Here is a 121,896-nt window from a genome sequence, read left to right as displayed (position 1 = left end):
TCTCTCCCCTCATGGAGCTAACAATCTTTGAGGGACAAATTATGACCACTTGCAAGTAAGACAAGCCACTATATTCCACTGCACATGACACTGTCTTATTATTTCACTTTGCAAGTAATCTCATTATTTGCAAAGTGAAGCAATCAGACAGGGCCGTGTCCAGTGGAATAAGACCTTGAGTGTCTACTCAAGGTCTTTTAGAGCTCAAAGGAGGGAAAGATCAGAGAGGCCTGCAGTTTCAAGAAAGCTTGCTTTTAGATTGGAATTCCAAAAGCATGGTTTGGTGACTAAGAATTTCAAGGATAATTATAATTACAAAGACTGTTGAGTAGGCAAAGACCCTGAAATCCTGAATTCCTCTTAGAATGTCAATAATTATGAACCTGGCCTTGTTTTGTTTACACTCTTTTAACATTTCAAGAGAAGGTGTTTCTCAATAAAAAGCTACCTCAAGAATCTATCTTCTGAACTACCTTGGCTTTTACCTGTGCTATTTGAATTGAGAGTGCTGTGTCTGATTTGCAGTTGGATGCTTCAGCTCCAAAACTTCTTGGGAGAGGCAGATCTTCTTACTTCCAGAAGATAGCAATGTTGTCTTTCTTCGCAAGCCCCACTTACTAATTGGTTCCAACTTGAACTTAATTCAGTACACAGCAAATCCTGTGCTAGGTACCAGAGAGATGCCGTGGCGCGGATAACCTACACAGCTTGCTAGTTTTTAACCATCTGTAACACTATATCAGGCCGAGGTAGGCTCAGGCCTGTAATCCCAGCACTTTGGGAGGTCAAGGCGGGCGGATCATGAAGTCAGGAGTTTGAAACCAGCCTGACCAACATGGTGAAACCCCATCTCTACTAAAAACACAAAAACTAGCTGGGCGTGGTGGCGCGTGCCTGTAATGTCAGCTACTCAGGAGGCTGAGGCAGGACAATCCCTTGAACCCGGGAGGCGGAGATTGCAGTGAGCCAAGATTGTGCCACTGCACTCCAGCCTGGGCAACAGAGTGAGACACCACCTTAAGGGGGGAAAAGAAAACAGTTATAAGCAAAGTGAAGTTAATTCTGTGCAGGAGTCAAGAAAGTACTCAGAGAAGAGGTGACATTTCAGAGGATACTAAAGCAAGAGAAGCACTTTCCTAAGTAGAGGAGGAAAGGGTATGCATTATAGGCAGAGCATGTAGGAGAGCAGGGGTGTGTAGTCTGAAAGGATTGTACCAGAAAGGGCAATTGTACCAGAAAGGGTTGATAGTGGCTGCATATAAAGTTATCAAAACCCAAAATAAGTCAGTGTAAGAAAGAACATGATTTGTGTAATCTATCAAAAAGCTACAAATATTTCCATTTCTGGATGCACACAAACAGCCACCTGTAGAAAACAACCATTTATTGTCCACTGTGCCCAGCTCCATGCTAGGCACTATAGAAGATACAAGGGAAGGCCCTTGCCCTGGAAATGTTTATTCTCTTTCTAGAAAAAAGATTAACTCACATAAAATAATTAAAAATAAGATGCCAGCCTCTAAGGAAAAGTGTTAGATTGTCTGAAACTCAAGCAGGGAGCATTTTGGCTGCCCTGGAATTCCCCATAATAGTGCAAGTACTCTTGGGGCCAGGAGAGGGGTTGGATGGCCTGACTCCTTCACCCAGAAAAAAGGTAATGGCTAACCCTCATAGAGCACTTCCTACGTACTGGGCACTGTTCTAGGAGCTTACACGGACTAACAAATTAAGTCTTCACAACCACTCTATATGAAAAGGAATAGTTATCTCTATTTACATATGGGGAAACTGAGGCACAGAGTCACAGGATTGAAATCCAGGAGATGTGGTTCCACAGTCGTGCAGTCTTTTTCATCTTAGTATTCTCAAAATCCAGCACAGTACCCGGTGCTGGATGTTAAGATCTTAAACAAACAAACAAAAAACTAGTTTTCCTTAAAAATTATATTTTCAGGGTAATACAATTCAAGTCACAACAAAGACGTGAAGGCCTCATGTTTGTAAGGGAGGAAAAATGCATTTTCGTCGTACAGCCCTAACTTTTACTTGACCCAAGGCCAGCAAGAAAATGTTTCTTTTTATTTATATATATTTTTTCTTTGGTGACAATTTGGTGTTTCTGAACGCTAGGGGCTCCCGGTTTCTCTGGTTTGAGAGCAACTTTTCCTTTTAGGACTTTTTTTTTTTTTTGAAGGGGGTGGGGGAAAATGTGGCCTTAATTATCCTACGTCTTAGGCAGCTCAAGGAAGGGGCTGTGCTTTCAGAATCCCATCCGAGCCAAGTAAGGAGGTCCCTCTTTCTCTCTCCCCCCACGTCTTCTCTTTTTAAAGGACCTCGTGAAATAGAAGTGCAGAAAACAAACCCAGGCGATCACAGCAGCAGCCGCCGCGGCAGCAGCACCAACAGCAGGAGGAGCAGGAGGAGGAGGAGGAGGAGGCAAAGTTGGAGTTGGGGCTGGCGCTCCGGAGTTGCTGGACTCAGCGCAGCTCCCATTCATTAAGGAACCAGCTGCGGAGGAAGGTGGCCGAGCGCCCGCGCTGCCCACTCGCTCGCTCGCGCACTCAGACGCGCGCCAGCCCAGCGCGCCCCAAGCTGCGCAGCTCTGCAAAAGTTTCTGCTCGGGATCTGGCTCTCTTCCCCTTGGACTTTCGAACGATTTGGGGTTGAGAGAGGAAAGCAGAGGCGCGCAGGAAGAGCAGAAAACACCACATTCTGCAGTTGGAGGCAGGCAGCCCGGGCTGCACTCTCGCCGCCGCGCCCGGAGCCGGGGCCAACCGGCCACTCTCCGCAGCAGCGTCGGCCAGGAGGCGACTCGGGCGCCTGGGTGTGTGGCTGCTATTGCGGGACGTCTTCGCGAGGCGGGAGGCTCGCGCCGCAGCCAGCGCCATGCAAAACTACAAGTACGACAAAGCGATCGTCCCGGAGAGCAAAAACGGCGGCAGCCCGGCGCTCAACAACAACCCGAGGAGGAGCGGCAGCAAGCGGGTGCTGCTCATCTGCCTCGACCTCTTCTGTCTCTTCATGGGTGAGCCCAGCCCCGCTGTCCCTCGGCCCCTCGGCCCTCGGCGCGCGTCCCAGCCCAGCCCGGGGCCGCGCCGCGCCGCGCTGTCAGCTCCGGGGCGCCCCCGCAGCCTTCCTGGGGAGCCTTCGCGCCGCCCGGGCCCGAAGCCCCCGCCCTCCCCGATCCCACCGACTTCCTGGCCTGTACTTGAGTGGGTCTGGGCATGCTTAAGCGTTCGTGGGCAACTGTTAAACCAGCTCGATAAAAGTCGTCTCCAGGTTGGAAGCCCGGGCGGAATCCCGCGGAAGGTGTGGGTTAGTCCTTTTAGCGTAGGGGAAGTTGGTTGAGCCGTGCTCTAGGGCCAGCGTATAGCTGGTCGCCCTCCATCCGAGCGAAATGGATCGCCCCGAGAGCCGGGCTCCTGCCTGGAGCCGAGCTGCCTTACCGCGGCTGTATGTAAACATCCAACCCTTCCGCCTTTGCTGCCCAGGCTCGCCAGACTGGCTAGCCGGCCTTTTCACTTGCTTCTCTCCTGGAGGTGCTCTCCCCGGGCTTGGTGCTAGGCACGGCTTCGGCAATCACTTGAGTGCCTACTGTGTGCCAGGTGATAGGCGGCTTCACGGGCATCAGTTTTAGCTCACCCACTCCCTGACTTGGTGCAGCAGGGATGATGAGCCCCATTTCCCTGATGGGCACGTTGAGGCACTGGGAAAGCCAGCTGCGATCTTGTTTGGGGACCACAAATTTAATTGCACTCCCAGAAAGTTGAGGCGATGATCCATTTCTGTTTTCCAAGGTCGTTGGGAGCCACAGCTGGAAGAGCGGTGGGAGTTAAAGGAATTGGAGTGGGAGAGTGAGGAGGATTTATGAACTCGGTAGGGGAGGGAGAAAGCGCTTCACACGAATGAACAGGACTTCCAAGGTTGAAGTCAGCCTAGGATTTTTTTTTTTTTTTTTTTTTAAGCGAATCATGGTGTAATGGAAAGCGCACAGTACTTGTCATCAGAACACTGCTGCTCTTGCCACTTGCTGGGTGTGCCACCTAACTGCCTCATGGGCCTCAGTTTCCTCTGAGTTGAATGAGTGGGTTGAAGTAGATGCTCTCCGAGGCCCCTTCCTGCATTAAGAACTCGGATCTGGTCCAGGAGCTGTTCTGCCAACTCTGCTAACTGAAGAAACATCTGTGTTCCCAATTCAGTTCCCTTAAAATAGAACTCCTGCACGGAGACCTAAGTCCCCTTTGAAATGGATTTGTCCATGCAGATTTTGCAGAGCAGAGACTTCTTAGGCTGGAGTTACACCTCCCTGGTGTTCATGACTCTTGCTGTAGCACTGTCCTTATTGTGCAGTGTCCTCTTGATGGTCCATAGTAAAGAAAGATAGGATTCTTAGAGTTTAAAAATAAGGACAGTCCCCTTCAGATAAGGAGAGACAGCTGAAGGTATAATTGTGTTCTGTGGAAGAGTGGAAGGGAAGAAAGGTCACTGTAGTTCAGGTGGCACATCCCATTTCCACATCTCTCAATATTAATTCAACATTAAGATGCTATGTAAAGGAATTGTCACTGGGGGGCCTACCTTCCTGAAGGCAGCTGGCTTATTATCATGCACAGTGGGACAGATTACTACTTAAAGTCTTGTAATCAAGCTGTTGAATTTTTAAAAGACCCTCCTTGGTCCTAGGGGAGTATAAGGAAGCACTAAACACATGGAAGCTGTTTGCTGTAAACTTGACTGGAACTCCCTGTGTTTATTCAGTGTGTTTTGTTGGTGGCAGGGAAAGCTCTTTCTAGACTGCCTGTGCAGGATACTCTCCTACCTCCTACTTTGTGATTAAGAAAGCAGAGCTAGAACATGCTTGACAGCCTTTGTACAATTTCCTTTCCACCCTTGTGATTTCAGAAGGCAGTCCCAAGAGGTGGTGTCTTATGAAAGGGAAAAGGAAAGAGATGTAAAGGAATTTGCAAAAAGACACACCCATCAGCTATAGTTTAGCCAGGGATGTAAAAACCCAAGCTACTCTGTTGTACATAGAAGGTGTAAAAAAGGTGTGTGTGCGTGCATACATGTGTGGGCACACACACATTTCAGTTCTTCATTTGCCCCACCTATCTCCCATCCCCCCCAAAGCTAATATTCTAACCTGTTGATTATATTTATTCACTGTTGGTCCTATGTTTGAACAAAATGATTTTGTTTATCTCCAAAAAGCAATAAGCTGTCACGACCACGTATTTTATTATAGAGGCACATAGCTACTTGTTTTAAGGGGTGCTTTGCCATTAAAACCATGGCAACATTTTCAAAGTGACTTATTGATCAGTGTCTCCCCTGAGCACAGGCCAATCACAGTATCGCTAATTAAATGTCTCTTAAACACCTTTAATAGGAAAAATTCTTTGCAAGAGAAACATTATTTAGGTGAGATATTTATGCAGGAGAACTCCATTTGGCTTCCAAAAGAAAAATTAATAGTACAACATGTGATTTTAATATTCCACACATCACTGTCCTAAAAAAAATTGTTTCCACTTTTTGCCTAAGACCGTCAGTATGATTTAATTTTTATATAGTTTATTGATCATATGGTCTGGATTACAGGGCACTAATATATTAAGAAGAGAGACAGTTTTCTGTTTCTTCTCCCACAAGAATATACACCAAGCTTCATCTAGTATCTGGAAAAAATAAAAGTTGATGTGCTATGTCAGTGTTATGTAAGTGGAAATATGCAAGTAGTTTAACTTGTTTCACATACCTTTTTAGAACGTTAAATTCTTGGTGAAAAGACAGAAGTCCACTCTCGTTGGAAAGCCAAGATAATCTGGTGTCAAATAACACCAGTGGGAGTTTACCCTTCATTGGACAGCTATCTTTGCAGATTAATTGCTTTTAAATACAGTTATGAATCTTTGCGTGATAGGTTTTTCTGAAATTGATTTTGTTTTCCTTTTAATTAAGTAATGTTTATCACCTCCTGGTTTTTGTACATTGATTGTGGTGGATGGGGTTACAGGAGAGCGACAAACAATTCCCAGGTAAGAAGGGAGGAACAATTATTGTCTTTCTAAGCTCTGTTAGTCTCTTTTTTATATAAATTCATATATACACTCTTTAATGCAACCCCTATGAATAGATTATCTCCGTTTTATAAACCAGAAACCATGTCTCAGAAAAGGGAAGGATAGATTAACAGTGAAGTCAATTTGAATTGATCCCCAATTCTCAGTTTAGCGTGAGTGGAGTCCTTTCCCCCATCTGAAGAATCTTGAAATTGAGGTTCTCATCAGAAAATTCTGAAGCTCAGTTTGCAGAAAGTTCTGCCTCTCCAGATTTCTCAGTTACCCATTTGCACCAAAGCAGAAAAATAAAGTTGGTCCTAGTCTTCCGGTCAGTGAAACAGAATTTGGGTGGTCAGCAACCATGCTATTTAATTTGGTTGCTCCACCACGTTTTCGGATGTTTTTTGATTTCCAGCTAAATGGTTGAGCTAAAATTCTAGAACTGGTTCTATATATGGGATACATAGAGTCATAATTTATTATTACTTACTTTTAACAGTGAGAGAAGGGCAGCATGGTATTGTGAAAAGAGACACTTAGAAGCTTCAGGTTTCAGGTTGGCCAGTTGCGTTGTGTGGATGAGTTGGTTTTCTGTGTGTCTCAGTTTTTTTCCATCTGCAAAATGATTGTGTGGTTTTATGTCTAATGTTGCCATTAAACATACGGTGACCGATTTCTAGTAGAGGCTTGACATTAGAGACTTGACATATGCTGAATGTCTGCCTTATGCATCTACTCTGCTGAGCTCTTCATTATATATTAGCTCTGTGAATCATCACGAACTAGAGACAGGCATTATAGTCTTGTACTGCCACTGCACTGTACAGCTTTGGAGAAATTCATTAAAATTTTCTGAGTCTCAGTTTCTTTATCATTGCAAAAAAAAAGGGAAGGAACTAGACCAACTTTCAGTGTCCTTCTAGCTCTAACAATTTTATAAGCCTAGACTGGTAGATATTGTGATGTAGAAACCTACTCACTGCCTCTCGTGGACCATTTGTCATTAATTGAATTGTTATATGTGTATGACCAAAGAATTGATGTTGAAAATTAGCTTAAGTTGGTGTTAATTCTGGAGGGGAGGTAAGCATTGCTTTTACTAAGGTTAAGGCAATACCATGAGAAACTGACAAGGTTTTTCCTTGGCCATATGTGTCCTTTCACCTACTTCCTGAAATTTACATATTTTCATTAATCAACTGGTAAACTGCCTAGCCAACCATCCTACACAGATGAAAATAAAGAAAAGAGCCTCAGTTGGGTACAGTGGCTTACCCCTGTAATCCCAGCACTTTGGGAGGCAGAGGCAGGAGGATTACTTGAGCTAAGGAGTTCGAGATCAGCTTGGGCAATATAGTGAGACCTTGTCTCTACAAAGAAATCAAAAATTAACTGGGCGTGGTGGTACAAGCCTGCAGCTGTAGCCTCTCTTCTTGGGAGGCTGAGGCAGGAGGATACCTTGAGACTAGGAGTTGGAGGCTGCAGTGAGCCATGATTGTGTCACTGCACTCCAGCCTAGGATGATTTAGTAGGTAAGCCCTGTTGACTTTTCTAGTATGGTTAAAAACTTTTTCTTCACTGTCCAAAATGGTTAGGGTATTTTTTTTTTTCGTCTGTTTGTTTTTTTGAGACAGAGTCTTGCTCTGTCACCCAGGCTGGAGTGCAATGGCACGATCTTGGCTCACTGCAACCTCTGCCTCCCAAGCGATTCTCCTGCCTCAGCCTCCTGAGTAGCTGGGACTACAGGCGCGAGCCACCATGCCTGGCTAATTTTTTGTATTTTTGGTAGAGACAGGGTTTCACCGTGTAGGCCAAGATGGTCTTGATCTCCTGACTTTGTGATCTGCTCGCCTTGGCCTCCCAGAGTGCTGGGATTACAGGTGTGATTAACCCTTTTGATTGCCTGTCAATTTTAGATTCTTCCTTTACCCTTTCCTGTGCAGTTGTTTGGGCTAGGAAGCCCAGTTGGTCATAGCGTGATGCTAATGAGACCATAGTCAAGGGCTTCTTCCCTGTGTAGGCAGTTATATTTATGGAGAAACCCTGTCCTTTGTGTCAGTTCAATCCAGTACACATTATTTGAGGAGTAATACTTTATTTTAGGGTTGCCTATTACACCAGTATTTCATAAACTCACCTAACATGGGGCCTATCTGGTATGAAATACAGATTCTTGGACTCTTCTCCAGGATATTCAAATTCAGCTGGCTTTGAGCCAGGACCTGGGATTCTGTATTTTATAAACACTGCTGGTGATTCTTACCAGGCCAATTTTAGAATCACTATGTTGTTTAACAGCTGATATCTTAAGGGCAATTTAATTATGTAGTGGGCTTTTTGTCCCTGTACTGAATGTTCTGGCATTTTCTGCATTGTTCGGTTGTCTATACTTTTTTGTTTGTTTGTTCGTTTGTGACCAGTGCACTTGTCTTTTTCAGAAAAGATAATCAAGCTTGCTAGAATTCTTTCGAACGGAAAATTACCTCTGGGGGCAGACCTGAAGGTGTCCCGTGACTTTCAGTGCAAAGACTTGGTGTTGTTTCTAAAGCCAAGAGGCCAAAATCTTTATGTATTTTCTGGTTGTAAACCGAACTCTACGTAGTTGAAGTTGCCAGCCATGTGACCCCTTTGGATAAATGAGGTGTTAATTTTAAATATTTTCTTTTGAGATATTGAAGTTTGTGCGTGAGTGCAAGGTGAAGCAGGAATAAATTAGATTCCTAAATAAAGCCTTTAGAAGATAAAATAAGCTTAGCAAAGTAGTGTAGAAACAATACAAGCTTTGGATTTCCCCAAATCTGAGTTTGAATCCTGACATAAAGCTAACAGCCACCTTTTGCCAACGTGTAATTTGGGCAAAAATTATTTAACCTCCTCCAGGCTTTAGTTTCCTCATCTGTAAAATAAACAAGCCTGGTAATACCTGTTTGTTGTGAAACTCAGGTAAGATAATTAATCTAAAAGCATTTTGAAAAGTTCAAAGTCACGTTATCATCATCAGGTAGGAATTAAGTTGCTGTTGTTCTTCATAGAGTCGAATTTTCATTTTCTTCCCAGTTTTCTTACTCCTCAATGGTTCTATAAAATCTTCTTTTATATCTTGGCAGCAAAGTTGCCTGAACTATATTAAGGAAAAAGATTCTGAGAAGAATCCCAAGAAAACACCAAGCAGAGTGGACACAAATGTTTTCCATTAGCTAAAGGAAAGCAGTGGCAGGTTTCCTGACCCTTTCTGGAAAAGTCAAAGTGCAGGAACCTCAATAGGCTTTGGTGGTTGCATTCTTCTCCTTTGAAAGGGAGAAGGCCATATTATCTTGAGAGAAAGACAGATAGGCCTTAGGAAGGGTGGGAGAGAATTTAGACACATGGTCTGTTTTAGGGTCAGCTCTTACTTATGTCATTCATGTCATTCAACAGCCCAGAGGAAAACCTAACTAAAAAGAACAGCAAGGCCAGGCATAGTGGCTCACGCCTGTAATCCTAGCACTTTGGGAGGCTGAGGTGGGTGGATCACCTGAGGTCAGGATTTCGAGACTAGCCTGGTCAACATGGTGAAACCCCATCTCTATTAAAAATACAAAAATTAGCGGGGCATGGTGGCGCGTGCCTGTAATCCCAGCTACTCCAGAGGCTGAGGCAGGAACCAGTTGGCAGAGGCTGCAGTGAGCCGAGATCATGCCACTGCACACCAGCCTGAGTGCTAGAGGAAGACTCTCTCTCAAAAAAAACAAAAAAAAAACCAAAAAAAAAACCAAAGAAAGAACAGCAATGATTGGAAAGATCCAAATGCTGGTCATCTAGGGGACCCTCTGTATTTGCTGAGGAAGGAAGGCACTGAGCTAGGCTCCCATATTTATTATACAGGCCAATCTTGTGATATAGAGATTAGATCCCTTTTATAGATGAGGGAACTGTAGCTCAGAGATGTTAAGTAACTTGCACAAGGGTACCCAGCTAGAAAGCAGGCACCAACTTTTCCAGAGCTCTTGTCAGTTTACCTTGCTGCCCCACTTTTCAATGCAATTAATGCACTCAAGGCAGTCTTTTTCATTTCTTTCCATTTCGTTTATTTCAGAGTCTTAACTCAAGGATATTATTGGGCCATGGAGTAGACAGAGTAATATGTAAATAATTGCAAAGCAGCTTAAAGTGTGATGAATAAGCTTCTCTGTAGACATAATAAAGAGAATAACCATTGGAGCAATTCCTCATCACCTAGATTCATGGAATCTTTAGAATTTGGAGGTACCTTGGAGATTTCATTAACAACAATACCAAGGTCATTTTTTAATGTCAGTTAGAAAAATAGGCCTTTTTGAGCTGGGGAAGGGAGAGAGGTGTGAGGGGAATAGCACAGGCTTTGGAGTCAGATTGGAGTTTGCTCACTATTATTAGCCATAGAAGCTTAAGCAAGTTTACTTGATCTCTGTGAGGCCTCATAAATATTCATTTATGAAATGAGATTCTGTGTGCACTCTGACGTGGTGGAGACATGTCTAGTACAGTGCCTGGCACATAGAGACACTCAAGAGGTAGTTGCTGCTGTCATTATTGTCAGTACGTCCTGGTCAGTGCCCTTGGTTCACAAACAGGAACTGGAGGTCTTGGTTGGTTAGTTAATTGTCCAGTGATAGTGAAAGAGCAGGACCTAGAACCAAGGTCTTGCCTTTCTACCATTCTGCTTTTCGGATGTGTTCTTGTTGGTGTGAAATTTGATATTATTCACGAGGTAGAGTTCTCCAGAGATCTGCCTGCGTCAGTAGAAAAAAGAACAAGACAAACAGGTTTAACTTTTAATCCATATCGGTGGATGTTGGCTGAGTGAAGCCAAAGACACATGGGACAAATGTGAAGGACTAGGCAGTGTTTTGATATATTACTTTTCTTCAAACTGGTATTTTTTCGGGAAAGTGCTTATTACCAAGATCACTGCTGAATGATTTGAGCTGGAACAGTGCCACCTTTTTCCAATGATGTATCTCAGGGGAGAAAAAAGAGAATCATGTTTTCGAAGTTTTTGCTTTTTATTCTATTTATTTATTTATGTATTTTTGCTTTTTAAAAGGCTCTCAACAAACTCTCCTTATTCTCATGTGACTGAGGATGAAACAGTCTCAGATTAAACAGGCTTCTCATGGTCATGCATTAATTGTCAGTGCCAATGTTCAAAAGAAGGCTAGGTCAGGTTCTTGAACATCCTTGTAAAACTATTCTTCCCTTAAGTCTGGGTTAAATTATAAATTATGATCTGCATTTAAATTCCCAAATTTAAAACAAACCAAACAAAACAACGCACATCAGACTCTTTTGGAAACCTTTGAAAGCAACTTGATTTCTTGTGTGCTTTGAAAGTATATATTGCAATCAGGGTATTGGTAAGTGTGTTTTTGAGGTTTGTCACAAATTAACAAAATTATATGCCTAAAGAGTTTTGCAGAGAAATGCAAATCATTGTAAGCGCCTTGTCATAATAAGTAGTGTGCTTTGGTTCCTGTTTATGTATCCCTAAAACACATAATACATATGATTACATTGACACGAAGGAAGCCATTCTCATTGATGGTTTCTTTGTATCTAGCCCCCAAATTAGTTTGTGGTGTCAATCAGTATAATTTCTAGAGAGCCTATTAAGCCTGTGTTTGTACCTGTCTTTCAGGTATAAGCCTTGTCTTCTGCAGATGATTCTTGAGCACCTACTATGTGCCAGGCCCCCGGGTTTCCGTGGCCTTAAGGAATTCCCAGGCTGGTGAAAGGGAAACAGGCTTTCCCCAAATGACAAACACTATGTAAGTGATGACTCTGGAGCCTTAGGGGAGGGCCTATTCTAGCAGCACAGTGAAGAGTGATGAAGCTTGCCTGAGGGTGTGGAGCTGGGTCTTGCCAGATAAATAATACCTCACAAGCCAGGAAGAGGGAGAAGGTATTGCAGCAGAGTGAAGCACAGGTGCTGAGACTTGGAAGCAGGGACCTATTTGGGAAGGGTGAGTAGCTGGAGGCTGGAATGTCAATATTGTGTGTTTGCATTGTGTGGGGGAAGAAAGGAGGTCATTGGAGATGAGGCTGGAGAGATAGGTTAGAGCTAGATTATGAAAGGGGACTGGGTATGGCAGGCAGCTAAGGAATTTGAGCTTTATTTTGGTGAACCAGGAGAGCAAATGGAGTTTTCTTTTTTCTTTTTCTTTTGGAAGATTTCACAGAGAAACCTACCACCTAGGAGTGAAATTGCTGGATCCTATGGTAATTCCACATTTACCTTTTTGAGGAACTGCCAAACTGTTTTTCATAGTGGCTGCACCATTTTAGAAATATCTAAAGGCGGCTGGGCGCAGTGGCTCACACCTGTAATCCCAGCACTTTGGGAGGACGAGGCAGGCAAATCATGAGGTCAGGAGTTTGAGACCAGCCTGGCCAACATAGTGAAACCCCATCTCTAATAAAAATACAAAAAATTAGCCAGCTGTGGTGGCGGGCGCCTGTAATCCCGGCTAATCAGGAGGCTGAGGCAGGAGAATCACTTGAACCTGGGAGGCAGAGGGTGCGGTGAGCCGAGAGAGCCATTGCACTCCAGCCTGGGTGATAGTGCGAGACTGTATCTCAAAAAAACAAAAACAAAAACAAAAAAAACTAAAGGCTAGTTACAATATGTAAGAAAAATACAAGAGTTTTGTAAAAGACCTTTGGAATGAACATATTCATGAAAAGATTGGAGGAGGGAATGAATCTAATCTTATTCGGGTTTGAGAGGGATGACTGGATTTGAGAGTAGGCAAATGGGAGGCAGAGGCACAAAAGACCAGTGGGGTAGCAAGTGCAAGCTGAACCGAGGGTACTGTGGCGGGAGCAGAGAGGGCTGGATAAGAAAGACATGACAGGTATTTCCTGAACTCCAGGTTGGGAGCCTCTGAACTATGGTGAGGCTACTCCTTCCAGAAACACTTTAAATGCAGGATTTATAGGAGATTTACGAAATCCATTAGTAAATGCTTCTTTATGTGCATAGCCTTATTATGAAGACGAGGCTATGAGTTATATTCTTTTGTTGTTGTTCTGGACTTCTTTAATTTCTCAAATGCCCCTTAAAATAAGTGGGCTACAAATCCTCTTGGCTTAGAGAAAGGGTTTTTCCTGGGTTGCAATGGTATTTTTTTCAAAGAGCTTTATTGAGATATTCACATACTATGCAATTCATTTATTTAAAGCACACGATTCATTGGTTTTTAATATCTTCATGGTTAGGTAACCACCACCACAACCAATTTTAGAACATTTCATCACTGCAAAAAGAAACGGTACCCACTACCAATCTCTCCCATTTTTCCTCCGCCTTCCCACATCTTACAGCAACCAGGAATCAAATTTCTTTCTCCATAGATGTGCTTGTTCTGAATATTTCATATAAGTATAATCATATGCGGTCTTTCGTGACTGGCTTCTTCTGCTTGGCATACTGTTTTTAAGGTTCATTCATATTGCAACATGTATCCTTCATTTCTTTTTATTGTCAAATAGTATTCCATTATATAGACATACCACATTTCATTTTTACCTTCACCACTTGATGAACATTTGGGTGATTTCCACTTTTTGGCCATTATGAATAGTGCTGCTATGAATATCCATATAAATTCTTGCAGTTCTCTTGGGACTATATACTTAGGAGTGGAATTCCTGGATCATATAGTAACTCTATGTGTACCTTTTTGAGGAACTGCCAAACTGTTTTCCATAGTGGCTGCACCGTTTTAGAAATACTTTAAGATTGGGCCGGGCGCGGTGGCTCACACCTGTAATCCCAGCACTTTGGGAGGCCAAGGCGGGCGGATCACGAGGTCAGGAGGTCGAGACCATCCTGGCTAACACGGTGAAATCCCGTCTCTGCTAAAAATACAAAAAATTAGCTGGGCATGGTGGTGGGCACCTGTTGTCCCAGCTATTCGGGAGGCTGAGGCAGGAGAATGGCGAGAACCCGGGAAGCGGAGCTTGCAGTGAACCTAGATCGTGCCACTGCGCTGCACTCCAGCCTGGGCGACAGAGCCAGACTTCGTCTCAAAAAAAAAAAAAAAAAAGAAATACCTTAAGATTAATGCAAATATGTAAGGGAAACAATGCCAGAATTTTCCGGAAGATTTGGAATTAACATATTCATAAAACCACTAAAGCGACACTTTGTTTTTAGAGGGATTTTTCACAAAGAAATACGATTTGAATCAGTTTAGTGGTGCCGCTGGGTTTAAGATGAGTGAGCAGAAAACAATAAGCTGACTGGGAAATCGATGCTGGGTGGTCACTAGACCCGCTCACCCACTGAGTAGCGCTTCCACAAAGCAGGCTGTAACGTACAGACTCTTGTCTCAGCAGAAAAAAGAATGGATCTTCAGAATAGCTTGGAAATAGTTAAACATGCAAATAGTAAAACCTATATATCCCTAGGATCTGCTTTACAGTATTTTAAAGGCATGAAACCGAAACCCATCTATTCAGTTCCTGTTTAGGCTGATTTTTTCACCCTTTTCTCCCCTCTGGATATATGGCTGTTGATCTATAGTTGTCATCTTAGGGACTAAAATTACCATGTATCTTTTAGACTCAGGTGCTGGATGCCAAGAAATATTAAAGAATATAAGACACAAATACAAATCCTGAATAATGAGTTGAGCTATAAATGCACTAAAAAATCAAGTTGTAAGTGTATGAAAATTAAACCTCAAGTATTACAAAAAGGTGAGGAAAAGGGATCCACATTTATTGTTAGGTGCTTCGCATGCTATCTCATTTTAACCTTTTTAATAACAGAATAAGGGAAATGTTTAAAACCTGGTGTTGCAGCTGAGACAGGGTAAATGATTTGCCCAACTTCTTACAGCTGATATGTATTGGGGCTGGAATTTGGACTCAAGCTTGACTAAATAATGATCAGTGCTGACATTGATTGAGTGCTAGCTAGGTACCTCTCACCAGGTTAGGCAGCGTGTTACATTCTCTTATTTGATCCTCCCAATGAGCCTATCAAGTACTTGTTACTATTGTCTCCATTTTACAGAATTGAGGTAAGGGAGGTTAAAAATAACTTACCAAAGGTGGTGCAGTGAGTCTGAGAGGTGGGGTCAGACATCTGCCTGGTGAGGTCATTCTTAACTACTAGGCTCTACTGCCTATATTCTCCACGTGTTTCTGCATCCCATGCTTTTCTCCATCACTCCATGCTGGCTTTCGCATTGGCAACCCCTGAGGCATCATCCAAAATGAGTTGGACTGGTGGTTCTCTGGACCTGTGGAGGTCTTTTAGGTCAATCATGGGGCATCCTCTGCTATTCTCAGTACTTCAGAAATATCTAGGCATACTGAACTTTCACCAGTGATTAACTTGTCAAGCCTAACTCATCAGCCTCTGCCTAGACTGGTCAAAAGCATGCTGTGTTTGTGATGTGAATGACAGCTGTCAGTTCACTCTGGTCTTGTTTATTTCTGCTAATCGTAAGATGAGACTGATACTTTTTGTGCTTTGATTAGCAAAAATAAATAAATGATATGGAATATAGTTTACTTGGTAAGTACAGGTGTCTTCTAGATGTGTCATAGAGGGGCAAGAATTAACCGTGAGGGATTTTTGTGGGTGAAAAGGCGGGACACCCTAGAATGGACTATTAGCTCTGAATTTTGAGGTGAGGAATACCACTGGGTCCTGGATTCTATAGAAGGCTTTCTAAAGAAAGGAGGGACTTTAGGCCAGGCGCAGTGGCTCACGCCTGTAATCCTAGCACTTTGGGAGGCTGAGGCAGGCGGATCACCTGAGGTCAGGAGTTCGAGACCAACCTGGCCAACATGGCAAAACCCTGTCTCTAATAAAAATTCAAAAATTAGCCAGGTGCGATGGCAGGTGCCTGCAATCCCAGCTACTCGGGAGGCTGAGGCAGGAGAATTGCTTGAGCCTGGGAGGCGGAGGTTGCAGTGAGCCGAGATGGTGCCACTGCAGTCCAGTCTGGGCAACAGACTCTGTGTATCATTAAAAAAAGAAAAGAAAAGAAAAAAGGAGGGACTTTAGGCCTTTTGTCATTCACATCAGGCAGTGGTAGTGGGTCACTCTGTTTGTGACCCGTTTTGTACCTTGGGCTGGAGCTACCGTTCTTGTGGTTTGGTGTAACCTTTGAGTCACATGCAAAGATTTTGAGCTTCTCTGGTTAGTGGCTGCGGATGCAGCTCCTTCATTAAATGCAGTACATGGAACTTCTACCAGTAGCCTCTTCCCCACAAATGACCCACATTGTTGTAAAGTTAGCAACCACTGACAGGAAGTGGCAGAATGCGCCTCAGCCACACAGCAGATTTCATTAGACACTCTCCCAAAGTAGCTGTTTGGGTCAATTTGGCCTCTGTAGGTTTCTAGAGAAGAATGGCCTAATCCGTTATTTCTCATCGTTACATTTGTCTTGCTGTCATCTTAGCCTTAATGGATGTTTTGATTAGAAGCACAGTGTCTTCTTTGGAAGCAAGTGCACATATGATCAGAGAGAGGAACTTCCAGCAAGCTGAGATTTTAAAAATATTTCCAAAGTTGTTACCAACTTACTGGAGAATCTTTTGTTTAGTGGGTTTGTCATTTAAATCTGTCTGGAGAGTAGCAGCTCCAATGACACCGCAGGAGGGATGGTGGGCTCCACTCACCTTTGTGACTGGTTGCTTTGAAAGATCAGCTCTATAGATGTTATATGAAAGCAGAATTCCTAGGGAGTGACTGGGAAATTAAAATATGCTTCCTGAATTGAAGCATTCGAAATACAGGGCTTTCAATCCGAGGGGAATGATAAGCTGTCTTGATTTTAGGTTTAATTTTCCTAACGCTATTAATGGAATTGAGGGACCTTTACTTATGATTTTGCCATGAATTTGTTGTTTGCGGTTGTGCTTGCCCTAGCTGTGAAATCCAAGGATTTATTATTAATTAATAATCCCTTTTTACTGAACAGTTCTACCAAATGATAATGTTTGCATCTGAGCATTTGAATTTATATATTCTTCCTTGCCTCAATTAATTTTTCTCATTGTAGAACTCCAGTTACCTAGCCCCTCAAAGCAAACAAAACATCAGTACCACCACATGCAAAATGTCATTGTTCACATGTCAGTTGGAAAAAAGCTGGGAAACGAACATTTTTGAGCGCTGACACTATAGTCAGACACATCCACGAATCTCGTCAAATCATCAAGCCTGAAAGGGAGGTATTCCTCTAACTGATTTCATAGATGAGACAGTTGTTGTGCAGAGAGATTGAGGGTCTTGCTCAGGATCTTGGGACTAGAAAACGGTGGTGCCTGTGGGCTATGAACCAACCAACACCTATGCTCTTTCCTCCAAGAATTAAGATTGCAATTTGAATTTTCACTATTAGTTTCAATAATGAGCATATGAAGAAAGCAAGCATGTCAGAAAGTTTAAAAATGAAATTATCACGCCTTGTAAAGTGTTCAGATTTGACTTGAAGTTTAAAGTCTTCTGACAATTTCAGTATTTCCTGTTTCTTTGTAAATCCCTAGAGGATAGAAGTGAACTCCAAACCTTTACACTGGAAGGGAGAGGCATGAACTTTACTGAATACTTAATATGTGGCAGACAGTGAGCTAGGGGCTTTTCATGTATTATTAACTCACTTGGATTTCACAACAACACTATGAAGGAGGAGGTTGAAGTTCATTCCGCTTTTCTCAGAACTTGGTCAGCAATGTCTGCAGCAATCCTCATTGATGGGTTAGTGACACACTGTTAATAATTCAGCTCATCAGTGGCAGAGGTCATTTACTAACATTTCAGGGAAAATGCTCTGCTAGAATCTGCTTTCAGCTGATCACTTGGGCCATGAATCCACTTTTACTGAAAATATATCAGAGAGAATCTCAGTTCCAGTTCTGTAGAGCCTTAGAAGAAAAGGTCAGGAGCCATGGTAGGAGAATACTTGGCCAATTTTCTACAGAAATGGAATATCTTGTCTGCAGAGAGAGAGCAATATCAGATTGTATTGCTAATTCTTCTTCTTATCAGTCTTCTCCAAAGGAGTTAAAAAGCCAGGGAAATGAAACATTTTGAGTGAAGGAGCTTGCACTTTGGAAAACGCTCCGTGTATTTCCCAGGCTATTGTGGGGCCCTATTCAGTTGGGATTTGAATGGTGGTGTGATTAGCATGAAAGCAAGTATATAAAGTAGGTCTTTTCTCCCTTTCCTAAAAGAAGTTTTGTGGCATTTCTTTTTCTGACAGAGTTGGCATGAAGCTTTGACAAACACAGACCCATGGAAAAGTTAAATAGGACTTAGAGTAGATCCATTTTGTACAGATCCTTCACACTTAGAATGCAGAGCAGGAAAGCAGCTGGCAAGAGGCCCCTCAAACCATAGGAATCATAGCAAGGGCTCTTCCTCCACTGTGGACCCAGGATGAATGTGAAACACCCATAAGACCAATGGGAAAGTATATCCTGGGCTGTTGATCATTTTCTCTATTACCAAAAAATGACTGATAAGCACATGCCTGTGAGTCCACTGCCTATCTTATTTCTCTCCCAGTATTTGTGGAGATAAATACACAGTGCTGAGGGAAAGTCTAAGAAATATAAGAGGTGGAACCTGCCCTAAGGAAGCAGGTGACAAGGTGAGAAGATGGACACACAGATGGAAAAAACATGGCCAGGTGTCGTGAGCTGATAATTAAATGAAATTTTTAAAATATAGTCTAAGAGATAGCTTGATGCCGATCTTGCCTTCAGTCTCAGCTTTGCTGTATTAGTTGAGTGACCTTGGGCAAATGTTTCCTACCTTACGAATGATAAAATGAAGATGATGATTTGTTCCCTGCCTACCTCACAGAGCTGCTGAGACCAAACGGTATGTATCCCACAGGTATAGAAAAATATTTTGCAACTGCAAACTCATGTTTGTACAATGAATATATTTTTTTTTGTTTCTGATTTTGCTCTCTCTTCTCCATTCTTCCCATTTTGACTCCATTTTAGGCACATGCCATCATTTACCGAGATCTGAAAAAAATGTCTTTACAGATTTATTTCTAGGGCGATAGTCTCTCCTCTCTCATGTATTCTTTATGCAGTGAGTCTACAGGGTCATTTGTTACAACTACAATCCCGATCACATAGGCCTGTCTCTTCAGAACAGGACTTTCTGACCCCTTGTTGACTACAGAATCCATTTCTCAGCATATTTAAGACCCTTCAGAATCTAATCCCAACCAAACCTTTCGATTTCTTGCTTCTCATCCCCTCTACCCCACTCTCCCCCGACCCCTTCACACTCTTCTCCTGGACATCTCCACTCTGGGGCTATTCCACATCCTTTTCTACCATGCCATTCTTTCTTTTTGCTTGGTATGTGCTACTTAATAACTTTTTTTTTTTGAGACGGAGTCTTGCTCTGTCGCCTAAGCTGGAGTACAATGGTGCAATCTTGGCTTACTACAACCTCCGCCTCCCAGGTTCAAGTGATTCTCCTGCCTCAGCCTCCCGAGTAGCTGGGATTACAGGCGTGTCACCACGCCTGGCTAATTTTTGTATTTTTAGTAGGGGCAGGGTTTCATCGTGTTGCCCAGGCTGGTCTTGAACTCCTGACCTCAGGTGATCCACCCACCTCAGCCTCTCAGAGTGCTGGGATTACAGGCATGAGCCACTGTGCTCGGCCAAGAAAGAAGCTACTTACCTCTTGATAGTCACTTCGAATCCTGCCTGCCTCCCCTCCGAAACCTTTTCTAAATAGATTTTGAACTCCTTGTACATAATAGATGCTGAAAAATTTTTATTGAGAAAAAGTATATAAAGATATTTTAGAAAATATAAACAAGAAGTAAAAAGAAAAATAAAAATTTTGTTGCCTATAATACCACAATCCTGAGGTAGCCACTGGTACAGTTTATCTTTTCTATAAATAGCTGAATTATTATTAAGTATAATTATAAAGCTAAACTCTGGGTGCTTAAGGCCTGCTTCCTGTAAGTCAGTATGATGAAATGGAAAAACCCTTTACTTGCTAGAGTTTGCAACAGTCAATAATAGAGTATTAACTAACCTGAGAGAATTGGGAATATGTACTAACTTAAGAACAACTAGGTATTTACATTCAATTTTGCATTCATGTAGTATTTTGAACTTGGTTAACAAACAAAATTTGTGCTAACTCTGATAGCGTCTATTTAAAAAAAAAAAAAAATTCTAACCTACCCTAAAAACTAGGGCTGTATTTAGAAGGCATTACTTTTTTCATCTTCCTCTCGTGCCTTAAGGAGGGCTCTGGGCCGGGCGCAGTGGCTCACGCCTGTAATCCCAACACTTTGGGAGCCGAGGCGGTTGGATCATGAGGTCAGGAGATCGAGACCATCCTGGCTAACATGGTGAAACCTGGTCTCTACCAAAAATACAAAAAGAAAAAATTAGCTGGGCATGGAGGCAGGCGCCTTAATCCCAGCTACTCAGGAGGCTGAGGCGGGAGAATGGCGTGAACCCCGGAGGCAGAGGTTGCAGTGAGCCGAGATCGCGCCACTGAACTCCAGCCTGGGCAACAGAGCAAGACTCTGTCTCAAACAAAACAAAACAAAACAAAAAACAACAACAAAAAAAACCCGGAGGACTCTGAATGAGTAGAGGAAACCCCCATGAAGGGAAAACATAGGCAAGCTGGGAGACAAGAAATCTGAGTTTACATCTTAACTTTGTTACTAACTGCTGTGATCTGAATGTCTGTGTTCCTCCAAAATTCATATCCTGAAACCTAATCACCAAGGTGATGGAAAGTGGGGGCTTTAAGAGGTAATTAGGTCATGAGGGCAGAGCGCTCATGAATGGGATTAGTGCCCTTATAAAACAGGCCTGAGGGAGCTTTTTAGTCCTTCTGCCCTTCCATCACATGAGAACACAGCTAGAAGGTGCCATCTTTGAAATAGAAAGCAAGCCTTCACCAGACACTACTGGCACATACTTTCAGTGATGGTGAGTTTATTCCATGGAGGCAGTTCTAATTGTTCAAAAGGTTATGTTGATATAAAATCATCCTTCCCACAATTTTAACCCAACATCAGCTATGTTTGCTACCGTTTTGGTAATTAGTAGCGTTAATAATAATATCTATCAATTTTATAATTAAAAGCACCTGAATAAATGATGGTGAGGAGTCATTTCAACAAATATGCATTGAGCACCTTTAACGCACCAGGTACTGTGCTGGGTGTTGAGGTCTAATGATGAATGGGGAGAGGTTTCAGTCCTTCAATCTTCTGGAGTAGATGTTGGGCAGGTGCAATTCTAGAAATACAATGTATACTCTATATAGAGGTAGCCGAGTTGAAGGGATTATTAACCCTATGTTTGAGGGGCTCTGGGGGAAACCTTCTGAAAGTGGTAACATCACAGTTGTTTGGACAGACAAATTAGTAGAATGCTTTTAGGCACCATTGTCAAGGAAGGGACTGAACTGAAGAATTCCCTTTAGCAGAATGGTTTCTTTGCCTCAGCTCTGCCCAGTACCGCTGACCATCCTTTAGAATAATCTTAGAATACAGGAGATGGAGGGGCTAAGCATCAAAAGTTCTCCCTTCCTCATCCCCGTTTTCCAGATGGGAAAACTAGGCTCAGACAAATTAAGTGTCTTGGAAAATGGGTAAAATATAGAAAACTCTTATCTTGTGCAGGTTCAAGTTCAAATCCAGTAAATACTGTAGTTTTAAGCATTCCTTTACACAATGGATTTGGTTATTTTGCAAGTCAGATACTAGCCCCATGTGTCAATAATCTACAAAGTCATTTGTACCTTGACATAAAATTCCAAAGCACAGTAATATATTCTTAGTGTGAAAAAAAAAAAAAAAATTCAAGACTGGGTGTGGTGGCTCACACCTGTAATCCCAGCATTTTGGGAGGCCGAGGTGGGAGGATCACTTGAGCTCAGGAGTTCAAGACCATATGATTATGTTAAAAGGAAATAGCCCCTTGCGTAATTACTGTTCCTCCAAATTCCACTCCCCGGAGCATCTACTGTTAACAGGTTTTGGTTCTGCCATCCTCATTTTGAATGCACATGTATTCTCATTGACATCCACCTTTATCCATATTAGTCTCCTTGCTTCCTGGAAACAACACACAGAAATCTGTATTCCGGCCTTTGTTCCTGCTCTTTCCTCTGCTAACGCACCCTCTCCTTCTCTGCCTATACGAAGAGTATCCATTCTTTAAGCTGGGTTCTGCTCATCCTGCCCCTCACTACTCCAGCCTGAGGTAATTTCACCTCCTATTCTCAAGCCATTCCAGCTCTGACACTAGTTAGTGAAACAAGTCAGTTGCACTCTGTTGGTTTAAATTTTCTTCCCTAAATAATGAGGCAGTTGAATTAAATGGTTTTTCAGAACTGCAGAGGGCATCAAGTATATAAGACTCTAGGACAGTGCCTGATAGTTGGAGGTCTTGACTGTGTTAAATTAACCGTGTCACAAGGTGCAAATAGGAGGAAAGGTGAAGAGATTCACCATCACGAGCTACCACAATTTTAACCCAGAATCAAAGTTTTGAAGTTTAGGAGACAGTGGAACACAGTGGAAAGAGGATATGTCTTAGGGTCAGACAGTTCTGGGTTCTGATCCTGGCCCGATCACTTGGTAGCATATAACCTGGGTCACGTGTTATAGTAAACTTCAATTTCCTCACCTATAAAATGGAGACAATAATTTCTACTTTACAGGTGTCCAGAGGGAAAAAAAATACTTCAGAGACGGTGGGCTTTTTGACACTAATGTACCCTGACCCTTAAGTGTTTAGAAACTGCTATCTGTCATAAATAATTGGCAAGCTTTGGAACAAATAAATGCATAAGAGAGTACTACCTGGATGTATAGAATGTGTAAGCACAAAGTATGGATTAGACATAGTTTATCCGATCTTTGAAAAGTTACCTTGGAGTCCTGCCAGAGAATCCTATGGCAGCTGCACAGATGGAGCTACCTTTCCATTTGTGTTTACTAAAGAATGTGTTTTCCCATTGGGAAGGAAGATGCTGGAAATTTGTCTTTAATGCATTCCAGTGTTGGGAAACGAAACCTACCTGAGAGATTGAGCAGAGCTTATTAACCAATATCATTTCAAGTTGATTAAAACTATCATCTTAATTAAATACCAGAGAACAAGAAGTTCTCAGTCTTCTGGTAGCAATGAAAGACCAAAGAGTCAATTTGAAGTTGTTTTTGCAACTCTTAAAATAATACTCCCTCTCCTCCCTCCCGTGAAAAGAGTTTCTTAGCTATAGACATGCCCTCACATTGAGGTTTCTGAAAGCTGTTAAGGACCACAAACCTGCTGGCAAAGCCTGCTGCTGCCAAGGCATCAGAGTTCTCAAAAGCAAGGGGGTTCAAGCTCAGGATACGCTGATTTGGAAAGAGAGCCCAAACAAAGGGCCTTTTGAGGCAGGAAACTGGGCTTTGGCTGCAGCACAGAGCAATATGGGGTTGGAAAAGCGCCCCGGGGACTTGCAGAGAAGAAGGACTATGAGATCGATGGAGGAAGTATAAAGTTTCTCCATACAGTGAGGGTTTAGATTTCAAAACCCTCGAAAGTTAGTTTCAGAAGCTATCTTTCCTCTGTCAGCTTCACCAGCATGTCTATAAAATGTGGACTTGACAACGTTATATGTCTTTGAGCAGAAAAGGGAAATGATCCATGGAGGTACATACACATTACCATTCTAGTAAAGATGTCTGACCTGAAAGCCAGTGGTTTTCTTACAAGACCCAAAGCAACTGCTTTCATTAGTGCATTCATTTACCCACTTAATTATACATGTATCAATTGGCTACTATACGCCAGGTTGATATAGCTATGAAGTTAAAAGATACGATTCTACCAATTCTGATTCAGCTCAAAGAACTCAAAATCTAGTTGATCAAATCTGGAGGATTGAAATAAAGGAGACAAACTTTCTTTCTCTTGCTTTCTTTTCCTTTCCTTTCCTTTCTTTTCCTTTCCTTTTTCTTTTGAGAAGAAGTCTCGCTTTTTCACCAGGCTGGAGTGCAGTGGCGTGACCTTGGCTCACTGCAGCCTCCGCCTCCCCGGGTTCAAGCGATTCTCCTGCCTCAGCCTCCCGAGTAGCTGGGATTACAGGTGCCTACCACCACGCCCAGCTAATTTTTGTATTTTTAGTAGAGACGGAGTTTCACCATGTTGGCCAGGATGGTGTTGATCTCTTGACCACGTGATCCGCCCGCCTCAGCCTCCCAAAGTGTTGGGATTACAGGTATGAGCCACCATGCCCAGCCTCTTTCTTCTCTTCCCCTCCCTCCCTCCTTTCCTTCCTTCCTTCCTCTCTCGCTCTCTCTCCCCCTTTCTTTCTTTCTCTCTTCGCTCCCCTCCCCTCCTCTCCCCTTCCCTCCTGTCCCCTCCCCTATTCTCCCCTCCCCTTCTCTCCCCTCCCCTCCCCTCCGCTCTTTTTCTTTCTTCTCTCACTATGTTGGCCCATCTGGCATCAAACTCTTGACCTCAAGTAATCTATCCACCTCAGCCTCCCAAAGTGCTCGAATTACAAGCGTGAGCCACCGCACCTGCCTGCCCAGGGACAGTCCTTCTTGATAAATACTTTACACTACATTCACCTATACTGACGCTCCCTGAACCACCCAGACCAGTTTTTAAATTCGGCCTTCCCTGAAGTGAAACTTTTTTTTTTCTTTTGAGACAGAGTCTCAAAAACCCAAGTCATTTTTGACACTAGCATAAAAATGTTGCTTTTTTTCTAAAGGTAAATTCATTTATCATTATTGATGCTTTAAACTATACCACCTAGGATTTGGAAAAGACAGGGAACATCACCCATAATCTAATCTACCACAAATACTATTGCCATCTTGGCATATTTCTTTTTACTCATGTTGATTTTCTTTCAGTTATTTAGGTGTATATACGTATGATCTTCTATGTTGCTAATAGTGTTCATAATTAAAATTGTTTTATCATTACTTGATCAAGGACCCTTTAACATCATTCAGAATTAAGTATTCCTGTATCTTTGTGTAATCTCACCTCTATATGTATCTCTGTGGCCAAATTCCCTCATTTTATAGGGACACCAGTCATATGGGGTTAGCCTGCCCTAATGGCCTCATTTTAACTTGATTACCTCTATAAAGACCCTATCTCCAAATAAGTTTGTACTCTGAGGTGCTGGGAGTTACCATTTCAACATGAATTTGGTGGGAGAGGGCACAATTTACCTTTAAACTTAACTCTTCTCTCTGCCCCTCAAATTATATGTGAGGAAATTGAAGCCCAAGCCAAGTAGTTTGATTTGAATTTAGGCCTAACTCTAAAATGGTACATTTTCATCACATCCTGTTTCCTACTCATGAATAGAAAATACTGTGAACCAAGGGGAAAAAAATGTCTTCCTTGATCTGAATTTGATTAGTGTGAGACTGTTTGATGGTTATTAACTGCTAAATTTAAGTAAGTTTGGCCAGTTGAAGCCTACATCATCATGTTATTTAAAAAGCAGGTTAGGCAAACCCACTAGACTTACCTAAAACTTTTTATTGAATTTGAAGTATGTGGCTCACACCTGTAATCCCCATGATTTGGGAGACTGAGGCAGGAGGTTTGCTTGAGCTTAGGAGTTTAAGATCAGCCTTGGCAACATAGCGAGACCTTGTTTCTACAAAAAATTAAAAAATTAGCCAAGCATGATGGCCCTTGTTAAGCATGTTTCACAAATTGTTTCATTCAGGGACACAGTGACCTAGAGGCTAACTGGCATGCCAATAAATCCCTGGTAATTGGACCACATTCCATAGTAAAAGTAGCTAGTATTGGATACTTATCATTGATTTTTCTCTTGTTTCTTCATCTTGGGTTTTTGGGTGTTTTTTGGTGTCGTTGTTTGTTTTTGGTAGTTTTTTTTGTTTGTTTGTTTTTTGTTTTTTTTAAGTGTTTGGCCTTCCTTCTCCTGCATAAGTGATTACGGCAAATTGCACACACACCCCAATAGGCACTAGGGAAGGCCAGAACCAGTATAACAATAACGAGCTAATGTAACCAGCCAGCCCATGGTCCTTATGGTGTCCATGTGCACAGGACAGATAAAAGCCCCTCGGGAAGTTGCTAATCAGGAGGGATTGGATGGGGCCAGTTCAGCTGCTTCCATGATGGAGGAGTGGAAATGGCAACAGCATTGGTTTCAGCCCTGAGATTGAAGCCTGTGAGTGGTGTTCCTTGGAATTGTGCAGGGCATGGTCACCTCTGTCCCTTTTCACTAAGTATCATTTGGCAAATTACAACTCCTTTTCTTAATTTCCTCACATGAATACAAAATAGCATTTGGACTGTGATCACCACATATACCCCATTGCTCCTAAGTCTGTGCTCTGTTCATTGTAGGTGCTTCATAAATATTTATTGAGAAAAAAATGAATGAAGGGAGAGTGAAAAATACTGTGGAACAGAGATAGGGATTGACTATGAGTGTGAAGTGAACTTGGGAAGTTCCAGGACGCATTTTATTTAAACCAGTGTGGAGTGCTAAGAAAATCCCCAGTATTTTCCTTTAGCTGGAAATAATGGAACATTGAAAAGACATTGGTATCCTTAAAACTCTACATAGCCTGTTGCCCTTGCCTGCTTTAAAGGGAGGGAAATACTCTTACACAGAGACAAAGAGCTACCCTAGTCATCTTTCTTTATTCTGATGTATTTTGTAGAGAAGACCATGAATAATAACAATACTTTGCTTGGGTTGAGTACACTTTACATATGGCGCTGTATTTCTAAACTTCACAGTAACCTGTCAAGATTGGTTCTGGCCCGTTTTACAGATGCCCTAGAGAGGTTAGCAGCCTGCTTAATGTCACAGGACTAAAAAGAGGTAGATCTAAGCTCTAAGCTTTAAACACAAATCTATTTGGCCCCAAAGCCTGTGCTTTTTCTGCTATCCATATTCTCAATCACCCACTCGAGTCTCAAAAAAAAAGCCAAAGTGAGGGGAGAAAGCCAAAGGCTTGGCGACTTTCATAATACATGGTCAATATGTAAAATAAATAATGGATCTCTTTATGGGCCAAGACAGCGCTTGTCTCTTTCCTTCTTACGGAAGGCACACCATTCCATATTCATAAGAGTAACATTTACTGGCATTTTCTGTGTGCCAGGCATTGTATGAACCTTCTTTGCACACTCTATTTCATTCCTCCCACATCACTGTGAGAGGTTAATCGACTTGTTTTAGGTTAAAATTAGGACCCAAGTGTATCTGACGCCAAAATCCACATACACAGCTGTATATGTGCTACTGTTTGCCATTGTATGTCAGTTGTCAGCGGATAGATTGCCCTCCTCTTGCTATTTAGTTCGAATTTAGTCTTAGGTGTGGTTCTGAATATATGTGTTAAGATAACCTGAGGGAGTCTATGTAGGGAAACTCCAGCAATGAGTTTCAGAAAGGTGTTTAAAGGAAAGAGGCAACCAGTCCCAGATGCTCTTGGAGAGCAGGCAGTGTTTATTTGAGCTGTGCTGTCCAGGACCTGGTGTGGTGTCATGGCTGTGAGAGGCCTTAATGCATCTTACTCAGGAAGGATGGGATGTGTCTCAAAGTGCAGAAGGCTCTTCCTTGGGAAGGTGGTTGGTCACACCTGGGTTAGCAAGAGCCAGCTAACTAAAGCACTTCCATACCCCAGTTTATCTTTCACATGGCTGGCCAGCAGGGTGTGCTTTCTAAAACACAGCCTTGCCATGCCACTCCCTTCCCCACACATAGTCATATTTTGAGTCCCTGCTGGGATATCCAGGACTGTGGAGAGGATAGATATTAAACCCTGGCCCTGCAGCTTGGAAATCAGTCTTGTTTGAAAGCCACACACGAATCATATTTTTAGGGCTGATTAGAGGTGATTTAGACCAGCATTTCTTAGAGAATGCTCTGAAGAACCCAAGTTCTTCTGGGTTGCACATCTCCCTGGTAAAACGTAACAGTAAACTCTGATGAAAGCCCTAGGGTGAAAGGTCCATGTTGAATTTGCTTTGGGACATGACCAGCGAGTCCAGCCTCTTCTCTTTAATAGAGGCTCAGCGACGAAAAGGGACTTTCTTCTTTCACAGAAGAATCCAACCTCGAGCTCCTGACACCCCCAGCCCAGGACTTTTTCTGCTGCACAGAGGGCCTCTGCATTTTACTCCCCTCTTCCAGTTTTTGTCTTTAGGCAGTCCTGAGGCACATGTTTTCTCCTGTATCTTGAAGCCGTATGTTTCTCAGGCTTTTCTCCTTTTCTAAGATAGGCTGCTGAGGTTTAGCATCTGAAATCATCCTGTTTCTTTCTTAAAGTTGTCCTGTGAAAGGTATTGGAAAGCTAAGTTCCCAACTAGGCTGATGAGAAAGGGAGAGGAGAACTGCAGGTTTGAGTCCTCACAGGGTCCCTGTAGAGGAAAGATCAATTTTTCTATGAGAACCAGGAGCTCTCTGAGGGCAGAAACCCTGTTTCACTCATCTCAGTATTTCCCACTCCTGGAACACGATAAGGTGCTCAGTAAACATTGTATATTCAGCGTGGTTTAAAATTGTGTTGACTTGGCATATGCATATATAAATTGCATGTTATGTAAATTATATATCAATTTTTTTAAAGCTCTTTTATTTAAAAATGAAACTTTTAAGTGTTAGAGTAGTGATTCCCAAATCACCTTGGGATAAAGTCACTTGGAGGTCTTATTAAAAAATCAGAATTCTCATGCCCTTCCCCTGAAATTCTGGTCAAGTAGGTCTGGGCAGGGCCTGGAATCAATCTATCTGTCTATCTTTCTTTTTTTTTTTTTTTTTTTTTTCATAAGTGCCTCTGATGGTGAATGGCTAAATCTGAAAATCACTGTCCAGAGGATAAACTTGTTCGATCCCCAATTTTACATTCAGGAGGCAGACATGAAAATATGCCTTAACCTTCAGGTCTGGAACCTTAAAACAAACAAACAAAAACCGGTGTGCATAGGAATATAGAAAGAACATATCCGGAACAGTCAGCCAGTAATACCTTGTGTCAGATGCGAGGGGCTATGGAGAGAAATGATTTGCAAGCCTAATTAGACCTGCTCCCCAGTTCTCAAACCTGCAGCTCTAAGCCTTCTGCTAATTGGCAGTCCCTTAATAGATTAGGACTTGGCATCGGGTTTGCATGTTATTATAAACCACACACAGAAAAACCCAGTGGCTGAGGAACTCCTGCCAAACCCCGGCCTGGGTTTTGTGAGGCTTTTGAAGTGCACTGGTCTTTCAGTATTTTGTATAGTCAGTGCACTGAAAGGCATCAAACCATTTCTTTGGATAGGATTTGTGAAGGGCAAGTTTGTTGAATAATTAATTCCCCAAGACCCATTCTGTCATCTTGATGGACAAGTAGGAGCTCACATATGCCATTTGCTCTCAGCAGTACTTGGGGTATGATAGGAGAGATTGTTTCTCACGGATCCTGTCCTATTCCCAGGCATCTTCTCCTTCCCCTTCGTGCCTTGAGTGGGAAGGGGAGGAGGAAACATGCCTGTGCACCTGTTCCGAGGCAGGCTGCTTACCACGCCATCTCTTCTGCCATCTTCATGTCAGCTCTTCTAGACTGCAGGACCTGTCTTGAAGACAAGCAAACTAAGGTCCTGAGAATTCACTAATCAAGTGTCACACCACCATGACTTGGCAGAGGTGGAAGGAAGGGACTTGTATCTAGGTCTGCTAATTGCACACCACCACCAAACCCGGAAAGCCATTTTTGATTTCTCTGGTGTTCGGTTGATATGGGCTGTGAAATGGTTTTCTGCAGTTCACGTTGTGCGCAGGGATACCTGTGTACATCTGTGGATAATATATATATATATACTGTAAATGCTTTCCTCCCCCTCACATTAATATTATAGAGTTTCCATTTTGAGGTGAGGCTACCCACGACAGAGTGCAACATTGTGCAGTAGGACAGGGAGGGAGGGTGGAGAGCAGGGCTTTGCCAGAGCACGCAAAGGCCTATGGGTTCCCAAAGCCACAGTCAAGTATTCCTCAGGCCTTCGAACAATTCCGGGGGCCTTGCTCTCCCCTCTTGTCCTTTCAATTAGATTCCAGTTGGGGATTCTTCCACTTCTTTTCAAGGCCACTTCTACAAATGGGGAACTGTCGTGGAAGCTGATATTTCCATGAAAACCTTCCATTTCTCAGGCAAACATACCAGGCAGCTCTCATGGCAATACCATGGTGAAGGGGAATAATGTTATTTGGCATTTCGCCCTTTAAAAAAGTGTATGTGTGGGGGTGGGTGGGAGGAGGAGGATGGGCAGAGAGAACAGTGGGGGCTTTGTAATTTACTGCAATAGAGGGGTCAGGTGGGCAGGGTTATGAGGGAAGGAGGGGCATAGAGAAGGCCTGAACCCCCCTTGGGCTTCGCAACCCTCTTCCTCCCCTCTGCCTGATTCACACATTTTGAGAGGTTGTAAAGGGGAAGCTGGGGAGTTTTGATGTTTTGATTTGGAAGAGGGACTCTAGACATTCTGTCCCTCTGAGAGAAGCTGGCTCCTTGCTGCTTTGCAAGGATTAAGGGCCTGGCTTCCAGAACCATTGAAGAAACATCCCAGGAACTACCCTTTTCTCTCAACAGCTGAAAAATGCATTACCCAGCAGTGGCTTCCTGGAGCGTTCTGGCAAAAGAGCCTCCCTCTGGAACAATAGGGTTCCTATAGCAAACCACCTAGGAGTTGTTTACTGTAGCCAGTTCTCCCAGTGTATCCGAATGCCTTACATTTTGTTATTCCCATTCTGGTGGGGGAAGGGGCAGCGCTGCAGGAGCAACTGAGGATGGTCCTGGTACCTGGATTTCTGTTTACAGGAAGCAGCTGCCCAGTTTGTGAGTGGCTCCCCTCCTTAGCGCCAGTGAAAAGCACGTAAAGATAGAATATCTGGTGGCTTCACAGTTCCATGGAAAGTCAGCCAGACCCAGCGTCCTTTTCTGGACTACTTCTCTGTGGCTTTATCACTGTTCTTCATTTCCAGTCTTTGTAAAATCAAGCTCATACTCCTTACCCGGAAAGGATCATTGGGCAGGATAAGGGAGGTGCAGCAATAAAGTGACCAGGAACGTGTCTAGCGGTAGCTAATGTTAATCCCCACCTCTCTCTAACCCACCACCCATTTTTGCTGATGCCTACTACTTCGACAGAGCCAAGAGCTGCCAAACATTCGTTCAATTTTTATCTGAAGGTCTGCAGATTTTGGGGTGTTTTCTGGAGCTGTTCTTTATAAATGAGCATCTTTGAAGTCCAGAGGTCTCTGCTCAGCCAGTCTGCCTTCACAAACAGAAAAAGAAAACGGTAAAAGAAAGTTGTGTGCTCCTCAGTTACCCCAGCTGGGGTAAAGGTAGGTGGTGAAGGCCCTTCATCATGTAAAGATGCCATGGAAATGAAACCTTCTTGCTTACAAAATACTCTGCACTCCTTAGATAAAGATGAAAATTCTTAAAATTAGAAAGGTCCACAAGACACCTGGGAAAACCACCCCTTTCATTTTGCACATGAAGAAAATGAACCCCAGAGAGCAGACGAGGAAGTGTGATCCTGTGATCACACTGGTAGTTGGTGGCAGAGCTAAGACTGATGGTGGTAATAACATTAAGTTATTACTTAATCCCAGACTTGCTTGTGCAGTCTTACTGATATCAGACATGTCTTCATTGAACCAGTAACTAGTGTTGACTTACTTTCCCTGATCCAGCTTGGACCACTTGAGGCTTCCATTACCCAGTAGGCAAAAAGAACGGCCACGCAGAGCAGGATGACTCCAGTGGATTTCAATTTGTTTCATTTTACAACAATCCTAGTGACGATTAAAGTAGACACCTTTTTTCCCCAAGTAAGAAAATTCTTCTGGATTTAACAACATTAACATCTTTCACTGCCAGTTCGCCTCCTTTTTAGCAAGCATCTTTTCAGCATCTATTGTTTAAGGAACTAGACGGGCTCCCTCAAAGTACTTTTCTAATTTTTTTCCTTAGCGTTAAAGGTTGGAAGATAATAAGAGCTGAACAAAGCAGCAGTTTTGTCAACTTCTTGGAAAGAAAACCTTTTCAGTTCTGGATTTTTTTTTTTTTTTTTTTTTTCTGGTATAGCCTTAAATTGGCTATACCAATTGGCATGCCAATGACATGGCATTCAAATGACAACAAGGAGTATTTCAAATTCATTTACTGGATTAGTCAGTAAATAGGTATTGCATGCCAGCTGGTCATGTGCTGAGGGCGTCCTCAGTGCTCTCGCTTTAGTAATGCTGCTGTGGAAGTTCTTGTCGCATTGCTGGTGGGTGGTGGTTCCCAGAGCACGCATCTTTAGGGGGGCAGAGACCACATCTTATTAACTTCTGTAGCTCATAATTCTCCCAGTGAGGAGTTTCCCCCTTCAAAGGAGGAATTTTCTCCCTCATTTTCCTGCCACCCATTGCCATTTGGAAAACTCAGTGGGCCGTGGAGAAGCCTTAGATCTCTGGGAAAAGAAGTCTGAGTTGTACTTCAGTTGGGTATTTTGTAATGCCGTTTACTCCCTGGATACTTCTAAAACGAAAATGTAGCCTGTAAGGACAGCACATAGAGAGGAAATCAACTACAAATTAAAAAGTGATTAGTGAGTGTTTAGGCAGAAGGTCAAAGGGATTAGTTTGGACTTCAAACTTTTCAGCTTTCAAGGTTTGTATTCAGTTACAAAATTACATCCCTGAATTATTTGTGCAGGTGGCAGCTGTCAGATTTGAAGAAAGTTTCTGTGTTTTACAAAAGGAACATTGACAGGACCGGGAATGGGGAGTGTGCTCCCAGGGTGAGGGTTGTCCTATCCACAGCACCCTGGAACGGCTCCAGTCTTGCTCAATGCAAGTGACAGTCCTCGTCTGAGCTGACACAGCCCTGTCCAGGTTACCCCAACCACCTTAGTGAGGAAACCAGTCAAGCCAGTTGATTGGCATCATGTAAACAGCTTGATAGTAGATTTTCAGGACCGGGAAGGAAGAGAACTAATCTTTGTTAAATTTACCTGCCTTCTGATATTTCATCCTCACAGCTTTTCAAAGTGGATATTGGCATCCTCTTTTTATAGTTGAGGCTCAGAGAAATGAGGCAATTTGCTGAAGATCACATAGAGTGTCAGTGGCAAAACTGGTTTTCAAACCCAGGGCTGAGTTGCTTTCTTGAGATCTTTGCTCTTCCTTACTTGGAGCTTTCTTTAGGGCAGAAATTCCCAAGAGGATCCCAGCAAATGGGGTAGGGGTGTGCTGAAATGGATCCCTTCGCCCTTGGGCAGCTGGGCCGGGTAGGGCATGGCAGCTGAATCACTGAGCAGCGGTCTGCTCAGCTTGCCTAGGAGTGTCCTATAGAGTATTTTCTAATATTATCATTATGTGGAAAAGGCTGGAAACTGAAGGTAAGTGTCTTATTCTTAGCCATCCGGCCTAACCACCCATCTGAGACTTGAAGCTGGTTAGGTTCCCTGTAAATAATTCCTCATGGAATTGTCTACTCTTTATTAGGGTATGGGATGTTGTGCTGTTTTGGGGGATTGCATTAAAAAACAGGATTTGGGATGTGGGAGACATTAGGTTAAAATTTAGAAAGTAGGGAGAAAACGATCCACAAGTCCTAGAGTGTATTTGCTAGGGAGCCAGGTCTTCCAGATTTTGGTTTGTTTCCTATACATTTATTCAATACACATTTGTTGAACTCCCAGTATATGCCAGGAATCTTTCCTTGTTTCAGGGACACAGAGATGAATAACATAAACCCTTTTCTGAGGATCTTAGCTAGTGCAGGAGATCTATGGGACAGGAATAATTACAATGTTAGACAGTGGGAGCCCTCAACCTTCCCATCTATTAAATGAAAATAAATGACATTAAGATCTCTTACAGTTGTAAACTTTCATCAGGATATTACTGATATGTGCCTAGCTCCATTTTAGTAAGATTTATGATGCCAACAAATATCGGATGGGCTTTAATTTTTAACTCCCTTCTCACCTTGCTTTTATTTTTTATTCTTTAGAATTAGTGGGCTTCTATCAGAAGATTGTTTTTGTTTTGATTTTAGATAGCTATTGCTTTTAAAAACACAACTCTCTGATAGTCCCATTTAGTATCACATAGAGAGCTATAAGTTGGGTCCACTGTATCTTCTGAAGGGTAGCCATGCAATTTATTAAGATAAGCTGTTTACCTGACCAGTAAGGTAGGTGTTCATTTTGACCTAACCACCAGCCTCATGGAGTCAACTTGCTAAGGGCTTTCTAGTTCAGCAAGACTTTGTTTCAAATGCCTGTTCATTTTACTGTATGACCTTCGGCAAGTTACTTCGCTTCTAAGCCTCGGTTTCCCCATAACTAAAATGCAAAAATGAACTGCCTTGCCCTGACTTGACATGGTCTTTGGGTTTATAATTGAAAACATAGATAAGAGGCTCAGTCTTGGTTAAGATTAAGACATACACATAAATCCATACACACATATAACCATATACACATATATACACATGTCTAATGTGGCCATTACTTACTATGGGAGATGGTACGGAATCAAGAGTTATTTCTGTTTTCATAGGTTTATCCAAGAGTCATTAACCAAGGACTCTTACTCTCTACAGCAAGGATAAAGTCAAATGTTTACAAAGCCAGGCAATTAAACATGAATGACTAAAGTAGACCAGGTATAAGAAAATTGACAGCGCAAGCTCAATGAGAATGGCAACCCACAGGCAGCCTGCGTGTCAGGGAGACAGTGAGGAGTGGGTGGCTCCTGGAGGATGTGTGTATGTTGCATGCAGGAAGGCAGCCGCTGTTATTACTGCCTGCATTACCACACACTTTAGAGCTGGTTTAAGAAGCTGGGAATCTGGATGTTATCTGCCTGTTATTAAATGTTAACAACTAATTTAAAACATTTTAAACCCTGGGTGGGAACAAACGGAACATCTCTACAGGCCAGATTTGGCCGTGGGCTGCCAGCTTGTGACCTTTGACCTAGATCATGGGCCATGTAGCTCGGTGGTGTACCTGGAGTGCCCGTGGATTGCTCACCAGGGTGATTTTGTTCTTGCAAGGCCTCCCATAATGCTCACCTCTTCGCTTTTGGCACTGCATCTGGCTCCAGTCTTGCCTTTTGACTATCTCGGACTTTGGCTATCCCTGGTGTCCGATGTCCTGCCAATCCACAGGTTGTTTATTCTGCCACGTGGACGGGGTGTTTTGTGTACATCTGGGTAGCATGGCTTGGGTGGGAGTGCACATGCTGAAGAATGAATGTTTAACTGCTGGAAAAATAAAAATAAATGTATTTTTCTCAACCTTATTATAGACTTGCCTCCCATACAGCCTCATGTGATCTTTTGAGAATATATGGCAGGGTTCCCACTGTGATATTTCTTCCCTATGTCAGGGTGCTGGCTCTTGCTAACCACTGTTGAAGCCCCATTTGTCTACCCAATCCCAAGAAGTCCCTGGAATTATAAGACTTCATGAGCATGCTTTTCCCTGGAGATTAGATTGCGTGTGGGAAGTGGCTGGTGGACCCATGGCTACTTGCATGAGTTTCAGACAGAAATCTGGTCACATTTTACCCGCATATAAAAGCTTTTGGTGGCTCCCTGTCACATATAAGAGCAAGAACTAACATATTTTATAAACTACATCTTAGTCCTCCTAATCAACTCTTTACATTGGGAATTAATGTGCCAAGTCTTACTGTACAGTGATAAAAATAAAGTTCACAGAGTTAAGGTCATACCGCAAGCATGTCAGTTGATAGGAATGTAATATGAAATCTTGTCTGCCTGACTCCAAAGATCATGATTAAATTGAAAAAAATAAAGAAACAATTAATGCTGTTAGAGTGGGTTACATGGCTAAGTAAATCCTTTGTGGGTGAGATATTTAAGTCTTGAAGGATAAATAGGAGTTGTTTTAATTCAGATGTTAAAGACATTACTTCATGGAGTTGTTAGGAAGATCAAATGTGATGGTTTATGTAAGAACTCAGAAATACTTTGCATGGATGGAACTATTGCTGTGTCTTAACTCTGGGCAGCCATGTTGCAAATGAACACCTTTGGGTCATAAGGGAAGCTTATGAGGCAGAGAGAGAGTGGCTGGATCTGTATGGTTCTATCTTAACATCTAAAGAGGAGCCTTGGTTTCTGCCCTTGTCCAAGGCCAACATACACTTTCAAGAGTTTCGTAGCTGACTTTCTAGGTTGCTAATTTGTGCATAGACATAGTTCATGTGTACTTAGCAATAAAGGCTAACTGGTCCCATCTCTGAATGAATTCTAGAGCCAGACCGTTCTATTACATATCTTGTTTATGCCTCTTCTCCTCAGAGTGGATACTGAAACAAATTACAATCTCTCTGACCCTCGATCTTTTGTCTATATCCTAATAATTAATTTAGAAAATTGTTTTGAGAATTAATTGATGTATCCAAAGCTCCTGGCACATAGTAGGTGCCCAATAAATATATACTTACTGTCATCCTTATTTAAAGAGGGATCAAAAAGAAGGAGGTCTTGGGAAGTGACTCAGCTTTACCTGGGATAAAAGGATTATGAGTCCTGTTTGCTCTGGTAGTTGTGTTTCACTAGAAATAAAGCACCTCATTTGTGAAATATATAATGATGACAAAAAGAGGTTTGGAGCTCTTTCAGTTAAAGATATGAACCATGAGTTGCTGGTCAGTTTGTTTTATTTGCAGATGAATGTAGCAACCCTTTAAAAATCCAACTGAAAGGGCCAAAACAGCCAGAGCTGGGGGTCTTAAGGAGGCTGATGTTAATTATTTTTACAAACAAAATGTTTTCACTGTAAGCACTTTCAAATAAGAAAGGACATCCAAAGTTCTTTTCAACACCCATGGTTAAACTAAAACAGGTTTCTCTTTGTCATGGAAGCTGAGACTTTCAGAAGGCAGGGAACTCAAAAGGACTGCAGTATTTTACTCACCTTTGTTTTCCCCAGCACCTAACACGGTACCCAGTACTTAGGAAAGAGCCATACTTGTGTGTTGAGTTGGACTAAAGACCTTGATGTGGGGTCAGGAAACCCGAGCACTAGGACTAGATCTGCCACTGGTTTCTTCATTTCTACCACGTAGTTGCTTTTGGTTCCAACAGTCTTCTTTTTGTGGAGAAAGGGCCTGAACTTTCCAGTACTGAAGAATGAGCAGTTGCCAAGGAAGACCTCCAGACCCAGAATATTGCGTGTTCACACCAGCCAACAGCAAGTGTTTTTCATGGCAGCCTGTTTCAAAGGTAGAAAAATGCCTTCATAGTAAACTTAGTTTTGTCTCATCTGGATTGTGTCCAGTCTAAAAATCTGGACAAATATCGTAAACCAAAGAAAGTCTGCACACTTCTAAGACCAGTAGCAATTAATTACTTTAAAAAGAAGCCCTGTCACTTACAAGCAATGTAAATATTTGTATTTTGAACCTCTAAGTAATAGTTGTGTTGACCATTCTGGCCTTAAGTGATTTAAAAAAATCAGTGAGTGATATTTTAACAGGGAATATGTTTATAAAGAAAGGGAGGGTCAGGTCATAGAGTAAGAAAATATGAGCCAAAAGACAGACAGATGTGGGTTCAAAACCCAGTGACCAATTTACTCACTTGGGGACCTTGTACCAGTTATGAAACTTCTGGCCTCAGTTTTCTGTTGAGTATAAATGAAAATAATAACCCACAACATTTCATAGCTATTGTGGATATTAAGTTAATTAATTCCTCAACTCTAAACTCCTTCAAGGTCCAGGGTCTCCAGTCTGTATTTTGAATAGCTGGTCCAAATTGGGACCATTGCTAGCTCTGCCTTTTAGGTGGACTGATGAACATTTCTGATCCTCAGTTTTTCCATTTGTAAGATGGGTAGAACAGTGCCTACTCATAACTCTATACTGTAGGTAAGATGTATAAACTTTTGGTCACAGAGTTCTTTTTTTTTTTTTTTTTTTGAGACAAGGTCTGGCTCTGTCACTCAGGCTGGAGTGCAGTGGCACAATCTTGGCTTACTGCAACCTCCGCCTTCTGGGCTTAGGTTATCCTCCTACCTCCTGAGTAGCTGGGACTACAGGCAGGTACCACCACACTCAGCTAAGTTTTGTATTTTTGGTAGAGACGGAGTTTCATCATGTTGCCAAGGCTGGTCTCGAACTTATGAGCTCAAGCAATGTAACTGCCTCAGCCTCCCAAAGGGCTAGGATTACAGAAATGAGCCACCGCAGCTGGCCTTGTCACAGAGTTCTAATAGCTGCCCAATTTGAGTAATTATGCTATACCAGATGCCTACTTTTGTGCAACCAGTATTATTTTGTGGGTAGATGTGTAGGCTTTCTGCAGATGTTAGTTTAATTATTATTCTCGCAGATCCTGGGCTTCATGTATTTTATAATGACTATAGATTGTTTCGAGTGGAAAATTGAACAACTCTGGAAAAGGACATGAAGGACTTGGTATGTAGGAGACATGAAAGTGCCTTCCTGGTGCTCTGATTTTGATCAGGCAAAAATGCAAAGATTCCTTCCTCACTCTTCCCCTCATTCTCTTCTTAGCCTCACCAAGGGCTTTCTGAAAAGCACTTTGTGAGAAGGAGGCTGTGTTTAATTTTGTGCAAAGGTGAACTGTGGCTGCAGGGAGCAGGGCTTTGGGGCCAGGTCACTTGGGTAACGCTTCCCACATGAGTTTATCAATGGGTGGGCCTCAAAACTTAGTCTGTGTTTTTTTACACTCCACCCCCAAACCACCCAACCTGCCCCAGTGTTAGTTTTTCAAAGCCAGAGAAGTTTCAAAGGCCTGAACCCAACACAGGGGCCTTTCTTCATGCTTTGATTTTATGCCCACTAAGTGTTTGTCAGTGAGTTCGTATTTCACCTCCTCTGCAACCTACACATCCCAAGAAATCCCCAGAGGTATAAGAAGTTAATTGATCCTTGATTAAAGGAAGGAGAAATGCTTGAGTCTGGGTCTCGGTCTGCACTCACTAGATATTTTTGTTTTGTTTTTTATTTTTGGTCATGCTTTGCAAAAATTTTGTAATGCACCTTTTATTACAAATAAATTTAAATTCCAGGCTATTGCCTTCAGAGTTTGATGAAATTAGTTACCTAACACATGTGTGATACACAGTGAAAGTTCAGTGAACTTGAGCCAGTGCCATTCCCTTGATTGTTCTGAACAGTGCCTTTTTCATGAGAGGCCATGAGATTTGCTGAGCTTCAGTTAATTTACTAATACTTATAGGTGCTTCCTTCTCTGAAGAGTGACTCACTTTATAGAAAGCACCCAAAATCAAGAGTCAGATCATTTGAAACCTGTTCAGCTCCATAACTTACTTGCAGAGTGACTGGTAAGTCACTTTAATCTCTTTGAACCTTAGGGTGGCTTAATGTATTAGTTTTTATGACTGTTTATCCTATTAGCCTTTGGACCACTTGAAGGTTGGAACTTAGCCTCTTTCATTTCATTGGCCCAGTCAATGCCTAGACCATGATAGGCAGCCAGGTCTGTCAGTCTACAATAGTTTATGTGGGGACCCTCAAGACAGTTTGGGCACATAATAACTGTTTAGTAAATGTTACCTATTATTATTCTCTGTGCTGTTTTCCCCTTTCTTTCCTTCATTCCCTTCATCTCTTCTAGCTCTATAGCAAACTTTAAAATTGTATTTGTTTAATACCATCAGTTTTGTAACTGGCAGTATTGAAATCCCTAAACTGCACTGATTTTTTTTTGTGATTGTACTTAGCCTGTGGACTCTAGAAACCCCTCCTACTATATAAGAGTTAACTGAAGTCTCCCACCCTCTGTTGGACACCTTGAAAGACTCTAGTAAAATGGTCTTTGTGTCCTTTGTACTCTATGCATATGTCAGTCATCACACTAGAAATAATTCAGTGTTCTTGCTTTTTTGACTGTCTTACAACACTGTGAACTCCTCCAGGGCAGGTACTATGATGTATTCACTTCCGGAATTCCAGTGTCTAGCACTGGGAAATTTCTCGAAGTGAAGTGATAAGGGACTATAGTGATTGGTAATAAAGATGGTGATGGTATTGGAAATAAAGATCGTTGGAGAAGAACAGCCTCTTCTCTGTGTCCTGGAAGGGCAAGGCACAGTGTTATATCTCTTAAGGACTAGTTGCCTAGTTGGGGGGATGTTTATGCTTTTCCCATCAACTGAAGGAAATCTGTGGTTACTCTCTCTTCCTGGATCAAAATCAAGATTTGACTGGCATCACCCTCAATAATACCACAAGTTTATAGGGGAGACAAAAAAAAAAAAACAAAAACCATTGGGTTTTGTAAATGCCATCTCCATGCCTTTCAAAAAAATAAACAGAACATATTCAGCTCCAACTTCTTGTCTGTTTGTGGTCTTCATCCACATAATCAGAACTGGAAACCCTCCCCAAGCCATAGGCAAAGAAAGAGGAAAAAGTATTTGGACTGTTCTCAGTTTAAAAGTGGGCAAAGGACTGACCAGATTTTCTTCCCTTGCCTTCTCTGTGAGGCTTTCTTCCCCTGCCTTCTCTGTGAGGCTTTCTTCCCTTCTCTTTTTAACATTCATTGAGTGTCCTCAGTGTGCCCCGGACTCTATGCTGACATTACTCAGTGCTATTGCCTTGACTTTCTTCTCAACTGATTTTGATGATATGTGTCTTCCCCTACTGGATTGTAAGCTTCTTGAGGGCAGGGTCTGGGTCATCTTTGTATTCCTTGTAACTTAATATATGTAGTTAAGACTCAATAAATATTTGTTGAATGAATGAATGAATGGATGCTTTAATTTTTATATAATCCCAACCATGCTAAAGTTAGATTTCATTCTTCCCATTAAACAGATGAGAAAGGGAGTTTCGGAGACGTGAAATAACTTAAGTAGTAGGGAGCAGAGTCGAGATCATTAACCCAGTTCTGTCTAACTCCAAAACTCTTTTATATGTGTTTTATTGTCCATAGAAACATATGCTTTACAGGCCTATCATGTGAACACTATTAAATATAGAAGCTGGAGGCCTAAGAGTAGAGTGCAAATGTAGGGAACTTGGGGTCTGTTCCCTTCCTGAGTTTATTAGCAACACTTTGGCTCCTAGGCACCAGAGCGACTGCAGCTCAACTTTTAAATCTCAATATGTGGAACTTTAAAAGCAGACTATTAATAATATCATACTGCTGGCTTCTCAGCTACTTTTCATAGCCAACTTAGTTGCATTTCAAAATGTTTAGGCAGTGGCACGAAGATGGTTCGGCACCATATGGTATCTCTCCCAGGCCCCTAAACCCTAAAGATCATTTCTAAGCCAGAACATTTATCCACTGCCTTTCCCTGCCCCCTCTCCTCCATTGCAGAGACAAAGTTTTAAAACCTAATGGCTATTGCCTGTCAGGGCCCCTCTGTGTTTACTTTGAGAAGGTCAGGCACAATACTGTGGTGTGTTGCTGTTCTTTCTTTTCAAAGCACCAGTATGAATTTGATAAAGTAAATTGTTGTTCTAGCAGGAAGCAGTTAGGGGTCACAAAATAAATAGCCATAGAATTCAAATAAATCCAAAGAATAAAACCAAATAAATCCATGTGTGTATGCACAGTGATACATAAATACACTTTTTAGAAAGTGAGCATTTTTATCACTGCCGGTCTGAACCAAAGTAATTGAAAAATTGTGGAGTTCATGGTACTTTTTTTTTTTAGAGGTGGTCTGGGACTTTAACCAACATGACATGAATTTAATTCTTTTTGAAAAACATGACAAATGGGATTTTATCTTTTAAACAACTGTTTATGTTGGGATTTTTCAGCTAATGAAATTCACATTTGGATGAAATCAATTTGCAAAGTTAAATTAGGGATTTCAGCATTTGGAGGTGGACTAAGAGATCCTGAATGAGCTCAGTATTCTCTCTGAGTCTCTCTTCCCTCCACTTGAAGGTGGGTGATGGTGCTTAAATAATACTTCAATGCAAAAATGGATATAAAGGACCCAACACATTGTGAGTGTGCATTCAATAGTGGCTGTATTCGCCACTGTTTTGTTTTGTTTTTTACAGGCCAGAAGTCTTTTATTTATTTTATTTTTTAACACCTACTATGCCATGAATTCATAGGGAATATGTTCCAGCAGCAGGCTCCTTCCCATTGGTTCTCACAAAGTGTGCTTCTCTCGGTAGAGCAGGCTGGCGCTTCAGTTGAACTCTTTGGCTTCTTTCTTTTTCTGATCATTTTCCTTCATGTTTTTTAGGAAGTGCTTGGAGTGCTTAATGTGCTCAGTAGGCACATTAATTCTCTTGGCAATAATCTTGCCTTTAACTTGTTTGTTTACAACAATGCCAACGGCATGCTAGGGAATGCTGCAGACTCTTCTAGTTTAGCCATGGTAACACTTGTGGGGCATTCTTTTTAGAACAGTACCCATTCCCTTAGATGTCTACAACATTGCCTTTATCACAGATTTTCATATACATGGCCAAAGAAACAACTCCATATTTTCTAAAAGGCCTAGAGAACATCTGTTGGGTGCCTCTCCTCTTTCCCTTTGTGTTCGTCATTTTGGTGAATTACTGGAAGATGGCAGTTCCGGCTGAAAGGCCACCGTGTTTCTGGTAGTCTTTCCTAGTTCCAAGATTTGTAAAAGAGCTAGTCATTTTACTTTGCGAAGTGTCATTGGAGCTTGGTATTGCAGTTAGGTAGTTTCGGAGGAAGAGGTATTTTGGTCCAAGAGAATAGCATGAATCCTCAGTCTCCGTGTACTGGTTTCTTGGAGGCTTACTGAAGAGGAGCAGCAGAGCATGAAGCTGGAGAGATGTCCAGGTCATGGGAACTCCTAAAGTCATACTTAGAGGCTTTATTTCACCCTGTGTCGTAGGGCGCCGTTGAAGAGGCTTTAGCAAGGCTTTGACATGCTCCTGGTCCAAGCCCTTCAGGAAGCAAACTGGTGGCTATCTGTAGAAGGGAATGGGGGCCATGAGCCTGATTAGGAGGCTCTTGTAGCATCCAAACGAGAGTTATCATGGGCCTTTGCTTTTTGAGTCAGGGTTTTGAGGGACTTTTCTTGGCAGGTGATGGAATCCATTTGTCATGACCTTTGAGAGAATAGTCTGAACTGGTCACTGATAACCAGCAGCAGCTGCAAGAGCCACTTGGTGCTCCTGGGTGCCCTGGGCCCTCTATCCAGGTCTGCAGGCAGCAGGGCCAAGCTCAGCTCTGCTCGCTCTTATTGGTAGTTCTTTGAACAGTGAAAGAAAAGCCTGGGAAAATGGCATTCATGAAGCAGCTACTTTGTGCCAGGCACTGTGCTAGAGGTTGTGTGTGCATTGATCTCCTTTAGTCATCACCACAAGTCATTTTACTGTGGGAAAAAACTGGGACTTAGGGAAATGGAGTGGGAACTAGAGGTCAAATCACTTAAGAAGTGGTGGATCTGGGGTTCACATCCAGATTTTTTGACTCCAAGGCCTTCACTACCCCAGGCAGCACAGTCTTAGTGAACTTCTCAAAGGGGAAGTGGTTAAGAGCTAAGAAATGAATGCCCTTGGAGGCATAAATCATTAGATTTGGGGCTATATTAGTAAATGTTACGATTTGGGCTTTAATTTTAGCAGGGTATCGTAGAACTGTGGGAAAAGCCCTGCTTTGGCTCTTTCACTGCCTACCTCCAAGCGCCTGGGGAAGAGAAGAGGATAATGCCTCTCTCCTCATAGGGGTTGTGGAAAGGAGGAACGGCGATGTGCATAGCAAAAGCTCTCTCTAGGCTGTAGATCTCTACAAATGGAAGGAAAGATTAGCACTCTCAGTGATATTTGGGATGGTCTTTGCTTGAGGTTCCTCTTTGGCACTGATGTTTTCCCCTTCCTTTTTTTTTCTCTCCTGGTATATGCTGTGGTTCCACCTGGACCAGCGGGCCTCCCCTTCCTTATCATCGAGACAAGCACCATCAAGCCTTACCACCGAGGGTTTTACTGCAATGATGAGAGCATCAAGTACCCACTGAAAACTGGTGAGACAATAAATGACGCTGTGCTCTGCGCCGTGGGGATCGTCATTGCCATCCTCGCGGTAAGTGTCCAGACTCTGCTGTGGTGGATCCTGTCTGACTTCTCCCTGTGTTGTCATATTACAGAATGTCTGAGCCAACAGAGATTTATACCAAGTAGAAGCCAACTTTCTCTGGCCTGTATTTAGCCAAGAAGCAAGGTAGTTAATCCTAAGAACAGTAAATGTAAAATAAGTGCTATCACCCCCATTATCCAGATGTGAGAGTTAAGTGACATACTCAAAGTCTACAGCTACAGAAAATTTGGGCTCATCCTGTGCCCGGCTGATTTCAAAGAGACTTACAGTTCAGGAAGGCTAACCTGTCCAAATGAACTGCTCAAGGGGATAGGCAGTTAGCTTATCTTGCCTACTCTGGATCAAATGTAAGCTGCTGATGTTACGGGTACCACATTTCATGTAGTTTTCTTTTGACTTGCCTACTCTGGAGGTTGGCTGTAAACTTTGAGACCCCTCTTTGTTTTTTAATAACATCGTAAACCAGGCACACAATCAACAGCTTGAATTTGGGGAGGGGGAAGGGAGGCTAGTAGAATTCTTTCCAGCCTTTAAAAGAAAAACAGTTCGTTTGGCAACTGTAGTAGTTTCTTAAAGGTGGACTAAGGATCTTTGTGTTCAAAAACTGAAAAATGAAAGGTCTAGTTTTCCCATGTGCTCCAAATTGACAGTTGTGGGTTTCAGTTTCTAGGAAGAATGGCTTTCCCTGAAAAAGGTGTTTGTCAGGGAAGGCAAATAATTGCACAGTATCATGTACTGAGGTTTGAACAGGTGTTTTTGAAAGTTAGAGGATCAGTTAATTGAACACTTCAAAGGAGCCCACTATACCCAAGAGTGTGGTGAGATAAAAAAAAGCACAGGGACAGGAATGTCACATGCTCGTCACTCTCTGTGGCATTATTCCCAGCTTGCCTAGTGGGCTGCTCCCAGGCACAGGGCAGTGGAAAGAGACACTCCTCAGAGCCTCTCCTAGCTATGTGAATTAGGTGGATCTTTGATTTCTTTAACCCTCAATTTCCTCATCTGTAAAACGAGATTGCTGTTTGGATTCCCTCAAAGGGATCGCTGTGAGAATCAAATGAATGCCATAAGACCTGGAATTGCACTTTGCAGCAGTGGGCTCACTGGAACGTTCAGAGTCTTTTAGTTGGAAATGGTTCTGGTTTTCTCACCCAGCCCCAGGATCGGCAAAGGAAAATGCTAAAGTAGCTTCTTTAGAGTTCATGTGTCTCCTCCCATCTTTCCTTCCCCAAGCAGAGCTTCAGGTCAGCAGCTCTTCGCTTGCTGCTTGCCAAGGCCTGTCCCTTTCTCCTTAAGGGATGTCACCTTTTCTTAGAAAAAATGTGTTTTTGAGAGCTTCACTGTGGCTTGCCCTTTCCTTGTGTCATGTTGATATTTTAATTACAATGTTTCCTGACCTCCCAGGTTTTCTTGAAACAGTCATGTGCTGTGGCCTCGCTATACAATGAGCAACAGCATTGCTTCCCCAACCCATACAATGGCAGCAAAATGGATTAGATAGTGCTTTCCTATAGTTCCAGAGAAACATAAGCCAAGAAATTACTACAATAATTGTTATCTCTTGTCCAGTGCAACTGTATATGGGAGATACACTTGAACAATGTGGTTGCATTTCACCCTTGAAGAAACCCCAAGAGCTAGGTATTCTTGTGGTTTTCAGTTTAGCACAGGGTTAAAGGCACATGCCCTGGTTCAGACCTGAACCCCTCTGCTGTGGACCATGTGGCAAATTACCTTTATGGCGCCCTGCCTCGGAAATACATCTGTTACGTGGAGATACTATGGCTGCTTACTAAGGTTTTGATAATTAAATGAGCTAATGTATATAAAGTAATTCAGTGCTTGGCACATACGGTATGCCCAGTAAATGTTAACTATTTTTATTCTAAATGAGTAAACAGAGTCAAAAAATGGTGAAGTGACAGCCAAACATTATATCTGGCAAAAATATAGTAAGGAGGCTGGGCGTGGTGGCTCAAGCCTGTAATCCCAGCACTTTGGGAGGCCGAGAGGGGTGGATCACAAGGTCAGATAGAGACCATCCTGGCTAACACGGTGAAACCCCGTCTCTACTAAAAAAATACAAAAAACTAGCCTGGCGTGGTGGTGGGTGCCTGTAGCCCCAGCTACTTGGGAGGCTGAGGCAGGAGAATGGCGTGAACCCGGGAGGCGGAGCTTGCAGTGAGCTGAGATCCGGCCACTGCACTCCAGCCTGGGCGACAGAGCGAGACTCCATCTCAAAAAAAAAAAAAAAAAAAAGTAAGGAAAGGAACCCCAGCCTTAGCTACACATCCCCCACTCTTTTCTTATAGTGATTTAATTAGAACCCAGGTCTCTTGACTCTCACTCCTCTTTGCAATAGGACTTTCTTACCTCTTGGTCCAATGGCTGTGGCACTTTAGCTGGAGGCACATGTGAGTTGGGGGGTCCTAATGAAGCCTACTAGCCTGCTTACCTGTCATAACTATCAAGGGTACTCACAGAAAAAGGTAAAAGCAAAGACCTCAGAGGCAGAGGGAATAATTCACTTTTGTATTCTCAGTTCTGGAAAAGCTCTAGAGTTTAAATTTAACAAGAACAACGATGCGGATGACACAGTTCCCACTTTCCCAGCTGGCCCCATCCAGAACCCAGTTCTGATTAGAGGGCAGGAGTGACAGTCGTGGAGGCTGGAGGGGCCCAGAGCTGGAAATTGAACCATCATCCTGCTGCTTGCTGTCCTGAGCCTTCTGCTGAATGTCAGGTTTGTTTAAAACAGCAAGAGAGGACTTGACTGATTCGGATGCCCCTGCTCCCATTTGGATGGTCTCCACAACAAAGGAATGGAATGGCAGTGGAGGAGACCAGTGTGGTTTAGAGATGCAAATCATCAGGCGTTATGGAGAAAGCAGACACCTTTCAATGGCAGGAGATATGGAAAAACCTAGTCATGTTGACCTCTTTTTCAGATGTATCTCAGATTCTGGAATTATAGCATAATAGGAATTCCTTCCAAATCCACAAAGCAATGGTTCCTATCCCTGCCTTGCAAAGGCTTAATGACTCTAGCAGCAGTAAGACTAGGAGCAAACAGTAAAATATCATCTCCTATCTCTCAGTTTTGTCTTGCACTGTATTACAAAGAGTATCATGGGCAAAAATTTAAAATGGGAAGAAATGCTAAGTATTCATTTTAAATATACATGGGCTCAGTGCTTGCCTCGCTCAGACCCTAAAAGGGGTTTATACAGAGTCTTAATATCTGATAATTGATGTATGGTTGAGTCATAGATGAATCCCCTCTCTCCCTAGCCATAAAAATGCTACCCCACTTGAATCTGACTTCTGTAATAATATTCCTAACTAGAGAAAAAGTCAAACTTAGGCATCATGTGACTTAGGTTCATGTCCCAACTTCCGTGCTTACTCATTCTGTGACTTGTCCTTCAACCTCAGGAGAGCCATTGAACCCCTTGGAGCTATACTTTGCTTCTCTATAAATTGGTCACAATAGTTCACCAATGCTATAGGCTTGTTTTGGTTGTCAAATCATGTGATATTATGTGTGTGATAAGTGAGAATCATCCTTCATATTTCTGTAGTGTTGTACAGTTTACAGCATGGCTTTTATGTGCACGCTCTTCTTTGCGCCTGGTAGTAATCCTGGGAGGTTGATTCGTACAGCTAAGTCAACCGGGGCTCAAGGATATTAAGTGAGTCTCTCATAACTAAGTAGTGGCATGGCCAGACCAGGAGTCCTCTGATTCCTGCTGCTGTCTTCTGCAGCCTACCCTCCTTCCACAAGTACTTATCAAGTGCCTATGATGTGTCAGGTGCTGGGGACACAGTGGTGAACCTCAGCCCAACCAGCTGCATGTTGTCTCTGGTCATGAAACTCAGCAGCTACCCCATCTCGAACAGCAAATAACACATTTAATACATACTGTCATAGGCTGAGTGCAGTGGCTCATGCCTGTAATCCCAGCACTCTGGGAGACCAAGGTAGGTGGATCACTTGAAGTCAGGAGTCTGAGACCAGTCTGGTCAACATGGTGAAACTCGGTCTCTACTAAAAGTTTCAAAATTAGCTGGGCTTCATGGCACGTGCCTGTAGTTCCAGCTGCTTGGGAGGCTGAGGCAGGAGAATCACTTGAATCCAGGAGGTGGATGTTGCAGTGAGCCGAGATCTCGCCACTGCACTCCAGCTTGGGCAACAGGACGAGACTCCATATCAAAAAAAAAAAAAAAAAGGCTACATAATAGGTTGCTGGAAGACAGGGGCCAGGTCTTTTCCTCTGGGCACATGGTAGGTACTTAATAAACACCAGGCAGACATTTCTCCAGGAAGCATTCCTTAGCTGTCTCCTCTCCTACCTTCCAAAGGTCACAGAGAACCCTGGGCTTACGTCTGTGGCTGCAGTCACTGTGCTGATTCTCATGTCTGTTTACTTGTCTATTTCTTGGCTATCCTGTTAGCTGCATGGGGGAGCAACAGATCTGATTTCATTTGGTATTGCTAGTGTAAGACGTAGACCTTGGTGCTCAATATATGCTTGTGAAAAATCACTGAAGAAGTCATAAACGGGGGGCAGAAAATCAAAAGCATTAGGTCAAAAGATATCAGAGGATTTACGGAGCAGGGAAAAATGTCCTGTTTTCTTCCTTAAAATCTCAACTATGCTCCAGGAGACACACGGGAACACACTCTGTACCACATGCAAATTTCTTGCTGGAGAGACAAGAAGAAGAGCTTAGTACCTGCAAGACTTGTTTATTCAGTATCAGGCTTCAGTTTGCCCACATCTGGACTTCATTAGTTCCTCCCCACCCCTCCATCTCCCTTTATCTGCAAGAGCCCTGCCAAGAAAACAAGGTTCCCCAACATTGCCTCCTCATTAAAGGCTAGTCGAATTTTCAACTCTGAAAAATGTGCAGTTGTGCTGGCCCAGTGGTGCGTTAGTGGGAGACCCAGTCCCCCAGTTTACAATCCTCTACATCTGTGCAATTACCAAGACCACCAACAGAGAGAGGCCACATTAATCCTTCAACTGTGTTGTCCCCTGATCAGATGGCTACGGAGTTCTTCTGAGACCTTCTTATCCCTGGGGGAACAGTGGGAGGGGGCATCTATTTGTGATTTAACGAACCCAGGCATGGAGATTGCACTAAATTTTCATTTGTTCCCTTTCTCCACCACCCGCACTCACTCTCATGTCCTGCAAGAAGTGAGAACAGCAGCAATTCTTCCTTAGTTAGGTACAGCTCTTAGGGATTCATGACTATTTGAAAAACTAATACGAAGGTGATGATATTCTCCATTTGAAGTGATAATGCTTAGGAGGCCGAGAAATACTTTCTGTGAGGGGCAGTGTGTGTTGGGGATGGGGTGGAGAATCAGATAACATTTATGAGCTATTTAATGGACCGGAAACTCATGTCTTATCTTAAATCCTCTTCAACAGCTGTGTGAGGTTGCTATTATTTACCGCATTTGACAAATGAGGGAGGACACTGAGGCTTATAAGGGTGAAGTGACTAGCCCGAGGTTACTCTGCTTAGTGAATGGGGGAACACGAATTAAAACCTAAGTCTGTTTGGCTTTCAAGCCTAAGTGCTTTAACAGATGCTAATGATGGCCCACTCTGGTCAGTGCTAAGTAGAGTGCTCTTTATTTAGTTAGCTATAAAAGCTTTTAGTTACTGGGCTTGGAGAGCTAAATGTATGGAGGAAGATAAAACATCTAGAACACTGGGCAGATGACTGCTTAAGATTGACAGTGTGCATCAATGGTTTGTAGAGATGGTGATCACCTGTTGTGTGTAGGTAGGTACCGGGTGATACCTCCCTTAAAACAAGCAGGCTTTGTGATAGGCACCTTGGCCTATAAGCTGATGTGTAAAATACAAATCTTGCCTTTGGATCTTACAGTTTAAAGGGAATTCAAGGCAAGTATAAGACTGACTATAGGATTAGACCCTCAAGGAAAGGAAAGAATTAGTCCGAAAATAAGAAGAGGAGAGTTGGGGCAGTGCGTGGTGGTGGCTGCTAGGGAGGGGAGAGCTTCAAGGACAAAACGTGTCAAATGCTGCAGGTTGTCTGAGGTCTAAATAAAGTGCTATGGAAGTTCAGATGAAGAGCACTTAAGGCTAAGGCTTATGCCAAGACTTCATCGGCATCATCATCATTCACCGAGCACTCGTCCCATATAATTTTCACCACAACCCTGCTTTTGATACAGTCATCATCTTCATTTTTAGAGATGAGGAAACTGAGACTTAAAGAGAGCTCAGTTGTACAAGACTTAAGTCAAAGAGCCAAACTCTATCCCAGGACACTGGTTGGCACTTGAGCTCTACTTTAAGGCATAAGTGGGATTTTCGTCAGAGAACCTGACCTGGGCCGAAGGCGTTGCTTCAGCAATGTTAGAGACTTCAAAACAATGAAGTGTTTTCAGGGAATGTAGAGCAGACCTGTTTGGCTGAATGAATGGAATATAAGGGAGTAGATAAGGTTACAGTAGAAAAAGAAGATTGTGGCAAGATTGTGAAGATCCTTGAATGTTGAGGAATTTTTACTCTGGCTAATTGGCTAGAGGTTGATGAGAGTATTTTAAGTGAGCTTGGTCAATTTTCTAATCAAGGTAAGGATGAGGCCTGAACCACAGTGGTGGCCATGCAAGGGGAATAGAGAGAAAAAGACAGATGCAAGAGACCTTGCAAAAGCCAGATGGACAAAGGGATGAGAGAGAGGAAGGAGTCTAAGATTGCACATCTTTGTCAGTCATATGCTTGGTGGCACCTTGAGCAGAAATAGAGGGAAGAGAAGTGAAGTTTGGGACAGGAGTGGGAATGGGTGTGACTTTAGACTTGGTTAATTTGAAATGCTAATAACATCTCTAGTTGGGAAGAGTTAGCAGAAGACTGGAATTGGGCCAATTAGGGGAAAAGGGTAGGCTGAAACTAGAGAGAGAGAGAGAGATGGCCTTTTGAAGGTCATCTTCACAGAGCTAATAATTGAAGCTATTGAAGCAGCTGAGATCACAGCAGAACGCCAGGAACAAAGTCCTAGGGAAGACCCATATTTATTTAGAAGTAGTAACAAAAGCATGCTGGTGTGATATTAAGGAAGCCTAGAACATTCAAAGTAAATAAAAGAGTAAGAGGTTTCAGTAGGCAATGCTGCAGAAAGAACAGCCAGGAGATTCTTGCCTGGACTGGCAGAGTTGGGCAGTCAGGAGGCCCATGACTCTTGAGTCCCTGACTTTTGGGAAAATAATGATGCTTTATGCTTCAGACTCTCTTCTTCATGAGACTTATAGGCACAGGGCAGCCACTGCTAATTTCAACCCCTCTCTGGCCTCTTTGCTGTCTTTATTCTAGATATTGGAGTTCTGACTTACCCATAAAACCCAGAAATTACACTGGTATCTTTGGACAGATCTCTGTCTTCATTACCTTTCCCAGATGGTGAGGCACTGATCTCCTGAAAAAGGCTGAAGATGGTAACCAAGTGACAGAAGAATCAGAGAATAAATTTCTAATCAACTATTTCTAGTTACTTAAGATGCCTCACTTTATTGCAGTAGATGGAGCAATCAGCTCCAGAGAAAATACAGCCATACATCTGTCTCCATCCTTAGAAACAGGACCCAGATACATTATATTTTTCCTTTCCTTTGGGACTGAGAACTAAAGTGAGAGATGTTATTCTCCCTTCATGATTCTCCATCATCAATGGTTTGTTGAATTAATCTTTTCTGGGCGAAAGAAGTTCATCAATTCAAGTAACCGAGATGTAAAAGAACAACTTGACCCTCTGTGGCTACCAGGAACTTAGAGGTGCAGGTGCCTTTCAAGATGGCAGGCGCTTAGTGGGCGTTCTGTGAACATCTGTCTCTCTGGAGACATACATGTTACCACCTAGTAGGACTTCTAAGAGAAGGCCAACTCGATGTCATTGGGATCAGCACAGGAATTAGAATGAAGAAGTTCCACCTTCAGTGATGGTCTTCCTGCTGTCTCATTTTTATCAAGAGTGATTCACTGCCCTCTCTGGCCTTCATCATACTCATTTATATAAGTGTTGGTAATAATTTAGTAATTCATATGGTGTTGTGAGAAGCAAACAGTATAGTGGATGTGAAAGTACTTTGTAAGCTGTAAAGTACTAAGCAAATATTATTAAAGCAGATCAGAGTATAGGAAAGTTTGTCCTTCAGACTCAGCAGTGGAAGATGAGTTCTCAGTCTCTGAAAGAGAGATTGTTAGGCTGCTGTGCAAAGATATTACTTTTCTTGCGATAGTTTATAAATACAGTGGAATGTTAAAAATAACACAAAACAGTAGAGTAGGGTTGTCCCTTCTGCTCTGGGTTTAGACTTTGCTTCTGTCTTGATCAGCTGAAAAAGACATACTAGATGAAATGATCAGAAGCAATGTCATCTGTACACACATTTTCTGGTCCTACCCTGGAGGGGTGGTAGTTCCAAACTCTTCAATTAGGTATGGTATCGTCCAAGGAGCTCTTGGAAGAGATATTCTCTACAAAACATGTTTTTTATTTGTTTGTTTGTTTGTTGTCTTCTCCAATGGAGGGAATAAAAAAGTTAACTTTTGTAGGGCTCTCCTGCTAGGTGCCAGGTGATTGACATATCACCTTATCTAATTCCCTGGCAATCCTGCCGGGTAGATATTATTAACCTTACTTTATAGATGAGGACACCTAAGCCCGGAGAGGTAAAGTCACATGCCTAAGGTAATGGACAAGATTCAGACAGGTTTTTCTGGCTACAACGTTGTTGCTTCTTTCACCACCTCATGCGCTATCATTTCCCAAAAGTCTATCCTAATTTTTCTTCATATTTCCTCTCCGTAACAGTTAAATATTTGTAAATATGTGGGCAGTTGAGGTCTTTTTCACCAGAGAAGACAGGAAGAGGAACTGTCTTGCAGTTGGAGCCAACCTCTCTCCAAACTGCAGCCCTTCTCAGGCAAGGACTGATCCCTTTCTGTCCCCTTGTAGCTTAATTGCAATGCTTTCCCATTTTATTAGTTTCCAGATTCTGTGCCAAGTGCTTTAAAAGGCAGGTAGGGGAGAATTCTCTGCTTGCCTGGCAGCCTGCCATCACCCCCAGAATCTGTTGCTTGCTGTTTCAGAAAGGGATCAACATTGAAGGCATTTTTCTCAGCAGTGAAATTTACATATCAGAACCTTGCTGACTGAGGCAGAAATGAGGGCTCTGGGGGCAGGAGTCTGGGAGTGGGGACTGAGTCTTCGTAGGGGGAGGGGGAGGGAAGAGCTTATTTTATTACCCAGGAATAAAAACATTGTGAGTAATGAATAAAGTCCGAAAGCAGTAAATCTGGGACTCCAGAGTTAGGTGTGTAACGTGTCGGAGAACAATTTAAGCCTTCGCCTCGTCTGTGGAGGTGAGGTATTCAGGCTGCCTTTCACAGCCCAAATTTCATTAAATAGACTTTTAAGGGTTAGGATTACAAGAAGCCAAGTCCGGCTGGTTCATAATGATGATTTATGGCTGTGTTGTCGACTCCCCGACCCTTCTATACAAGGGGATAGAGAAAATACATAATTTGTTGCTCATTCACTCTAAAATCTGTCAAGACTGCCGCAGAAGCCATGTGGTCCTGGAGTCATGTGTCTGCTAAATGGCTTCAGCCTGACCCTCTCCTTAAAAATCTGCAATTGCTCTCCTACGGTGGAAATTGGTTTTAATAACAAAATAGAAATAATAAAATTATCTCAATGTAGCCTGCTGTGGGTCTTTGAGCTTAAGTCAGAATACCTGGGCTCTACTCTTAACTCTGTCACTTACTGGCCTCAAATCCTTCAGAAAAGTCACTGTCTCTCAGAGCCTTAGTATCTCCATCCGTAGAATGGAATATCTTCTTCACAGAGAAGATTAAATGAAACTACAGTACAAAATAAATGTAAGAGATGGCTGCTGTTAACATTTTTATTAAGAATTTGAGGTACTCCAAAATGTTCTTTTCATCTGCTTGTCTTCCCATGAGTGAAGGAAACATTTTACTTTGCGATTTACTATCTGAAGACTGACACTAAAAATGGAAGTTTTAGAGATGGGACATTAGAGCTGAAAAGAATCCCTGAATTGTAGTCAAACCCTGTCTCCCTGAAAGTGACTGGAGCACAAAGGTGACTCATCTGAGATTAATCAGCAAATTCATGCAAGAGATGCTAATTTGTAGTGGAAACTCACATGTTCTTTCTCAGCATCAAACAGGAAATTGTGTTGACTGATCCTCAGGCCACACCTGCTTAGAAACAGTTCCTTAATCTGTAGCAGTGGCTGGTTCAGAGAACCAGGGAGCAATCTGAGGTCAGGGATTTTGCCTGGGGCCTTGGTTCTGCTCCCTGCTTCTGGTGTCATCTCTGAGCAAGTAACTTTCCTCTGCTATTGCTTATTACCTGTGCTTGGTTGGCAGGCTAGTGGTGGATGGTGAACATAGCCCAGGAGAGTTGAGAATAAATGTCATTGCAGTTATGAAGTCATCAATCAGTCTAGCACCCTCATTTTACAAATGCAGAAACCAGTTTATCCCAATTTCACTAAACAAGTAGGGACTTGAACCTTGGCTACTTGACTCCTAGTTCAGTGCTCTTCCTGCTGCATAAAAAATCTCGTATGATTTATAAGTAAGGAAGAATAAAAAAGAGTAAGAGAACACGATTGTGGTAATAAACATCTGGAACTTGTTTGCCTGTGAGGTTACATAGGGTAAATGTATAAACAGGTTCAAAAGGGGAATTAGATCATGAATGGTAGGAAAGAATGCTGGGCAGGGAGTCAGTGCACCTGGGTTTAATCTTTAGATGGGAGCTCATTTGGACCTAAGTTTCTTCTAAATATAATGGTCCCTTTCATTAATGACTTGCCATGCTTCTCGGAGTTTAATCTCTGCAACGTGTTATCAAAGCATTCTTGGTAATGTTGAGGGGATCCTTCCAATTTTGTAATAAGGCAACTTTGAGGACTACCGTCCTGCTCCCTTTCATTCATTTGTTCCTTCAACTGATAGTCTTTGAGCATCTATGCAGGGTCACATACTAGTTTTACTCTCTCAGGAAACGGCTATGCCAAGATGCTGGCTAAAGTGGCCTTTGACTATGTTCCTCTAATACAGAATTGTACTCAATATGATCTGGGAAAATGAAATGTAGCTCTTATATATAAAGCATTTATAAACACAGAGTCACTGTGTCAATGTTGGCAGTGATAGTAGCTGTTCTCGCTGCTGCACCTGTTTGTCCCTGGGCCCAGCTGGTGTTTCCTTCCTACATGGTCGTCCTTCCCCAGACTTTGGAGCCCTTGAGGATCTTGATCAGACCTCATGCCTTGATGCTTTCCTCCACTGTAAAAGAATATTGGGAGCCTTTGCAAAGGAGTGTCCAGATATGCCAGACTATTGCTTCCCTTGTGGTTGTGCACATGCCCTCTTCCCTCTGAAAGGGCAAGTGTAGCTCATCATCCTGCCCTGGGAGGAAGTGTGAAGGGACTTTTGTGGTGAGTGATGAGTTGACCATCACTGTCTCTGGGCTGTGGTTACAAGCAGGAAGTGCCCATGGCTGGGCTGTGGAGTTAAGACAAAGGCAGCAGGGTGTGTGGTTGTACACATCATAGGCATTTACCTTATAGAACATCAGCTGTCCCCCATCCTTAATGTAAATGATGTCACTATATCTATCTTGAGCGTCAGGATTTCATGACACAAAGAATCTAAAAGCAATGTCTGGCATATAATAGGTAATCTGTAATTGGTGGATTGTTTTCAGTAGTGATAAATCTCTATGCATCATATCATAGATACAGTGTGAAAATCAAGAAGGATTTGAGAAGGGTCTTCAGGATCAGAGAAGACCACACAGGCTGACTGGAGGAAATTCACAAACACTGAAGGGCATCGTACTACAAGTTTCTTAGTTTTTAGACTGGTATTCTATTCATCACATTCTGCTTCTAAAAAGTAAAAGCATCATTCTCTATGGTCTAGGTCATTTCCCATTCATGTTATCCTATTTGAACCAACAGCTGCAAAGGTGAGCAGCCTCCTTTTATGGAGCGGGAGTCCGAAGCTTGGAGGGCATAGATTATTGCTGAAGGATACCAGATTGGTGGTAGAGTCTGGATTCCCCAGGACTTAACCATGGTATATCCACCTCTTCATACAGAAACTCTCACCATGGCCAATGTCAGCACGAGGCTGAGGCCCTTACTAGAGTCAGGTCATTGTCTGTGATCTTTTACCCCAAATCCCAGAATCCCGAGATTTGCTCAGACCCTGTGACATCATAGCTACCCTTAACCTTGTCCTTGATTCTTTATTTAGTATTTCTTTTCTATAGTTAAGTTCTTGTCTCTCTCTTAAAAATATATATATATATATAGAGAGAGAGATATACACACACACACATACATATATGCATATAAATATATTATAAATATATTTGTATATTTTTGTTGTTACAAAGGTATTACATGGTCATGTAGGGCTTAAAACACCCAACTCTATTAGCGCTTTGATCTTCCCTTCTGTGCATATTTGTGTCTGTATATTTCATAACTAGAAAATTAGGACACTCCTTTGCAAATATTGAATGTTGTTATGTTGTTAAATATCCTTTACAGCATCAATGTTAATGATGAATCTTGATACCACCTAATTCCCCTATTGGATTCCTTTTAGATCATCACAGGGGAATTCTACCGGATCTATTACCTGAAGAAGTCGCGGTCGACGATTCAGAACCCCTACGTGGCAGCACTCTATAAGCAAGTGGGCTGCTTCCTCTTTGGCTGTGCCATCAGCCAGTCTTTCACAGACATTGCCAAAGTGTCCATAGGGCGCCTGCGTCCTCACTTCTTGAGTGTCTGCAACCCTGATTTCAGCCAGATCAACTGCTCTGAAGGCTACATTCAGAACTACAGATGCAGAGGTGATGATAGCAAAGTCCAGGAAGCCAGGTGAGACACCACCTCCCCATGGCCAGAGCCTGGACCCCTTTGATACAGTGCAGTTCAGTGAGCACTCACTACCTGGTCCCTAGTTTAGATGAGTGAATAAGGCATGGTTCCTATTCTTGAGGAACTCATAGTCAGATGACTGAGACAGATATGTAAATCAATACTTCCAATATAGCATTGGTAAGTACATTCATTTATTCATTCTTTTGTTTATTCATGCATTCATGGGTACCTGCTATGTTCCAGGCGTGGGTCCAAAGCACTGTGAAGGATGCAAAAGTGAACAGGGCATAGTGCCTACTCTCAAGGTTACAGTCTGGGGAGGGAAGACAGACAGACAAGTGTGTATCAGGGATGTGAATACAGCTGTTTCATGGCCCTCTCTTGCTCTTACAGGAAGTCCTTCTTCTCTGGCCATGCCTCCTTCTCCATGTACACTATGCTGTATTTGGTGGTAAGTACCCACCCTTTGATCTGAGTAGTGCTCAGTTCCAGCTTCCATCCCTTCTGATATCATAGCCCTCAAAATAGTTAGGAGCATGACATCACTGTGAAATCCTTGAAAAAGAGGTTAGCTAGAAAAGTTAGGTTTTCTGAGCTCTGCCACTGCCTTAGCAGAAGTTATTTTACTTTCCAGTTTTTCCCCCCGTTTTTCAAATAAAAGTAGTATTTGCCATAGCTGCTTGATAAGCATTGTGGACGCATTTTGAAATTTTAAAGCGATAAAGACACTTGTATTAGGTTGGTGCAAGAGTAATTGAGGTTTTTGCCATTACAAAAACCCCTGGACTATATTACTTAAATGGCAAAAACCAATTACTCTTGCACCAACCTAAATATAACATTTTAGGGTACAAGCACTGTTTCTGAAAATCTGTTACGGGAAAAGATTGCTAAATAAGGCTCAGAGAATTAAAGTGAACTGCCAAAATGTATATAAACACCAGGACTGTTGCTAAAGCCCAAACCTTCTGATAAATTTTTTTGCAACGTTCACCATGTCAGTCCTCCGTATTCTACGGATGGAAGGGCTTTAAGGATTATCATTACCTAAGTATTTAGAATAATTTTGAGTTTTGCAAAATACTTCTGCTCCATGAGGACGCATGACTTCATAACAACACTGTGAAGTATAAAATCCATGCCCCATTTCTCAAATCCACAGATCAAGGCCCAGAGAGGATAAGCAGCATGTTTGAGTTCCTTCGACCAGTGGTGGAACGATGATTTGATTCTCATGTTGCTCTTCTCATGGCCACGTCGGCTCTGATTTCCTGGAGACGGTTGGGCAATGCAGGTGAAGTGCCCTGCTTGCCTCCAGCTGCCGGGCAGATAGAGGGCTAGTCTGTTTTTCTTTGTCAGTTACATGTGGGTTTCCCTGCCTTTCCTCTCCCCTTGAATGAGGTCCGTGTGTGCCAAGGCACTTCCTGCTTTCAGCCGCTTTGATGGAATTCAGAGCGAGAAGGTGCTGAGAGGTCAGACATAGCTCAGAGGAGCACAAACTGTTTGAAAAAAGAACATTTTGATTTCTACTTATTTAAAAAGCATAATTAGGAATTGGGAAAAACAACAGAAAGTTTGATTTATTTATCTTTTTCCCCTAATCCTTTCCAAGTTTAGAGGCCTCTAAACTAAGCCAACATTGGCTTCCCATTACCGAGGATGCAGAGCTGAAAGATGGACCAAACCTATGACAACATTAAACGTGGATGTTGTGTGTTCATGAATAACACTTCCCTCCATTCTTCATCTTTTTGTTTTTGTTTTGCTCTTAGAAAGGAAAATTTAGCAAAGATATTTAGGTTCCTGCTCCCTGTGTATATTTTACCCAGGGCTGGAAACAATTTTAAAAATGTAATTTCGGTGTTTTATAAAAGTGCTTAGAGGAACTGGGTATGTGTTCACTTTTTTCATATCCCTTCATTTTATTCCGAAAGAAAAATACTGGATTGTTTTGAAGCCAGCACTGTGCACTGTGGCCTTCACAGCTGCACAACAGGTGAAGATGCTGACACGCTTTGGATGCCTTCTGTGTGCCAGGCACCATATCTGCTTACTCTGTGGCATTTGCTTTTCAGTGACCTGATGAGGTGTATCTTGATTATCCTATCCAATTTGAATCTAAGAAGTTTAGTAACAAAAATTCCACCGTCAGTAAGAGGCAGAAAAGGTACTTGCAGGCCAGACTCCAACATTGTTGTATGTTCTTTTCGTTGTACTGTGCTACAAAACCCACAAACAAACAAAAACCAGACCTCTTCAGGATGAACTTAAGGAATATTTCCTTTTAACCCTAACTTAAGTTTTGCCTGAAGGAGACCTGTCTCCTTTTGCTTTGATGGTTGAGATGTCCCCTCCCTCCCGTCCCCAACTCCGATTACCTCCTTACCAGCTAGAGATCTCTATGGGGATGATGGGTGAGACGTATATTTTGACTGAAGGTTTATTTGCATCCCTCAAAGGGAGGAAAAAGTTGTAGTTCTTCCATATTGCTGGAAGGAAGGAAGAGAAAGAGGGAAGGAGGAGGAAAGGAAGAGAGGAAAGGAAGAGAGAGGGAAGGAGGAGAGCCTCCTTTGGCTGGGCACGGTGGCTTATACCTGTAATCTCAGCACTTTTAAGAGGCCAAGGTGAGAGAATCCCTTGATGCCAGCAGTTTGAGACAAGTCTGGACAACATAGGGAGACCGTGTCTCTTTAAAAAAGTAAACGACAAGAAGAAGAAGGAGAGCCTCCTTAATCTATCCTGTTTTCAGCATAGTATTCTATCCCCAACCTCCTACCCCACTGTGCACATACATTCGTCAGAACTTTTGTACAAACACACATTCAACACTCACAACTCACATATACAACACATATGTACACAGCTGTGTTTTTAGCTCTAAGGTTATCTTGCCCTAAAACAACCAGTGAAGATAAGGGCCAAAAAGTAAGGATGGCACTCTTTGCCAGGGCATGTGCTTATGTGATATTACAGAGAAATCCCAGCTCTTCTAACATCTGATCTACAAAACTTTCTTTTTTGTTGTTGTTGTTTTCTTTTATTTTCTTTTCTTTTCTTTTTTTTCTTTTTTTTTTTTTTGAGACAAGGTCTCATTCTGTCATCCAGAATGGAGCACAGTGGCACCGTCTTGGCTCACTGCAACCTCTGACTCCTGGACTCAGGTGATCCTTCCACCTCAGCCACCTGAATAGCTGGGACCACAGGCGCATGCCACCACACCCAGCTCATTTTTGTATTTTTTTTGTAGAGATGAGGCTTTGCCATGCTGGCTGGGCTGGTTTTGAACTCCTGGGCTCAAGCGATTCAACCACCTTGGCCTCCTAAAGTGCTGGGACTACAGATGTGAGCTTCCATGCTCAGCCGATTTGCAAAACTTTCTTTTTTTTTTTTTTTTTGAGATGGAGTCTCGCTCTGTTGCCTAGGCTAGAGTGCAGTGGTGCGATCTCGGCTTGCTGCAACCTCCGCCTCCCAGATTCAAGCAATTCTCCTGCCTTAGACTCCCAAGTAGCTGGGATTACAGGCGCGTGGCACCACACCCAGCAAATTTTTGTATTTTAAATAGAGACAGGGTTTCACCATATTGGCCAGGCTGGTCTTGAACTCCTGACCTCAGGTGATCCACCCACCTTGGCCTCCCAAAGCGTTGGGATTACAGGCTTGAGCCATTAGACTTGGCTGATTTGCAAAGCTTTCTAAAGAAAGTTGACACCATTTAGGCCCAGCAGAGGTGGGAAACTCTGCTGTCAGTCCGAGAAGCCCTTAGACCCTCCCTCAGGGCTTTTATGTTGGGCTTCAGGAAGTGCTGGAGTTGGGCAAATAGACTGGCCTCCCCGGTGCACCCTGTGCTGTTTTTTTGTTCATGCAGCCTGTGATTCATAGCTTCCCTGGGGTGTTGGGGAGAATCACATTTGAGTCAGCCAGGTTCAGCATTGACAGCTTTTGTCTTTAGAATCAAGCAGATGTGGAATCAAATCTGGCTGTATCCCTGACTAACTCTGAAGCCATGAGTGGGTTACATAGCTTTAGAGCCTCAGCGTACTCATCTGTAAAGTGGAAGTGATCTTGTCTATTTTGCAGAGTTGTTGCCACTTTTCCTCTCTGGACCCCACTTTCCCCATCTGTCAGATGAAAGAGTGGGATGAGATGGCCTGTCTGTTTATCTCTCAATCACTATGGCTCTATTTGAAAAAAGTTTAAACTGCCCTAAGTGCTAAAAAGGAAGATGGGGAGCCATCAAGACAAACTTATGCCTACATTACCATTGAGTTCAGAGAATAGCAGACCGGAAGCACCAGCCAGCTCCACTCCAGGCCTTTCAGCAGCAGCCACTTCTAGAGCTTCCATAACTTTAAGAGCACTTCATGTTAGGTCAATGAATAAATTTTGCCAAATGATGAGCTTGGAAAAACCATGCCCCAAACACCAAATTATCTCTGCACACAGAAGCTTAAGGGTGAGGTTAAGGCTTGTTAGAGATTAATGCAAGTTCTAATTTAAAAAACACACACACACACATACACACAAACCCACAGCATATATAAACCTAAAGTATGCTTTATACCTCTGAGCCCTGGCCTGAACCCCAGAGGACCACATCTGGATTGACCCTGCACCTCCATGGTTGGAGATTGAGGATGACATACTATCTGGATAAAAAACACCAGGGCAGACACCAATTCATGTAGCACACCTGGTGTCTGCTCTGTTGTGCTGGGTCCTGCCCTTAAGGAACTCACCTGTGCATCCAACATTCAGCATTTGGTACATGCTTAGTGAGGGACTATGATGCACCTAGCACCAGGCTAGGAGTGGGAATGGGGAGATGGTTACCGCCCTTGCATAATTTAGTCTAAAGAAACAGTACACAATGATAATAGTCTGATACATTGTCCCTCGGAGCAAGGGGATGCGTAGGTTATATTATGGACTCTCAGAATTGTGACCCCTAGGCTAACCTGGAGCAGAGAGTGGCAGTAGAGGTAGTTAGTCACATGAAGATAGAGGAGACTGGAAGAACTACGTGTGTGAAGGTGAAAAGGAGGAGGTGATTTGGAGAACTGCAGGTATTCAGTTCAGTACAGCTTGGATGGCTGCTAGGAACCAGGGAATGGAGGGCACGCTTGAGAGTGGAAAATACCTTTGGAATCAGTCCCAGCTCCTCATTTTGCAGGTGCATTAGGCAGCCACTTTGTGTCAAGGCCTTTCCTTAGCTGCTGTTCTCCCCTCACCCCACCCTGAAATCTGCACCTTGCCCCCTCCCCTTCTTTAGAAGCCTTTCCTGACTATCCTGTTTAAAATGACAACCCCCTCCTCTGACACTGTTCTCCCCATGCCCCTTTGCAGCCTTACTTCTCATCATCTGACATACTACATTTTTACTTGCTTGTTTGTTTCTTCCAACTAAATTATAAATTCTGGCTGGATGCAGTGGTTCATGCCTATAATCCCAGCACTTTAGGAGGCCAAGGCAGGAGAATTGCTTGAGCCCAGGAGTTCAGGATCAGCCTGGGCAACATAATGAGACCCTGTCTATATAGATAAAAAAAAATTATTAAAAAAGATTGTAAATTCCCCGGGGGAGAGATTTTTTGGTCTCTTGATTCACTACTATATCCTACTTCCCAGAACAATGCCTGATACCTAGTAAGTGTGCAATAAATATTTGATGAATGAATGAATTTCAGGTCTCCTGACACTCTCGGGCCACACTCCTTTCCATTCCAATCAGAACTTTTTTGTCTCCTCATCACGGACTTGATAGATTGCTAAGGGCCTGTGTCATGTAGCAAAGTCTTTGCTGCCTCTTTGCTGAGCTCTTTCCCTATTGATCCTTTACTGTGCTGTCCCATGAGAACAGGGTTTGTTGGGTGCCAAGGAAACAGGGAAGTGGCTGTGCTCTGACAGCCCTTTCTCTGGGCTGTGCTTGTTAGTCATTGAGGTTTTGTTCAGCATGTTCGGCGCCCTGGAGCCTGGGGTCTGGTATGCCCACGAGGTGTACCCACAAATCCTGGGAGTGGCTATAGAAACTCCTTGGGGGAGCAGGATTGTTGTTTCCAAGGGGGAATAAATCACTGTACCAGATGTTTTTCCTCTTTTTTCTCCCTATATCATTCACTCGCCCCACCACACATCCATCTGTTTCTGAGTACCTATTCTGTGACAGACCTGTGGGAGTGCCTGGGGACACCAAAAGAGCTCATAATTTTGTGTGGAAAGCCAGAGAAGTAAATAATGGCCAAACAACTGGATGCATTCTCTGCTTAGGGGTGGACTGGGGGGATGGAAGTGGCTCTCACCTCTGCTATAAGGTATAATGAGTCAGCTCTTAGACTCCCTTCTGCTTCAGATCAGGTCAGAGATTATTCCACTGTAACTCTTACAAAAGCTGTACATTTGTGTTTCAAATGTGGGGATTGATGGAAGTGTGTGCAGGTAAATTAGAGGAGTCTGAAGTTCCAGATGTCCCCTGGAGGTTGTTCTTCGGTGTAATGCCCTCAAACTGCCTCTTTTCTCCAAAGACAGAGACCCAGTATAAAAAGACTAAGGCTTTATGTGAAGCAGTAATTTCCTAAGGAGGCCAGGCCATTCTGTGCTTAGAGCACAGACTCAGAAAGAGGCAGATATACTTAATGAACATCATGTCTCTTGGTTACCTTGAGCAAGTACCGTGGCCCCTTTTAGTTTGATTTCTTCAGCTGTAGAATGGGCACAGTGGTATCCACCTAATAGGATTATTGTGACAATTGCAGGTAATGTAATTTAAAGCACCTGGCCCAGGCGCTACACCAGTGCTCAGCAAAATGGTAGTTTTCTTTCCTCCCTCTGATAGTGACGGAAGACAAGATTTGATTTTCTTCTAAAGGAAAAGTCAATCAAAAATTCTTTTGTCTTGAAAGTAGTTAAAGAACATTCCAGAGAGAAATTCTAGTTCTACACTATGTTTGCAAGCTACCCACCAGACACATGAACCAGAGCCCAGTGAGAGCCATAGAGGAGATTAGAGAAGGGAGAAAGTTTCTCACTGGGTGTCAGTGGTCTGGCCTGGCTTCCAGGAAGAGGGTAGGCAGGGACCTAAGGAAGGACAAAAGCGTCCTTTTCACTCTTAGCAGAGCTGTCCCAAGAGCAATGGAAATGAAGTGAGAAGACAGTACAGACCTGTTCCACCAGTATGCAAATCATGTAATGAAACACAAATGACTTAGCAAGAACGAGAGTGTGACTCACCCACTCATCTGACTTTGCTGGTTCAGACCAGAGGAACAGCCTCAAGTTCAGTCGGACGCTTTCTAAGGAGGTTTTATTGGAATTCCACAAGACCCCAGTTCTGAAGCTAGGCCAGGGAAGGAGAAGAGAACTCCACTGATAAAGTGAGTTCTACATGCCAGGGACTTACATACATCATTTCGGGGTATGGGAAACAGACATACACCTTTCTTTTTCTGATATCCACAATCAGCAGGTTTTTTTTTTTTAAGCAACTGAAAGCGAAATCTTAATACAAGAAAAGGTCTTTAAGATTATATGCTGTTCTAGTGAAGGGACTTTTTTACATCTGTGTCTTTCACAGAGTCTTGAATAGATGCTTCTAACATTTTAAAAAATAAACTAATCTTCTTACGCTATATATGAGAAAACAGAAATTCATAGAAGCAGAGTGACTTCTCCAGGGCCATACAGCTTGTATGCAGCAGAGAAAAGGTTCCAATCTAGTTGCTCTGGCTGCAAATTACTTTCTGCTGTGTCATAGTGGTGCTTGGGAAGTAGTTTGAGAGGGCTGATTCTCTAGCCCAGAGGCCATGCAGATGGGGAAGTGAATGCAGATAAACCACAATGTCAGCAGTAGACTAGAAGAGGCCAAGATGATTTAGGCTTCCGGGTTTTATCCAGCTCTGCTTACCCTTTCAGGGCACCTAGGACTTTACTAAAGCCCCTGTGGGTATTCTGATCTGGGAAAGTGTGTTTTGGTCCAGAATAGGGGGATGGCACATCATCTATCAGAAGGGTTTGACTTCCTTTCTTGAATAAGTTGTACCTGTCTCCTGTGGAGTGGGAATAATTGGAGCCTCCAGAGTTACTTGTCCCCAGCCTCCAGAATGTACTCCCTGATCCCAGTGAGGCCCAAATCTCCGTCCTGGAGTGGCTCGTGTGAACTGGGCTCTACGCTGGCAAAATCCAATCCATTTAGCAGCAGTGAAATTGATGTGAGATGGAGAACGTCATTGTATCCTTTCATCAATCTCAAAGCCTGCTGCTACCAGCTTACTTCTCATATCAGATGTAGCCACTGGATGGAAAGTCATTGTGCAATCTTGTTCTCACCTCTTCTTTAAGTTTCACCAAAACTTACTTGTTTTGGTGAAAATTGCCACAGTCATTGAGTAAATGTCATTCACCAGGGCAAAAAGGTAACCTGGATTTCTGAAAAGTATCCTAAGTGCCCATCCTGTGTCAGACAGCTTCCTTTCCATATTGTCTCCTTTGATACTGGCAAACCAGAGAAGGAGATACTGTTCTACCTATTTTACAGATAAGGAGACTGAGGCTTATAGAAGTAAACTGACCACCCACTTAGTAAGTGATAGAGCCAGGACTGGAGTCAGGGCTATTATACCCCAAAATGCACTTTACTAATGCACCTCTTTCCCCAAAATCCCCAGCCGCAGACACCAGGATCAGTGCTGACCTTGAAGCATTCCTCCATAAATGTGTTAGTTACTGGTGGATATCAGGGAACAAGGTCCCATCTGCTTACTGTGATTCCGTGTCTGACTGACTGCTTCCCAAAGGCATTCTTTCCCCCTGGCTCCCTACTCCTTTCTCATTCATAAGCATTCCCTTCCTTTCTGGAGCTACTCTGATGACTGGTCTCTTCCTCTCTTCTCAAATTCTTCCAGTGTATTTATTTTTTTCTTGTATTGCGCTCCAACCTTAAGTATCTGAATCAGTGGAAGGGGAGATGTGGGCCATGTCCGGTTGGGAAACACGCCCTTCCTCTGCCCCACCCTCGGTTTCCAAGGCCTGTGACCTAAGCCTGCGTGCAGGGGCAGGGGGAATGGTCGGAGGACTTGTAACAAGCATGTTCCGAGGACCTACCGAGTTTTCAGCAAGGGAAGTTAGAAAGTCTTGCCGCTCCAAATTAAGAAATGTGTTTAAAGAATAAAATCGCCTATTTATTGAGTAGTATTTCATGCCATCCTCTTGATCTACGTTATCAACCAAACTGGACCACAGCCTCTAAGACAGTGGTTGCTACACTTATTTTATATGTGAGAAAACGGAGGCTCAGGGAGGTTTTCCTGATTAAAATCTGTGCTCTGTATCCCACCCTTGTCCACTGTCCACTTCACCCTTGTCCACTGTCCATCACCCTTGTCCTGATTAAAATCTGTGCTATGTACCCCACCCTTGTCCACTACCAAGAATAGCTGAGGGAAGGCCAAACATACGGAGTACACTGCAAGTGGATGATTCCTTGTTCCTTGAAGTTGCCATTGTCCTGAAGACTTGTGTTGAGTTGGAGCTATACTAACACCCTCTTCATCCCCATTTCCAAAAGGAAGCGTCTTTTCATCCACTGGTAGGTCATTAAGGGAGTAGTCTTTGGCCTATAGCTCCAATTCACTGACTTTGGTATTGCCTATAGTGACCCAGTCTTGCCTAGTTTAGTATTGCCTGTAGTGACCTAGCCTTGCCTAGAGCTCTTGAAAAGCACTGAGAGTGTGGTGCTCAGTATTTTGCATGAAATCACTTAATTTTTCACCATTGCTTACAATAATATTTTCCAATTGTGATTCAAATATGTAGGTGTTCTCTGAGAATAGTGATGAAAGGTCAAATAAGTATTCTTTCCTGCAGGACTTCTCAGAGCCTTTAGTAATCTTATGAGCATGACAAGTGACAAAAACAAGGATTTAGTATAGATCATTCGCCTACCGTTTTTGAAGAAGCCCTTAATATTCAGTGGAATACGGTTTGGGAAAGACCGGCCTGCAAAATAAGGTCTGGGTTGCTTAGTTTGACACTGAAAGCCCTTCATGAACTAGGCCCTCCTTGTCCCTGCAGCCCTATTTCTCATCACTGCTCACCCCACTTCCCCAACACCCTGTTCTCCAGCTATAATGAACTATTTGAAGTTTTGGGGAACTTCTATGGCAGGCCTCTGAGCCACCTTCTGCCTGGAATATATATCCCCCATTCCTGCTCCCTTAAACCCAGCAAATACTCATTCACCTTTAGGATTCAGGTCAAGTATCCCTTCCAAATAGTAATTGATCCTGGCCTCTAACTTCTTTCATAGCTCCTATAAAACACATTAGTACACTTATTTATTTTCTTGTATCCCTCAACTGTCTGCTCTATACATCAGGATTTATACCTCCTCATTTTTCTTTGTCTTTAGCACTTTTCTTAGTGCCTAGCTTCTTTCTTTTTTAAAAATTTAATTTAAATTATTATTATTATTTTATTATTTTGCCTACTGCTACAGATTTGGTCTTTTAGGTTATCTTTAGAATAATTTTTTCTCCAGATCTTTTTAGGATGTCCATGGCAATCTAATAGTATTTACATATCAACTTCTGAATTTAAAAGTTGAGTGTTCTAAGTAAAATTCTCACTCTCTGTCTCTTCAAATTGTCCTTTACCTCCTTTATTCCATAAAGGCTCTGTGCAATCTTCTTCTACACTTTTAACTGGTTATTATTTATATATGAGAAAACCATTGTTTTTATCCCTTGCTTAGCAGGCAACAGCCTCAGTGCGATCTTTTGTCAGTATTCTTATTTTTTCCTCTTAAGTTTTTCCAATAATACATTTATATAATTTCAAAATGATTATAAAGTTGTCTGCTCTCTTCCTTGTCTGTTTATTTGAAATAGTTTTCCATATAGTTGAGGATTCAGTCCTAGATACTTATGGCTAAGAATGATTCTGGGATCTTCCACTCTTCTGTCTCATCAAGACTGACCATTTGCTTGCTCTTTTCTTGCCACCGAAGGAAGGTGTCCATTTGTCCCAGGAAGGACAAACTCATGTCTTCAGCACTGCCGCAGGTCTATCTTTAGGCCATCAGCCTCCTCCCCTCCGCTCTCTTCCCTTCTCCTGCCTCTCCAAATGCTTTGATTTGTAGTTGGAAGTTCCTCTTGTCCACTTGCCTCTTCCCCCTCATTTCCCAAGTTCCCACAGGAACCTGGGAATAGGTTGTGCCCAGAGGTTAGAACGGAAACTGCAGCAAGATAACTCTGAGGGGACAATGCCCAGTTGACGTCATTTCAACTACTTTGCTTCAGCTAGAGGTGTTTTTTTTTTAATCTTCCATTTTTCTTCAGGTTACTCTTCTACTCCACCCTGTCTAGTGTCTGTCAACTTGTATTTGAAAGTTCCCTGGCATTGTCTTGTTGGTTTATTGTTTCCTTATATTCTCATTCAATATCCATAATTCCAAGTGGTGACTTAGAAATGTGTCCTTGGTAGAGCTGCTTTCTTCTGAAGCAGAAGCATCTCATTGGGGATGTAATAACTTCCTCTTATCATTGCACATTTAATTTCCATGCTGAGACCAGGTAGTATAGCGATTATATAGCCATAATCCCCAGGGAAATACACAAATGTGTTAAGTAAGTTGTCATCAATTGTTAAAAAAAAAAAAAAAAAAAAAAAAACCTTTGCAAGCCCTGGTTACTGCTCTTTAATTATTAGTTTCACTCAAGAGGAAGATAAAGGGAAACTATCATTTATTAAGTTCCTACTATGTGGCAGTATGCTAAGGTCATTTACACATATTATTTTGCTCAGCTTTCCCTAGTTTGTCTCCCGAGATAAACTATTTGTCCTATTTTCTAGTGTGAAAACTAAGGCTCAGCATTTATTTATTTATTTATTTATTTATTTATTTATTTATTTGAGAGAGTCTCACTCTGTTGCCCAGACTGAAGTGCAGTGGTGCGATCTCAGCTCACTGCAACCTCCGCCTCCTGGGTTCAAGTGATTCTCCTGCCTCAGCCTCCTGAGTAGCTGCGACTATAGGCACACGCCACCACACCTGAATAATTTTTGTATTTTCAGTACAGATGAGATTTCACTATGTTGGCCGGACTGGTCTCAAAGTCCTGACCTCAGGTGATCCGCCCACCTCAGCCCGGCAAAGTGCTGGGATTACAGGTGTGAGCCACTGCGCCTAGCCAGGCTCATCATTTAAATAACTGGCTTGAGGTCATCTTCAGATTGCTCTATCTACAACATGCCACCCAAGGTCTAGATAGTCCCAGTTCGTAGAAATGTAGTGTGTGTCACCTGGGGTTATAGTGCATGTGAGTGGGGAGTCACGTAATGTCTGTTCTCTTTGTCTCCTTTCTCCAGCTATACCTGCAGGCCCGCTTCACTTGGCGAGGAGCCCGCCTGCTCCGGCCCCTCCTGCAGTTCACCTTGATCATGATGGCCTTCTACACGGGACTGTCCCGCGTGTCAGACCACAAGCACCATCCCAGTGATGTGCTGGCAGGATTTGCTCAAGGAGCCCTGGTGGCTTGCTGCATAGTAAGTAGCAATTTGTCCTCAGTATGCAAGGGGAGCCCTGGACTGTTGCTTGTTAAATGTTTCCAGCTCAATGACTAAAGCTAGAGAGCCCTCGTTCCTGTTCCCTGCTTGGGGTCACCTGGCCTTAGGCCTTAGGACTCCTTCAGTAAAATGAGAATAATTCCTGCTTCTTCCCAGCCTGCGAGTTTTGATCCGATAGGGTCTGTAAATCTTCTCTGTAAATACAGAGGGTTTGGACTCATAGAATGGAACTGGAAGAGAGCTGAGATATTATCCAACTTGCTCATGTTATAGATGAGGAAATTTAGGGAAGAAACTTACCCAAGGTCATGTGTCAGCAGGTCATGCTTAGTGTCATGCTAAGTCTGTTGACCTAGTAGTAGCAAGATGTAAGTCTCCTGACTCGAGTGTTCACATGCTGTTTTGGTGGACACTGAGTATGCAATGGGACTTCTCGGCTTCTTGGAAAATGCCTCCTCTTCCCTCTGTGACCTTGGGAGTGACTCAGACAGATGCTAAACTCAGCGTTCATTGGAGAAGAGGAGGTTTTCTGAAGGCTGAGCCCTCCCTCAGGCTGATGGCCTTGTACATCGAGTCACAGACTTCCTAGGGATAACTTGGGATGGACCACATACTGATTTGCCCCAAATGAAATACTTCATCTCTGACTCCCGGTGAAGGTGGGAGAAGGCATTGCACTTCTTTGAACCTCCATCTGTAGACGCTGCTTTTCCTGCCTGCTAAGAGTTTTGAGGGGCTTGTTCAGCAAACATGACTGAGCACCTACTTTGATATTGTGACTTCCTGGGCCCTGCTGAGGGGAGCTCACCCCAGCCCAGCAGGAATCCCAGAATACAATAATGGCTGGATATTTAAGCACCACACATGTAGGTTGTATTGTTGTTAGTATTATCCTTGCTCATTCACAGTAAGAATTATGAACAATAGAGAGATCTCAACCAGCTTCTTATCCTTTCCTGGTTTGTGAGCCTGGCTGCAGGCTCATGTCTCTATGCAGCCTCTCCCCAGCTCCTCTGTAACAGCACTAAACACTCTGGATTGAAATTGTGATGGGTGTCTTCCTTTAGGCTGTGAGTTCTTGGGGGCAGGGACCATTTGTAACATATATGTTACTCTCCCTGTCTTATCAAGGCCTCTCAGGGATTCTAGCTCAGACTAAGCAAATGTGTGCTTAACAAGCAAAAAGCCAGAATCAACGAGTGGATCTAACCTTTTTTGAGAACACTGTAGGGAGTATTCTCTTGAAGGTATAGGGATGAATAAGGCTCAGCCCTCCCAAGGAAATCCCATTCTTGCTCCTCTCACAGGCCAAGCACAGGAGCTCGGTGCCATGGGGGCCTGTCATAGTGACATGGGCAGGGGGCTTCAGCAGGCAGGGAAGCACGTGAATCCATTGCACGGGTCAAGAAGAGGGAGAAGGAGTTGCAGCAATCAGAGTGGGTGCCACGAAGAAAGCAGTGTGTGAACTGCCTGCAGCCTTTGACATGGGAATCCCAGCCTACGGGACTGGCTGTTTTAATGGCTTTCTCCCTTGCTTTATTTTTCTTTTTTCTTTGTAAAAGTAAAGGCCAAAAGGGAGAGAAACTAGGGGAGCAAACCGTTAATGAGAGCAGCTGTCACTGACCCGCTTGTTCTCTAGTGCCTGGCCCTTTAATGTGAGGTGACAGTGGGGGATGGGCATTTGCACTGAAGGGTAACCCTTTACTGACTGTGCCCTCCTGAGCTTTGCTCTCAGCAGGAGGACAGCCTGCGGGGGCCTGCTGTTGTGGTTCCTTCTTGGCGCCACTGCCCTAATTGGACTCCTCTGCACCCCCAATTAAAAAAATTAAAAGGTTGGGGGATCCTTACTAGCCTTCCTCTCTTTTATATCCTAAAACATGGGCCATAAGCAATTAGACAGAGTGTTCGGGAGGACTGTGGCTTATTTTCAAGAAGTGAAATGAGGGTTCTGACTTGTGTCCTGTTTGGCTCTTGCTGACTGTAGCACAGTATAGGAATTTGATTCTAATGTTTACAAAGACCTACTCTCTGCTGGTGCCATTCTGATACTTTACACATTGTCTTTTTTTTTTTTTTTTTTGAGTCTCGCTCTGTCACCCAGGCTGGAGTGCAATGGTGCGATCTCGGCTCACTGCAAACTTCGCCTCCCAGGTTGAAGTGATTCTTCCACCTCAGCCTCCCGAGTAGCTGGGATTACAGGCATCCACCATCATGCCCAGCTAATTTTTGTATTTTTGTACAGACAGGGTTTCACCATAGTGGCCAGGCTGGTCTTGAATTCCTGACCTCAGGTGATCCGCCTGCCTCAGCCTCCCAAAGTGCTGGGATTACAGGCGTGAGCCACTGTGCCTGGCTGCCTATTGTCTTATTTTAGCCACATTAAGCCGTTGTACTGCAGCCATTTTACAGAGGTAACTAGGCCCAGAGAGGTAACTTAAGTCATCCAGGGTCAGAGAGCTAATAGACAGCTGCACCACGATTCTCTTGGACTCAAAGCTATGCCCTCTGCACTCTGCAAGGAGAGGAGGGGGTCCCTGAAGCTGAAGGCCCTGCAGTTAACCCGAAACAAAAGCTGCATAGTTAGCTGCTTAAAGAATATCATTTAATTGTGTCACAGAGTCCTTCCTAACCCTTTGGGTGGATCCAGTTATTGCTTTGAGTTTGAAAGCCTGATTTACAATGTAAAGATGGTTTGGAAAGGGGTGATAAATATCTTTCCCTGCCTTTCGCCCACTCATCTGTGAACATGCAAGAACAGGGACTCAATCTTACTTATCATTTTTCTCCAAATGCCTGACACCCAGCCTTGTGCTCAGTGGGACCTCATGGTCCAGAATGGCTTGGAATCGCAGCACTGAGAGATTCATTTCACTGAAGCCATCTGAGAGGCCCATTCAGGAAGTGCCTGGAAGCTGTGGCTACTCAGAATAAAAGTTTGGGAATGTTCAGCTGGGAGAAAAGAAGGTAGTGTCTTTTCCAGTCATAAGCTCCCAGGATTCTGTTGTCCTGGGTTTGATTGTGAGGGAGACAGAAGCAAAGCTCAGGACCCTGGATTGAGCAGAGATGGGTAGATCTGTGGGGAGGTGTGGGGAACCAGACACCACATGATGAAGACACCAGGTACCCGGGAGAGGGAACTGTGAGGAGGATCATGGGCATCTGCCTCATGGGTTTTGCAACTTTATCAGGGTTATGCAATGTAGCTGTCACGTGCCAGGCAGGAGTCTGTGACCTCTGCTCTGCTTGTGCCACATTACAGAACTTTTCCCCACGAATCAGGGCCGCTGTCTCAGTGAATCCCAGGAAGGACCAAGTTCTCTTCTTACTGACGACTATGGCTGTACTGAATGGTGTTTGAAACACAGAGACATCACCTGAGGTTAGAAGGATCATAAAAAAGCAGCACGTATGGCACAAAAGCCACCGCTTGAGGTGCCAAGAAACACAGAATCCATTTTCCAGTCTGCCAGATAACCTCCTGAGCCGAGCCTCTACGGACTCCCTGTTAACTGAGATGTAATCTTCGCCACATTTGCCAAGAGCCCAAGCACTTAGAAGGTAGCAAAACTGGAGTTGACCCCAGACAGTCTGACACAGAGCTGGCACTCCAAGACTCAGACTTTGGCAGGCCTCCTCTCATCTCTCTACCCCTTTACCTCCTGGCATGTCAAACATTTCAATATTTTCCAACACCCAAGTTTCTATATTAGATAGCTGTTCCCTTTGATGGAACACAGTTCCAGTTTCACTTCATCTCGGATGAAGCCTTCTGTGTTAGTTGCCTCTGGCTGCTGTAACAAATTACCTCACATTTAGTGGCTTAAAAGAATGCAAGTTTATTTTCTTACAGTTCTGGAAGCTGGGAGTTGGAAAAGGGTCTCACTGAGCTAAAATCAAGGTGTTGGCAGGGCTGTGTTCCATCTAGAGGATCTAAGGGGAGATCTGTTGCCTTGCTTTTTCTAGCTTTCTAGAGTTACCTGCGTTCCTTGGCTTATGGCCCTGTTCTCCACTTTCAAAGCTAGCAGCATAGAATCTTCACTTCTCCCTCTCTCTCTCTCTCTCACATGCATATACTTTCTCTGGCCTTTGCCTCCATTTGTCACACCTTCTTCTGTGACTTTTGTCCTTTTGCCTCCCTCTTTTACAGATGCTGGGACCACCTTGATAACCCAGGATGATCTCTCCATCTCAAGATCTTAGCTGAATCTCATTTTATCATGTAGCATCATTAATTGCTTCTGGGACTTAGGATGTGGGCATCTTTGGGGGACATCGTTCAGCTTTCCACAACTTCCCCAGTCCCTGAAGACAGTATTGTCTCACTTCCTTCCAGTCCCCCATGGCCCTTTGCGCTTTCTTCCTGCCATGGCTTTAGGCCTGATCTATTCACTGCCTGCTCATATGTGTGTCTCCTCAGCTAGATTGTGGGTGCCTTAATAGCAGAATCCGTGGCTTAACCTTCTGATTATTTATTCTCAGTGCCTAGTATAGTAGCTGACACAATAGGTGCTTCATCAGCGTTGGATAAATGGTGAATGATGTATTAGCTGGTGGCTTCAGGCCAGACACTTCTCTTCTGGGCCTAGTTTCCTTACCTGTGAATTGAAGCTGGAGGCCTTGTAGCTCCATGACCTCTGTGCACAGGCATTCTGTGGCACAGCTGACTTTGTAGTAACTGAAGTACCGTGCGTTACCCTAGAATGTTGGTTCCATAACTGCAGAGCCTTGGGCAACAGGCATGACAGCCAAGAACTTTTACCTGGGTCTGTTGAGGGTAGATCCTGTCACAGCAGGCAGACTTGTCTAGACAAAAATCACATGTCAAATGGAAGTCTGGTTTCCTCCTCCATTGCTTACTAATTGAATGCTTTCCAGAAAGGGAAGACAATGGAAGCCAGCACAGACGGAAGACCTATACGGTGTCATGGACTCAACACAAAGACACAAGCACTTAGGGTCAGATAGGCCTGCCTGCACACCTTCAGAGATCTGTACAGGGGTACACAGGACAAAGGAGAGAGCCACAGCCCAGATAGACCACGAGGTGCATGGGCAGACCCGTTCGTACCCAGACAGACAGACGTCCATTCTGTCTGTCTTGCCAGAACTCAGAACGACAAATTAAAAAAAAAAAACAACACAGGCTCATATTGACTCTCCCAGCCCCCCTCCCGCCTACACACTCACTAAGTCACCCTACCAAGGATGTGAACTTTACAGCTGGACTCACCCAGGGACTAGGACGAAGGAAGAGACATCGGTTCATTTCCTGTCTGGTGACAACTTGCATATCTGGTCACCTCCTCCCTGACCCTCTAACAGATGGCAAATTAGGGGCCCCTGGGAGGGGTCAGGGGAGGGCCCGGCTGCCATTGCTGTGGGTTCAGCAGAGGAAGCAGCTGCTCGTGGATTGCATAAATACACAGCAGAGGCTTTCCTGGTTTTCCTCTTCCCGGGGGTGTGGCTCCGCTCGCCGTTGCTCTTTTGTGTGCTGCTATCTTCCTCCAGATGTAGGGAAGGGCAAGGGCATTCTTTGTCTCTTCCCCAGTGAGGTGACCTTGGGAAAAGGCACCAGCAAGAATGCCAGTGTGAAGAAGAGTTCAGCGATGACAACCCCTGCAAAAGGAAACTGCAGTGCAGGGAGAGGCCAGGACACACCCAAGGACACACAGTAGCAGAGTAGGAACCAAATCCCCAGTTTCTTGATTCCATCTAAAGGGCTAAACAGTAAATTCCAAGCATGCCTGGCCATGAATTTGCAAGGCCTCTTCCTTCTCTAATAGGAGAGAGTCCCATCTATTCCCTTCTGACTTACTCCATTGCTGCCTGGGCACAGGGGAATGGATAAAATGAGCTCCCAAACCTCTTCTGGCCCTGCAGAAGTCTAGCTCTTTGCCCAGTAATGTGACCTTGAGTTAATGTGACCTTGCCACTGCTGGCCCCTACTCTTAGGCAGGTAGAAACATGGATGTGGGAGAGAGAAGGAAGCAAAGGAGTAAACTTTGGCCGCTAATAGATAATGACAGTATCTTTGTAGTGCTCTACAACTGGTCAAAATACAGTTGACCTTGAACAACATGGGGACTAGAGGTTCTGACCTCCAGCACAATAAAAAGTCCAAATAGAACTTTTGACTCCCTCAACACTTAAAGCTACTAATAGCCTACTGTTGACTGGAAGCCTTGCTGATAACATAAACAGTCAATTAACACATATTTCTTATGTTTTATGTATTATGTACAGTATTCTTACAATAAAGTAAGCTAGAGAAAAGAAGATGTTATCAAGAAAATTATAAGGAAGAGGAAATATATTTACTGTACATTAGGTGGAAGTGATCACCATAAAAGTCTTCATGCTGGTTGTTTCCATGTTGAGTAGGCTCATGAGGAGGAAGAAGAGGAGGGGTTGGTCTTGCTGTCTCAGGGTTGGCAGAAGCAGAAGAAAATTTGCATATAAGTGGACCCATGCAGTTCAAGCCCATGTTATTCAAGGATCAACTTTACTTCTAAAACTTCCTTTCTTGGTTCCCTGCTAAGATGGATGGGCTGACGAAGCAGAGGCTCAGAGAGGGAAGTTATATTCCTGCCACTTGCTAGGTAAGCTGTCAGGATAAGTCACTTCACCTCTCAGCCACCTTTTCCAATCCCATGAGGTGGGGATGATAATACCTAACATGATTTTTGGATTGAGGATTTAGAGAATTAAAGATGCATCATGCTTGGCACATGCAACGTTGATAGTGAATTGTACATTAAGTACTATGCTTTGTTTAAAGATTCAGAGCTAAAAGGAGTTGGTCCTTAAAGAGCTTATCTAGTGCAGTAGCTTTCCAAGACTTGACCACCATCTATAATAAGAAATACACTTTATATCATAACCCAATAGAGTCACCCACACATAACTAAAACAAATATGTCACAAAATAAGACTTGCCCTTACTGTGTGAGACATTCTAATATTTTCTATTAACCTTCAAAAATGCTGGTGGTGACTACCTAGTTAGTTGATTTTGTAGCTTGCTAATGGCTTGAGAATGATCTAGTAGGAACAGACATGTAAACAGAGAAGTATAATAGAAGGGCACAGCTGCTGGGATGGGATACACTACTGAGGACAGTGCGGTTACAAGAGAAGAGGTGATTAATTCTTCTTGAGGGTGTTGTAAGACTAGAAACAATTTTTAGAGTAGGTAATTCTTTAAAAATGAATGGCCATTTGCTGTAAGATACAAAAAATAAGGAAGGGAATTCCACGCAGAAGGAATAGCACAAAGACATGGAGATGGGTGAGAACATGATGTGTTTTGTGACCCTAGAAATGCAGAACAACGGAATTTGTGGGATAATGGGGAGAGGTGACCTCAATGAATAGTAGCCTGCTTCTCCCTTTCGGCTTCAAAATTGGATGGTTTCTGGGAATGGGGTCCCCTGCCTTTGTCGAACCTTGGTCATCTTTGGGTACTATGTTCCTAAGCTCTAGCTCCTACTGCATTTAGCGCCCCATAGACAGAGCTGTCAGTCCCCTGGGTCCTCCTTACCAGACACCCTCCCTAATAGCCTATGAATATTTTCCTGGAAGGCTCCTTGGCACAGATTCCTGCTCTCCATCAGTATTGCCCACAACTTTCTTTAAAGGGATGGGGAGAGGGCCGGGGGCGGGTCTTGCTATGTTACCCAGGCTGGCCTTAAACTCTTGGGCTCAAGCCATCCTCCCACCTCAACTTCCTGACTAGCTGGGACCGCAGGCACACAGCAGCATGCTCTGCAAAATTGCTCTCAACTTTCTTTGCTTCTCTAAACCCTCTTTGTTCATTTTGTGGGACTAATTTCCTTCACATTCCTCAATAGCAGTGATGATTTGAATAGTCCTTCATAAGGCTGGATGTGCGGTGGCTTATGCCTATAATCCCAGTGCTTTAGGAGGCTGAGGTGGGTGGATCACTTGAGTTCAGGAGTTCAAGACCCGGCCGGCCAACATCCCGTCTCTACCAAAAACATACAAAAATTGGCTAGGTGCGGTGGTACACACCTGTAATCCCAGCTACTCGGAGGCTGAGGCACAAGAATGCTTGGACTGGGGAGGTGGAGGTTCCAGTGAGTGGAGATGGTGCCGCATTCCAGCCTGAGCGACAGAGCGAGACTCTGTCTCAAAATAAATAAATAGATGAATGAATGAATAGTTCTTCAAAGTGTTTTCACATATATTTCATGTAAGCCTTACAGGAACCATAGGTAGGTGAATTTTTTTTTTTTTTTTTTCGAGACAGAGTTTCACTCTTGTTGCCCAGGCTGGAGTGCAATGGCGTGATCTCAGCTTACCACAAGCTCCATCTCCCAGGTTCAAGTGATTCTCCTGCCTCAGCCTCCCAAGTAGCTGGGATTATAAACATGCGCCACCACAACCGGCTAATGTTTGTATTTTTAGTAGAGACGGGGTTTCTCCATGTTGGTCAAGCTGGTCTCAAACTCCCAACCTCAGGTGATCCACCCACCTCGGCCTCCCAAAGTGCTGGGATTACAGGTGTGAGCCACCGCGCCCGGCTGGTGGATTTTAAAAATAACATTTGCACACAAATACAGGGCAGACCCATCATCTGCAACTGTAAAACCTTTTCATCTTGTATAAATTCAAGACAAGTGTGACAGCTTGGATCACACACCAGTAGAAATTTTGGGACTATATTCTGCTGTCTGATTTCCAGTGTCACACTCTTTTCCATCTCATCATTTTCCCTCTCAGATATACTAGAAAGTCACTCAACAGAAATGCTCACAAATTCCCAGGGCCAAAAGCCACTGAAAGCCCTTTATTGTGGTCAAAAAATAATGATTGCAGTTGGATAATCCCATCTAGTTAAAAAACAAGGCTGCCAAAGATGGCTTTTCTTTAGATAGCACTTACTGTACTTAGGGCATGAGGGTGAGCCAGGTCCCAAGGCTTTCTCCTCCAAAGAGAGTTATTCCTTCCTTAATCCATGAGATTGTTCAGTGTGGTAGACCAGAAAGCTAAAAGGAAATCCCAGGGCCAGAGCACAGAGGAATACATGCATCATGTATTCCTATGGCCTAATGCTAAGATGGAAGGTTATTAAAAGTTCAATATGGGTACCAAAGAGAGAAGAGTCGTTCAAAGAAGATAATTGTGTGCTCAATGTAGATTGTCTAAGACACACAGCCATGCAATGGCGGGTCTGGGATTTGAGCCCATCTGTTAATCTCCACAGACTGTCCACTGATGGCTCTCTTAACTGTTGTCTGCATAACAAATAACTGTAGTGTTTGCTAAAATGCAGATTCCAAACAACACTCTCAGTAGGTGTTAGATGGACCCAGGAATCTGCTATTTCAGGAAGCTCCTAGGTGATTCTGAAACAGATGGTTTGAGGACAACACTTTAGGAAATACCAGAATAGATGACGCTCAGTTTTCTTGAGGTTCTAAGACTCAAAAAATCTTTTTCTTTTATAGTTATCTACCTTTTGCCAGCATTTCAGATCAATGTGTTATGTAAGGATGGGATTCCTGTTTTCAAGGAGTTCACTTACACTCAGGGACTCTAGGAACATTTAAAGGATAATTTTATTGTTATAATCTGCCCTTAACAAAATTAACAAAATGATCCTCAAAATTTGCTGATTCGGCCATTCCTAGCAATGAAAGGAGGAAGCTGGCTACCTACCAGACTTCTTGTTTCTGGTGTACTTGGTTCTTGGTGACCTCTAGGCAGGCAACAACCCAGCAGGGCTGGACTGTTTGTGCTTCCTGGGAGGTTAACATTTCCAGAGTGTGAATGCTGGTATGAGCCATCGGAAGCATCTTCCTCTTTGAGTGTGCCAACTCTTGGCCAAAGATAGCCCTAGAAACTGTAAGAACTTTGAGAGCAGATTCTGTTTGTCCTATAGAAAACTCTCATCAGCATATTGCCTCTACGTCCAGCTAGAATGTGTCAGATTTCACATGTTCGTTCACAGTCTCAACCACTCTTTTTTCCCCCCTCTCTCTCTCTTTTTTCTTTTTCTAGTTTGTTTTTTCTTATCTCCTCATCACAGTGAATGGGGTTCTTACAGCTTAGCGTTGTCTTGTGTGTACTCTTGCTCTTGAAGGAAGGAGCTACATTGTCCACAGTGCTTGGGTAAATTAGATCATCTTCCACCCTGGGATCACGGAACAGTTGACTCCTTTTGACTCAGGAGGAGGTCAGAATCACTTCCCCACAGATAAATCCATAGAAACAGAAAGCAGATTGATGGTTACCAGGGGCTGGGGAGAAGAGGGAACGGGACATGGCTGCTGAAAGTTTATGGAGTTTTATTTTGGGGCCATGAAATGTCTTGGAATTAGATAAAAGTGATGGTGGTACAACACTCTACAGTACCAAATACCACTGGGGTGGCGGGGGAATCACTCCCCCGAGACAACATCACAGGCAGAGGAAAGCAAGTTGTATATATATTTCTTTCCTAGCATAGTTACCGAAATTTTAAGTTTTTATGGGAATAAGTGCAAAGATTTCTAGAGTTGAAAACAGAACTAGGAAGAAAAATATTGCCTCCCTCGCACACATACCCACCCCAAACATATCACCTCTACCAGCTGCAGTCCTATCCTCAACGTTTCAAAATCCATCTCTTCTTCGTTGTCTTTACTGCATAGGTGTTGTTCAGGACTCATCCTCTCCTAGACTCTTTAATCCCTGCCTCCAGGCTCACTACATACTTTCTGACTCCATCTCCATTTTAGTTACCATCGTGATTTTTTTTTTTTTTTTTTTGGTCTGAGACAGAGAGTCTCCCTCTCTCGCCCGGGCTGGAGTGCAATGGCATCATCTTGGCTCACTGAAACCTCCACCTCCCAGGTTCAAGTGATTCTTCCACTTCAGCCTCCTGAGTAGCTGGCATTATAGGCACCCGCCATCATAGCCACCTAATTTTTGTACTTTTTTAGAGGGGGATTTTCACCGAGTTGGCCAGGCTGGTCTCGAACTCCTGACCTCAAGTGATCCACCTGCCTCAGCCTCCCAAAGTGCTGGGATTATAGGCTTGAGCCACCATGCCCGACCTCCAACATGATCTTAATGCAGGTCTTTCCAATGTGTTGCTACCCCACTTTTGCCTTGACAATGATTCCTAGAGCTAAAACAATGAGATCTGAACTGCTTAACATGTCCCAGGAGGCTTTTCAATATCTAGTCCTCTCCTCTCCAGCCTCTTTGACTGCTCCACGTTAGATATACTGAGGTTCCTGCAGCTCCCAGATGTGCTGTACTCCCTTTCTCCTGTGCCTTTGCACACACTATTCCCTTTGCCTGAAACAACATCCTAGCATTCACTGCCTGGTTAACTCCTCCTTATCCTTCAAAGCCGAGATCAAATAGACATCCTTTAGGAGAAGCCTTCTAAGGCCTGCTTCCCACTCCCCTTCAGTCTGGGTTAAATGCCACATTCTCTGTGCTTCCTCAACACCCTGGCTTCCCTCCATCATAATCCTTAATATGTTGTATTGTGGTCATCTGTTTACCTGGCTCTCTAACTCACTGGCCTACAAACTCCCAGAGGGTAAAAGACTGTCTTAATGTATATTCATCTTCATATTTTTGGAGTTTAACACATAGCAGGAATCCAATAAGTATTTATTGATTGCATTCGTTCATTTTCCAAAAAAAAAGTAATGTTTCAAATTCAAAGCATTGGAGAAACGGAATTGAAAACAAATGTTCGGCACATTGTAACTTAGATCTCTTCTTGGTGCTTAGGGTATAGTTTTTCTTGTTTGCTGGAAATGTATTTATTGTCGAATGTGTCCTTTCGCACAGCAGAGATCTGTGGAGTAGGATTGTGGGCTGGGAGTGGGTTTATCCCATAGACCTAAGACAGCTACTTAATTTGTGTAGACCCTTCCCAGCCTGGGCCTCTGGGTTTTCTTTCTAGGTGGAGATCATCTTCTGTAGGAAATGGAACTGCTCCAAGCCAAGAAGCTTTTACTTTTGCTAGGTCTTTTTGTGTTCTGCTGTTCAAATATTAGGAAGACTGAACCCTGTTTCAGTCTTGACAGTATTATGTTTCATGATCCCAAAAAAAGTGTTTGTGTAACCTCAAGTCATGCTGAAAGTGAAATACAGCTTAAAGTGGGATTCTGCTGGACCTCACTCAACTTTTCACCTCGCCGCTTGGCTCCGAGCGGGCAGTATTTGAGTATGTGGTTCCCCCTCAAGTCTGTAGGAGTTATATTGTCAATAAGGTCCAAAGCCAGAGTGCTTGCTTTCTATTAAGTAAAGAGAATTTTTGAAATTCAATGACAAACCTTTATTAAGCCCTTATTGTGTACAAGGCTCAAAGCTAAGTGCTTTGGGTGATTCAGGGTGATTAGGGATAGGATTCCATCTTCAAGAAGCCTCTCATCTAGGAAGAAAGGCCGATAAGCAAAGTTTTGGACACATAGGAGAGCATGGCTTTCTCTGGGTCCAGTAATTACTTTGGTATCCAGATCATTAGAGAATGGAACACCTTCTATTGAACTATGCAACAGTCACAGGTTTAGATCTTCGCAAGTTATTATTGCCTTTAATCTTCATATGATTCCTATCTTGCAGTTAGGAAATGGAAACCCTAAGATGTAGTGACTATGAGCTCAGAAAATTAGATTGGGAGATAAGCCAGTAGATTGAGGTGGTAGATTGTTCAAGATCTTGAAGGGGAAGGTGTTTGCTGGGGATGGGGGAGCTGTCCCCAGCTATATTTGCCCTTGGCAGATGGGATGGATTCTGGGAGAAAGAGCTCTAAGAAATTAGACCTGTATGACTTATTTTCATGAATTTAGCTGCTAAGCTGGGATAAGTGAAGTTAAAAGTAGTGATGGGCCAGGCGCAGTGGCTCACGCCTTTAATCTCAGTACTTTGGAAGGCCAAGGCAGGCAGATCACGAGGTCAGGAGTTCAAGACCAGCCTGGCCAGCATGGTGAAACCCTGTCTCTACTAAAAATATAAAAATTAGCCAGGCACAGTGGCACGTGCCTGTAATCCCAGCTACTCGGGAGCTGAGACAGGAGAATCACTTGAACCTGGGTGGCAGAGGTTGCAGTGAGCCGAGATCGTGCCACTGCACTCCAGCCTGGGTGACAGAGTGAGACTCCATCTAAAAATAATAATAATAATAATAATAAAAGAAAGTAGTGATGGAGAGATTGATCAAAACCTCTTCCTCTGAGACAAATTGAAGGATAAAGGGGAGGATAATTTTGAGCTACAGATGAGGACATTGTTGTTTGCACCTCTCAGATGATAACATCATTTTAGTACAAAAAGAAGTAAGGCCACTGGGGGAGATCAGGGAAAATGTGGGGCTGGGGCTGGAGTAGAGAAGAGTTGAAAAGTTTAATTATCTTCACATTGAACTTTAATCGAGTCTGTTTCCTCATACTGGGGACACTTGAAAACCGTTTCCCAAACCAACTACAAAGAATTTTCTGGCAGGGGAGCCTAAAGCCTACTGGCAGGTTGTGCACAGATCTTTTTTCTCCTGATCCCCAAGTTTGACTCTGACTAGGAGACAAATCTTTTGGTACCATGGTTTTCACTGTTCAAACCTCCTGACAAAAGAAAGGGAGAAAAGACTGAATTTTTTTCCCTTGCAAAGTGGTACATCCAATAGCACTCAAACTGTGAATGTATTACGATGTTATACTTCTTGGCTAATATTTCATTTTCTTGTAGTAGCATAGAAGTAGCCTAGCTTTATTTTTTTTAACAACAAAATAATACTTATTAAATGTTTTGGTAGGTAATATATGTAATGGGTACAAAATTCAAAAGGTACAACAGGTTTTACAGTGACCAGTAAACATCTGTTTCACCTTTGCCTTCTAGCTACCCAGTTCCCTTCTCTTGAGGTAACCAGCATCACCAGCTTCTTGCTGTGATTTTTATAGCATTTTCTTGATTGCTGTGTTGCTACAGAAGGGACATTGTGAAAATGAGTTTAACAAATAATGCAAGTCCCTACTGTGGCCAGGCCCTGGATTGCTAGAGCCTTAGTTTTGGTAAAATCTTATTAAGAACTTTGTTTTCTTGCCTATAATGTGGCCAGAGTGAAGCCATAGTGCTGTCATTAGTAGTGAGCACATTACCATCTGCAGGACAAAGACCCATCAATTCAGAAAGCTGTTGGATATAGGAACTCTGATAGTGTTTTACTTGCTATTTTGAAACCCAGCCATGTGTTTCCTATTAAATTACATGACTGATAGCTGCCGCTTATGGTTACTTAGTAAAAACTCCTGTTGCTAAATGGCTCAAATGGATGTCTGTGTATTTATTTTGCCATCTAATACAAAGCATAAATTTTTCTTACTGCAGTAGCTCATCAAGCCCTTGGATCTTTCATCATAAGTTCATTGAGGCAGGAACTATGCCTGTGCCATCCTCACACCTTTGCAAGTGGCATTCAATAAATGTTTCTCAGGTATTATAAGAAAGACTCAGTGAGGTCACATTCCCAGGAGGAAAAAGGACGCTGGGAATAAGTGATAGGAGATTTTTCATTAACCTTTCCTCCAGGTTAGTTGCCAACTTTCTCAGCAACAAGAACCCGGTTTCTTGACCCCCATCAAATGGTTGATATCAGTAGGTTTTCAGGAAAAATAGTCACCACTGCCTGACTTCAGCTCTTGCTGATAGGAGTTCATGTTGGCTGATCTTTTCTGGTTACACCCTGGATTCCTTTGTGAGGAAAGGGAAAGTAGTGTGAATTAATGACTCTAACTAATTATGACCTGCTTCCTTTGTTTAGGAACTTATCTTTCATTGCTATTCGTTTGCCTTGAGAAATAAGGAAGTGTGGGTTGCAGATACGGGCACTGGACTGAGAGTCCTTAGAAGTGGATTCTACTGAATTGGTGTTGTGCAACCTGGAGCATGTCACTGCCTTTTCCTGGGCCTCAGTTTCCCTATCTGTACAATAAGCCTTGACGATATGATCCCTATCACCCTTCCCTATTCAAAGAGTTATGATTTGGGGCCCCTTTTCCTGCAGTCTGTGCTCCTCTGACCTTCCTTTACCCTGTGTACCCAGACCCCGGATATCAGTTACTGACTTCCATCTCTGATTTGTGCTTCTAGGTTTTCTTCGTGTCTGACCTCTTCAAGACTAAGACGACGCTCTCCCTGCCTGCCCCTGCTATCCGGAAGGAAATCCTTTCACCTGTGGACATTATTGACAGGAACAATCACCACAACATGGTGTAGGTGCCACCCACCTCCTGAGCTGTTTCTGTAAAATGACTGCTGACAGCAAGTTCTTGCTGCTCTCCAATCTCATCAGACAGTAGAATGTAGGGAAAAACTTTTGCCCGACTGATTTTTTAAAAGGAAAAAAAAAAAGTTTTACTTTGTGGCCTTCCAAAATAGGTAGTGTTCGCCTATGTGGAAACAACAGCAAACTAACACCAAGTGCCAGAGTCCTGGATGTGCAATTGGTTTAAGTGTTCATGTTCTAGTGAACACGGCTTGTTCAGGAACAAACACTAAAATGATTTGAGTAGAGGCTGCTGGTCACCTTTTGTGACCTGAGGAATCCCAGGCCTGTGAGAAAAGCAAAAATTCACATTGTAGCACACGATGCCAGACATAGCACTGAATCAAGAAAATAGCCATTGCAGAGCTGCCCTCTTGAGTCTTTCTGTCCATCCCATTCTATTCTGTACTGTGACTTTAGTTCAGGAAGTTTTGCTTTGTGTTTTAAATAGAAGGAAAGAGCAAGTTTGCTCAGTCAAGTGATCAGATCCCGAATCCAGATTCCCAGTGCTAAGGCCTTACCACCTCCCCTGCCCATAGGCCAACAACCATAGTTCCTCACATTAGTGATTAGCAGACTCTTTGTGGACGAGTGAATTTCACAAATAGCACAATTTCAGAAGAAATCGAGGGCACAGGCCCTCACTTTTCTTCTTTTGACGCACCATCCTGTGATGTTGAAATGTCAATTGCAGGATGCTGATGTTGTGCACGTCAATCACCGGGCACTTGCACACTCTTAGAAACAGTTCGACTTCGGTTACTGCCTTCTCCCTTGAAATCCTTGCTGCGTGCCCACCAGGATTTCCTGTGAGGGCCCGGGATGAGCAAGGCATGGTCTGCCACCAGCTGATGGAAAGCAGCCTTCTGTACAACAGATGGGAGAGTGAAGGGGGCAGAATGAAAATCGAACCAACCTTTTAGCTGTTGCAAATCAGAAGGAGCCAGAGAAGCAGGCAGTCTCATGCCTGAGAGGTTACCCTTCAGGATGACAGAGCTGAGGGTCTTTGTAGGAGTTGCTCTTGCTGTGTAAAGCACTATTGTCTTGGGGTTGACCCCTAGGGCAGTTCTTGATAGGTTCTGCTGGGCAGAACATATGGGTTAAATCTCGGTAGAGAGTTTTCCTCATCCTCTATCCATAAGTGTCCTTCCATGCAAGGTCCTACTCTAGGTGATAGACAGGGACCCCTTCTACTGAACCTTTTGAGGAAAGGAGGAAGGAAGAAATGCGTTTAGATCTTGGATGCAGACCTTTCAAAGGGTTACATGTAACCATATGGATCAACCACATGCACATCCTTACTACAGAATCCGTCCTTTCATTTCAACTTATAGCAAGCTATGATTTTTATATATAAATATTATATAAATAATGTATAAAACATTAAAAGTTAACTATGTAAGATATTATTTCTGAAACAATTTTAGCTATATCCACTATGATTATAAACTGTGTCTCGACCTGTGTTATTTACATTAGCTGCTTAAAAAAGCATTGAGTTAATTTTTTAAATATCAACTAAAATATCATAGTTCTGTGGTAGACATTGTTTTATAATGAAAGAAATAACTGCAACTAGAGAAAACTGTATAAAAACATTAAATTGTCAGTATTTTTGTAAGGTTCCATTTTGTAAAGAGAATAATATTCAAAGACTTTTGTAGCATACAAAGTGAAAACTTGTATCTGCGAAACTATACTTGTATTAAATGTGCTTTTTAAATAAAAGCTCGTAACACAACTAATTAAGGACTTGCAAGCCTGGAGTGTTTGAGAGATGTTTGTCTCAGGTGTGCGGGTAGGAGAAGGAAGAATCACAGGCTGGCCTCTTTGAGTGGGCTTGCCTCATCTCAGGGCACCAACTCCTGATTTTTTTCAGTGGGAAATGTGGTGGTCATAGGGTAGATACTGATGTCTGCCCTGCTCTTTCATCTCTGAAAGCCTGTTTGCAGAATGAGGCCCTGGCTCTACCCTCATCTCAGGCTCTTCTAGAGAGCTTTTGTATTCTAAAAGGGATTTTTCCATCAGAGAGGTAGGAGCTGTAGGAGCCCCAAGGGCAGATAAGCAGCCTTCACTCTAGATAAGGTATGCTCGGGGAGCTGTACTGAGGGAATCCTGTACACAGTCCACATCAAAGGAAGGTGCAGGCACTGCTGAGAATGGCATGTGGCTCCTGCTTCCCTTCCTTGTGTTCCTCCAACCTGGAAGAAAAGGGGAAGCTAGAAATTCACATTTATCGAGCACCTGTGTGCCAGGGATTTTTGCCTATTTGTTCTGTCTGATCTTCACAGCAGTTCTTATTTTTAGAAAGAAGGAATACTAAGGAATGCAAAGATGAAATGATTTGTCTAAGATCCTAGAGCATTAAATTGTAGGACAGGTCTTATATTAATTTACTATGGCAGCTGTAACAAATTACCACAAACGTAAAACAACATAGATGTATTGTCTTACAGTCTTGAAGGCTGTAGGGGAGAAGCTGTTTCCTTGCCTTTTCCATCTTTAGAGGCCACCCACTTTCCCTGGCTTGTGGCCCTCTTCCTCCATGTTCACATGGAGGAAGCAACACTGGGTCGAGTCCTCACCTGCCATCTCTTTGGTTCTCCTCGTCTGCCACCCCTTTCACGTGTAAGGGCCCTCCTTGGTGATTACACAGGCCTGCTCATAATCTAGGATAATCATGTATATTAAAGTCAGTTCACTGGCAAACTTAATTCAATCTGCTGCCTTAATTCCTCTTTGCCATGGAACATATATTCACAGATGCCAAGGATTTAAGACATGGACATGTTTCGGGAACATGAGTACCAGAGGTCACCCTCTGACCCTCAAAAGATTCATACCCATCCCACATGCAAAACCTATCACCCTATCCCCACATCCGCTAAAGACCTAGGATATGGCAGTATCAAGTCAAAATCCTAAATCTTAACAACGTAAACACCCCAAATCTCATCATCTAAACTAACCCATTCAAATTAGGTAAAGAGACTCCATGTTTAATCCACCCTGGAATACATTGTTCTCTATGAACTTGTGAAACTTAAGAAACAAGTTATCTGCTCCCTAAGTTCAGTGGTGGGACAGGCATAGAATAAGAGTTAAAGACATTCCTATTTAAAAAGGGAAAGAAGCCAGGCGTGGTATCTCACACCTGTACTCCCTGCGCTTTGGGAGGCCAAGGCAGGCAGATCACGAGGTCAGGAGATTGAAACCATCCTGGCTAACACATTGAAACCCCATCTCTACTAAAAATACAAAAAAAAAAAAATTAGCCGGGCGTGGTGGCAGGCGCCTGTAGTCCCAGCTACTCGGGAGGCTGAGGCAGGAGAATGGCGTGAACCTGGGAGGCGGAGCTTGCAGTGAGCCGAGATCATGCCACTGCACTCCAGCCTGGGCAACAGAGCCAGACTCCATCTCAAAAAAAAAAAAAAAGGGTGGGGGAGATAAATAGAAGGAAAAAAGAAGTCATCAATCCCAAGCAACTTCAAAATCCAGCCAGGGACCAGGCATGATGGCTCACTCACGCCTGTAATCCCAGCACTTTAGGAGGCCGAGGACGGCAGATCACTTGAGGTCAGGAGTTCAAGACTAGCCTGGCCAACATGGTGAAACTGCGTCTGTACTAAAAATACAAAAGACTAGCTGGGCATTGTGGCACATGCCTGTAATCCCAGCTACTCTGGAGGCTGAGGCAGGAGAATCACTTGAACCCAGGAGGCAGAGGTTGCAGTGAGCCGAGATTGCACCACTGCACTCCAGCCTGGGCAATGGAGTGAGACCCTAAAAAAAAAAAAGAAAAGAAAAAGAAAAATCCAGCCAGGGGTGCTCCACTTGGCTTCAAGTCCTGGAAATAGACCCAAGTGGCTCGTGTCTCCTTGACACCAAGGTCAGCCTGCTCTTTACTGCTAGACAATGCAGGCCCCTCCAGCCCCTGGAATAGCTCAGCAATTTCATAGCATTTTTCTATAAGTGGTGATGTTTCTTTGGGCCCCAAAATGTAGCTAGGAAGATCCTTAAGGCCAGAGGCCAAATTTTCATTTCAAATCTGAAGAACCAATGTGCAGAGGGGCAGAACAACTCTTGTTTGTGGGGGTGGGAGAAGGAAGGCACCCAGGGAGTGGAGGGACTGGTGAGACCAGAGCTCAAGCCTCCTGATCCTAGTACCCCAGTCTTTCCATTTTACCTTCCAACAGTACTTGACAAATGGAACTTGAGAAGTAGCCCGGTTTCATGCGGACTTAAGGAAACAATGGAGCTGCATGCTATTGTGAGGAGCAGCATGATGTGGAGAAGGAAACTAGGACCTGGGGACTCAGGCCCAGGTTGCAGTCTTGTCTCTGACACTTACCAGCTATGTGTTGTGACTTTGGACACATTTCTTAACCTCTCTGAGCCTTGGGGTATTGCTCAATAAAGATGAGATTTGCAAGATCTGTTTTTATACCTCTTTGCTCATGGCATTCTGTGGGCCTTGACTTGCTTCTTTAAATGTGGTTCACAGACTAACAACATTTGTATCCCTGGGGAGCTTGGTAGAAATACAGACCTAGGAGACCCTTGCCCCACCCCAACCTACAGAATCAGAATCTTCCTTTGGGTAAGATCCGTAGGTGATTAATATGCACGATAAAGTTTGAGAAATACTCCCACTCTTTGCTCCTTAAATCTGCAGACTCTGTTCAGGTGTGCTTCCCCCAAGCCACACTCCTCCAGGGCTTGGCTCGGAGCATGCTGGGTGCAGACATCAGTAACCTCTTAGCTTAATGTACCAAAATTGCATGCATAAAGGTCTGTATCAAGACTGTCAAGATTATCAGGGGCAGAAGCAAGTCTTACCCTCTGCAAATCCTGCATTTCTGCCTGGCACTGAATAGTTCTTGGCAATTTTGAACCAATTAATCATCATCCAGGTCAAATAGTCATGTGATTCTTGGTAACCATCCAATTAAACAGGCCGCAGGGATATAGAGAATTGCAAAACATTGACCCTGTCCTTAGGAATTAATGAGGACTTACATTTTCTCTGACGTAGAGATAGAAGGAAAAAAACAAAAAACTTTAAAAGCTAGAAATCTGCATAAGATTCCTGCCAGTTAGAGTAAATTCATACATTCATTTGTTTATTGTAAAGTATTCCCAAAGAACTGTTGATGTGCAAAATCCTGACCCAGGTATTTTCATGCAGTCTGCTTCATTTAAATCTTCAAAAACAACTGTTAAAGTAGATATGATTGGGGGAAAATGAAGAGAAATTGGTTGATAGGTAAAAAAATACAATTGATAGAAGGAATAAGTTCTAATATTGGATAGTATATTAGATAAATTGCAGTTAACAGCAATTTATTATATATTTCAAAATAACTAGAAGAGAAGAATTGCAATGTTTCCAACACAAAGAAAAGATCAATGTCTTAGGTGATGGATATCCCCATTCCCCTGATTTGATCACTATATATCATATACATGTATCAAAGTATCACATGTACTCTAAATGTGTGTACAACTATGATGTATCAATAAAACAATACAAAATAAAAAGGTAGCAATGAATAGCCCCATTTTACTGAGTGAGAAAATGAAGCTGTTAAGAATCTTGTTTTAGTTCACACATCTCATACGTGATAGATCTGGGATTCTGATCTAAATGACTTCAGTCATCCATTGACTAATATTTGTTAATCACTTCCTGCTTACCAGGCACTGGTAAACACCTGAAGTAAAATAGTAGATAAAATGGGATGCCAGCTTCAAGGAGCTTATAGTCTAAAGGGGAATACAAACAGTCAACTTACAAATATGTAATTAAGAACTGGGATGAGTGTTCTGAAGAAAGAATGCAGGAGGAGCTATGAGAGCTCTCAGCAGGAGGACCTGCTATTAAGGAGGGCTTCCCTGAGACCCACCTAGGGCTAAAGTCTGGTTACAGCACTGACTCAACAAAATGAATGAAAAGAGCCCGGCCTTTCATGAGCCTAAAGCCTAGAATGTAGTTCTAGTAAATAATGAGTAAATAATCCCAGTAGTGTGATGGGGAGGAGGGGCCTCTATGAAGTGTTGTGACACGGAGAGAATCAGAAAGATCTGGATCTGCTCCCTACCCTGTGTAAGCATCCCTTCTAGAGCATCTGACTCTGACAAGAAATGTCAGGTTTGTTTGTTTGTTTGTTTGTTTTTGTGTAAACCCCTCTGATATGGTTTGGCTGTGTCCCCACCCAAATCTCATCTTGAATTCCCACGTGTTGTGGGAGGAAGCCCATGGGAAGTGATTGAATTATAGGGGCGGGTCTTTCCTGCACTAGTCTTGTGACAGTGAATACGTCTCACAAGATCAGATGGTTTTAAAAAGGGGAGTTTCCCTGTACGAGCCCTCATCTCTTGTCTGCTGCCATGTGAGACGTGCCTTTCACCTTTTGCGATGATTGTGAGGCCTCCCCAGACATGTGGAACTGTAAGTCCCATAAACCTCTTTTGTAAATTGTCCCGTCTCAGGTAGGTCTTTATCAGCAGCATGAAAGTGGGCTAATACAGTAAATTGGCACCAATAGAGTGGGATGCTGCTGATCCAGGCTTCCTGCTTTTTTATTTTTTTGAGACAGATTCTTGCTCTGTCATCCAGGCTGAAGTACAGTGGCTCAGTCTCAGGTCACTACCACCTCCACCTCCCAGGTTCAAGCAATTCTCCTGGCTCAGCCTCCCTAGAAGCTGGGATTACAGGCATGTGCCACCATGCCCAGCTAATTTTTTTGTATTTAATAGAGACAGAATTTCACCATGTTGACCAGGCTGGTCTCAAACTCCTGACCTCAGGTGATCCACCCGCCTCAGCCTCTCCAGGTCTTCTAAAAGAAGACAGCAAATGAATGAATTATCAGAGATAAATATTAGTATCAGGGAGGCTTTGGTGGTATTGTTTTGATTCTCAAACTGTGTAAATAATAAGAAAAAGAGAGACAACCTATTTCTAAAACTTCATGACAGGATATACAAGCGGGAGATAAACATACAAAAGCATGCTCAACTTTTTAGTCTTGAGGAAATGCAAATTAAAATTACAATGAAATATCATTGCATATCTATGATATTCTTGTCTGAAGTCAAGAAACAGCCGATAGTGGATGTGAAACCACTGGAACTCTCATTTACTGCTGGTGGGCATGTACATTTGTACTATCACTTCGGAAAACCTTCCCAGTCTCTACTAAAGCCGTTAATACACATACCCTATTCTCCAGAAATTTCAGTCCTAAAATACATATCCAACAGAAGGAAATACGTGTGTGCAACAAGACATGTGCAAGAGTGCTCATGACAACACTATCCCAAACTGGAACAAACCCAAGTTCCCATCCGCATCTGAGCGCCAATTAAATAATGGAATTAAATATTCACATGAAGAATACTATTTAGCAATAAAAACCAACAAACTCTTATACATACAACAATGTGAGTGAATGCACAAAAAGAATATTGAATGAATGAAACCAGGCACAAAACAATACATACTATATGGGCTCATTTTTATAAAGTTTAAAACAGGCAAAACTAATCTATGATGATAGAACTCTGATTTGTGGTTACCTTTGGGGCTATACATTGACTGGGAGAAGACATGATCTGGGTGGTGGTCACCGTGTGAAAATGTGTTAAGCTGCATACTTATGATTTATGTACTTGTCTATTTGTAGGTCATACTTCATTGAAAAGGAGAAATGAGGGAAGCTTGTATAAACAAAATTTTTTTAAACACCAAAAGAAAAAGGAGACTGGTAGTATATTGGCAATATTACCTCTTAAATAGCTTTCAAATCCATCCCTGACCACTAACCTGTGCCAGACCTCATTAACTCTTTCTTAGCCTATTGCAAACAGCCTTCTTACCGGGTCTTCCTGCCTCCATTTACCCTCTGCTAAGATGTCCTCCACTCAGAGGTTGGGGGAGCTTTCTAAAGCACAAATCTAACCACATCACTCACTTGCTTAGGGAATAAAATGCTTAGCATGGAATTTATTCTTGTTTTTAAATTTTGTTTTATTTTGAAAATATACTATAATACAGAGAACAACATGAGACCCCTGTGCCTAGCACTCAGCTATAACAAATTAGCACTGGGCACTATTTTTCTGGATCAAATGTTGTTGTTAGGAAATGAACCATGAAGATGCCATTTAAGCCCAGTCACTCCATTCCGCACAGTCCCTCCCCAAGGTAACCATTATCCTGAATTTTGGTATGTGTCTTTTAAATTCAGGTTTTCTTACTTGATCCAAAATATGTATGCATCCACGTGCCATATAAAGAACCAGTTGTGAGTTTTAAATGCATATACATGTAAATATTATTAAAGTAGTATGTATTTTTACGATATAGTCTGATCATTCCATGTTGTATTTTGTACTGTATACGTGATGGCACACAGACCTGGTGTGATTCATTTTAGCCACTCTGCAGTGGCTATAACTCATTCATTATAATATTGATGGACCTTTAGGTTGTTTCCAGTATTTCACTGTTACAAACAATGAAGTAACAGAGATCCTATGTTTTCTCCTTATCCAAGTAAGAGAGAGTTTTAGTCTCAATGGACTTAGCAATGGAATCACTGCGTGGTAGAGTATATACCTCTCAACTTTAATAAATATTGCCAAAGTGCTCTTCACAACAGTTGTATCAAATTTATACTTTTAGCAGCAGCATCTGAGATTGACAGTTGACTTCCATTCTCGACTATTTGAAAGTATGACAAAGTTATTGTTATACTTTAAAATTTTAACAGTCTGATAAGGATGAATAAGAAAAATCTTTTTGGCCTTTCATTTTCATTTTTGACACTAAGTAGGTTGCACTTGTATGGCTTATAATTTTTTATTGTGAGCTTATCTATAGCAGGGCTTGTGTTTTCTCTGCGAGTCTCATATGGCCCGATCTCTAGAAAGCAGTTTTGTGTTTGCTCCTGTCAGGAAGGAGACACAGTGGTTCCTCTGGCCCTGGGCTAGGCAAATCTAATCACGCCATTCTCTTTCAAAACTCTTTGCAGAAAACTTTCAAAAAATAGTTCAAACTGCTTTGATAGATACACAGCACTGAATGATTTGCCCTCTACTTCTCCAACTTCAACTTCAGCCTGAAGGTATTACTTAGGTTTTTGTTGTTGTTGTTGTTGTTGTTTTGAGAAAGAGTCTTGCTCTGTAGCACAGGCTGGAGTGCAGTGGTGTGACCTGGGCTCAATGAAACCTCTGCCTACCAGGTTCATGGATTCTCATGCCTCAGCCTCCTGAGTAGCTGGGATTATAGGCACGTCCCACCATGCCTGGCTAATTTTTCTGTCTTTAGTAGAGATGGGGGGTTTTACCATGTTGGCCAGGCTGGTCTGGAACTCTCAGCCTCAAGTGATCTGCCCCCAAGGCATGAGTCACTGCACTCGGCCTTACTTTGGTTTTTTACTCCTCTTTTCTTTCTGATGTATGAAACTTCTTTGGATCTGATCATACATTAATGGAAAGAGAAAGTTGTTTTTCTATGTTTGTTTCTGTTTTTTTTCTTTTTTCTTTTTTTCTGGAGAAGGTAGTTCTGGATTAGCTAAGTCTGCCATGTTATTACATTTGGAGTTTCAGGCCAGGTGCTGTGGCTCCTGACTATGATCCCAGCACTTTGGGAGGCAGAGGTGGAAGGATCACCTGAGGTCAGGAGTTCGAGACCAGCCTGGCCAAGATAGTGAAACCCCGTTTGTACTAAAAGTACAAAAATTAGCCATGTGTGGCACATGCCTGTAATCCCAGCTACTCAGGAGGCTGAGGCAGGATAATCGCTTGAACCCCGGAGGCGGTGGTTGCAGTGAGTGGAGACTGTGCCATGGTACTCCATCCTGGACAACACAGCAAGACTGTCTCAAAAAAAAAAAAAGATTTGGAATGTCAGCATGAGATTCCTTTCATGATTTAGAACTTGCGTATCTCTCTACCACTATTTCTTTCAACACATCCTCCTTTCCTTTTGTCCCCTAAAATCCAGCCATTCTGAACTACTTGCAGTTTTCCCAAACTCATACCACTTTGCTTTGGCATATGGATTTACTTCTTCCTAGTCCTCTTCAAGGATCAGATCCACCTCCACCTTCACCAGGAAAACTGAGCCCTGAGGTTAGATTGGATGACTTTGCTGGCCTTCTACTTCTTTCTTGCTCTGTAATTGATTATCTATCTATCTATCTATCTATCTATCTCATCTATTGACTGTGAACTCCTTGAGGGCAATGACAATGATTTTTTTCCCCCAACTTTTATTTATTTATTTAGAGACAGAGTCTCGGAGTTTTGTTCCATCGCCCAGGTTGGAGTGCAGTGGCGCGATCTCGGCTCACTGCAACCTCTGCCTCCCGGGTTTAAGCGATTCTCTTGCCTCAGCCTCCTGAGTAGCTGGGATTACAGGCGCATGCCACCACGCCCAGCTAATGTTTTGTATTTTTAGTAGAGATGGGGGTTTCACCATGTTGGCCAGGCTGGTCTCGAACTCCTGACCCCGTGATCCGCCCACCTCAGCCTCCCAGAGTGCTGTGATTACAGGCATGAGCCATCACGCCCACCCACCTAACTTTTATTTTAAATTCAGGGGGTACCTGTGCAGGTTTGTTACCTGGGTATATTGCATGATGCTGAGGTTTGGGGTACCAATGATCCCATTGCTCAGGTATGAGCAGAGTACCCAACAGTTTGTTTTTCAAATCTTGCCCTCTTCTATCCCTGCCTGCTCTAGCTGTCCACAATGTCTATTGTTGCCATCCTTATGTTCACGAGTACTCAATGTTTAGCTCCCACATATCAGTGAGAAGATCTGGTATTTGGTTTTCTGTTCCTGCATTAGTAACTTAGGATAATGACCTCCAGCTGCATCCACGTTGCTGCAAAGAACATAATTCCATTTTTGAAATGGCTGCATACTATTCCATGGTGTATGTGTATCACATTTTCTTTATCCAGTCCACCATTGATGGGCACCTGAGTTCATTCCATGTCTTTGCTATTGTGAATAGTGCTGCAATGAACATGTGAATGCACGTGTCTTTTTGGTAGAAAGATATGTTTTCTTTTGGATATATACTCAGTATTGGGATTGCTGGGTTGAATAGTAGTTCTGTTTTAAGTTCTTTGAAAAAGCTCCAGACTGCTTTCCACAGTGACTGAACTAATTTACATTCCTACCCACGGTATATAAGTGCTCCCTTTTCTCCACAGCATTGCCAACATCTGTTTTTTTTTTTTTTTTTGACATTTTAATAATACCATTCTGACTGGTATGAGATGGTTATCTCATTGTGGCTTTGACTTACATTTCTCTGATGATTAGTGATGTTGAACATTTTCTCATATATTTGTTGGTCACTTGTGTGTCTTCTTTTGAGAAGTGTCTGTTTATGTCTCTTGTCCATTTTTTAATGGGGTTATTTGGTTTTTGTTTGTTGAGTTGTTTAAGTTCCTTATAGATTCTGGATATTAGGCCTTTGTTAGATGCATAACTGGTGAATATTTTCTCCTATTCTGTGGATTGCCTGTTTACTCTGTTGATCATTTCTTTTTGTTGTGCAGCAATTCTATAGTTTAATTAGATCTCACTTGTCAATTTTTGTTTTTGTTACGATTGCTTTTGAAGACGTAGTCATCAATTCTTTCCCAAGGCCAATGTCCAGAAGGTGCTTCCTAGATTTTCTTCCACAATTCTTATAGTTCAGGGTCTTACATTTAAATCTTTAATGCATCTTGAGTATGGTGAAAGGTAGGGGTCCAGTTTCAATCTTCTACATATGGCTAACCAGCTATCCCAGCACCATTTATTGAATAAGGAGTCCTTTCTCCATTGCTTATTTTTGTCAACTTTGTTGATCAGATGGCTGTAAGTGTGTGGCTTTATTTCTGGTCAATGACAATGTCTTATCCTTCATTTTTTCCTTAGGCTAGAACATAGTAGCTGGCACAGAGTAGGTACTTGTTAAATACTTTTTGACTGAATAGATGACTGAAGAGTCTCCCCTTTAGTTTATATGCAGAAGTGTATGTGTGTGTCATGTTTATATGTGCGAATATGTATATGCACTTGTAAATATATTATGATTAGGTATCCACGCAACTTTGTGTGTCTGTGTGTGTGTCTAAGTACACATGTCTATGCATATGCTCACTCTGCTTCTCCTGAGTGGGTGACACAAACTATTAGGTGGCATTTGTGGAGATGCTGCATGCAATGTTTGTGGTGAAAGTGGAGAAGGGAAATAAAGGATAATTGCCACTTTAGTGGCCAAACCATGGAATATGTGGTCCAAGCAGCTCTCATTCAGAAACTCTTGCTATGGAAGGTGCCTGTTATGGAGGTGGGGGGTGCAGAATTATTTGTGTCTATGTAAACACCACACTGCTCTTGGGTTCAGGGTGTTGGGAGGACAGGGTGGAATGAATTTTGACACAAATGGACAGCCTTGGTGGACAATGGTTCCCATAGACCTGATCTCTTCAAATCCAATTAAAATTTATGTGCCCAGTTTTTGCTTTTCATTTTCTCTTTAATCCTTTGAGGCCAGTTCCTGCTGCACACAGGGGTCTCTTACTAACCCATTAAGTCTCTGCCTTCTATTTCTGTGGGTTTTTCCTCTCATTCTCTGGCATGTGTGGGCAAATGGAAACTTACTGCTGGCACTCTCTCTTTCAGCTTGATTCATGGGATGCTGTCTGGGGGTCTACCACCTTTATTGGCAGAGGGGTTTCATGACCATGATGTTATGTCTGCTCAGTTGGAAGACTCCAATATGAATCAAGACATCAGAGGAAATGTGTGGTGATTCTCCAAGAAGACAAGCTCATGAAGTCATCATCAGTGACGGCAAAGGAAATTAAGGAAAACCAAGGTCAGAGTTATAAGAGTACAATCAGTGTTTGTTATTCATTCATCATTCATTCAATGGAAGTTCACTGGGTCCTACATTGAGAATTAGGCATAGTTCCTTCCCTTAAGAAATTTGCAGTCCAACCAGCAAGACTGACTTATGGACAAAAAGAAAGACAAAGGTAAGCCTAGGACGTTATGAAACACCCAGATAAGATGAATCTAAGATACAGGAAGATCAGAGAGGAAGCAAATTGCACTAATAAAGTGCATGGGCTTAGAGTGAGATAAATTTGATTTTAAATCTCCTCTCTACCACTTAACTACATAAGCCATTCACTAATTGAGCAGCCATTTCTTCAGTTGGACATTGGACATAACACCTACACAGAATGGTGGTGATGATTAAATAAAGTGAACTTTTTAGCATAGAAATTAACTCACTGCAAGTATTAAAATATTTTATTATATATTTTGTATAGACAGCGCTTAATGTTAAATTTTGAAGCAACAAGTAGAAATTGGCTAGATGAAGAAAATGAAGCATGATGTTCTAGACAATGAACACAACATCGTCCAAAGGTCTGACACATTCATGAGCTGTTATGCAGTTTGAGGTGGTTGAGGTAAAGGGCTCAGGTGCAGAAGTGGTAGAAGCTGATGTCAGAGTAAACAGAGGAGAAATCATGAATTGTATCTATCTATCTAAGAAGTCTGAATTATTTTCTGAAAACTGTATTTAGAGATTTTAAAAAGAGAATCACATGTTTCGATTTGCATTTTTTAAAAGTTACTTTGAGGAAACTTGGCAAATCTACCAAGAACCTTTGATCTTAATTTTACTTCTAGGAATTTATCATAAGGAAATAATCAGAGATTAAGAAAATAATTGTGTACAAGAATTGAAACATTTTATAATAATGAAATTGTAAACAATTTAAATGTTAACTAATTGGGAAATGATTAAATGAATTATGATATAGTCAATTGATGTAATATTTTAAAGAGTTCAAATGTATTCAACAACATTTAAGGGTATAGGAAAGCATTCATGATAAAATGTCAACAAAAATTTTAAAGCTTCAATACAATGACCCAGTTTGGGTTTAAAAGAGAGAAAGAAAGAAAAAGAAATATCTATTTGCACAGCCAAACTATTAGAAGTAACAGTACAAAAAATTTTTTAAACCTGTAGTTACTTCTGTGTAGTGGAATTATTGGTGATTTCTTTTTTTTTTCAAAATTTTTCTGCATTTTCCATATTAGAATTAATGTATAGCTTTTACAAATTAATAAAATATTTTTTAAAGTGATCACCCTGGTAGGTGTTATACAGAATAGTTGAAAAATGTTTTACATAGGAGAGACAGAAAGAAATGAAAAATTAGATGACTATTGTAATAATTCAGGGGAGAAGTGATGAGATGTTTAGTCAAGGCATACCCAGAAGGTGTGGAGAACTAGATATGGATTCTAGAAATATAAAGAGTTAGAATTGAGAAGACTACTGGATACAGGTGAAAAAAGAACAAATCAAACACGTTGCCCATGTTTCTGTCTTGTCTCTCTCCTAGACTTAGTGGAGTTTGTACTGATCTCACAGAGAGAGGGAAAACAGGGAAAGGGTAATTTGGAGGAGAAAGTGGTAAGAGATCATTACTACTTTGGATATGTGGGATCCTAAGGTGGACAAATCTCGTAAAGAGTTGTATAAACAAGTCTGAAGTTTGTTATTCATGTATTCATTCAAATATATGTATTGACCATCTAGCATGTGTCAGACAAACACAAATTCAGAGTTGCATTTGGACACACTGCAACGTACAAAAGAGAATAATGCTTGCATTCCAGTTTGGAGCTGGAACTTCCAGCTCACAATAGACATCTGGGATGGAGATAGGCTTTTTGGAGTCAACAACTCAGAGATGGTAGGGGGAGATAAGCCTTGAGAGGTGGATGAAACAGATGGCCCAGTATGGGGGTGTAAAATGAGAAGAGTGGGTTTAGTTTGGATCAAGTTCAGACAGGCTATTTATTTTCTGTAGCTCAGAGGATTGAACTGCTTTGTTAAATATCTGCAAACCCCTTAACTGTGATAACTGCCTTCTGATTATACTCAATTCCCAACCTAGCTACCCCTTCGGTGAGAGGTGAACAAATCACTGTCTCTCTCCTAGACTTTGTTGCCACATCTCCAAACTAAGAAAACGATAACTTTTACCTGCTTCAATATGATCTTCCTGCCTCAGGGCCTCTGCACGCTCTGTGTCTTCTGCCTAGCATGCTCTTCCCTGTGACCTTCCCTACCTCCATTCCTTCTTGTCATTCATATCTCTGCTCAATGAACACTTCTGCAGGGAAGAGTTTCCTGATCTTCCCTGTATAAAGCAGGATGAACCCAAGCCCCTATGACTCTAGCACCCTATTCTAATAATTTCTCCTTGTGATATTTCTCTTATTATTTTACTTACTATTGGTTCTTCTAACCCCCAACTAGAATGTGTGATAAGAGTATGGATCCAGCTTGTTTTGTTCTTTGCTTTAGTTCTGTCTCCTGGAACAGGGCCTGACACATAGTAAGCAAGAAATAATTTTGGGATTATTTTAAACTTGAATTTTGAATTATTTGAATAATTTTAAACAAATGAATCCAGCTTTAGGAGTAAACATTAAAAAACAATTATTGAGCATTTGTAGGTGCCAAGCACCTTGTTAAAGACTGATGATATAGAACAAAGTCACAGTTGTTTCTTATTTGCAAAGAGCTTTACATCTCACGAGAGATACAGACATATATGTAGCCCTTATAAGGGAGCCGTTATGAGGGAGTGAGTTGGTGCAGGGAAGGATCTCAAGATGTGCTTGCATTCATGGAGTCTGGAACTAGATAGTCTCGGGGTTCTAAATTGGAACACTGGGATTTGGGATTAAGGAGCAAACTTGATATTCTGACCCATGGGCTCGTGTGATGAATTAAAAGATGGGACAGGAGAGTAAGTCTCCTTTTAAATATTTGCTAGATTGTGAGCTTTTTATCTTTCGGGTTCCCATTGTCCATCCAGAGATGTATATACACAAACACAGTAGGTACTCAGTAAACATTTGTTGAATAAACAAAAACCTCATTTCAGAGTGAAATAAAATTCAGACTTGGTGTACACATATAACAGAGTATCATTCAGCCACAAAAAGGATATACATTTTGACACATGTTACTCCATGGATGAACTTTGACAACATTATGTTTAGTAAATTAAGCCAGTCACCAAAAAGACAAATACTATATGATATTCCTTATATGAGATATCCAGAACAGTCAAACTCATATAAACAGAGAGTAGAATGGTTGCTGCCAAGGGCTGGGGAAAAGAGGGAATGGAAAGTTGTCATTTAATGGGATTAGTGTTTGAATTTTGCAAGATAAAAAATTCCCAGAGATTGGTTGCACAACAATGTGACTATGCTTAACACTATCCAACTGTACACTTAAAAATGGTTAAGATGGTAAATTTTACGTTGTGGGTATTTTACGAAGCTTAATAATAATAATAATGATAAAATTCAGAGTGTGTGGCTGATGATTTAGCTGCACCTAGATCTTATATGTAAATTTATATTGAAGAGTTTTAGATACAACTTACAAATGTGTGTTAAAACACACAATTTTTCTTTTTTCTTTTCTTTTTCCCCTGCGAGACAGTCTTGCTCTGTCGCCCAGGCAGGAATGCAGTGGCGCAGTCTCAGCTCACTGCAACCTCCGCCTCCCGGGTTCAAGCAATTCTCCTGCCTCAGCCTCCCGAGTAGCTGGGATTACAGGTGCCTGCCACCACGCCCAGATGATTTTTGTATTTTTAGTAGAGATGGGGTTTCACTATGTTGGCCAGGCTAGTCTCGAACCCCTGACCTCGTGATCCGCCCTTCTTGGCCTCCCATAGTGCTGGGATCACAGGCATGAGCCACAACGCCCGGCCAGAGTACACAATTTTTCAAAATTCTCTTCTGCAGGCAGGTGAACCATACAAGTTTGAAGCCCCTTAGCATAGACAATTCTTGAAGAGCTGTCCTGTAAATGGGGGCTGAGAAATGGGTAAGTAGCTGGAGGAAGAAAGGGAGCCAAAAGAGACTCTTGTATTTGGTTAGCTTTTGTTTTTAAGATGGTAGAAATGATAGTGTCTGTGCGCTGAGGAGAATGATCCAGACAGAGGAAAAGTGATGGTACAGGAGAGAAGAGCTCTGGGAGGGTTTTCAGAGCTGTGAAGGGCTTGGGCGTGGAACGCAGGTGGAGTTTTGGCCTATGTGGCAGGGCAAGACTGCTTTCACGCGAAATCACAGGTCAGAGGGCAGACAGGATGGCCACGGGGCAAGTCACGCTACAAATCAGGTGGTTTCCTGGGGGAAACCTTGCAGAAGTTCTGACCTGATTGCGTCTATTTCCTCAATAAAATAGCAACAAGGTTAGCAGCAGTGAGGAAGGATGGGGGAGCAGAGCGGGGAGCTGAGAAAAGAGAAAATGTAAGATATTTGTTTAGAAGAGCGGAAGAGAATCCACTGGGAAAACATAGTAGGGATGTAAGTCAGCATTAACCACCCATTAGGGGTTGGTGTCAAGAATGTATTGGGAATAGTCAGCAAGGTGGTGTGCCTTGCCCGGCAGACGCAGGTGAGCGTGGACAAGAGTTGAATTTACCCTGCTTGGTGTTTGGCAGGTGCGTACACCTATGCGTTCGAGTGGCAAGGAGTTTAGACCGAATAATTAAAATGACGGAGCATGGACTTTATGCTGAGGAAGCAGAGAAGCCGCGGCAAAGGGATGAGTGGGGGGCAGTGGAAAGGCGGGTAGGATCAACGGATTGTTGTGTCCTATGGACTGTCGAATGCGGCGGCTGGAGTGTTGACTTTTATTTTGTAGAGTTCAGCATATATACATATACGCTGAAATTACATGTTACATAATATGTTACATATGTTATATATGTTATATATTATATGCATATATACACACACATATTCCCAGAGGAAGTTAAACTTAACCTGGTCTCATACTACACATATAAAATCTGTATATACACATATGTATGTATACACACATAGACTTGTATACACACATATATACGTTTGTATATATAAAAATATATACACGTATTTTAAATTTCATATATTTCCCCTCCCCTCCAAGAGCCCTTTCTGACCCCTGACTCCCTTCTTTAGCAGCCCCCAAATGGTTTCCGTGGGTGGAACATCTCGCTGCGTTTCGGAGGACATCAGTGCACGTGGTTTCTTCCCCTGCCGCCTTGGCCCACTTGATGAATTTCCTCCTAGTTTTGGCCTGGGGCCCTCCCGCCCGGACTCTGCCGGGTCTGCGGGTCGGGGCGGTCTTTTCACCCCGGAGGAGAGAAAGCAGAGGTAGGAAGCTCGCGCGCTCGGGCGGGGCCTGTCCACCGAGCCCGGCGAGGCTCGGAGGGCCTCGGAGGTGGACGCGCCTCGGCTGTTCCTCCGCGGCGGGGGCTGCTCCGGACGTCCCGCATCTCGGGCCCGAGATTCAGCCTGCGAGGTGGGGGTGGCCGGGGCAGCGACTGCCGGGAGGGGCTCATTGTTCTGCCGGCCGCTTTGACTTCATTTTCTGCTTTTCATCCCAGGCCGGGACGGTTTAGAATGCAAATGCGGGCTGCTTTTGTAGCTGTGCGTTTGTCTGGGAGCCGTGCGTTTGTTTGGGGTGAGATCACAGCAAAAGGGTTTTGTTTGGCTTTTTAAATTCTTCTGGAGAGAGCAAAAGAAACTGGAGGAGCGCAGAGCGCGGAAGACCTCCCCGGCGGGAAGGCGGGGCAGGCACGGGCCCAATGGGAGCAGCTCTCGGCTTCTGCAGGCTTGGTTTGGAAAGGAACCGGGTCAGAAGGGTGTTGAACATTAACTCCTTGTGGCCTGGCGGATGGGGAGTTGAGGGTTTCCAAACTGCTCACCACAGAACACGCAGCCCACTAACACTGTATTTCGTGCTTCCTTTGTGCCACACCCTGGGGACATTTCCGAAGAGAAAGGTGACGTCCAGTCCTTTCACGTGACTGCATCTAAGTGTCCTCTGCCAGCAGTGGATATTCCGGCACTTCATCCTCACGACCCTGTGTTGTAGATATTACTGTCTCCATTTTGTGGATGAGGTAATTGAGACTTAGAACATCATCCAGATAGTATGGGACAGAGCTTTCTTGAAGCTCGGATATGCTTTCAAAGCCCAGGCGCTTTGTTACTTGGGGGACCGACCAGGCCCTCAAGGGGTACCCAGCTTGGTGAGCAGGGAAAGAACGAGGTAAACTAATGCAATGGTAAGTCAAATTCAGAAGAGTGGTATCCAGGTAAATGCTCGGAGCACAGGAAGAAGCCAATGGGGTGGGTGTGTTTGTTTGTTTGTTTGTTTTTGAGGAGTCCCGCTCAGACTGGACTGCAGTGGCGCCATCTCGGCTCACTGCAACCTCTGCCTCCCAGGTTCAAATGATTCTCCTGCCTCAGCCTCCTGAGTAGCTAGGATTCCAGGCACACGCCACCATGCCCGGCTAAGTTTTGTATTTTTAGTAGAGACTAGGTTTCACCATGTTGGCCAGGCTGGTCTTGAACTCCTGACCTCAGATGATCCACCTGCCTTGGCCTCCCAAAGTGCTAGGATTACAGGAGTGAGCTACCTGTGCCAAGCCTGTTTGTTTGTTTTGAGATGAAGTCTTGCTCTGTCTTCCAGGCTGGAGTGCGGTGGTGAGATCTCGGCTCACTGCAACCTCCACCTTCCGAGTTCAAGTGATTCCCCTACCTCAGCCTCCCAAGTAGCTGGGATTACAGGCGTGTGCCACCACACCCAGCTGATTTTTGTATTTTTAGTATAGACAGGGTTTCACAATGTTGGCAAGCTGGTCTTGAACTCCTGACCTTAGGCGATGCACCCTCCTAGGCCTCCCAAAGTGCTGGGAGGCACCCGGCCTGTTTGTTTGTTTTTGAGTGACTCAGGAAAATATTCCCATAGGAAGTTAAACTTAACCTGGCCAGAGGATGAGAAGGGACTAGGTTTTCCACAAGCACTGCTAGACATATCAGATCCAGGGAGCAGTAGGTTCAAAGCGGATTCTGCATCAGAATCTCTGTACACAATTCTGGTACACAGAATGCAAGAACTAGAAGGCCCTTAGGAAGCTCCCACCCTTTGATTTTACTGAAGACATAAATGGAGACCCAGAGAGGGTAAGTAATTATTTAAGATCACAAAGCAAGCAAGTGACAAAACTGGAACTGGAACCCAGGTACTCTACCCTTTAATCTGTGGTATTTGTTAACTCAGTAGTCACACATACAATGTAAGCGAGTTCACACTTGTGTAGCACTTAACAATGGGCCAAGTACTTGATATACTTTCCTCTCTTTTAGTCTTTGTAACAACTCCATGAGGTAACCACTATTTTAGAAAGGAGAAAACTGAGACACAGAGAAGTAACTGACTCAAGATCACACTGCAAATCACGCCTCAGAGCCCATGCCCTTTCCTCCTCTGCCACAGTGCTGATAAGGAGGTAAGGAAAGAAGGGAGGCCCAGAGAGGGCAGTTAACAATTTTAAGATCATAAAACAGGCAAGTGAGGAAAAGCGATTTCAATGTAGAAATTTTGACCCCTGTATTCAGATGAGGAAACGGAGACTCAGAGATGTCCAGTGACTTGCCCAAGGACACAGTGAGAAAGTGGTGGACCTGGCATTGGAGACTATACCTGGATTCTTTCCACTCTGTCTAGCTCAGCCCCCACCTTGGATGGAGAAGCAATCAAAGCCCCCTTTCTCTTGGTATCTTTCAAATCTTTTACAGATAGCCTGAGTCCTGGTCCAGTTGCATGTTCAAATCTCCTTTGCCTCCTGGATGATAAATTACCTATGTAAATGACTCCTGTGTGAATAGCCGGGCAGGGATCAGAACCCCGGTTTCCCTGCTGCCAATGTGGTGATTTTCTATACTCTTCGCTTTCTCCTGTGCAGCATAGCATCAGGGAATCTGGATCAAGAGACTAAAATGTGAGTTGCTTTTGGCTCTTGGGGTCTTTTAGAGAAGCCACGTGGTACAGCAACTTTTTAGGTTTGCAGGATAAGAACTGAAGGGGCAAAGCTGGGTCAGAACAGCCTGCATTGGAGGCATGGGACCTGCTTAAACTTAGTTAGCATGCCTGTTTTGTTGTTGTTGTTTTTTTGTTTTTGTTTTTGTGATGTAGTCTTGCACTGTCGCCCAAGCTGGAGTGCAATGGACTGATCTCGGCTCATTGCAACCTCAGCCTCCCTGGTTCAAATGATTCTCCTGCCTTAGGCTCTAGAGTAGTTGGGATTACAGGTGCCCACCACCATGCCCAACTAATTTTTGTATCTTTAGTAAAGACCGGATTTCACCATGTTGGCCAGGCTGGTCTCAAACTCCTGACCTCGTGATCCACCCTCCTTGGCCTCCCAAAGAGTTGGGATTACAGGCGTGAGCCACTGCTCCTGGCCCAGCATGTCTTAATTCTGAGTGAAGAGTGACAAGCAGACAGAAATGAGAATTGAGGTAGAAAAATGAGTCTCCCTAAATATTTCTGTATGCCCTCACTGACCCGGCGAGTACGATGCATGAGAGTGTTCAAAATTAATTAAGTTCATCTGACTTGTCTTCACCACTAGCTAAGGTGTCTCTGAGGACTTGACTTCCAGAGGGAATATTTGGAAGGAAGATTTCCACTATGGAAGAAAGCTCTAGACTAGATTTCAGGAGATTTAGGGGGCTCAAGCCAGCTCTGCCACTTACTGGCTGTTTGACCCTGGAAAAGTCAGTTCACCTCTCTAGGCCTCACTCATCATTCATTCATTCACTCTGTGATTCAATAAACATTTCTTGAACCCCTCCTGTGGGCCTGGCATGGTACGGATGCCTGAGAACTTCTAACCAGACAGCCCCTGCCATGGAGGAACTCACCGCCTTGAGAGGGAAACAGACAAGTCCAGAGACTGTGAGCGGACTCCAAACTATTCTGGGGTATGAACACAGAACCCCGGAGGAACTTGTCAACAGGACCACAGCTCTGATGGAGCTTTTGTGAAAATTTGAAAAAGACACCCCTTTTTGTGGGTGACTGTAGCTCCATGGCAGGATACCCAGCTTGGCAAGCAGAGCACAAGCGGAGATTTTTTACCCTTAGTTGTCCCCTAGGCTGGTTGCTCTTGCCTGGTGAGGCATCTGTAGCCCAGAATGTCAAGATTGAGACATAAAGGTCCAATAGAGGCTAAGGTGGAGGAGCCCACTTCAGGCTGAGGAAAAAATGTGTAAAAACTGCAGGCTTGGGGAGGAGTTTCTCACACTTGGGCACCTGGATGCGGTTCAGTGTGATCACAGTCAGTGGCATATGGGAAAAGTGAAGAGAGATGAGATGAGGAAGATTGACAAGGGCCATTTATTACTCATTCAATAAATAAATAGGTATTGAACATCATTCCATGTTGAGTGATGTAAACACTACGGAAATAGCAGTGAACCAAATAGACAAAATCTTCTGCCCTTGAAAGTTTCACATTCTGGTGAGATCCTGATAGGCCTCCAGCTATCAGAAGGGCATATTAATTTCTGCCCAGTGTTCCGTCTCACATTGTATGAGTCCCCAAATGAGATAATGCGTGTAAAATCTCTCTAAGAACTGAGAACATCTGGATTATTCGTATGAATAATCACTTTTAACTTTAATCTGAGTGACCAACATTAATGCCTAAGAATTTGGAAGCCTGTTCTTGACACCAGGCACCTACCTGACCCTTCCTTCTGGGAAGAAGACACCTTTGGTCATGATGCTACAGGAACTGTCTGGGTCAGCTGAGATGGCTGGCTGGCCCCTGACTTCCCTGGCCTGTTTAGGAATTTACCAGCACATTCTCAGGGTATGGTACCTGCTGTGGTTAAAGGCTCTTTCTCTTCTGAGTGAAATACGGATGGAGATAAGACAGTCATTGAAAAATTATGAGCAACAGGGAAGCTCTCTCTACGGGGTAAAAGTGGGTTGAGGGACTTGAAGAAACCTTGTCGGGTTGTTTTCAGGTTAGGCGCTGGGTCTGGCTTGATCAGTAGGTCTGATTCAGGTGAAGGGCTGGTTTCTAGGCGTGGGGAACTTGGCCTCCCCCTTACTGTGAAACTTCGGGCAAACCACTTCCCCTTTCTGAACTCTAGCTCCTTCCTCTATTAACCAGGAGGCTGGACATATTTGAACTTTAACAACAGAGCCCTTTGAACTCTCCTATAAAACCCTAGTATATACATTAGATTAAAGCAGTGGTGCTCTGGTTGAGGTGAGGATGGGGACACAAGGTTCTCCTTCTTCCACCTCCACCTTGTCCTGCCTCTTGCTCTCAGGACTTCTGTCTCCACCAGATATTGCCCTGGAGTCTCTGAGAAATTTCTTTTAAAACGATTGGATTAGATCATTTTTTTTTCTCTAATTGAGTTCCTTGGGCCTTCAGGCTCAGGGTAGGGATGAGGGCAATTTAAAAGTTCTGCAGTAATTTGTACCATTTTGTGTTTATGTTGAAATGATTACCCAAACCCCTTCTCATTCAATATAAAACAATCTGAATTATTTAGAGGACGCTTCCCCTCGATTTCCATTTATAGACATTAGGTTTCAGCAGTCCCATTTGAATTTGTATTTATGGCTCTAGCAGCACCATGAAAACATCTGGAGTATTAGCGTTTAACTTTTCATGTGGTGTGTTTCCCAAATTGGGGAATTGGAGAGTTTTTTTTTTCTTTAAAAGGAATGAATTTGTTAGGAGACAATGGCATAAACAAGATAGGAATTGATTTCTCTCTCAAATATAAAGTCGAGGTAGGTGGTCCAGAGCTAGAACGATGGCTCCACAATCATCAAGGCATCCTCAGGGTATGGTACCTGCTGTGGTTAAAGGCTCTTTCTCTTCAGAGTGAAATACGGATGGAGATAAGACAGTCATTGAAAAATTATGAGCAACAGGGAAGCTCTCTCTGCGGGGTAAAAGTGGGTTGAGGGACCTGAAGAAACCTTGTTGGGTTGTTTTCAGGTTAGGCGCTGGGTCTGGCTTGATCAATAGGTCTGATTCAGGTGAAGGGCTGGTTTCTAGGCGTGGAGAGCTTGGCCTCCCCCTTACTGTGAAACTTCGGGCAAACCACTTCCCCTTTCTGGATTTTATCTCCTTCCCCTATTAACCAGGAGGCTGGACATATTTGAACTTTAATAACAGAGCTCTTTGAACTCTCCTATAAAACCCTAGTATATACATTAGATTAAAGCTCCACAATCATCCAGACCCCTGCTCTTTCCCTCATGTTGCTCTGCAGCGCTCAACACTTGACTTCCACCTTGTGACCCAAGACTGCAGCTCCAGCTCCTGCCCTCAAGTCTGCATTCCATCCAGCAGGAAGGAGGAAAGGGGGAGAGCCTACTGTTTTCTTTCAGGGACAGAAGTTGCCCAAATCACTTCTTTTCACACCCTATAATTTGGTCATATTGCTGCACCTAGCTGCAAGAAATCTCTTCAGCTGAAAAGTCTTGCAACCAACTAAAAATTGTATCACTATGTAAAAGAAGAGAACAGATAAAGGGGGCAAATAGAAGTCTCTTCTCCAAGGTCTGTCTGCTTCTCAAGCTTGAGAAACACTTACTCCTACCATCCTTTCCAGGTATGAGATTCTGTGATGTGAGTAGAATCAAGGGCTTAAAGCTGAAGGGGATCTCAAGAGGTTAGCTAATGCAGTCTCCTTCATCAAATGGTGAAGATATTACAGATCCATTCTGCAGATTACTGGGGGTCCAGAGAGGTGCAGTGACTTGCCTAGGGTTAACTCAGTCAATAAATAGCGAAGGGAAAGGTGAATCTTGTGTAGCTAATCACAGGAGTGGTGGAATTCTTTGGGCACCTGGACGGGCTCTTATTTCTGTTTCTTTTATTCTCATAAGGTCCTGGCTACTGCTTTTTGGACTATACTTTGCAATTATACTATCATTTGAGGGATAAACTGGACTCTGCCCTGGTGATTAGGATATTCTGAAAGGAGCACAAGCTTTGAAATCAGACGTAGCTGGCTTTGAATCCTCGTTCTGCTTCTTACTATCCGTGTGGCCTGTGCGAGACATTTCATCTGTTAGCTTTAGTTTTCTCACATTTAAAACGAAGGTAATATCCATCTTATATGTTTCTTCCTTCTATTTCTTTTTCTACCTTCTCTTCCCTTCCCTTCTTCCCTTCCTTCACTTCTGCTTCTCTCCTTCCCTCCTCTCCATCCTCTCTGCTCCCACCTCACACCTCTCTTCCCCTTCTTTCCTCTCTCCTCCTTTTCTTTCGTTCATGGAATAATATCAGTGAAAGGCCTGGCATGGAACTGAGTACATAGAAGTATAAACCAAAGTTACTTTCCTTCCTTCCTTTCCTCCTTCTCGTTTTCTTCTATCTCTTCCTTTTCTTTCTTTCTTTCCAGTATCATATGGTTTTGTATTTTTTTTTCCTACCAAGCTTAACCATAGAACCTAGAAGATTGAATATATTTAGTAGTTGGTATGCCTTAGATTTCCTTCAGAATATTTGGTGCCCGTAAATAGTTTGCCCTGAGTGGTGAACTTCTACTTCCTTTTAACACTCGTGCGTATTTTTTAATCGGACAAGAGCTACAGTACTTGTGGGTTTCCCCCTGTGACTGTCTCATCACTAGACGCTGACGTGGCTATTTTCCCCTTTCTCTACTTGACTTCTGAACTCTTTAAAAGTTATATAAATTGCATGCCTACTATGGGTTTTTCCCCTTGTCTTCAGCTACAATTTTTCTTTGAGCTTGCGGAGGACAGGGAATGTAAATCTATCTATCCGTGTAGCTTAGCTCAGGATCTGGCTAAGAAGAGGTGCTTGGTAGTCTGTGCTGACTACATGTGTATGCATGTTACTGCAGAGAAATTGGTCAGGGGAGGATGTATCTGGAGAAGTTATCCATTCCCACTTTCACATTTTATAGATGAGGAAACTGAAGCCACCTGGAGATTAACTTCTTTTAAGCAAGGATCCTCCTCTGTTAAACTTCTTTATATTCATTACAGTACTTGTTAAGAACAGAGGAAGAAAGAAGGCCTGAAAGCAAGGAAGAAGAAAAGAAGGAATAGAAAGAGGAAGGAAGAAAGGAAAAAGGTGGGAAACTAACCATTATTGAGCACTATAAGTAACAGTTTTAATTAAATGCTGTTTCATTTCCTCTTGATAACACACATGTGAAATAAATGTTATTATCGTGTCTTTTGAAGAATGAAATTGAGGCTCAGGAGGTGAAGTCGCTTGTCCAAGTTCACACAGTGCATGGGAAGCAGAATGAAAAACTGGAACAAGGTCTGAGAAGTGAAGCAAGTTCTTCTTGAATCATGAGTCAGTCACTGGCACAGTCAATTGTGAGGATTGATGAACTGAGTAGAAAGCTAAAGAATCCTTTTTTTTTTTTTTTTTTGTAAATTTTTAAAGTTTTATTTTTATAGATTCAGGGGTACATGTATAGGTTTGTTATGTGGATATACTGTGTAGTGGTAGGGTTTGGGCTTTTAGTGTGCCTATCACCCAAACAGTGAACATTGTACCCAACAGGAACTTTTTCAACCCTCTCTTCCTCTGATGCTTCCCCCTTTTGAAACCCTCAGTGTCTGTTACTCCCCGCTAGATGTTCATGTGTGCCAATTGTTTAGCTCCCACTTGTAAGTGAGAACATGCAGTATTTGGTTTCCTGTTTCTGACTTATTTCTCTTGAGATAATTGCCTCTAGCTCCATCCATCTTGCTGCAAAAGACATTCTTTTTAATTGGTGGTGTAGTATTCCATGGTGTATATGTACCATATACATGTATTTTTGAGACAGAGTCTTGCTCTGTCACCCAGGGTAGAGTGCAGTGGCATGATCTCAGCTCACTGCAACCTCCATCTCCCAAGTTCAAGTGATTCTCCTGCTTCAGCCTCCCGAGTAGCTGGGATTACAGGTGCGTGCTACCAGGCCTGTTTAATTTTTGTATTTTCAGTAGAGATGGGATTTCGCCATGAGGGCCAGGCTGGTCTCAAACTCCTGGCCTCCAGTGATCCACCCACGTCAGCCTCTCAAAGTGCTGGGATTACAGGTGTGAGCCACCATGCCCAGTCATGTTTTCTTTATCAACTTAGCTGCTGACGGACACTTAAGTTGATTCCATGACTTTGCTGTTGAGAATAGTGCTGCAATAAACATACAAGTACAGGTGCAAGTACTGGGTAGATACCCAGTAGTGGGGTTGCTGGGTCAAATGGTAGTTTCATTTTTGGTTCTTTGAGAAATCTCCACACTGTTTTTCCTAGATGTTGCACTAGTTTACTAATTTCTTCCCTGCCGACAGCGTATAAGCATTCCCTTTTTTCCACATCCACACCAACATCTGTTGTTTTTTGACTTTTTAATCATAGCCATTGTGACTGGCGTAAGGAATACCTTTTAACAACAATCATCGCCAAGTTATATGACCTCAAGAAAGATAGTCGCTGTCTCTGAGCCTCAGTTTCCTCTTTTATAGTGAAAAATGGACTCTGAGTGCCAAGGTCCCTCTCAGCTCTCGGGTGCTGGGATTCGGTGTAACTCTCCCTGAATTCCTCAGCCATCGCGTGAGCCATTTAAAAATGACAGATTCTTCCAGGAGGAGCGATGTCTCTTTAACTAGAATCGTCAAGGTCAGGCCAAGCAAACTTATTTGGGGTTTTTGATGGGATCGCTCTTAATTGATTGGGGTGAAGAGTTCAGAGCTAAGTTGGAGGATTGGCTTTTCAGCTCAGTGCTGGCAGAGACTGGGGCTTGACATGATTTGAGGTTGTCTGATGACAGCAATTCTCTTAAACAGCTGACGGGAGAGGCTTTCGTCCAGAACCCGGCAACACTTTCCACTCCCTGGAGAATAAGAAGGGAGCTGCTGAACGATGAATAAATATGCTGTCTTGGTCACCAGTGAAGCGATGTCAAATTTCTGGGGCTTTCCTATCTTTTTCTCAGCTAACCGCCTGAAGGGTTTTCAGTGTTCCTTGTGTGTATACGGGTGTATTATTCCTTTGTTTGCTTTTCTCTTTCTTTTTTTTTTTTTTTTGAGATTTTTTTTTTTTTTTTAATTCTAGGTTTGAAAACATTTAGGATCATATGAAATTTTGGATTACTTTGCTCTCCAGTGTCTGTGAGTAGTTTTTACTCTTCCGATATTTGTATTTTCTTTCTCCTTATTACTCATTTAACTAAGATTTATTAATAATAGTAAAAGTTAAAATTGGAAGAACTTAATCTATCAATGGATACCAGGCACCATTGTTTCAGATATGAGGAGGTACTGTATTCTTTCAATCGGTAAACATTCACTGAACACCCAACCATTTCTAGACATTATTTTAGACAACAGGCATTCAGCAATGACCAAGGCAAATTCTCTTTCTTCATGGGGTTTAGACTGTGGTGGGGAACACAGACAATACGCAAGTAAACAAATATTTGGTATATTTTCAGGTTACCTAAATATATCTTCAATGCAAAACAACATTAACATGGCAGGTATTAGAAATTCATTTTTACATATGCAGAAATACCAACGTGCAGATAATTAACTTCTCTGCCCAAGGAGAGATGAGAAATTGGATTTAAATCCAGTCTTTCCAGTACATACTGAGGCTGTTGAGGCTTTTTATTGTGATACATCTGTACTAAGCCCAGAGACAGATGAAGTATGAAGCTCTAAGGCTTAAACTCCAGGGTGCGCCACTTGCATGGACCCTTTCTAAATTCACTTTATACCTGACTTTTAATCTTTTTCCCAATGAAGGCTCACCACACTTTGTAAGCCTGGGGCAGGGAGGATGGGTCTCACAAAATCTAGATGGACCCTCACTGAGCTACAGATTCTAAGGCATTCCAGGTTCCCTCAGAAGCCAGTGGAAGAGACAGATGTGAAAACAAATAATCTTTTTACTTTATTTTTTGTGAGATGGAGTCTCGCGTTGTCTCCCAGGCTGGAATGCAATGGCACGATCTTGACTCACTGCAGCCTCCACCTCCCAAGTTCAAGTGATTCTCGTGTCTCAGCCTCCCAAGTAGCTGGGATTACAGGTGCCCACCACTGTGCCTGGCTAATTTTTGTATTTTTAGTAGACACAGGGTTTCTTCATGTTGGCCAGGCTGGTCTCCAACTCCTAACCTCAGGTGATCCGCCTGTGTCAGCCACCCAAAGTGCTGGGATTACAAGTGTGAGCCACGGAGCCCGGCTGAGAACAAATAATCTCAATACATAAAAATAAAAGCTATAATAGAAGTGTTACAGGCTTCATTATTCCCCTGCCCCACTTCATATGTTGAAACCCTAACTCTTAATGTGACTGCATTTGGAGATAAGACTGTTAGGGAGATAATTAGGGTTAAATGAGGTCATGTTTAACTTTAATTATAACCCTAATTTAATAGTGCTCTTAAAATAAAAGGAAGAGACACCAAAGACACTTGCACAAAGAAGGAGGTCCCTGTGAGGACATAGGGAGGAGGTGGCTGTCTGCAAGCCAGGAAGAGAGCCCTTACCAGGAACTGAATTTGCTGGCAGCATGATCATGAACTTCTAGCCTCCAGAACTGTGAAGAAATCAATTTCTGTTGTTTAAGCCACCCAGTTTATGGTACTTTGTTATGGCAGCCCAAGCAGAGTGATACAAAGTGGATGGATTTGAGGATGGGGGAAGCAATTCTGGCAGGGAAAATAGCCCCAGTAAAGGTAGGGAGACTTGAGCAAACATAATATATTTGTGGAACCGTAAATAATAATAGTGTATTTTTGTGGAGGATTAAGGCAGAGCAGGAATGGCTGAAAGATGAGTGATGACAAGCGGGCAGGGAAAAGTCACAAAAGGCATGGCATGCCAGGCTGAAGAGGGTGGGCTTTATCTGATAGGTATGGGGCACACCTGATTTGCCTTTGAGCAGAGGGAGAGTCAGAATCCTTATGGTGGCAAAAGGGGTCTGCATGAGAAGAGGGAGACTGATTAGATGACTAATGTAAGAACTCAGGTGAGAAAGTGTGTGGCCCTGAAGTAGGTCAGTGGGGATAGAGATAGGGGTATGTTTTGGAACTGGAATGAGAGCAAGGGAAAGAGAAGGGAGAGAACTAGAACAACACATGGGTTGCTTGTTTGGGTACCTGGGGTGGATAGTGCTTAGAATATTCTGACCTATGTCTAAAGTGATTTAAATATATTCATAGAATTCATTTACTTATGAGGACAAGAGCTTGGATTTCTCATATTTCAAAGAACTATTGGGTGGAGTTGGGCTATTGTCCTAGATCTGCAGGTCAACAGCATGCTCTGCTGTTTGGGAGCCAGCAAAGTTGAAACAGGATGGCCAGGAGGTGTGGGAAAAGATCTACCAGCAGGCTTTCCTAGCAACATTACACTTCTTAATAGGATGCTGGTTTTGCCTCCTACATTTTTTTATTTCAATAAACCCAAAACTTGAGTGAAGGAGGTTACAATGTCTTGGAGAGAGTTGAGGTCAAACTTGGGAACTACTTGGCTCAGGGCAAAGAACACTTCTGTCTTGACCTGAGTCTTGACCCAACTTGCTGTATGCCTTTGGGTGAATCATTTACTGTCTCTGGCCTCAGAATCATCTCAAAAATGAACCACTTGGGTTAAATGATCTTCAGTTTCCCTTTTAGTGCTAATATTCCATGTGCCAATGTTTAACTAACTTTATAAAAAATGTGCAGAAATTAAGAGTCAGGGAAGATTAAGGTCTCATTTCCAAAGACAATGCCTAATTCATTCCTGAAATGACAAGCTTTACCTCTAAGTCTCATTTTATCTCAGTCTGGACTCATAGACTCATAGAAGACACTAGAGAAGAGATGATATTTGGAAACCATCCAGTCCAGCCTCTTTGTTCTACACTTAAAGAGACTGCCATTGCACTCCAGCCTGGACAACAAGAGCGAAACTCCATCTCAAAAAAAAAAAAAAAAAAAGAGACTGAGAAATGTGAAAAGCATCATCCAAGGTCATACAGCTAGTTAATATCAGAGCCAGGAATCAAACCCAGGTCTCCTGATTAGGGCCACTTGGGGTACATGGCCACCAGGTTATGCCCTGCATGACTCCATACACTCCTGTGTGACTGGTGCTCGCCTGGAGTAGTGTAAGGTGGAGCCCCTGCTCTTGACCCTAATTTTAGCACTCCTCTCACTCTATGTGTCTAATTGTGTAAAGTGCCTCCTCTACCCACTGGATACCTGGGCATCCTCCTTCCTCCTTTGTACCTTCCTGGTGAAATTCTATTGATCCTTCAAAACTCAGTACAAATATTACCTCCATGATAACTCTTTCTTCCTTTGGTACATACCTCTATCGCTGTATATACTTAACATATCACAAAGGAATCGGTTTTTTATCTCTCCATAGTTGACCTAATAAAGGTGTTAACCGTGTCTTACCTATCTTTTTACTTCTGGCATCCTGCCCAGGTGCTTAATTAATGGCCTCGGAATTAATGAGCACAACAGATAAGTGATGGAATGAGTATAAAGTGAGGTCCTGGAAAATATAGACTCAAACAGAAAAGGCCTAGGAAGCCACATCCCATGAGGTGTAAATAAGACCAGGGTTTCCCTCTCATCTGGTTATTTCTTGGACCTACAGGTCATCACCCTCATTAAGGACAGCTCCCCTAAGCTGTAAGCAGGAAATGCCTTGGTATCAGGCCCAATGGCCCATATTGAACACATAATCCCTTGGCCCATGACTCACCAATGGATTCCAGAAGGCACGGTGTGGGTGGCCTTCCTCTATCAATCAATAGTTGAGTGTCCTAGCCTGTGATTGGAGCTCCTTCTTGCCACCCAAGCTTATAGGTCTCTCAGATGCAGCCTGTATGGAGACCTCTGGCCATCAGTCCTGCTCAATTTCTAACCACCCACCGGGAGACGCAGGGAAGCGTCCATAAAAACTAGCTTTTATGACCACTGACACCCCCTTGAGCATGGTCATTATGATTATTTACATTTATGAGACACCCTTGGTGCAGTGGGGGCAAGGGAAAGGCAGTTTGGCAGCCTCAACACAAGCGGATGTTTCTATATAACCCCCGAAGGTGCTCCCTCCCACCCAGATGAGTTCATTTGCATCTACATTCAGAAGCTCATAGAAGCCAGGGCAAAAGCCACTTAATGCATCTTGTATAATGTTAACCCAGGCATTTCCAAGGAAGCTCAGTTAACCAAAAACCAACAGAGGAGATGGGCAATTAATCAGATCTTGAGTTGTGTACTTCTATTGATTTGTTCTCTGAATAAGGTTGATGTGCAAAGTCTTTTATTCTTTCTTTCTTTCTCAGTAAAATATATAGACTTCTGACTTTATGGCAGACCCTGTGTCTGGTCTTGGCATTGTCTAGACAAATAAGGCAAGCTGTGCCCCCAGAGAACTCAAATTTGTGGAGAAAACAGGCATGAAAACAAAACTCTATTATTACAGGTGATGTGTAAGAGCCAAGTTTATAGAAAAGTGGAGGTCTAGAGGAGGGGGTGGTCAAGTCACCACTGGGCAGGGGTAGGTTAGGAAGGATTTTCAAGAGGAAAAGCTCAAATGGTGTTTGATGGATGATGACAGTTTGGGGGTGTGTTTGTGTGGACCTTACTGGCAGAGAGAATGAGTAAGCAAAGGTATGGGAGGGTGAATGGTGTGGCCTGTTCAGGGAACCCTAAGCCATGCAGACAGGCTGGCTGGAACCCACAGTGTGAGGGGATGAGGTGTTGCCCATCATTGAAGAAAGGTAGCCATGACTGCAGCATTTGGAAGCACTGGTCACCTCTTGGAATGCACTCCTCCCTTGTTTTGGAGTGCACTCCCCTCAATGGAGCAGCTCCTACCTGTCTGGATGCTCCCCCTCTGCTGTTTGTATGAGATTGTCTTTCTCTGCCCACTCTTTATTACCAGTGTTCCTCAGGGTTCCCTCCATGATTTTCCTCCTTCTAGACTCCTCTCTAGGAATTTTTCCACTGCAGCAATACCCCAAATGACATATCTCATCCAGATGAGCTCTATCCTGAACTCCAGATGTGTACATGGATCCAGCTAGTGGACATCTCTACCTGATAGGAGTGGCCAGCTGCTCCCTAAACTTTCATGCATTCTCTGCTTCCCATGCTCGTGGGAAGCATTCATGGCCGGGCACGGTGGCTCATGCCTGTAATCCCAGCACATTGGGAAGCCGAAGCGGGTAAATCATCTGAGGTCAGGAGTTTGAGACCATCCTAGCCAACATGGTGAAACCTTGTCTCTACTTAAAATACAAAAAAATTAGCTGGGCGTGGTGGCATGTGCCTGTAATCCCAGCTACTCAGGAGGCTGAGGCAGGAGAATCGCTGGAACGCAGGAGGTGGAGGTTGCAGAGAGCCGAGATCATGCCATTGCACTCCAGCCTCAGCAACAAAGTGGGACTCCATCTCAAACAAACAAACAAACAAACAGAAAGAAAGAAAAGCATTCATATCCAGCTATTCACTGTATTCTCAAACCTCGAGTTATCCTAGACTCTTCACTTTCCCTCGTACATTATACCAAGTCTATCAGCCATTCATTCACTTGCTTATTCAATAGTTATTCTTTTTTTTTGCCAGGGCTTTGTCCAGCAGCAGGTGAATAGAGATGAGTGAAACAGAGTCCTGGCCCTTGAGGAGCTCACAGTCAAATGGGAACAAATGCACATGAACAGGTGGCTGTCACTCTTGGTGCACAGTGCAGCAATAGAGGATTATGGGAAAAGACACCTACACCAACAATGGGGGTTGGGGTGGGGTGACAGAGGTCGAGCAAAGCTTTCTCGAGGAGATGATGCCTGTGCTGATCCGCAAAGAATGAGTAGGAGTTTGGCAGGGCAACAGGGGGTGTGAGACGGTGAGGAAAGGGAGGCATTCCAGGCAAAGGGAAAACATGAGACAATGAATGGGGGTGATAAATGGTTTCTCTCCTGCAGCTCTGACTTTCTTTTAACTACAAGCAAGTCAGAGCTGCAGGAGAGAAAAATGAAAGGCAGAAGTGGCTGGGGATGAGGAGAGGAGACTGAATGATGCAGGGCCTCGTGTTCCCTGGTAAAGAGTTTGGATGTATCCCATTGGAAATAGTGATCCAACAATTTAAGCAGGGACTGATTTTACCAGGTTAATTGTTGCAGGAAGATCATGATAACAGGTAAGGAAGGTTGGCAAGGGGAGCAGGGCTGGCTGCAATGAGAAGGCCCAGGGAGCGAGGATCAGGCCTGAATTAGGGCAGGTGCTCCAGGGAAATTACAGGAAGTGATATTGGCGAGTGATACTGGGAAGACATTCCCCAAGTAGAGTTGACTGCCTTTGCCCATCATTTGAATGTAGGAATGGCACAGAGGTAGAATAAAGATAATGAGGTTTTTTTCTAACTGAATGACAGGTGAAAATCAGTGTGGTTTACTGAGAACACAGGTGTGGAAACAGGCTGAGCATGAGTGAGTACCTTTAATTTTAATCCAGTTTTGAGATATTATGCCCCAAAATGCTTTGTGAGCTTGAAAGATATTTTTCATACAGGGGATGGGGCTGACTGCAGCTCCTGGATCTGACCTTGTCCTCTGGGGGTTGAATCCATACCCTTGAAGTGGGGACAAAAGCTCAGGGCAGACCGTAGACTATTAAGCAATGAGGATAGCCAGGATCGAAGTCACAGGGACTGTCAGACTGAGAGGAGTCTTTGGTAACTTTGCAGGCCGGCTGTGCTGGGCCTCCTGCTCTCTGCCTCTTTCTGCTAGGAATGCTGGGATGTTTGGGTTACACAACAAATCCCCCTCTGTACCAGAAGGGGGAGGAACCTCTTGAACTCTGCCCATCCTCGCCTTCATTCCCCTCCACTTCCACGTGTTTCTCATTAAACGACTGATAGAAGGGGCTGGGGTCGTTGGTGGATTTATCATCACTCTGTCCTCCTCCAACTCAATCCTCCAGAAGAGCTTATGGTCTTAAAGGAAAAGGGGCTTTGAAGAATAAAGTGCAGCTATCAAGGAAAAATGATTTTAGGGCTATTGGTTTCCTTTTCTTTTTCTTTTTGCCTCTTTATTTTGTTTTAAAGGGCAGGTGTTTTCTGGTGTTTTGGAGCAGAACATAACTTCTCATGGCTTGCCTCTGACTTCTTTCAGGCCTCTGCTCTAAATGTCATCTCCTTATAGGGATTTTCTCTATGCACCCTGGTCACACTCCATCCTTTTACTTTGCTTTAGTGTCCTTTTTATCACTGAAATCGTACTATATACACTTCATGTACTTATAGTCTGTCTTCCCTGTTGAAACATAAGCTCTATGTGGACAGGGACCTTATCTGTCTTGTTTAGTGCGATATCCGTGTCAGTTAGGATCTGACAGTGTATTGGTTTCTTAGGGCTGACGTAATAAGGTACTATAGACTGGGTGGCCCAAACAACAGAAATTGATCATTTCATAGTTCTTATATTAGGGTTCCCTAGTGGGATGGAACTAATAGGATAGATGTATATACGAAAGGGAGTTTATTAAGGAGAATTGACTCACAAGATCACAAGAAGCCAGTCCGAGTCCCAAAACTGCAAAGTAGGGAAGCTGACTGTGCAGTCTTCAGTCTGTGGCCAAAGATCCAAGAGCCCCTGGCAAACCACTGATGTAGGTTCAAGAGTCTGAAAGCTGAAGACCTTGGAGTCTGATGTTCAAGGACAGGAAGCATTCAGTGTGGGAGAAAGATGAAGCCTGGGAGACTCAGTGAGTCTGCCCATTCCACATTCTTCTGCCTGCTTTATTCTAGCCTCGCTGGTAGCTGATTAGAAGGTGCCCACCCAGATTGAGGGTGGGTCTGCCTCTCCCAGTCCACTGACTCAAATGTTAATCTCCTTTGGCATCACCCTAACAGACACACCCAGGAACAATACTTTGCATCCTTCAGTTCAATCAAGTTGACACTCAATATTAACTGTCATAGTTCTGGAAGCTAGAAGTCCAAGATCAAGGTGTAGGCAGGGCTGGTTTCTTCTAGGGGCCATGAGGGAGACTCTGTTCCATGCCTCTCTCCTAGCTCCTAGTGGTTCCTTCAGTGTTCCTTGGCTTATAGTCACATTACTCCACTCTCTGCCTTCATCTTCACATTGACATTCCACCTGTGAGTGTGTGTCTATGTTCAAATTTTGCCTTCTTATAAAGTCACATTCATATGGAATTAGGGGCCCAGCATATTTCATTTTATTACACCTGCAATGACTGTATTTCCAAATAAGATCACACTCTGAGATACCAGGTGTTAAGACTCCAGCATATGAATGCCAGAGGGACACAATGCAATTCCTAAGCAACACATAGTAAATATATCTGTTGAAGGGAGGAATGAATGGACAAAGGCACGGAGGCAAGAACTAGCATGGAGCCTGTAGAGGGCTCTGGGTTGTTTGGGATTCTTGGCTCATAAAGAGCAAGGCAGGGAGTGGGGAGGGCTGACACCTGGAGGTGTATGTAGCACCTCCTTAGCACGTGGGAAGCACTCAGATGGTAGCTGCTACAATTTTCATTTTTACTTGTCGTTAGGTGAATGCATGACTATCTCTGGGGCAATGCATCCCTGCTCCTAGAAGACTCAGTTCATGGCAAGTGGGGCTGACCTGTCAGCAATCTGGGCTGGCACCATCCTGTTTTCCAAAGGCCATGTATTCACCAGCTTACTCAGCAGGTCCTTGAGGCCCACATCTTGTACAGAGGCCATCTAACCTGGTTGCTGTTCCTTTATACTCCAACAATAGGCTGTATTCTGCCCGCTGATAAATAGTCTTATTATTCATGAACTGAAATCAGGGAAGGGTTGGTGGGAGTTCCGGAATATTTCCTTTAGGGTCATAACCACTGAAACACAATTTCTGACTAATCAACCCTTGTGATACGGCATGGGCAAGGTAACAACATAAATAGCAAAGGAAACC

General features: G+C 43.1%; 1 protein-coding gene and 1 pseudogene across 1 annotated transcript; one reads left to right on the top strand and one right to left on the bottom strand.

Annotated features, from left to right (window-relative positions):
- Nucleotides 1-2,351: 2,351 nt before the first annotated feature.
- Nucleotides 2,352-85,225, top strand: PLPP3 (phospholipid phosphatase 3). Its single transcript, XM_021942027.2, has 6 exons — nt 2,352-3,025; nt 44,004-44,161; nt 56,878-57,155; nt 57,552-57,609; nt 69,516-69,692; nt 84,828-85,225. Exons 1-6 carry the CDS (start codon nt 2,887-2,889, stop codon nt 84,951-84,953), a joined length of 936 nt encoding a protein of 311 aa, XP_021797719.1. The 5' UTR covers nt 2,352-2,886; the 3' UTR covers nt 84,954-85,225.
- On the bottom strand, nt 42,195-42,654 carry LOC116276103 (annotated as a pseudogene).
- Nucleotides 85,226-121,896: the final 36,671 nt, after the last annotated feature.

This window comes from Papio anubis, chromosome 1 (assembly GCF_008728515.1).
Source record: "Papio anubis isolate 15944 chromosome 1, Panubis1.0, whole genome shotgun sequence".
Classification (NCBI taxonomy): domain Eukaryota; kingdom Metazoa; phylum Chordata; class Mammalia; order Primates; family Cercopithecidae; genus Papio; species Papio anubis.
Note: the sequence above shows the minus strand (reverse complement) of the source record. Positions and strands in the feature narration are given on the sequence as shown.

Excerpts from the sequence above, each read along its gene's own strand:
- PLPP3 (XM_021942027.2), top strand. The coding sequence starts at position 2,887 with ATGCAAAACTACAAGTACGACAAAGCGATCGTCCCGGAGAGCAAAAAC. Across the intron at positions 3,026-44,003 it reads CCTCTTCTGTCTCTTCATGG|CGGGCCTCCCCTTCCTTATC; the intron begins GTGAGCCCAGCC and ends CACCTGGACCAG. Across the intron at positions 57,156-57,551 it reads AGCAAAGTCCAGGAAGCCAG|GAAGTCCTTCTTCTCTGGCC; the intron begins GTGAGACACCAC and ends TTGCTCTTACAG.